The sequence below is a fragment of the Talpa occidentalis genome, unplaced genomic scaffold, assembly GCF_014898055.3.
Source record: "Talpa occidentalis isolate TD23 unplaced genomic scaffold, MPIMG_talOcc4v2.1 talOcc4.4, whole genome shotgun sequence".
Classification (NCBI taxonomy): domain Eukaryota; kingdom Metazoa; phylum Chordata; class Mammalia; order Eulipotyphla; family Talpidae; genus Talpa; species Talpa occidentalis.
The window spans coordinates 42682816-42826021 of NW_023604295.1; the positions used below are offsets into that span (position 1 = coordinate 42682816).

General features: G+C 46.3%; 2 protein-coding genes and 1 non-coding gene across 3 annotated transcripts in view; 2 read left to right on the forward strand and 1 right to left on the reverse strand.

The window, feature by feature from the left end:
* The first annotated feature begins 11574 nt into the window (after window positions 1-11574).
* ITGB5 (integrin subunit beta 5) lies at window positions 11575-118526 on the forward strand. The gene is made up of 15 exons (XM_037525407.2): window positions 11575-11652; window positions 22444-22529; window positions 29195-29399; window positions 40881-41130; window positions 48773-48941; window positions 70972-71133; window positions 72580-72675; window positions 74316-74405; window positions 81045-81179; window positions 88144-88573; window positions 106913-107135; window positions 111866-111969; window positions 114770-114889; window positions 116128-116294; window positions 117809-118526. Exons 1-15 carry the CDS (start codon window positions 11583-11585, stop codon window positions 117902-117904), a joined length of 2403 nt encoding a protein of 800 aa, XP_037381304.1. The 5' UTR covers window positions 11575-11582; the 3' UTR covers window positions 117905-118526.
* LOC119258400 (U6 spliceosomal RNA) lies at window positions 26999-27105 on the forward strand. The gene has a single exon (XR_005128243.1). It is a non-coding gene; the product is annotated as a U6 spliceosomal RNA (small nuclear RNA).
* Window positions 118527-132482: 13956 nt separating the features above from the next.
* Window positions 132483-143206, reverse strand: part of UMPS (uridine monophosphate synthetase) — a 17130-nt gene continuing 6406 nt past the window's right edge. The window contains exons 2-6 of the mRNA XM_037525408.2: window positions 142981-143134; window positions 140346-141017; window positions 138841-139016; window positions 136790-136904; window positions 132483-134343 (exon numbers count right to left, since the gene is read on the reverse strand). Coding sequence (XP_037381305.1) covers window positions 134174-134343; window positions 136790-136904; window positions 138841-139016; window positions 140346-141017; window positions 142981-143134 — 1287 coding nt within the window. The 3' untranslated portion in view covers window positions 132483-134173. The remainder of the gene's footprint in view (window positions 134344-136789; window positions 136905-138840; window positions 139017-140345; window positions 141018-142980; window positions 143135-143206) is intronic.

A 143206-nucleotide genomic window follows, 5' to 3' on the forward strand; every position in this document is an offset into this window, starting at 1 on the left:
CTTTGTGCCAACTGTATCAACCAGCCCCATCTCTGTCTTATTTCTCTGGTATGTAGAAAGTTCTCAACAAAACTTGCAGAATGAAAGAATGAAGTGCCATCTTAGAGCAAAGAATGTTCTGGAATATGGAAGCATAGCAATAAAGGTAGGGCAAAGCAAGAGGTGAAGTTCAGATTAGGCCAGGAAGTACCTCTTAGCCAGCTCTAAGTGTCTTTACAATTTTTTTTTAGAGATTTATTTGTTTATGTATACACGAACTGGGGTACAGGCCAGAGGTATGGGAGGTGAGAGGATTCACCAGAGACAGCGGGGAGCAGAACAGGCAGACTGAAATACACTGCTAAGGGGAGCAATGGGCGAGGCAGGAGAGGTCTGCTGCGCCATGTGGGTAGCTCCCTGGCCAGCCAGGGATCGAACTCGTGCTGCAGAAGCTGCAGACAACTTCATAGTGCTGTGCTTAACCCCTTGCGCCACCAGGGAGGCCCTCTTTACCATTTAGTAAGAAGAAGTACCATATCCAATACCCTGTAAACAATACATAATTATCACCCCATAACATAATGTCTGTCATTTTTAACTAATCTTTTACATTTTCTGTTATTATCCTAAGCTCAATTTTAAGGGGAAAAATCCCTCAAGTGTCTATAAAATAGACATTGGACAATGGACTCTACCTGAATGTTATGATCCAGAGATCTGTTTTTACCCCTAGGTGTCCTGCTAAAGCCCCTGCTCTCCTGAGTGGTGACTCTGGCTCCTCCCTGTTGTGGCTCCATCATTTTTAAACAGGACTCTCAAGGTCATACTATACTCATCTGCATCAATCTACTGGAAAACAAGAATGAAGGATCACACTAGAGACATCTTTATGGGTCAGTTCTGGTGTTAATATACCTCATTTCTTCCCACATCATTTGGGCTTAGAACTCAGCCCCACCCAACACAGCATGAGACAATGAAGTATAGCAGAGCTACGTGTTCAGGAAAATGAGGAAATGGGGGTTTTGTGAACAGCTATGCAACCTGTTTCTCACCCTCCTTTCACCTTACAACATTTTCAGGACTCAGAATAAACATCACTTTTCTAACCCTAACCTACAACAGTATCTGGCAGACATAGACACTCAATAAATAAGTCATTCCACAAGTACTCCCTAAGTGCCCCCTCTCAGGGAGTTACAATTAAGTCAGACAGTCATGCCAAGCCAGTAACTTCAAACTCAGTGCTGCCAATGTAGCAAAGACTTAGCCCTTTGAGAACACAGAGGAAAACATTCTGCAAACCTCAGTTCTTGAAGTCTTGAGCTGGATGTGGAAAGATGAGTCAGAGTTTGCTAGTCAGTAGAGATCAGGGACAGGGCCCGCTATGGAGAAGAAATGCCATTTGCAAAGGTACAACTGTGTATGTGAGGGCTGGAGTAGGGGCCAGCTGTTAGGGGTCTTGTGTGGTGCACAATCATCTGATTTCTACTCTACTGATCTTTCAAACTACACCTTGTAGGTTTTCTGCCTGCTTTTTCTAAAGAGAAAGCTGAGCAACAATAATTAGTAATGCAGGACTCGAGTCCTGCTTCTGGTAGAACTTGGCATAAAGTAACTTGCAGTTGCCCTCGGAGGTCTCATCCGAGGAGGTCTCATCTACCTCTGCTCTGACTTGGTTCTGCCCTTCAGTTGTACTTGAAAAAGTGGTTTGGTGACCTAGTTCCGAAGCTATGGCTCCCTACAGCTCCTCGGCTAACTATGTTTTGACCTATTGATCTAAGGGTGAAAGGCCTGTGTGTGCTCTGTCAATGAGGATTTAATTGGGGTTTTGGAGGGAATGCTGTCGGGACAGCTATAAAGCACAAAAGACCTGCTGTGAGCCTGCAGGGGCCACCTGTATAACACAATACTTAGACTAGCGGGTCACAGTTGTCACACTAAAACATTGTTTGGTCCACTTTCCAATTTAGGAAGTACAAGGCATATTTAGTTAATAATTGAATGCCTGTTATGTACCAGATATTTTCAAATGTATTTGTTAATTTTACCTGCAGATATTTTCTGAAATAAGCCCAAATAAGGCCTTAGATGATATTGCACTTTAGAAAATATTAAGATATTGTACTTCTTTTAAATAGATTCAGATTATGTTCAGATTATGTCACAGTCACAGTGAAGATCAGAAAGTCTATTCAAAATGAGGCAACTGTGATTAGAAAGAACAATGGACATTGGAACCAAGAGTTCTTTCTTGTCGTTTACAATCTTTTCCCTCAATCCTACTATCCAAGTGGGGAGAATAAGGTAAGTTTCATAGTCGTGATTTGTATGAACTTTAGAGGACTGACTGAGCACCTCTCTGAGTGTGATGATTTTTTAAATTGTGTTTGTCTGTACCTGTGGAGTTATTACAAAATGCAATGGCTTCTGAGCCAAGGAGGCTCCCACACCTGTGCGTTGTGGGCCTGATCTCCCGGCACTTCCACCACCTGTTATGCTAGGAGAATCCAGGGCTCCCATGGGATGACCTCTGGGTGCTGTTATGCTGGCAGCTGTATCTTCCTGCATTGACTAAAGCCAGGTGGGAGGCTTGTAAATTTGCTTATGGGGAGCTCCAGTGGGCGCTATAGGCATCATGCTTATCTTCTGGGCTCTGAAAAGCTGGAGGCGTCAGTAAACTGAAGCTGTAAGACTAGGAAACCATCAAGGAACGTGCTTGGTTACACGGAAGGAAGAATTTGCTGTGATTGGTCATTGAATGATCCGAGTGGATTAGCCAAGGAGCTGGTGGGGCTCTTTGGACTATGGTTTTAAGAGGAGAGTGGTCGTTTTCAGGGAGCACCCTCAAGACAGGCCCTCACAGTCTTCTCTCACATAGAACATGTTCAAACAGGTTCGCAACCTTTGTGAAAGGGCAGTGGCTTTTTGAAGGACACTTTTTAGTTGGTAGAACAGGTTATATAAACCAGAGTTTGCTGCCAAGTGCCAAGCAGGTTTGACTTTACAAGTAGTAATTATAGAGCCAGCTCTGGCCTGCACTAGATCCTTCATGTTCCAAATGAGCAAACTGAAGTTCAGAAGAGGGCAGGCAGTAGCATGGGTGCTCAGTTGATGTCACTGAGGACTAGAACTCAATTCCTCTGATTCTGAGTCCAGATTTCTAGTTTTCCTCCATAGTAATTAAACAGAAAGAGCTCCTGCCCACAGACTGAAGTTGGATCTCAGACTCATGGCTGATGTCTTCTTGCAGGGCTGTTGGCACTTGGATTTTTGCCAACTCCATCCTTGAGCAGCTGCTAAGCCTCCATCCCCCAGCTCACTACCAAACCTGGCCTCCAGGCAGGGATAGAAGTCAGAACTTGTCCTGCCTTTTAGAAGGCTGCTAGCTTCTAGCTAAGCTTGGTCTTAAGGGTCATTGCTAGATCTAAGACAAGGCAGAGAGGCAAGAAGGAAGGAGGGGGTGGGAAGGAAGGGAATAGGACGTAAGTGAAAAAAGAACTAAATAGTGGTACTCCACTGGTGAAGGGAGAATACTGACTTAGCTTCCAAGAGCTTCCCAAGTTAATGACCCCCTTCTTCTGCTCTTCAGATGTGTCTGTCTTTGCCTGTGTCCGTGGTGTTCAGTGCCACCATGCCAGCTTGTGGGATTTCTCTCCAGGCCATAAGTGCACAGAACCTGTCCTGTGTCCCTTCACTCCTTTTTCCTGACATTTAATCTAGAAGTTTCTAGACATGATTAATTTGAAAGGGGAGTGTGTGCATACTTGTATTCATTCATTGTACTTTTTATTGGAGAATAATCTCTGTCCTTTAGGTGGTGGGTGATAGCCTTTAGAAAGAGAAAAACAGATTGTGATGGATTTACAAGTGTGGAAAAGAGTCATTTAAAGAAGGACCTCTGCAGCATCTCTACTGGACATAAGCCCTGCAGACAATTTTAGAGAACAGTTTTCTGAAAAGAAAATGAACATGGCAAAATTAATTGAAAACATCATAACTTTTATTTTACATTTACTGATGGATATTGTTTTAAACTATCTCAGTTCATGAGCTAGAAAAAACACATTTCCTTTGGAATACATAACTTAAAAATATTTTCAAAACAAAGTCTTTGAAAAATTGTTCTCAGATATAATTAATATTTTCAGAATTGAATATTACATGAATAGAGAGGTCTTTCTGAGCACACAATTTATTTACCAAGGGTATGCTAGCTACTTCATAAGAAGTTTAAAATGCTTGTATGTGGTTCTTAACAATTTCAGAGAAATAGGATGTTTCTATGACTTACAACTACATTAGTCCATGTAAAAGCAACAATGAAAAGAAGCTCATTTTCCTACTGTCGAAAATTTCTGTCAAGAGCTGTTTTGTAATCCATCGCTCTGTGTGAAATTCCACCCACCTCACACTTGGCATAGCCATAATGTGCAAGCCTAACCTAGGCATGGACAAAACACCACACAAATTACTAGAGATCCACTTGGTGCAAGTTAATGTAATAGGCAATTTTCACCAAAGTGGAACCTCCGTGTGCTCACTGTGGCTGGTCAACTGCCACCGCCTGTGCTCACCACTGTCTGTCTGTGGCTCTAGGTCTGTCCACAGAGGCTCTCTGGGCTGTCAACTCTGAGCACTAGCTCAGGATTATGTTTTCCTACCCAGGACCATGGCACACAGGGGGAGAAAAACCTATAAAGAACATTTTCCTAGAAAAAGAAATATAATTTGGTACTGAAAAATAAAATTAACATTAACATTAAATTTTTATACATGTTTTGTAGGCCTATCAATTACTGCAAAAGAATTTTGCAGTGTTCTATCTCCAGGGTCATTCTTGCAATGTGACAAATCCCAGACACAACTATTAAAATAGAGTAAATTATGCATATTACCTAAACTAAGGTGAGTAATGTAGGGTTCTGTCTTCAGCTGCCATTCCCTGCCCCTCAGCTTTTTCCCCTTTATATTTAATTGCAACCATACATCAGCAAAAAAAAAAAAAAAAAACTTTGATCTGGATTATAAATTGAATTGCACAGTATGGCAATTCACTGTGGTAGTGAGATAGCATGTAAGTTATAATTGTGTAATAGAAAAATTTGAGTTAACCTGATTTTAAAGTATTTCTTTTTTCATTATGGTATGATATAAAAAAATTTACCATTATGTACATTTAGTATATTCATAATACTTAATGAGTATATTTAACTATCACCACCATCCTAATTTCCAGAATTTTTCCATTATCCCAAACTGAAATTCTGTAGCTATTAAATGTTAATTCCCCATTCCCTCCTCTCTCCAGCCCCTGGTAGCCTCTATTATACTTTCTGGTTCTACGACTACTTAGTCTAAGTACCTCCGTGAGAGGACTCATACAACATTTGTCCATTTGTGTCTGATTTATTTAATTTACCATGTTTGCAAGGAATGCCTGAGTTGTAAGAATTTAACTCCTTTTTTAAGATTTATTTTTATTGGGCATCCCCAATGACACAGCAGTTGAGTGCTGGGCTGCGAAGCTGCCCGCAGCCTCTGCAGCACCGGTTCGATTCCCCGGCCGCTGGGCGAGGGCCCCACATGGTGCGCAGACCTCTCCTGCCGCGCCCACTGCTCCCCTCAGCAGTGTACTTCATCAGTCTGCCTGTTCTGTTCCCCGCTCTGGCTCTGGTGAATTCTCTCACCCTCCTGCGCTTCTGACTGTACCCAGTGCTTGTATAAATAAATAAATAAATCTTTAAAAAAAGAATGTTTTTAAAAAAAGATTTATTTTTATTATATTTATGCATATAAGAACTGGGGTGTAGGCCAGAGTTGCAGGGGGTGAGAGGATTCACCAGAGACAGTGTAGGGAACAGAACAGGTGGATCCACTGAAATACATTGCTGAGGTAGGAGGCGAGACAAGAGAGGTCACTGTGCCATGTGAGTTAGCTCCCTGGCTGGGGATCAAACTCATGCCTCAGTGGCTGGTGATAGTTTGATAGCTCAAGACTTTAGCTCTGAGACTTTAACCCTTGCACCACCAGGGAGAACTGAATTTAACTCCTTTTTAAGGCCAAATAATAGTCCATTATATGTTGATAACTCACCTTGTTTATCCATCTGTTGATGGACATTTGGTTGTCCACCTTTTGGCTATTGTAAACATTGACATACTAGTATCTGTGTAAGTTTTACTTCCAGTTCTTTTGTGTATATGCCCTGAAGTGGAGTTGCTGGCTCGTATTGTAATTCTATATTTAACCTTTTGAAGAATTAGTCTCATTTTATTTTTTTTAATTTTATTTTTGCATAGAACCAGGGTATAAGCCAGAGGTGGGTGGGGGAGGCGTGAGAGGATTTACCAGAGACAGAGTGGGGAGCAGAACAGGCAGATCTACTGAAATACACTACTGAGGGGAGCAGCAGGTGAGACAAACGAGTTCTGCTGTGCCGTAAGTGGGTCAGTTCTCTCGCCAGGGATTAAACTCAGGCTGTCTTGTGGTGAAAGCATTGATACTTAACCCCTAGGCCACCAGGGAGCCCTTAAATTAGTCTCATTTTATTTTTTTAAAGATTTATTTATGCATATAAGAGCTGAGGTGCAGGCCAGACGTGCAAGGGGTGAGAAGATTCACCAGAGACAGAGTAGGTAGCAGAACAGGCAGATCTACTGAACTCACTGCAGCAGGTGAGACAGGAGAGGTCTGCTGCACCATATGGGTCACCTCCTTGTCTGGGGATCATGGATAGCTTCATAGTGCTGACACTTAACCCCTTGCGTCACAAGCTAGGCCCTAGTCTCATTTATTTATTTATTTTAAAAGATTTATTCATTTATGCACACAAGAACTGGGGTGTAAACCAGAGGTACAGGGGGCGAGAGGATTCACCAGAGAGAGTGGGGAGCAGAATAGGGAGATCCACTGAAATACACTGCTGAGGGGAGCAGCAGGCAAAACAGGAGAGGTCTGCTGCGCCAGTTGGGTTAGCTCCCCGGCTACTGGGGGGTAAGGGGGATTGAACTGGTGCTGCAGTGACTGGGGATCGCTTAATCACTCTGTCTTTAACCCCTGTGCCACCAGGGAGGCCCCCTAGTCTCATTTTAAAACTAGTAAGAAACACAGTACTTCTCTCGGTTATTCATGCTCAGATCTGGAGTGTCAAACCCAGTCTAACTAGCAGCCTCTTTCAGGCCCAGCTTCTCAGCAGTAGGCCTATCAATTGCTGCAAAAGATCAGAAATAAGAGGAAGAGTCCCAGTGGCTAGGGGAAGTACTTCCCTGTCCCTCTTTCTGCGGGGTTATCAGTGAACCCTGACTTGGCTATTAGAGGAAGTCAAAGCATCAGAATGGCATTTTTACCCTCCAGCATAATAAAAGGCATGAAGGGTTCTTGAAAAGAAAAACATGTCACAAAACAGAAAGTAAAAGCTTCAGAGAATTGAGGAAAGGTATCTCCAAACTAGTACTGAGAATGGAGCACAGAAGAATGTGGTTGAACTGGGGATTCAGAGGTTTATGGCAGGTCTGGGCAGGTGGGAAACCACCAGGTGGGACAGGATGAGGGCAGATTTGATGGCAGTGCTTTCCAGGTGCAGCCAGGAGTCTATGAAGCCAGGAGTTAGGGTGGGGACGGTGATGTTCTGAAGATCAGACACCACGGGGCCTAAATGTACAGGATGTTTGATAAGCTCAAGTTATTGTACTTATCAATGCAATATTTGCCATTAACTTTCTTTCCATTTAATCCATGTTTCACATCCCTACAATCTTTTAAGATTACCCCTGGGTACATGAAACCTTCCAGTTCAAACTCTTTCACTAGCTTCTCATTATTTATAACCATTGCCTCTCAACTTGGATGAGAGTAGCCCCAAGGCCACTCCCTGAGGAGCAGGAGACCCAGGATAAATCCCCAAGTCTCTGCAGCACCACTTTTACTGGAAAATGGAGATAAGCATGACTTTTACATGGGAACAAACAAGGGTTGCTGTAGAGTAAGATATTTACAGCAGTTTAAGGATGAAATGCTGTTCTTCAGTGAAATTTGGAATTTTGCCTTTTGGCACACTCTACTACAAGATAAGTTTACTTTCCAGGCATCAGTGCCACACCTCAGTTTATCTGGTGAATCTGGGAAGTGGGTAGGGGCACAGATAAAGGTTAAGCTTCGAACTCCCTTACCTGGATCATTAAAACTGTCCCCCACTGGTGTCCTGGAGCCATCCTTCTAACTGGTTCCTAACCAGCAAAGGTGAGATCATTTTGCTCTTTTTTTTTTTTTAAGGATTTATTTATTTATACATGGAGGAACTGGGGTACAGGCCAGAGTTGTGGGGGTGGTGATGAGAGGATTCACCAGAGACAGAGTGGGAAACAGAACAGGCGGATTGACTGAAATACACTGCTGAGGGGAGCAGCGGGCTAGTCAGGAGAGGTCTGCTGCGCGGCCATGTGGGTACCTCCCTGGTTGGGGACTGAACTCATACTGCAATGGCTGTGAACAGCTTCATAGGTTGTGTCTTAACCTCTGGCACCACCAGGGAGGCCCTTGCTCTTTTTTTAAATGAAATACATCGAGTATATTTATTTAATATATTTATTAGTCTATAATATTTAAAACATTTTTAAAAATTTTATCATCGGTCACTTTTGTATAGCTATTGTTCCTCTTAGGTGTGGCTCTCCCATCAACATTCTACCTGTGAACCACCATCCCACTCCCTTGCAGCTCCCTCTCCTCACTCAACTCATCCCTCATTGCACACCCTGGATGGATGGTCCACCCACGAGCTTTGTCCTTTTCCTAGAACCTTGTCCTTTTTCTGGGGAAGAACCTGTACTCCTGGACAGCAGCAGACCAGGCTGCTCAGACCCCCAGAAGCAACTAGGAGGCAGGTAGCAAGGCAGAGCACTTCAGAAAGCTCCTGAAGGGCAGGTGTATGGTGTGGTTCTCCAGACTCCTTGATTTTGGAACTTCCTTTGGAGTATGAGAGTGCCCCACTTTCTCCAGACCAGCGTGGCCTCTGGGTTCCTTGCCTCCTCATCTACAATGTTTGTCCCATCCATTCTGATTGTAACAGGGTGGTCCCCAGGAAAGGGGGAGGTTCCAGGTTCCCTGCCCCACCCAAGGAAGGGTGGAGCTGAGCAGGAAGAGGAGAAGCTGCAGAAGAGACTGAGGAAGGAAGGAAGCAGGATGGAGCCAGGAGACCTGGAGGAGGCACATGGAGCCTAGAGACACGTGAAGAAACTGCGCTTGTCTTTGGGTTGTGGACTGGGTGACACAGACGTGGGTGAGACCCATGGGGAGGTGACAATGGCAGCTTTTATCTTGATGTTGATTTTGCTCTTTTGCTTCCGGGCTTGTCTGGTTGTTTTTGACCCTTTTCTGTGGGTCCCCACAGGAAGATGCTTTAGACTTGTGGCAGGCTTTGGGGCCTTGTTCTGGGCCAATCCCATTTGGATGGACTTTTACCCACGAGGGGACGGGTAACTTTGGGTGCTTCATTTAGAAACTAGACTCTTTGCCTTACCTGTATTGTTTCCTAGTTTTATTAAAGTTCTTTCCCATTAAAGTCTCATATGTTTTGTGTTGATGCGGCGGATGGCAGAACCCATTTAGAATAGGCAGGTTTGCGGGGCTTGGGCTACCCCTCTCCCTGTCCTATAACATGATGACTGTCACACGATGCTCCGAGTCTTATAATTCCGGCGTTTGGAAACTAACTCCAGCCAGTGTCAGTGAGGAAGTCCCACTATGGGGACCGACGCCAGCAAATGGCCAGTCCAGCTCTTGTCGACTCCTTTCGTGTTTTCCAGTCCTGCCCTGGGTCCCTAGTCACAGCTCTGACGTTTTCCTCTCCCAGTTGGAAAAGGGGGAAGCCTCGCTCAGGTAGCGTGCATCTCAGCACAGGGGTTTTGTTCCCAGCCCGGGGAGATAGTGTAGACGGAGCTCCTGTGAGAAGTTGCTACACCAGCCATCCAGTGGCCTTTTCTCTCAAAGTTCCAATCATGCTGTTTGGATCCCTCTCTGCGCCCCCACGATGATTGGGTCCAGGGCTTTGATTTGTCCCCCTCCTCTGGAGGAGAGCCCCGTGCGGCCTGCAGAGGGATCGCCTGAATTACTGGTGCCTTATGTAGATCTGAATGAAGTGGGGGCAGGCCCAGAGGAGGACAGTCTCAGCGCCTCTTTCATCTGCTGTAACAATACGGAGGATTATGATTTAAAATGATAAATCAGGCAGAGCGGTGGTTGAGTGCTGGGTTGCATCCCGGGCTTCTCCCCGGCCACCAGAGGAGGGTCCCACACTGCGAGCAGACCTCTCCTGCCGCCCGCTGCTCCCCTCAGCAGTGTACTTCGTCAGTCTGCCTGTTCTGCTCCCCGCTCTGGCTCTGGTGAATCCTCTCACCCTCCTGCACCTCTGTACCCAGTGCTTTTATAAATAAATAAATCTTTTTAAAAAATAAAGTAAAATGATAAAGCATTCAGAGCAGCGTCCGGCAGGCTGGCGGAATGCTTTCCGTGGGTGTTAGGCCTCCTATTCCTCCCCTCCGGCCCACACACCATTCCAGCCTTAACCCTCTCAGCCCAGCCCAGCCTGGTGCCCCGCGGCGGCGGCCAGGGCAAGCTCTCGCCACCGCGACACCTTAAGAGTAGTTTCCCCAACACCCTGAACTACATAAGACGAACGTCTGAGCACCTTGGTTTATTTTCAAGTAACTTTGAGCAACCGGCCAGTGTGTCAGGATAAGAAAAGGGAACAGCGGCACACTGGCCGACGCGAGCCCCCAGGGTATGAAGAGAAAGGTGGGCTTTGCAGTGTCCCTCCGCTTCCAAGCGCCCCTCCTCACTCAAGAGCTCGGGTTGCACGTCCGGCGAGCGAGGGCCGGGGTGCGGGCTCCAGGGACGGGCGAGCAGGGCAGCCTCCCCAAGTCGGGCAGCCCGAAGTAACCCAGCTCGCCCAGAAGAGAGCGCCCCGGCCCTCCGCGGCGCCCCACGCGAGCCCGACCCCGCCATCGCCAAGCCCCTCCCTTCACCTCGCCTTCCCCTCCCCCCAGCGCGCGGGCCGGGACTCCCACCTGGGCGCCTCCGGCCCCGGCTCCCCGCGAGTCCCCGAGCGGGCGGGGCTGGCCCGGCTGGAGCTCGCCCCGCCCCGCCCCGCCCCGCCCCGCCGAGAACGGACCGAGTGGCCGCGGGGCGGGGGCCTGGAAGGGGAGAGAGGGGAGGAGAAAGGAGAGGAGGAAAGTGGAGCCCGGCGGGCCGCAGGGAGGACGGGCAGGGGCGCGGGCGACGCGCAGAGTTTGGCGGCGCGCTCGGGGAGCCTGAGCGCCCGGCGCGCCCCGAGCCCAAGTCGCGGCGGCAGCGCCCAGCCAGCCCGCGGCGGCCCCCGGCGCCCTGCGGGGCGGCCCCGAGCGGCGACCCCCGGCGGCGCGCCAGGCGGGCGGCGGCGGTCCCGGGGCTCGGCGTCGAGAGGGATGGTGGCGGCGGGACGCGGGCCCGCGCAGCCGCCAGCGCCTCCCGCCCGGCCGCGGGCGCCGTGAGAGCCCGGGCTGCGCGCCGGGCATGCGGCCACGGCCCCCGGCCCCCGCCCCGCACCGTGCCCCGCGCCCCCGCCATGCCGCGGGCCCCCGCGTCCCTGTGCGCCTGCCTGCTCGGGCTCTGCGCGCTCGTGCCCTCGCTGCCAGGTAAGCCGCGCGCCCGCCGCGCAGGAGCCCGCCCCGCGCCGGCTCGACGGCCGGGCCGGGAGCGCCCGCCAGGGCCGGGCGGGAGGCGCCGGCTGAGGGTGGACGGCGCGGCCCGGGCATCCCAGGTGGGGCTCGCCCCGCGCGTAGCGGACCGCAGCCCCGCGGGGCAGTCGCCGGCCTCCGAGCCCTCCCCGGCTGAGGAGGAGCGTCCCGCCCTGTGTACACAGCCGGGCCCGTCTGCGGGCCGAGCCGCGGGCGCCCGTGCGCGGGGTGGGGGGGCCGCCGCCTGTCCGGAGCTGGGCCGGGGCTCCGCGCGCCCCGGCACAAAGCGGCCCTTGTGGCCGGCTGGGGCGGGCAGGCCGCTGGGAGGCATCGAGTGATGCCGCGGGGGGCCGGGTCGCGGGGAGGCGAAGGGCAGCGGGAGGAACGAGACCCCGAGTCTTCGCGGAGCCAGAGCTTGGGGCCGCGGTTACTCCGGCGGGCTGGGCTGCTGGAACCGCGGGTGCTCGGGGCGCCAGAGCGAAGCCTGGAGTTTCACTGCGCCATGGCCAGCGACCTTCTTGTAAAGATGCAGAAACTCCTCCCCCCCCCCCCCCCCCCCCCCCCCGCCTTCCTAACCCCGAGACGCCGAGGGGAGACTCGCGTCCCGAGCTACAACCCCACCTGGGCCGGTCGGTCCGATTATCCTTCTGCTTGGCTTTACCCCATTTATAAACACACTGTGCCTCATGTTCTGGAAACTCGGGAGCCTTCTGGAAGAGGAGGGCTGGGGGTGTGCGATTGCATAAGCTTGTTACTGCCCCGGGCTGGAGACTGTGAGGGATCCTTAGTTACCTCTAAGTTTTCGGGGAGGGCTGGATGTGGCAGTTAAGTCCCAGAGGAAGGATGCTCTGTTTGGCCCTGCGGCTCCCGGCCACACGAGCTACCCCCGCCCTTTAACCAAAAAAAAGAAAGAAAGAAAAGAAAAACTCAACAGGAAGCGCCAAACTTTCTCCTTCCTGTAGGAAATAATTGTGTGTTGGGGTCCTCCATTCACTTTCAAGTCCAAGATACTTGATTGAGTGGAGGTCTGTCCTGCTTACCTTGGAGGCACGCACACGGGAGGTGGAGCTTTATGTCCGAGCAGAGGAGGTGTCCTGGGGTCTGGGCAAACAAAAGCCTCCTTTAGGCCCGAATTGAAACGTAATGCTGTAGCAAGGTGTTTGTTTTTAATGGGAGAAAACAAACTTCAGAGACTGGAGTAGATCACTTGTTACCAAATACCTGTCTAGCAGCCAGTACCTATGTTTTCAAGGAGGCCCAGGGAAATACAGAGAGCAAGGAGATATATCTGTGTGCTACACAGGAGCATGTCCCCTGCTTCCTGAGAATTGTCCTTTAATTTGTCATCGTCTTTTATTTTGGTGGGAAAGCTTACTTTAAAAAAATACTTTCTAGTGATAATAGAGGGTAGTTTTTCATTTTTTGCAAAATCTGGCAATCCTATATAAATGCCTCCCCCCCTTTTTGTTGTAGTCTGTTGTTAATGTTCTGTGAATCCCAAAGGTTTGGAAACTTCTAAGGAGATGACTTCTAAATTCCCTTATAGGCTGACATTCTGTGTTTCTAATAAAAACTCAGATATTTCCGGTTGCAAGGAATTCTTTTAATACATTAGTTTCCATTTGCATTGGGATTTCTGTTTTTCAGAGTTCATATATATCCTTAAAGTGATCTACATTTTTTGGATGAGCCCAAGAGAGGCTATTTGCCCACAATCCTTGTTCATTGACCTCCAAGCTTTTTGGTCCAGTGCTCTTTGTCCTACATGACTCAGATTAGGTAAGAGGAAAAAACCATTGAGCCATGCTGGCTTATTTCCTCCTTTAGGGTTTCCTTCTGTCTCTGCTTTAGAGCTCAGCTAGCACCCCCTCCTCCTACCCCCCACGCCCAGGCACAGCAGACCAGTGATAGAGCAAGCTCATCATTGGCCTCCAGACCAGACCTTATCCCTCTTAGTGCCCTGGAGCGAGTTTCCCTATGTTGCTGAGCCATTGGGAAAACATTGTTTTTCTCTTCCTTCCTTTTTCTTTACAAATATTTTCTCCAGGATTTGTTTCTGTCTTGCTATTATGAAGTGATTTGAAAGAGAAACATTTGTTAACTCAAAGAGAACACAGACCTGCAGAGCCATGCCTGCCTGAGTGTCCCGAGCCAGTTGCCTGTCTTGCTGTCAGCCACAGTTTCATCTCTGCTTAGGCCAATAGAAAATAGACTTTGAGTTTAAGGGAACTCATTCCAGATGAGTGCTTGGCAGCCTGAAAGCCTCCTCTGCCCAGGGTTATCTCCTGCTCTCCTTATCCAGTGGCCAAGAACCTCTGGGTAGGACCTTGGGCACAGCATTGTCACAAAACCAGTTCTCAGCAGTGAAGCCTTTCCATGCCACCCTTACTCTCCAAGGAAGAGGGAAGAGCCTGGTGTCGATCATGTTGCAGGACTAGAATCATGGTTGCCATTGTTATTTAAACACACACACACACACACAGAGAGAGAGAGAGCACGAGAGCAAAAAACTAGTGTTCTTTTAGTGAATGACCTGCAAGTTAGAATGCTCCACATCCTAAGGGAGCCCTTTATTCTATTTAGTGGACTCCTGTTGGCAGCATTCTTACACTCCACTTTGCCCCCATTTTTCATGGTCTGTGATGGGGCTGTTGGAATTTGGCCATGGGTTTGCAGCGTTCTTCAGGTAACCAGGCTGAGGGTTAGAAATGCCAATGTAATGCAAACAGCAATGAAATACATACAGGGGCTTGGTTTTCAAGCCCCTGTTTACAAGACTGCTGTTTACCTTCGTAATTACATTTTACTCCACCATCCTTGAATTAGGGGGGCTTTTTATAAGGAGGATTGAGGCAGAAGAGGGCAGGGTCTAATTAGCTCTAATTAGTATTCCTCTCCTGCTTGTTCTCCATGCTTATTTAGCTACTGAGGCAACGGAGAATGAAAATATCTAAGTAGTTGGCAAAGACTCTTTGTGCCTGCCCGCCCTGGTTAACTACTTTTTCTTACTTAGTCTGTTTATGGAAATATTCTGAGAAGTTTTAACGATATCAATAATGTGGAACAATGACACAGTAATTAAATGATAGTGTCCCTTTCACATGGCGTTGTGCTACTGGGTTAATGGAGGGGGGCTCTTTTCACAGGTATTTTCAGTTGGCCGGAAACTGAGGACTTTAGAAAGCAGATTGCTGTGGTTTGTTTTCTTTCTTTCCAGTTGGAAGGGGATTAATGGCCTTTGTAAATGTAAAGGGACACTTTATTTATGGGCAACCTTTTGTTCGGGAGGCTTCTTGCCTCTATTGAGTGAGGGGTATGCATCCTTGGCCACCTGTGAAAAGTTTGCTCCAAGACAAGGCTCCTGTGGCCAGTGCTTGGAGGGGCTGCGCTGGGGCCTGCTTTCTCCTTACCGGAGTTCCTCCCCCATGCCCACCAAAAATGGATTTCAGGGGTGCTTGCTTGTTTGTGTAGAGTGGGAACCTGCTTCTGCTTTCATCCCCTTTAGTTATTCTTGGGGCTCTCTCAGTGTGCTCTTTTAAAGCTCAAGTCAGAACTTGTCACTCTGCTTAATAGCCCTCCAATAGCTTCCAAAAGGCCTGCCAGCCCTCCATGAATTACATATGCTCTGACCCCAACTTCTCTGACTTGCTCTCTCTCCCTGCACTCATTCCTGTGCACCTCCCATGCTCCAGCTGCAGGCCCTTCCCACACTCTCCTCCCAGACTGCTGGGGTCCTCTACCCCACAGTCTCTTCTCGGTTGTCTGCTAAGTAAAACTGCAACCTCCTGTCCCACATTCTTCTTGTTTTCTTTATTCCTTGAGTTTTCTCCTAAACACTCGTCATCATGTAATATACTTACCTGGTTTATTGTTGGCATGCCTTCCTGTAGGGTAAGTGAAGAAGTATCAGGCTTTTCTGCCCTCCCGCCATTAGGATTAGTGATGGATCCCTGCAGTCCTGAATGCATGCCCCATGGCGGGCACCTGGAGTATGGAGTAGGGTGTGGGCATATGTAGATGGGATTCACCTGGGCTGAGACTGGGCTTATAAAGGCAGCATCATGGGGACTCCAGCAGAAGCAGAGAGAACAAGAGTGAAAGAGAAGCAGAGGCCACCAGAGAATGCCGGAGAGCCCAGAAAGAATGACTTGCTGGGGGCCTCCCAGCCCCCGCCCCGGCACCCCTTCCAACTGTGTAACCAGTAAGATCCCAATAAAAGCCTGAAAAGTGGGCAAATTGCCCACTGAGGGCTTCAGGACTCCTCCTTCCTTTACTCTGTCTGCTGGGGTCGTAGAGATCCTGCTCCGTGTCCTCCTGCCATTACACTTCCCTAATGAGGATTGTCCTCCAGCCAGGACACACAAGATTCTGAGAGCAGGGAGCTTTGTCAGTTTTAATCATCACTATATCCCCTATGCCTAGAACAGTGCCTGACTCATATTTGTTGAATGAATGGATGAACATGAGTCTTGGTGGAGAGAGAGAGAGAGAGAGAGAGAGAGAGAGTACGTGTGCAGGCAGCGCTTGTCCTATTGCACCTCCTTGCTGCCTTATACAACTAGCTTTGAAATCAGAGGCTGTGCATGTACTTTATTAGAAACTGTGAGAGAAATCACCCATTTGAATGTGTCACAATTTTTTTGAGTTGGAATCCATGATAGAGGCCATTTAGTACCCTCCTCGCCCACTAATTGTTTGCATGAGGATGCTGAAGCCTGGAAAGGTTAAGTAATCAGCCCAACCAAGGTCATGTAGCCAATAATTAACAGAACACATACTTGGATCTTTCCTGCCTAGGATATCCTCACCTCATCCCAAAATTCCTGCCCAAACATCCCCTCCTCTGTGAAGCCCTGGAATGGAGCAGAGTTGACCTCTTCTTCCCTCGTTCTTATAGCTCATTCTGTCAGAGGGGGCTGCATGGGATCTACCTCATTTGCTAGATGGCAAATTGCCCAGGTCTCATTTACCTTTCTGTCCCTGATACAACCATAACGGTTGGCACTTAGTATTTGATTCCTAGGCCCTGGTTTCAGTCACCTTTAAAAACAAACTCAACTTAAGGGGCCTCCCTAGTGGCACAGGGGTTAAAGTCTCAGGGCTATCAAGCTTTCAGCAGCCGCTGAGACACGAGTTCCATCCTCTCCATCCTCGGCTGGGGAGCTAACCCACATGGAGCAGCAGACCCCTGCTGTCTCCCTTACTGCTCCCCTCAGCAGTGTATTTCAGTCAGTCTGCCTGTTCTGTTTCCCACTCTGTCTCTGGTGAATCCTCTCACTCCCCCACACCTCTGGCCTATACCCTAGTTCTTGTATGCATAAATAAATCTTTGAAAAAATTAACTTTAAACTAGGTAATATATTCACAAAGATATATTTTTTCAAGTATAACACGTGTGCAGGAGAAATCTCTTCATCCATTCCAGGGGAGTGCCCTGACTCCCTTCCCAGCACAGATCTTCCCTGTTGGTTTCTTCTGTACCTAGTGTGTTTTCTACACATGTTATAAATATTCCTCCCCCTTTTTTGTTGAAAGGCAACACTAAAGATACTGTTCAGTATATCTTGCCTTTCATTTTTAACTATACATCAGGTTGTTTCATAGCAGGGTATAGGGAACATCACATTCTTTTAAAAAGCTGCATAGTTATTCCATTGTATGAATTGATGTTTTAAAAATGCAAGTCATATCTGTAAAACTGATAAAGTTGGGTGTTCTCCAGATACAGGTCTGAGGTTCAGAAAGGTGATCCAAGATGGGAACAGAATGAGCTAGATCCTTCCTGGGGGTATAGTTCATGGTAGCATTTTAGACCAATGACTAGTTGCTAGATTCTATGCTGGGAAATATTTTGTTTCTCTTGTGTAACAAGTATGGGGATCATGGTTTAGGGCATGGGGAGAAGCTCTCCAGTACCTTACCACAATAAAAAAAATAAGAGTAATGTCATATTTTTATTTTCTGTTGTCTTGAAAGCAATGACTATGATGTAATTCAGAATTGTATTTTTCTAGCCTAGCTTCTACTTGTACCTTCAAGGCGATATCATAGACTGTTCTGATATCAACTCCTGTTATTATGTGTTTGCCCACCATCCAGCTGAGCAGTATTATGTCCCTACTTCCCACTAGTAGGGTTATTGCAGCTTGGTACCCACTTCTGTTCTGTCCCTGAATGTTTTGGGCCAGGAAATTCCAACTGCTGGGTATGTGCTTTCAGTGAGTGTTGTGGGGGTGGACAAGGCGTAGACAGAGTGGGCAGAGGCTGAAGGGAGGAGACTACTGCAGGAATCCAGACAGAGTTCAGAGGGCCTGGCGTGGCCCATATATGACTGGAGTGGGTGGATAGGCAGGATTGGATTAGGAGAAACCACCTGACAAGGTGGCTGCCTGGATCTGATTGATGAAAGAGAGCTGTGAGACAGTGAGAGAAAGAACACATTTTCAGATTATGGTTTGCAGTAACCCCCCAGCTTCAAAGGCATTGGGGGCTGCAGGCAGTTAAAGTTGAGCTGGGAATAGTCACTTTGCAAACAGCAACCAAGGAAGATGTGGCCATCGTCTGGGCTGCCAGTGCCTGTTTCCATGACCTAGACATACACTCTGACATTTGTGAACTACAGCTGTTTTAAGTTTTTATCCAGTGCTTCCTTTCTTTCAAAATGCTTATTGGTGCTAAGCGACTCATCCAGCCAAATCCAAGTTCTGAAATATTAATAGGTGGAAAGAGGGGAGAAGCCAAAGGGAGTGACTCTGGCATGATGACATGTGTCAGCACAGCCCATTCTTTTGGTTTCTGGTGTTTCTGTCTGCTACCTGGTACCTGGCATCCTGCGCTCCAGGGAGAAAGACAAATCAGCCATTTGTCTCTATATCTGGCAGCCCCTGGCCCAGGGTTTGCTGATTAGGACATGCTTATTACAGGGTTTCTTGAATTTGAATTTGTCCCAACGGCAACCTAATTTTAGAAAAATCTCTTTGAGTGCAGTAAAACTACCATTGCAAGTGAATGTGTAATAATAAAAGAAGTGATTGGTAGTGCAGGATGACAAATTTTTAATGTTGTTCAGTATGTTTTCATATCAGATGTCTATCACATCTTTTAAACCTCTTCAGTGTTAGGTCGAAGGTCCTATAGGCTGGCAAAGCAGAAGACCAGAGCCCAGTCTGGTCAGAACTGCGGAGCCCTATGGCGCTGAGCCCGAGACCTCTGACCCATGTTCCTAGAGATCAGTGATGAGGCTCTGGTGATTAGAAAATAATGTTTGTGAATTTATGTGGATTGGAGCTGATCCATAAATGAGGCATCTGACTCAGATTCCTGACTGAGGGCCCACTGAGGATCCTGCAGGGATCTGGAGCTCGATCGGCCCACAGCCCTGAGTCTGGGTTGAAGTTAGGTGCCCCCGGCAGGCGTCTTGTGTGGTTGCTTGCTGGCTGGGACCCTTCTAACCACTTTCTTGTATATTGGCCTCCTTATTTCAAGTCACTTATTCTTGTTTTCATCTATAAAATGGGGTGTGTTCTCTAGATTCTTTAAAATTTCTAACTCTAAGGTTCTGCAATTCCTTGATTTTTTTTTCTTTTTTTTAAAAAGAACTGGGGTACAGGCCAGAGGCATGGGGGGTGGGAGGATCCACCGAGACAGAGTGGGGAACAGAATAGGCAGATTGACTGAAATACACTGCTGAGGGGAGCAGCAGGCGAGGCAGGAGAGGTCTGCTGCGTTATGTGGGTTGCTCCCTGGCCAGGGATTGAACTGGTGCTGCAGGGGCTGCGGATAGCCTCATAGGTTGCGTCTTAACCCCTCGCGCCACCAGGGAGGCCCCAATTCCTTGATTTTTATACATCAAAGCAAATGGTGTATCCCAAAGGCCTGAGTTTGTATTTGATAAGGCTGGTGAGCAGGAGGGCAGTAATTAATTTTAAATCTAGGTTTGATTTTTACCCACTTAGTCTTTTCTGACAGGTAAGGGGATTTAACCAAAAATGGAGTAAAATTTTGAAACTCTTTTCCTGCACACATTCTCTCTTTTGCAAAAGCTTAAGTGCCTATTTGGAAATCACTTGAGTGAATAAAAGTTTTTTAATTAAAATAAATCACTCGTGGATGAGTGGATTCATTTTTTAATCTATTTTAAAGATTTATTTGTGCATACAAGAACTGGGGTACAGGCCAGAGGTGTGGGGAGTGAGAAGATTCACTACAAAGAGTGGGGAGTGGAACAGGCAGATCTACTGAAATACACTGCTGACGGGAGCAGCGGGCAAGACAAGAGAAGTCTGCTGCGCCATACAGTTTAGCTCCCTGGCCGGCTGGGGATCGAACTTGTGCTGCAGTGGCTGCCAATAAATAGCTTGATAATGCTGTCTTTAACCCCTGTGCCACCAGGGAGGCCCTGAGTGGATTCATTTTAAAATGAGAAGGAGAGTGTCACTTCCAGCAGAAGGCAGGCAGGCCCAACTTCCTAGCTGTCTGGATTCAGAGACCTCCTTGGTCAATGTGTGGCCTAGGGAGGGGCTCTTCCTGCTGAAATGAGCTCATTTCAGACCTGCTTGGGTCTGGCTGCTTCTCTTGAAAAACATGTTCCAGTTCCCATGCTGTACCCAGGAAGGCCTGCTACAGACATGGTGATGAGATGGGGTCCCCCAACCCCATGCATGCAAAACAGAGGTCCCAACAGAGCATCAGCTGTTAGGGTGAGGGACCAGGGTTCAACGTTGGGTGTCAGGCTGTGACCTCCGAGCACCACCCTTCCTTTCTTCCCAGCATCTCAGGTTCTGCCTGACTCTCCTCTCCTAGCACAGCTACCATTCTTATCCCAAGTGGTATTTGTCCCTGCTAGCTTTCCAGAGTGACCACAATGCAGCTTCCTTTGTCACCTGATCTCTGTGGGTTTTTATTGCTCCTGATAAAGGAGAAGCAGGAGTTAAGATTAGCAAATGAAGGAAATTTAGTTTCAAGACTTCTAACAATAAATGTTACAGAGTTTAGTAGAGCTAGAAGCTCATCTCCACCTCCCTATATTTTCTCCTCTACCCTCCCTTTTTTTGTCTGTTGGCCTTACCCTTGTGGGAGGAGCCCTTCCCAGGGCCAGCAATCCGGGCTCCGCCTGCCACCCCGAGCATCCAGTGTGCCTCTGGGTGATCTGTGAGGACCAGATAGAATCAGCTCATTCAGAGAAACACCAGATTTTGTTCTCGGTCAAAAGAAATCTGTCCTGGATGTTTCAGAGAGGAAAGAAAGAAATAAAAGGGATGACAAGTGTTCTCTAGGATTTCTGTGCTCTGGTGGGAGTGGGGGTGACGCAGGGCTGGGGGGATTGGGACAAAGAGGGGCGGAGAGAGGACAATGGATTTTATTTTTTAATTTTAAGTAGTTCTAATTTTTTTTAAGAGTTATTTTTTATTTATACAATAGCTGGGGTACAGGCCAGAGGTGTGGGAGGGAGGGTGAGAGGATTCACCGGAGATAGAGAGGGGAGCAGAACAGGCAGAGAGACCCGAAAGCACTGCTGAGGGGAGCCGCGGGCGAGACAGGAGAAGTCTGCTGCGCCATGTGGGAATCTCCCTGGTAGGCCGGGAATCGAACCAGCGCTGCAGAGGCTGCGGACAGCTTCACAGTGCTGTGCCACCAGGGAGGCCCAAAGGATAATGGATTTTTATCCCTCACAGTTGCGCCTCCCTCTCAAGCCCAACCTCCCCATCCCCCACAAATGGAGGTGGGAGTGGTCTAGCTTTAAAGGAAAGAATTTTTTTTTTAAGATTTATTTATTTATTTATTTATTTATTTATTTATTTATTTATTCATTCATACAAGCACTGGGTACAGTCAGAAGCGCGGGAGGGTGAGAGAATTCACCAGAGCCAGAGCGGGGAGCAGAGCAGGCAGAAGGACCGAAGTACACTGCTGAGGAGCGGCAGGAGAGGTCTGCTCGCCATGTGGGACCCTCACCCGGCGGCCGGCCAGGGATCGAACCGGCGCTGCAGAGGCTGCGGGCAGCCTCGCAGCCCAGCACTCAACCGCTGCGCCACCGGGGAGGCCCTAAAGGAAAGAATTTTTAAAATGATAAAGATGTCTCCTTTAAATCTTAGTCTCTGCTTTTTTTTTTTTTTTTTAATTAGGGATGGGGTTTGAATTTCATCAGATGTTTTTTCATTACCTACCTAATAAAATGATGATAAGGTTTTTCTAACTTGATATTGAATTCCTGAATTTCCTTTCTCTTAGCCCAGCACTGTAATTGCTGGATACACTCTCCTTAAAAGGGTGTGCTGAATTCTTTCAGCACGTTGTGGACTTGGATGAGATAGTGACTGACCTAGGATTTTGTTAATGCCTGAATGAGACCAATCTGTTCTTTTTTCTTTGCCTTTGTTTTGTTTCGTTTGTTTGTTAACTAAAAGATTTTTTTTTTTTTTTCATTTTGGCTGGAATGAGTGTAAAGGAGACTTGTTCCCCCTCACTGAGGGCAGGGGTGCTGCTGTGTTTGTAGGAGAAGGGGGTGGAAATCCAGTGGTCCCAGCACAAGTGGGAGTTGTTAACAAGTGTGCACGCTGTGTGGATGCTTCAGAAACCTTCAGTGATTGGCCATAGCCAGTGAGTCTTTGCATGCAATTAGCACCAATGCTGTGCCTTTCAGCCTTAAGCCCCTGTTAAAAAGGGAAGTGACTCCTCCTCCTGCTCAAAGGCCTTATCAATAGATTTATGACCAGGAACTAATTAGTGCATCTTTATCTTCCTTTGAAGGTCTCAACATATGTACTAGTGGAAGTGCCACCTCCTGTGAAGAATGTCTGCTAATCCACCCAAAATGTGCGTGGTGCTCCAAAGAGGTATGTGGGTGGGGGCAGGGAGGGTGGGCATCCCCTCAGCACACATGTGGACTGTCCAGACAAAGTGTGCCGGGGTTTGCAAGCTCCCTCTTCTGCTTCCTCCCAGGGAGCTGACAAAAGAAAAAGCTGCATTTTAGTGGCTGAAGTTAAATTGCATCTCTGGATAGTATTGAATGTTTTAATCCTGTTTTAGGGAAACAAGGCTTTCCTTCCCGTTAGTGGGTAAACCATCAGTGACTCGTGTAGTTTTCTGCTATTTGGTAAAAGATTTGAGCTTGTAAAATGTTTTCGTTATAGGATTTATAGCATGTACAGGTAGGTGGCATGTTGGTCGATGCCAGTCATCTTACTGTGGCTTGTTTGAGGATGAATAGCATGAATTGGCCTTTGTGGGGTGCTTTCATTGAAAAAAATTGTTGCTGCTTCCATTTGAAATGCGAATGTAGACTCTGCCAGAATGTCAGGGGTTATTACGTCTGTTTTCTTCAGTGCTGTGTCCCCAGCACCCAGATGGTGCCTGGCACACAAGAGTTGCTCAGTGAACACTGAGTGGCGATTGATTGTGGCTCTTTGTTGCATGTTTGCTGCGCAAGCCACACTCACCTCTTTGTCTCCCTTACTTTGTACTCCTTCGATACTGCTTACAACCTCTCATTGAGTTCATTTGTTTTCATGTCTGTTTCCAACTGGATCATCATCTCCTTGAGAACCTAACCATGTTTTATTCACCTTGGCATCCCCTGAACCAGCCAAGAATCTGGCAGGAATTCCTATTTGATGAAAGAGGCCTGTTGAAAAGACATGAACTTAGAATACCAAAGTTTTAGCCTCAGTTTTGCTATGATTTACTCTGGATTTCTTGATTTATAAAAAGAAAATGACAGTTTCCACCCTCCAGCATTACTGGGAGCATACAATGAGATCAGTGCTTGAGAGGACTTGTGGATGGAGCTGCTGAGTTACCAGCCTCTGGGTGAAGGAGTTGTCTAGCAAACTGCTGGTGTCATCGAGGGATATTTTCTAGTGACGTGTGAACAAGGGTCAGTTTTCCACTTTTTTTCCTTACTGTACTAGTACTTCTGAGAGTCTGATTTCCTGATGATGGTGGTAAATGGAGAATTTCATAGTCCTGCCCCAAGCTTGGGCTTCCTCTCCAGCTCACTGGATTCCCTCTCTGATTAGACAACGCCTTGTTGGTTGAAGAACTTCCCATGATGCCTGCACTGGAATGCAGCTCCCCATCCCTTTTGGAAATGAGCTTTCCCCAAGGTCTGAGAGTGTTCAGGGAGCTGGGTTTAGAGAGTTCAGGGATGGTTTTGATCAGCGCATGTCCCTTAGCAAGACAGAATAAGTGTGGTATGGCCCAGTGCCTCCCTAACCATAAATCCAGGGATATCATCAAAAAGCAAATGTAGCTGCCTGGAGTATGAATGGTGTATAGTTGAGGGTTGGTGCTGAGTGGACAGCTAGGGAGGGCCAGGCCCCCCACTAGTGCATTCTGATGGATACTGGTAGAGGTTGCTGCATACCACCACAGATTAATCCCAGATCATGTTCCACTGGGACTTCACTGCTAGAGATCCCATAATGACTTCCTTATTTTACTTGAGGTGGGGGTGAGGCATCCCTTACACTACATTTAACCCACCTTGTAACCTAATTCCACCTCCTCTACCTGATTCCCAACCTCCTATTACTATATTCTCCCACAACTGTTGGGTTTGAAGGTTCGCATCTGCCGGTGTCCTCGCTGCCCTGTCTCCATGCTGGCTCTCCGCTCCCTCGCGCTGCTGTCAGGACGACAGCCTGGCTCTCTCATCTCTGTTTTCTAAAGTGGTTTACCTGGCAGCTTCACACTTGCCCCTGGCTTCAGGACCACAGTTGCAAGGCTCTTCCTTACTCTGAGACAGGATGCGTGGATCTGGCAGCTCTGCAAGCCCCTAGCCCTTTGTGGTGCTCCCAGGCTGTCCTAGCCAGCCTTCGCCCCACTTCCCGCCACCGCCAACACTTAGGGTGCTGTTTATTCTCCCTAGCATAAAACACACAAACTCTGGCAGTGCACTCTCTATCCATCTTTTTTTAAAGTGGGAATCTGTCTCAGCTCTAAGAGTAAGTTTCACAACCCAGCTAGCTGTAAAGAGCAATGTGTGGATGCTTTTATGGCAAGGCCTCAGGCATTCCACAATATTTCCACTCACATTTTCTTGTCTAAACCCAGTCGTGTCACACCACCTAAGTGCAGTGGCCCCAGTAGACTTAGTCAAGCTGTGTCCTAGGTCCAGGGAGAAAGGGAGCGTGGTTGTGTGAAGAGCAGCCTGTGCAAGTGAGGGGGTGTGGTTTGCACACGGACAGTGGTTTGGGAGAAGCGGGCAAGGCTGAGGGATCGTGCTCCCTGTGAGGACAGAAATTGGGAGAGAGGAGACAGAAATGGTGGGGGGATTGACCTGGGAGCTGGGGGCAGGGAAGCAGTGGGCATGAAGGTGCGAGTGACTAGGTGAAGTGACTGGGCAGCACAAGCTTCTGAGAAAAGGGAGGAAGGATCAGGGCTGCCCTGTGGAAGCTGGAATCCCACCGGAAAAGAACCGTGAGACCTGGGGCATTTGGATGGGCAGAAATGGGGTCAGACAGGGGGAAAGGCTGTGATGCAGGGCCTTTGCCTTGGAGGTAGATGTGGAGAAGAGGAATGAAGGACTCACAGGCCTGGAGGCAGGAATGGGAAGAGGAGAGTAGAGGCTGGGGAGCAAGACCACCTGCTAGACCTTCTGGGAAATTATGGTAGAAGGGAAAGCAGAGGAGACCCTCATGCCTGTATTTTCCTTTGAGCTGGGGGATGGGGGGATGAAAAACATGAACATTAAGTCCAGCTGATGATAAAATACAGATTCTTTGAGCGAATATCTCTGTGCTTAGGAGTGATCTTGGTCTGTTGCAGACATTTCATCATATTTAATCAATGATTTGAATGAGCCAGTTGAAATCTTTCTCCCTCCTCCACCCGGCCCACCCCGTACAGGGAGTAGCCTGTAGTTTGTTACTGGTGCAGAGATTTGGGTTTTCGTAGTTATCTTCTCCCTTCCTTCCCCCAAACCCACAAAGGCTGTGCCCTTCCAGGACTGCAGCCTTGGCTGGTCAGAGGCCCTGGCCCTGCGGCATCCCTTCTGGGAGAAAGGCCAGCCTCAGGGGGCAGCCAGCTCGCCTCCTTTGCCCCCTTCTCCAGTGGGGTCTCTGCTTGTTTACCAGTTTGTTTCTTCCCTCTTCATCCCAGGGTTCAGGCAGTCTGCCCCCTTTCCTGCTTGGGTTCCTCTTTTCCCAGGGCCTGTCCTTTCTCAACTCTTCCACCCTGCTGTTTCAGAAACAAACAAAAATGCACCCTCCCTGCCTGCCTAAAGAGCCACCCACTTCTTTTTAACCCTTCAGCAGCAGCAGACAGGGCTGTAATGGAATGTGCTGGGAGCAGCCGAGCACAGGTGACCAAGGGAAAGAGATGAGGTTCACCAAATGCCCAGGCGGCAGAAATCTCATTATAGCCTTTATCTAACAGGTGACAGGAGAGAGAGGGGCAGTCGGTCTGCAGCAGAGTGTTCTAACAAATGAACACAAATTAAAAGTCTAAGAAGCCTCAAAATTCAGGACACCTCCCTTTTCTTTTTTATACTATTACCACATATCGACTAAAAGCTATAAATGGTGTTTCAAGTCCCTGTTCCCATCCTGTCACTTCCCTTGGTACTTGGCCTCTAATGCAGTTACCCCTTAAGTCCACTGGAGAGCTGATGAAGACCTTTCTGGAAACCACAGACTGACACTTCCTTCACGTACCTGAACCTCTTCCAGCACCAAGCCTGGGAGCCCCTACAAGGCAGCTGCACTGCACCCCATTCAGAGCCCACTCAGCAGCTAGTTCTCATTTTTTCTGCTGGAGATGAACTCCCCTTCTCCTCCAATACCTGTTGTTCTGTGTACAGAGGATATTTTATTTGTATTATATTCTTCCTCTGTTATGGCCGTGTCAGACCTGAGCAGGTGAGCCCCAGAATCCGACAGGCCCGGGACAGCTGGCTTGCCCTCTGCTTCAGATAACTCCAGACAGCAGACCCATCCATACAGGACTTCAGGCAGCTGACTCTCCTTTCCCTATCCCTGTGCTTTTAAAACTGCTTCATTAGAGCTAAGTGGACCATGTGGAACCCCTAGCTTTGAAATCCCGTCCATTTCAAAAGTAGTCATGTTAAGCTGGAATAATCTTTTTTTCTCACTGTCCTGTAAGTGTCTGTGGAGCCACTTGTATCTATGGTGCAGTCTCTGAGGTTGTTGATTGTCAAGAGCTCCAGAGATTCAATATACAAAATAAAAAAGTAAGTTATTAAAAAAAAAAAAACAAAAAACAACACAAAGAAACCCTCTAAAAGCTATCACAGAGACCCAAAACAACTCACCTCATTTTACTTATTTTAAATATGGCAAAGTCGGTGCTCGCTTCGGCAGCACATATACTAAAATTGGAACGATACAGAGAAGATTAGCATGGCCCCTGTGCAAGGATGACACGCAAATTCGTGAAGCGTTCCATATTTTTTGACTGGATCAAGAAGATGTGGTACATATACACCATGGAATATTACTCAGCATTCAAAAAAGATAAGCACATGCAATTTGCAGCAACATGGATGGCGCTGGAAGGGATCATGCTCAGCGAAATAAGCCAGAAAGAAAAAGGAAAATACCGGATGGTCTCACTCATAGCAGGAATCTAGAAAACTTAAATAAGGGACCAGGAAAATGAATAACTATAAGAAACTGAAAATCAGAATCAATAAAAAACTATGAAACAGAGACACTTTTGGGGGGGTGGGGGGGGAGGGGAGGGATTGGGATCAGAAAGGGGGGGTTGCAATTGTATGGGGAATATAAAAATAAAATTTATTATTTAAAAAAAAAAGATGTATTATCTACAGTATATTAAAAATGTTTGCAAATCAAAAAAAAAAAAAAATGGCAAAGTCGGCCTCCTTGGTGGCACAGGGATTAAAGTCTCAGCTGTCGCCAGCCACTGCAGCATGAGTTCGATTCCTGGCCAGGGAGCTAACCCACATGGTGCAGCAGAACTCTCCTGTTTTGCCCGATGCCCTCCTCAGCAGCATATTTCAGGAGATCTGCCTGTTCTGCTCCCTGCTCTGTCTCTGGTGAATCCTCTCACCCCCTGCACCTCTGGCTTACACCCAGGTTCTTGTATGCATAAATAAATAAATCTTTAAAAAAAAAAAATACCTGCAAAGTCTTCTGCACTTTTGGTCTTGAGTCTTATGAGGACACTAAGGACCATGACTAGTCTTAAGGGGCCCTAGACCATGATGAAGGGTGAGTCCTTTTGAGTGTTAGTGCCTTTGTCAGCTGTTTGGTTTCTAACACAGCAGGCAGTGGAAACTTACCTCATCTGGGGCTTTCTAGCAAAGTGTCACCAAGGGAAGAGAAAGGGACCAGTTTCCTAACTCCTCTACCCCTTATGGAGATTGTCTAGTCCAGTGCTGGTGTCCAGGCAGCTGGAGGAGGTGATCTTGTTTTCTGCATGTAGCAGGGTTTGCATTGTCACATGATTATTCTAGCTTAAAAACTCCCTCAGTAGAAAATGACCAACACTTACAGGCACCATATTTTATAACAAAGCATATTATTTCATTTTTAAATTTATGGCCCAAATTCTTTGTCCATACACTAGGTTGGGTCATCCCAATGCCCAACCTCTTAAATCTAATTTAAAAAAAGAAATAATTTTCTTATTATTCAAACAACAAAAATGATTATAAGAGAAATATCATTTAGTTCCTCTATCCTGACATCTCAGCTATCTGCTTTTAAACTCTTGAATCCTAATGAAGGTATAATTCTGTTGTCTGGGTATTTTGTTTTTTTCTTAGCTTAAATGTTTTCAAATTTCTGCTTAGCCTTCATAGTTATTAGTATTGGCTCTGTCATCTGTTGGGGTGATATACTATATTTTCCCTATGATTTAGGATTTAGGTTTACAAGTTTATAAGATGCTAGTATAAATAATACTGCAGTGTATTCTTTTCTTGTGAAAAATCCCTAGGACTGGCCCTCCAGGTCAGAGGGCACAATGTTCATTCTCACATAGTTCTCCAGAGGTGTGACTGGCCAATGCCTGCAAAGTGAACAGCTCAGAAGTTGACTCCTAATTGCCTGCGTGATGACTGCTCACCACTTACATAGCATTGAAATAAATGTTTACTTATTTAACTTTTGACCATTTGAGTTAATTTCTTTTGTGAATCACCTGGACAGGCACATTTGTGTTTTTAAGGAGCATTTTTATCATTAAAATAACAATGAAAAACAAAAACAAAATGAAATTCATGGCACAAAAGGGTGTGTTTGATATAAAATTTCACAGGATCTCCAAAAATAAAATAAAAATAACAGTGAACCCAGAGAGTCATATGATGCATTTCTAGTTTACAAAATGCTTGTATATCTTGCACTGCAAATCATATGATGAGGCATTGGGATAGAGATGGTCATTTTTCTCTTCCAGACAATGAAAGTGTGATGTAGAGGGTGCACTGTCAAGCAGGTAGTAGTGTGTCTACCTTCCTGCATGCTCTGCAAGCACACCCTGACCATATTCTGCTCTCTTTCTCTGCTTCTAGGACTTCGGCAGCCTGCGGTCAGTCACCTCCCGATGTGACTTGAGGGCAAACCTGGTCAAACACGGCTGCAGTGGAGAGTTTGAGAGCCCGGTCAGCAGCACCCAGGTCCTGCGGAGCCTGCCTCTCAGCAGCAAGGGCTCTGGCTCCGCAGGCTCGGACGTCATCCAGATGACCCCACAGAAGGTTGCTGTGACCTTGCGGCCTGGTGAGTGCCCTTACAGTGGGACAAGTTCATAGTGGGTAAAGGACCCCTAACCGCCATTCCACTTCCTGTCTCTGAATTTACAGCTCTAATGCCTCATATAAGTGGGCAGTATTTGTTTTTTTGACTGACTTATTTTGCTCAACATGGTATCTTCAAGGTGGGTCCATGTTGCGACATGAATAGGATTTCTTTCTTTTCTAAGATTGAATAATAACTGAATTTACCATATTTTGTTTACTCATCCATCCATTGATACACACCTGGGTGGTTTTCACTATAGAGGAGAAAAGCTTTTCTCTTCTCTCTCCTAGGTTTTTTTTTTTCCTTTCTCCTAATAATTTAATTGACATAAGTCAGATTAATAGGAGCAAAAAACAAATTTAATTTTGTGTGCATGGAGGCCCCATACACATGGGATCTACAGAATGACCAAAGAATCCATTTATATACCTTTTATTTATTTATTTATTTTTATTTATTTATTTTTTAAAAGATTTATTTATTCATTTATACAAGTACAAGCACTGGGTACAGTCAGAAGCGCGGGAGGGTGAGAGAATTCAGCAGAGCGGAGAGCAGAACAGGCAGACTAAAGAAGAAATACACTGCTGAGGGGAGCAGGGGCGGCAGGAGAGGTCTGCGTGCCATGTGGGACCCTCACTGGTGACCGGGGATAGAACCGGCGCTGCAGAGGCTGCGGGCAGCTTTGCAGCCCAGTGCTCAACCGCTGTGCCACTGGGGAGTCCTATATACCTTTTAGACAAAGAAAGAATATGAAGAAAAGACAAGACCAAGAAGCTTTAGGCTTTCCTACTAATTAGCAAGGAACTGAGCAGAGCTTGTTTACACAACTCTGGTGACTCTGGTGTTGTCTCTCTACTTTCTGGTACCGGGAGGACACCTTGACAGAGGAAATTTACCTCCTGCTTTCAGGTCAGAGTGTCCTCATGTTGGCCACTTCCCATGTACCTTTAGTTCAGAATAATCACCCTACTGAAATGCTATGTTTGGGGTTAGCCTGCCCCAAGCCTCATCACTACCTTTGGTTATGGTGATTATTATTATGGGAGGGTACTGGTAGGTTTCCTCCCTAGTTAATGCAACTTTCACAGAGAAAGTGCTGCTTCCACAAAAAAAGGTTTTTTCCCTGTCAGCAAATTCCATTCCAGGCAGTGGCATTCTGTAAGGATAAACTTTTAAAGTAGAAAGATTTTGTCTTGGGGCCTCCCTGGTGGCCCAGGGGTTAAAGACACAGTGCTATTAAGCTGACGCCAGCCACTGCAGCAGTTGATTCCAGCCCAGGCTGGCCAGGGAGCAACCCACTTGTGCAGCGGACCTCTCCTGCCTCGGCCGCTGCTCCCCTCAGCAGTGTGTTTCAGTAGATCTGCCTGTTCTGCTCACCACTCTCTCTGGTGAATCCTCTCACCAAACCCCCTCACCTCTGGTCTGCACCCCAGTTCTTGTATGCATGAATAAATCAATCTTTTAAAAAAAAAGGTTTTGTGATCCTAGAGCCACTGCAAACTCTAGAGTTGATTGTAATATAATAGATTTTGTACTACTATTACTAATACTACTGTGTACTAAATACTCGACCTACCCTCAAATAGCTAATACCATTTTGTATACAAGAAAGTAATCTGTTCAAGGTCTCCAAGTTTGGGGTGGTGAATCTGATTTAATCCTTGGTCTTTGTGAATGCAAAACTCATGATTGTTTCTAGCTCACAATGCTTGCTTATTATCTAATTTCTTTGTAGCAGAATCCTTATGGTGCTATGGGGGATATACATTTGGCTAAATTAGGAAGGTATCACTTGTTGGGAGGAGGCAGTTTTTCCTCAAATTCCATTGATTTTTAGTCTTTTCTTCTATCCCATTATTCAGGAAGCCTTTGGAAAACCCTTCTGGATGGTTTATTTCTGGATGGTTTATTTAGATTTTGGGGCAGCTGGGTGTTATGGAGAGATTTCAGGTCTGCTTGGCTGTTCTAGTTTCTAGTTCTGCCCCTGCCCCTAGCTCCGAGGCCTGATTAGTCACCCCATTCACTGTCTTTGTCACCTTTGCTCCTCACAGCTATGTTTAGAGGCTAAAAGGAGAACTTTTATGTATAATTATACTTAAAAACATTAAAATTATTATTTTCAAAGAGTAAAGGCCAAAGGTGCATGTTCTGGAGTCAGCCAGACCTGAGTCTGAATGGGGATTCTCAGTGTCTCAGAAATAGATGTAGCCCAGAGCTGCACTCAGAAGCTCTCGATCGCACTTATTGCCGTTGCTAGGAAGAGCTTGGGGTGCTATACCTAATAAATGTTTTATTTGCCTATTGGATTGTCTTGGAAATAAGAAGCAAAAGAAGGGGGCAAGTAGATCCTGCTGATTAGGGAAACACAAAGTACCGGATGGCTCAGGGATTAAGCTGGGGTTAGTTGGAGTTACTATTTTTACAAGTCATCTCACTGTCAGCAGCGCTGAGTTTTGTTTTTTTTTTGTCTGGGGAGATGCCAAGTTGAGAGAGAAAAGGAAGGGAACCCTTACAAGGCTGAGTGTGCATGGGTAGAAAAAAGCCGACTGATTCTTTTTGAGGGCAAATATTCAGTGACGTCCCCTTCTTGCGTGCAGGCAGGCTCACGGGAAATGGCTTTGACCAGAAGGGGATGAGGATCAGATACTGGAGCACAGCGGTAGTGCAGGTGGTACAGGGGTTGGCATAGTCGCAAATTCTAGGAGTTAGCACATGGAGAACTATAAGAACTGTTTTCAAATAATGGGAATGACATGTCATTCTTTTCAGCATAATAACAGTGTAACAAACATCCTGAAAATCCTTGAAAAATCATCCGCTTTTATAAAATATTGTTTTTGATAAATCCTCTGTCTTTATTCATGTATGAATAAATTGTTCATATCCTAATAATGTACTTATAATTGCATGCTGTTTTCAATTAATAACCTTTGACAGAAAGGACCAAATTTCGTATCTCCAAAATTGCTTAGTTTCAGGTTTATCATTGAGAGAAGTCTTTGACTTAAGTTTTTGGAATGCTTCATCTGGAGTTACTCTGAGAGTTGGCGTTCTCGCTGAGAAATATCCTTCATGATGGATAATCCTTCTTCTTTAGGGTTGATTGAGTTTAGGAAAGAAATGGAGATTACACAAAACCAATTATGTCAGGTTTTTTTTTTAATTTAGATATAAAAGACATACAGTGTTATATTAATTTCAGGTTTATGACATAATGACTTGATGTTTATATATAATGTGAAATTATTTCCATGGTGTACAATATATCCCAGGGCTTATTTATTTTATAACTGAAAATTTGTATGTTTAAGCCCATTTACCCGTTTCTCTCTCTCTCTCTCTCTCTCTCATTCTCTTACACACATACTCCTCCTAAAGTTTACAGTTTTAATGCCAATTTTAAAATCAGATTTAAAGTGTGACTATGAGGCCGATAAGACTTGTTTTGCTTGACTTATCAACTGACTTTTAAAACATCTTTCAAAGAGAAGAGATAGAGAATTGATTTGAGTGAAATTAGCTTCCTTGGGCAAAGTTCTCTTGGCACTAAATTTCCGTACAATATTTATTTATGCAATAAAGTCCAATATATGCTCAAGAAAAAAAGAAATCAGGCTTATCTGGTACAATCACATCTCCTCCTAAGCATTATTTTTCCTGTAGTGGAAGTAAATAAAGAACGTGAGCCTGTGAGTACACAGGATGTGGGTGCTATGTGTGGGCTGTGGTCCTGTGGAGCATGTGTGATGGAGAGCCCCACTGCCAGGAAGCCAAGGTCAAGATCGGGGACTGGCTGCCACAACACACTCAAGCTGTGAGGATGTTCAGTATTCCACTGATTATGTGTAGATACAGCACAATTCAGTGGGTGAATGTTTGGTCTTTTTCCCTACGGGGCGATTGTGACTGATGCTGCTATAAACATTCACTTTCATGTGTTTGTTTTGCTACTAATGTTCATCTTCAGGTTAGAGATGAGTGCAAGTTGATCTGATGGGAATATGACTTCTTAAAGGTTCAGAACCCCGTGACTGTGTTTCTCAAGTATAGAAACACTTGCCTCTGAGATTTTGGAGAATTTAAAGTTTATAAATAGAATTACAGTCAATACCCCAATTTTTTTTTTATTCAAGTGAAGAAGAGAATGTTAAAGTTAGCAGTAGTTCTAGTTTGTCAAGTGCACATTTACTTCAAAGTAATATCTCCCCCCTGCACCCCACCCAAAAAAAAAAAAAAAACCAACTCAGGGAAAGGGCTTCAGGGAGGTAGTGATTGGTTTTTCCATTATATATTTTTAGAAATACTTTTGTGTCACCTCCCTTGTCTGGCTCCCCCATACCTCATAATACATATTTGTTGAGTGAAATGTAACTCTTTTAGTCAAGGACAAGTCTCAGCATAATCTGAGAGATACTTACAGCGGGCAAAGCTGTTGTTTTAGAATGAAAAGGAAAAGAGAAAAGAACAAGAAAAGAACAAATTGCCTTCCACTTTAAGTAGGATTTTTAAATTTGTTTTTCTTTTTCAAAATTGAGATATAACTCACATGCCATAAAATTCACCGTTGTAAAATGTACAATTTAAATTGGTGGTGGGCCTCCCCTGGTGGCGCAGCGGTTGAGCGCTGGGCTGCGAAGCTGCCCACAGCCTGTGCAGCAACCGGTTCAATCCCCGGCCCCCAGCGAGGGTCCCACATGGCGCGCAGACCTCTCCTGCCGTGCCCTCTGCTCCCCTCAGCAGTGTATTTCGTCAGTCTGCCTGTTCTGTTCCAGCTCTGGCTCTGGTGAATTCTCTCATCCTCCTGCACTTCTGACTGTACCCAGTGCTTGAATAAAATAAATAAATTAAAAAAAAAATTTAAAGCGGCTTGTAGTATATTTGCAAGGTTATGCAATAGTCATCTATTTAGTTCTAGAATATTTTCACATCCCAGAAAGAAGCCCTGTGCTAATTATAGCCACCCCTATCTTCTCTTTCTTTACCACATTTAGCCCCTAACAACCACTAATCTGTTTTCTCTATCTCTATGGTTTTGCTTATTCTGGACCATTCCTATAAATCATATGGTATGTGGTATTTTATGTCTGGCTTCTTTGACTTAGCAAAATATTTTCAAGATTCCTCCCTGTTGTAGCATATATGAGGACTTAATTCCTTTTTATGGTTGAATAATATTCCATTGTTTATGTATACATATACCACATTTAGTTGAATATTTGGTCTTTTCCTACTTTGGGGCAAGTTTGACTAATGCTGCTATTCATCTTCAAGTGTTTGTGTGGACATATGTTTTCAATAATCTTGAGCAGATAGCTAAGCGTGGAATTTCTGGATCATATGGTAATTCTATGTTTAACTTTTTGAGGAACTGCCAAACTTTAAGCAGGACTTTATGTAAACATAAGATCATGTTTTCCATTTTGTTTTTAATCCTGGAAATTGTATATCAGGATAACAGCCTTAAAAAGTACTTAACTGACAGGAGAGTGGCAAAAAAAAATACTTAACAAAGGACATAAGACCTTTAAGAAAGGATGTAAACTTTAGAATAAAGTTTATTGAAATGGTAAAAAGCTAGAGATAGTTATGAAACGCTGGGTCAATTAGAAAAAGGTTTATTTAATTCATTATTTGCCTTAATCCCTTAGCCTCTCAAAATATAGTTGGTAGCTTATTTTTATGTTAAACTTTTTATTTTGAAATAATTTTAGATTCACAAAAAGTTGCAAAAATACTAGTATGCTTCTTAGTTTTCCTCAATGATAACATCTTATGTAACCAGAGTATTTTCTCAAAGCCAGGAAATTGACATTGATCCTACACTATTAACTAAACTACAGGGGATGGATTTGATATGGGTGTCCTGCCAGCCTCTATCTGTCCTTTTCTCCCTTCTCCCTCTTTGTACTTTACTAAGAAAAACTTGATGATGGGTTGATACACAGGGGATTTGCTGCCAACATTCATATGTTGAAATCCCAGTGTGATAGTTGTTAGGAAGTGGGGCCTTTGAGAGGTGACTAGGTCAGGAGGATGGAAACTTTATGAATGGGATAAGTACTATTAAAAAAAAAAAAAAAGGCCCGGGGTGTGCCCTGTCCTTTCTGCCATGTGAGGACACAGCAAGAAGCCATAGTCTGCAACCTGAGAAAGAGACCTCACCAGAATTTGACCACAATGGCACCCTGATCTTGGACTTCAGCCTTCATAGCAGTGAGAAATGAATTTCTGTTGTTTCTTAGTGACCCTGTCTATGGGACTGGTTACAGTGGCCCAAAAGGAGCAAGCCACTTGTTTTTAAGGAAACTATGGATGCCAAGTCCTACTGCCTGGGGGCAGACACTGGAGGGGAATGCTGTCTTTAGATGCTTCATTTTGTGGTTCCATCTGTTGAGAGGCAGCACTCTAAGGTGGAGAATGGGGCCCAGAGGCTTTGTCCTCAACAGTGAGTCAATTCCTTTGTTCTAGGTCTGATTGAATTCTGGGATTCTAATTACCTTCTGCTGCACTGAGCAAAAGGGCAGGTGAGAGTCTTGTAAGGTGGCCCTGTCCAGCTGCAGTGGACAGGGCACTAGAGCCCTATCACAACAGTGATAAAGCTGATCTTTATGTTTCTCTTCTTTTTAATTTTAATTTAATTTTTATTTTTTTAAGATTATTTATTTATACAAGCACTGGGTACAGTCAGAAGCATGGGAGGATGAGAGAATTCACCAGAGCCAGAGCGGGGAGCAGAACAGGCAGACTGATGAAATACACTGCTGAGAGGAGCAGCGGGCGGCAGGAGAGGTCTGTCATGCCATGTGGGATTCTCGCTGGCGGCTGGGGATAGAACTGGCACTGCAGAGGCTGTGGGCAGCTTCGCAGCCCAGCGCACAACCACTGCGCCACAAGGGAGGCCCCGCTCTTCTTTTTTAAACATTTCTAGCACAGGAAGGTAATTCTGGGGATTCAAAAACTGCTTGCATCCCTATGGGGGTGACAAGTCTTTGTCAAAAGTACCATTTTAACATTTGAACAAAAATCAGTCTTCAGAAAATTCTTGAAACTTTTGTTGGAATTCCTACCTTCACTCTCCGAGAGTGTTTGTCATTGGATATATGTCCCCAAGGAAGTAATTTTTCATTTTATATTCCAGAGAGGGCAGAGAAAAGAAAGCTTTACAAAATTGTGTCAGGTAGAATGCTAGTTGATGCTTGATTCCAGTTGGAGAAGCTACATACACCTAGATGCCCAACAGTGGCAGGAATTCAGTGCGAAAGAGTCAGAACTGAGTGCTTTGGAAACAGGAAAAACCAGAAGGACAGGCAAGGGGCTGCTTGCAGGAATAGCTTCATCCTTTTGGGGTGCAGATGTGCTTGTTCGGTCCCATTTCTCTGATCCCATGAGAGAAAGGGTGCACCCACATGGGGAGAGGCACCAGTAGGGGTCTTATGTGAATGGAGAGATGGGATGACAAATCTGAGCATGTGGGCAGGGATGGTGTCACCAGAGTCAGTCATGGGGTAGGGGGGGTGTCCCCAGTGAAGGTGAAGAGGACTTCACACTCTTAACAGTCACGGGAGAAGTGACCACAGGTTTAGTCTCAGGAAGCCCAAAACTGCGTGGCTGGATGTATTGGCAGAGTGTGTCTAAGTGTGTGCAGTTCTGAAAGTGTCCCCAAAGATGAAATGTACCCCGGGCCTTAGGCTCAACACAGGGTACCTTTCACACACAGGGATGTTTTCGCCCTCCTCCTGCTTGCCATGGAGCCTCCCTTGTTAGGGGAGCTGGTGTGCTGCAGTTTAACTCCCACACTGAGAATGGGTCCAAGAATGTCAGTCCCTCCAAAATCTGCTGACAGAACATTCCATTATTGTCAAGCCCCATGGAGAGTTTGTAACATTTAAAGTCAAGCATGATTGAGGTAGCAACAAATCCTCATTCCGAGCATGGAAAATGGGATGAAATACTTATTTTTCATATTGCAGTCTCTTTATGGGTTTTTGTATGACTGCCAGTGTGCGTGTGTGCGTGTGTGTGTGTGTGTGTGTGTGTGTGTGTAGTTTTCTTAGTGATCAGTCTCACAGAATTTGGTGACGAGTTTTCTCAGTTAAGTAAGAATAGACACTGCATTGGCATACGGAGACACCTCTATCATCTTGTTTCCCTCTTTGCCTTCATGTCTGGAAAATTTGGAGTTAATTTAATGCCCGAGGCTGTAAACTCCACACTCAAGTTTCTGGAAGAATTTTCACTCTATTTATCCCCACAGGAAATTGCTTTAATAATTGACTTTTGGGGGAATTGTTACAGAAGTTCTCCTTGTATAGAACATTTGTGTGGTGTTTATTTGCTGTTTCCTTCGGTCCCTGCATGATTAACATTCTTCCCATTTTTCTGATCCTGAAACTGAGCAGCAAGTTTAAAAGTGCCTGAGTGCTCCCGAGTCCTTGGTGACAAAGTGTGAATTCCAGCCCAGCTCTCCCTGACCAAGACCAGTGTCCACTTCGCTCTCATAGGTACTTCCCTCCCATAGGCACCCTGACTCCAAGTCAGTTTCTGGGTCCCCAAGAGCTCATCTGTTAATAACACATAATTTACAAAAAGGTGGAAGTGGGTTCTGAATAAAAGAAGGTGTAACTGGAGACTACAGAGGAAGAGGACAGGTGACAGAATATTCAGAGCCCCTGCAAAGAGGTCACAAGATTGGATAAAGGGGGCGTGATTGCAGGCTCTCTTTGGGGTTTGTGGTCTGTCCTTGCAAATGCCAAGGAGAGGGTCCCCTCCCCCACCTCCTCCTTCTGTTCACCCCTTCCCCCTCTCCCTCCCCCACCGTGATGCAGCATTGGAGCCTGGGAGGGGCCCTTTGCAGGCCCTGCTCTGTCTGCTGATGAGAACCAGAGACAGACATTGCAACAGTCCGGAATTCATTCTGGAAGAAATCTTGAACATTCTTCTATTTGAGTCAGACTCTGATGGTTTTTTAAAATAGGCACATACCAACAGGAAACCCGAACTGCTTCGGTCTTAAGGCTGCCAGGAAAGTACATGCAAAGACAAGTCAGGGGAGGCAGGCTCAGGGCTGTCACTCAAGCTCCAAACAGTAATTGTGTTATAGGACAGGGAGAAGGGCAGCCCAAACCCCGCAAACCTGCCTATTTTACATGGGTTCTGCCATCCGCCGCATCAACACAAAACATAGGAGACTTTAATGGGAAGGAACTTTAATAAAACTAGGAAACAATACAGGTAAGGCAAAGAGTCTAGTTTCTAGTCTAGTTTCTAAATGAAGCATCCAGAGTTACCCGTCCCCTCGTGGGTAAAAGTCCATCCAAATGGGATTGGCCCAGAGCAAGGCCCCAAGGCCTGCCACAAGTCTAAAGCATCTTCCAGTGGGGACCCACAGAAAAGGGTCACAAACAACTGGACAAGCCCGGAAGGAAAAGAGCAAAATCAACATCAAGATAAAAGCTGCCATTGTCACCTCCCCATGGGTCTCACCCACATCTGTGTCACCCCGTCCACGACCAAAAGACAAGCGCAGCTTCTTCACGTGTCTCTAGGCTCCACGCGCCTCCTCCAGGTCTCCTGGCTCCATCCTGCTTCCTTCCTCAGTCTCTTCTCCTGCTTCCCTCTTCCTGCTCAGCTCCACCCTCCCTTGGGTGGGGCAGGGAACCTCCCCCTTTCCTGGGACCACCCTGTTACAATTGTAATAAGCAGACTTCTCTGGTGCTGTGCTGTTTACAGCACACTCTCCTCATGAGTTCATCGATGCTGTGGCGGTGTTTTTATTTCCATTTTATATTTTAGGAAACTGAGGTTGGGATGTGCATCTACTAAAATGGCTTAAATCTTTTGATTGCTTGATTCTTCATGGTCAAGTTAGTGAAAAATGCCTTGTTTGGGTGGACGGAGGGGGCCAGGGAGGGTGGAAGAATGCTTCAGCCAGTGAGTTGTCAGCTGGAGGTGAAAGATTGCATTTTCTTGACCTCTTTTTGGGCAGAGCAGGCGTGGACCCCTTGGGGGTTCCTCTGACCACACAGAGTGAGTCCAGGTTTTGAAAATTCTAAAGAAAAGTTCAAGGATCGCTGTTGGTGCCTCTGAGAGCCTAATAGGCCCAAGGGCAGATAGAATTACCTGACATGAGTTACAGCTTGAAGCTGGCCCTCAGCTATGTGATTTTAGAGATTTGAAGTGATTTGGGGATCTTTATCCTGGCAGGAGCCCTCGGGTCATTGCCCTCTGGTCATTGCCTGGACTTGGGCCTTTTGGTCAACCCTGTGGAGTGAGATTAGAGGCCGCTGCCTCCCACTCACTGGCTTCCCTGTGTTCTTTACCCCTGAATTAATTCCCCTTTTGCTTATCTGTGATTATCTCATCTCTCTTTCTTGTAGCGGATGGCAAGTCCGGTAATGTGTCCTTTTTCTTTCTTTCTTTTTTTTTTCCCCCCCAAAATTTATTTATTTATTTATATAAGCACTGGGTACAGTCAGAAGCGCGGGAGGTTGAGAGAATTCACCAGAGCCAGAGCGGGGAACAGAACAGGCAGACTGACGAAGTACATTGCTGAGGGGAGCAGCGGGCGGCAGGAGAGGTCTGCGCGCCATGTGGGATCCTCCTCCAGTGGCCGGGGAGCAGCCGGGGATCGAACTGGTGCTGCAGAGGCTGTGGGCAGCTTCGCAACCCAGTGCTCAACTGCTGCGCCACCCGGGAGGCCCCCCTTTTTCTTTCTTGTTTCTCCCTTTTTCATGGAGTTAAAGTTTGGATTCAGTCTTCCTATACTTATGCATATAATTTCTGGTGATAGTGAGCCATGTCTATGATGTCCAAAGATGTCAAATATGCTCAAGAACTAAATGCTGCTGCTTGATAAATGAACAGGAAAATAGAAATAGACACACGGAACAAACATAAACATTTGTGTCCTTGGGGGATATTGTAAGAAACTGTCTTTATTTCCCCACTCCCTGTTGCCTTGCATGCTTTCTTCCCCACCTCAGCTCTACTCCCTTTAGTCTGTACCCCCCTCCAGTTAATTGCTCCTCTGTTTTCTGTGGCACACACATCTGATCAGTTTACGCCTTCCCATCTTGAATGGTCCTTTCTCTGAGGTTGGTGTGTGTTATTTGTGGGCTACTCCTGCCCAATTTGTGTCATTGGGCTTGTCTGGCTCACTTTCACTAATCACCCAAGGATTGTTTTCACTGAGAAAACAACACACTAAACGAGACTAGTTCTTAAAGAGTTTCCCTGAAAATACTGAGCCAAGTGTTTGGAAGGAGCCCTAAGAATGTCATCCTCAGCACCCATGTTCCCTCCAGTCCCTCTGCTGCCAAGAAAAATGTCACTTCTGATAGGTACACAGTACCTATCAGTAAAGAAAGTTAGAGGTGGATCAAGTTTGAAAGGAAAATCCATCCCTGCAGACTGGCCATTGTATGACCTCTAATATGCACGACCTCTCTGTTGGCACAGGGGACAAGACTACTTTCCAGCTGCAGGTTCGGCAGGTGGAAGATTACCCTGTGGACCTGTACTACCTGATGGACCTCTCCCTGTCCATGAAGGATGACCTGGACAACATCCGGAACCTGGGCACCAAGCTGGCAGATGAGATGCGGAAGCTCACCAGCAACTTCCGACTGGGGTTTGGGTCTTTTGTAGACAAGAACATCTCTCCTTTCTCCTACACAGCACCGAGATACCAGACCAATCCGTGCATTGGGTAAGTGACCAGCTTGCCTTCTGTTGGGAATTGAAGAGTTAGGGAATGGTGTATTAGGAAAACTTAACCCAAACAAAGAACCAGGGAAGGCATTGTTGAGAGGAGAACCAGCTGAGGTGTTTAATTTGATTAAACTCAGTTCCTGTCCTTCCTGTATGGATGAAGAAAGGCACTGTCATGAGGCTGCCCAAAGACATGGTGATCTCTGCTACTGTTTTCCCATCTGCCTGATTCAGCACTGTTTCCTGCATTAACACATTTTAGAGAAAACTCTCAGGATGTGAGGCACCCAAGGGCTCAAGGAGGGAGCAGGTGGAACAACTTAAATTTGCCCCTTGTTTGGAGTCCCTGAGGGGCTTGGGGCACAAGCCCATTCCAAGTCTATCCCTGTCATTTATGTAAAGATCTGTAACTTACCTTGACAAAACAAAATGAAAATCCTGCATTTTAAATAGATGATTAATTTTCCCATCCATATCAGCACAGATGCTTTCCTGAGTCTCAGTAATAATACCTGTTCCAAAACTACCACACGCCCCACCACTCAGTGGGCAATGCTGGGTTATGCTTCAGTAACAATCCCCAGATCTCAGTGGCTCAACACAAAGTTTATTTCTTGCTTGTATAAAATCTATGAAGGTTGAGCTGCTTTCTTTGGCAGCTCTCCTTCAAGCAGTGACTCAGGGCTCTAGGCTCCTTCTAGCCTGAGATGGTATTTTTGGTATTTGGTCTCCTTGGCTGCCACTGAGGAAAAGAGAGGTGTCCTTAAGCTCCTGAGCCTGCCTGACCCCACAGCCCATCTTGGCAGCCCTAGTAGCTCCCAGTTCTGGGTTGGCCTGGGTGTTTGGATTGAGGTAGTGTTTATGCTGGTGGTGTTTGTTCTGTGTCCTTCCTGATTCCTCTGCACACTCTCCTAGAAGCGATCTTAGATCTTTGCCAGGGACTGGGAACTGACACATGATGGAAAAAACAGTGAGAAAAAAAAATTTTTTTAAAAAGATTTATTTATTTATTTATACAAGCACTGGGTACAGTCAGAAGCGCGGGAGGGTGAAAGAATTCACCAGAGTCAGAGCGGAGAGCAGAACAGGCAGACTGACGAAGTACACTGCTGAGGGGAGCAGCGGGCGGCAGGAGAGGTCTGTGCGCCATGTGAGACCCTCACTTGGCAGCTGGGGATCGAACTGGCACTGCAGAGGCTGCGGGCAGCTTTGCAACCCAGTGCTCAACAGCTGTGCCACCGGGGAGGCCCAGTGAGAAAAAATTTTAACTACAAATGAGACTGTAAGTTCCTTGACCATGAAGAAGCACTGGTTATCATTATCTGCTGGGTTTAGCCTCCTCTGGCCATGGCTGGCAGCCATTATTACTTTGGTCCCATCTCCAAGGCTCTTTGTACCAAATGCCCTGTTGATGGAGTTTTGCCTGTTACTGTAAGCAAGCAGCACTTCAGCCAGAACTTTTTTGATTCATCTGGAGTAGTGATTCTGTTTTTTTTTTTTTTTTCCCACCTCTGCCCTCTGATTGGATCCTATCCCTAGACAGACAGGGTGTGTCTCTCTTTCATTCTTCCGGGGTACATCCACTGGCTGCAAGACACTAGATTGGAAGCTGGCAGAGGATGAAGGTCTGTCTCTGGGCACTTAGCATTTGAATATTCAAGATTATTTCATCCTCTGTGTCCACAGCTCCTTCTTCACGCCCTAAAAGGCAGAACCAATTGCAGACAGTAATAGTCTTGACAGTGACTACAAGGCACACTGAAAAGCTGCTTGTAAGACAGGAAATCCAGGGAAGAATGGGAATTTTGAAGGAAACATCAGGTTTAAGTTATGCAAATCTGCCTTCTCTAAGCTGGATGGTGGCTGAGATTTACCTTCTCCTGTTCAGGCTGGGCCAAGCCCTGAGTCAGTCCCCACTGTTCCCTCGGTAGAAGAGCACAAACTGGGGGTGTCATCTGCTTGTGCCTGCTCCAGCTTGTACACGAGCTTTGTTTGCCTTCCTGAATTTTAATGGGCTGTGAATTAGTTACCAACATTTAAAAAAAAATAGATTTCACTAAGCATAACCAGGATTTCTAGGTTTTCTTGAAAAACTGGGAGGTCTGCTAAAGCTGGGCTTGTAAGTCGGTGTTGTTGGCTGCCACAGGCCCTACCACTCCCTCTGGTCTCACAGCTGCCTGCTTTACTTGTTTGCCTTCCATGCCTGGCTGTGATCCTTATCTCCTCTTTTCCTCCAGCTACTGTGGAGAGGAAAGTCACAGGCTTCTTCTACAGCTCCAGTGATACCTTCGGCTAGGTGTTTTTCTCCTGTGGTGTTGGGCACAGTAGTAGCAGCCCCCACAAAGTTTTGGGGAGGTGGTGGAATCAGGAGGAATGACTTAGCCACTTGTGCAGGACATCTCAGAGAAAAGAAAGTCAGTTTCTTATGGGACTCTCCTGCGATTGTCTTCCCCCTTCTGTTCCAGCTGTCTCTGCCACAGGATCATAATCTTTGATCGCCCCTTCCCATCTTAAAATATACTAGAAATGCCAGAACTGAGGGCTGCCTGCCACAAGAAGGAAAAAAGACATAGAGCAAGTTGATAGATAAAGGAAAGGTTAAATTGCTATTCTGAGTGATAGGCGGAGCTTCAGTGCTGAGTCACATGGTATCCACTGATAACAGCACTTGAAGGACTCATCTGGCATATTATTTTGTCTCTGAATACTTTTTTTTTAGAGTTATTAGGCTGTTGCAAAAATACGTAGCATGTCTTTCCTCTGTGGAATGTGAAAAGAAGCAAAGGGCAGAAAGATGGTTTCCATGGACTGGTGGGAGTGGGGATGGGCAGGTGTTGGTCACAGAGTACACACTTCCCGTTACAAGATGAAGAAATTCTGGGAATCCAGTGCATAGCATAGTTTCTGTAGTAATAGTTCTGAATTGTCACTTGAAAGTTGCTAAAAGAGTAAATCTTTTTTTAATTGAGGTAACATTGGTTTGTGATACTGTAGGTATTCTGGGGCCATAGGTGTGACGCCACACCACATCGACCACCAAGGTACTAATGACCCTCCACACAGTTCACTGCCCCCTCTACCCTTTGCTCCCCCACCCACTGCCCCTCTCATAACCTCTGTTGCCAGAATCCAGGGATTTGCTTTTGTTTTGCTTTGTCTGTTCACTTGCTTCATCTCTTTATAGTCACATATGAGTGAAATTACTTGGTATTTGTCTTTCTCCTTTTGATTTATTTCACTGGCATAATCCCTTCATAGTCCTTCCATGTTGCCACACATGGCAAGATTACATATTTTGAATGGCTGAGTAGTATTCCACCATGTATACACTCCACATCTTCTTTATTTTCATCTGCTGCTGACCCCCTAGATGCTTTCCATAACTTGACAATTGTCATTAGCGTTTCAGCAAACATAGAACCTCACATATCTTTTTGAATTCATGTTTTCATTTTCTGTATGTAGATACCTAGCAATGGAATTGCTGCGTGCCAAGGTAGTTCTATTTTCAATTTTTTGAGGATCCTCCAAACTGTTTTCAAAAGGTTGAGAATATAGGTCCTCCCTGGTGGTGCAAGGGGTTAAGCACCGCACTGTGAAGCAATCTGTAGCCTCTGCAGCACAAGTTCAATCCCCAGCTGGCCAGAGAGAACATGGTGAAGCAGACCTTTCCTGTCTCTCCTGCTGCTCCCCTCAGCAGTGTATTTCAGTCTGCCTCTTCTGTTCCCCACTCTGTCTCTAGTGAATCCTCTCACCTCCGCACCTCTGGCCTGTAACCCAGCTCTTGTATGCATAAATAAATCTTTAAAAAAAAGGTTGAGAGTATAAATCTTAAATGTAATCACCATACACACATACAAAATATAAATCATGTAGAAATCTTTATAAATGAGATACTACATTTATATTCTTTTCTTTCCTTTTGTGTATTTATTCCAAGAAGTCACAGTGTCACAGTATCCTTCACCACCTTGAAGGTGTTATTCCATGGTCTTCTGCCATATCTTGTGGCTGATGGGAAATCTGTCATTTTCCTTTTATCTGGTTGATTTTAATATCATCCTCTGCTTTTCCTATTCTATGATGTTTTCACTCCAATGCATCTAGATTGGATTACTTTTATTTACATTGCTCAGGATTTGGTCTGCTTGTTGGATCTGAGAATGTGTCTTTATTTTTGAAAAACCTAGATGTTATCTCTGATTCCTTTCTCTTTTTCTCCGTTTTCTTTCTAACACTACTAGACATGTGTTGGAGTGTCTCCTAATAATTTTTTTCTCCCACAATTCCCGCCTCTTTCTTTTTTCCCCCTTAGATGCATAATTGGAAAATTCCAATTTGCTGAGTTTTCTTCAGTTGTTTAATCCATATATTGAAATTTCATTTTTGAATCTCAGGTACTATATATATTTTTTTTTTTCAGTGACTATATTTTTTTCTGTACTTTTTATTTGGTTCTTTTTCTAACTTTTGTTTTTCATACTATTTTATTCACAACTTCGGACTCCACCCCCCCATGTTTCGTCTCTATTCCTTCCTGTGCTTGAATGTTTTAAATGTCCTCGTTTTGAAGTCCTTCTCATCATTGTTATCTCCGTTTCTTGAATTACACATCCTTCAGTTTGTTGAAATTGCTGACAGCCCTTCATGATGGCTTGCTTTTCATGGGGTCTAACTTTTTCACTAGCTCCCCTTCATCAGAGGTGGTTTTCTATCAGAGGGTCACAGGCCCTGGGGGTGCAGGGCGGTTCTATGTTTGCTGCTGCCAGGATGCTCCAGCTTTCAGTTAGGGATTCTTTCATGGTAAAAGCAGTGAATTCTAACTTGTAGAGGGCTGCAGTTACAATTTTTATGGGTGATTCATCTTGTTCTTGGCCCAGAATGAATCTTCCTTGCTTCTTTCCTAGGTCAGTGGCTGGAGTTTTTCTGGTTTTGATTATGGTGACAGGGCAGCTCTTGGTTGCACTCAGCTTTATGCAGAGAACCCTGTGCCAATACTTGGCCTTGCACAAGCCTGAGGCTCCTCATTGTCCCTATTAGACTTCTGAGCCAAGCCCTGCAGTCCCCTGTTAGCCCTGTCACATTGGGGAGCTCTGTGGCAGGGGTTTCTGCTCGCCTCCTACCTTTCTCTCAAATCCATTCATTTGTTGAATGGTTTCTTCATCATTTCTGGCACCTGAGGTTTTCCTACTAAGTAAACTTCTAGTCCTGGCTACGTGTTAATATCTTTTAAATTATATTTCACCCAGCAGTTCTATATGTTTAGAGTAAGAGGGGAGCTCTTTCCATGTCAGCTCAATTCACAATATTGTCCCAAAGTGTTGGTTGGTTTTCTGAATTTGCCTGTTTCTAGTTTCTTCATATTAGATTCACTTTTTATACACACACATGCTCCCCAGGCTCTTTAAGCATATATATTTTTTCCTTTTTCTTCCTGGCTAGTAATCCTTCATTCACCAATTCCCTAAATGTGACCCTAAACTGCAGCCCTACAGCACATAGGGAGGGGTGTATCCTGGCATAAGACCAGCAAACACCCAGATCTCAGGTGACTCAGGCAATTCTTGGCAGAGTTAAATAGCTATTCACAGGTGACAGTCTAATCTAGTGACTGTGGAGACATTGCACAAGGTCTGTGTGAGAGCTGCTGTCTTCTCACTGAGAAGGAACTCCGGTTTGCTTATAGTCAACTCTCTGCAGTAAAGGCTTCTTTCTGCCAAACATGGTTTCTGGTTCCTGCTTAACAGTAATTGTCTGTAGTAAAAGTGTATCTACTTATTGCTGTTTGCAGGAATGAAAATTGAGATTTAGCTGAGCTTTTCATAGCATCTGTGCTTTATCACTGAACAGCAGTTGTTACTCTTCCTCTCCTCTCTTTCTTCAACCAACCTGATCAACCATGATAATAAACACACAGCTCAAGTCCTAAGTCTTGGGACAGAACCACACAGAAGGGAGCAAGAGAGAGGGGAATGAGAGTTTGTGTATATTTACCTCCTCTTGGACCAGCCACCATTTGCCATATTACTGCAGATGGGACCTCAGCTCTGTCTCATTTTCCAACTAGGAGTGTGATTTCCATCTCATTCTTTATGGCAAATTGAAATGGAATGAAAAGTTTGGGTGGCCTGAGGCACAGATTATAGAAGAGCCTGACCTGTCCCAGCACCAAGTGTGGGTGAAGATTTTGAGCTGGGGCCGGGGAGGGAGAGCACAACAAAGTAAAGACGGGGGGAGACTGTAGCTGCATCCCCTTCCGGAGGGATCTGTGGGTAAAATGGCACAGATAGACTGGGTAGACTGTCAGAGCCAGCTTGTTGCGAGAGACTGGTGGACTGAGCAGTCACTGGGCCCCCCAGGAGAGTGGAATGGCCTCTTAGAAAGCCAAAAATTGCCTTCTTGTGTAGAGGAAGGGAGTCTGTCTGGACCTGCCCCGGTGCGGCCATGTCTTGACAGTTGAGCAGGATCCTCCTAGCAGCTGCCCAGCCTGTTTCCCTTACCACACAGATGCCTTGAATTGGATTATAAAGCCTTCCCTTCGGGCCTCTCTGTTAATTACTGCTTGTTTTCCATCTTGTGTTCTGAAAGTGAGGTTCCCTTAGCCTGCGCAATCTGGTCCAGCCTGCCTTGCCAGCCTCTTTTTAGCTCATCTTGCTCTTAGTCCCTGCACTGTAGCTCCACTGGCTTCTCTCCATGGGGACTCCATGTACCTTCCTGCCACAGGGCTCCTGCACATGCTGTTCTCTTTGACTGTGACACTCTTCCCTCTCCGTTTCATCTAGTGAACTCACTTAAGAGACAAAGTTAAGGCCTCTTTCTATTTCAGTAGCTCTATGTCATGCTGAAACAGCTAGGGTTGTAATTGAACTCTAACTTCCTCCAGCAGTGGGTCATTTGGAATCTCTCCTGCAAAAGATGAGATTGCCCAATATTTCAGGAGGAAAACATGGCATTAATCTTCTGTTGAAATGCAATGCTTCCTTCTTTCTCCACACTTCTAGTTTCCCATTTGAAGGTGGTCACTGTCTAGTTGATTCGTGTTGCATCTAGGGGACCTGATAGTTTATCATTGTGGTATTTATAAGTGAAAAATTCCTGTTCCATTTAGTGCTTGCTCATGTGCCAGCATGTCTGGTGGTCTCTGAGTTGACATGAAGGGTTATGTGATCCCATGTCACCTGACAGCAGCAGAGTTTAAGTGAGAAGCTGGTCTTAGAGTAACCTGCCCACATTGTTTTCACTCCGCATTGCCTCCCTTCCCTCTGTGCTGCCCATGCCACTGCACCTCACGGCTCTCAAGGCATCAGGGCCCTCCGGGGACAGCTTCCTTTGACTGCAGTTGCTCCCCCATTCCCAACCCCTCCCCCCCAACATGTTATCTCTTCTTCCCTTGAGCTATGTCGTTTCATGCACTATCAACCTGGTATGGGCTGTCTTGCCTGCAGGGCTGCGTTTTGGAGAATAGGAACTATGTTATTTCTCTTTGTTTTCCTGCCTTGCCTGTTGCGGGAACAGGTGGTAGGTGCTGTGTAGCTACTTACCAGGGCTGCTCAGGCCACTGCATGGCTGCAGAGTACTTACTTGGTTGTTGAAGATTTTAGATATGATGGGAAATTGACTCTTCTCTTCTTTCTTTCTAGTTACAAGTTATTTCCAAACTGCGTACCCTCCTTTGGATTCCGCCACCTGCTGCCTCTCACAGACAGAGTTGATAGCTTCAACGAGGAAGTTCGGAAACAGAGGGTGTCCCGGAACCGAGATGCCCCTGAGGGGGGCTTTGATGCGGTACTCCAGGCAGCTGTCTGCAAGGTAACTTTCTTTTCTGGTCCTGTCCCTGGACAGGAGGTCAAGAAAGTATCCATGTGGGTGTTGGTACTTCCTGGTGAAGAGGGCAGATTTTGAGCCACCCAACATGGCCCCTGTCCACTCTCACATCAGGGGGTGAGTCAGTGGATTCTCAGGGAACCAGCAGCCTTCAAATCAGCTGGAGCTCAAGAATGGATCGGGGCTGGTGAGTGTCTGTGTGGCAGGGTGTGGCTGTGAGCAGCGAGATACTGTCTTTGCCAAAAGACAGCTGTTCTGTGTTTATATATTGGCTCTTATGCCTCTTTTCAAGGGGGAGCGGAAAGAAAGATCAAGTTATGTGCATAGAAGTTTGTGGAGCTTTCTGGCCCAATTTTGGTCAACCTTAGAGACTGTTCTCTTAGAGAATCCAGCTGAGAGAGAATTGCATGTTATTATTAGTTGCACAGCTATTTCTTTTTCTCTTGCTTTCTCTGTGATATATGAATCAGGGCGAGGACACAAACTTAGGTCAGAAATGAACTCATGCTTTGAGAGGTTCCAATCTCAGGAAAATATATAAATGGAATGTTGTTAATAGCTTATGCTTAAAGTAATTTTCTACTGTTACAACAACCTAACAACTTCAACAACAAAATCACTCTTGAATTTGGTGTTCCAACACATATTTTAAAATTTCCACTACTCTATGGTAGTCCTCATAGAGTGTCTTGAAATTTTGGGGGCTGAGCAACAGGGCAGTGGTCAGGATTCTCACATTTGAGGGAGGGTTGGTGAGGAGGTTGTAACTCAGCTTGGGGGGTACTGCAGATTGGCAGCTGCTTCCATGGTGTCTGACTCAATCAGCCAGTGCTCAGAGTCACAGACCCTTGATGGGATGAAAGGAGAACCACAGTTGTCCTTTTTGACATGAAAAACCAAAATGCAGGCAGAGAGGGGCAAAGGGAAAGAAATGTGTAGAAAGCAGGGCAGTTTGCTGCAGCCAGTCTTCTGTCCCTCTGTGGCTGTGCTGGTGGCCGCTGTGTCCCTGGGTCCGAGAGAGCATCCCACGTGGCTCCCTGCGCAGGGCAGCTGTGGGGCGTCCCCTCCCAGATGCTGGCCAGAACCAGTGTTGTGACTCAGAGTCCCCTGTGTATAGGCCAGGAAAGCCAGATGAAAGAGAACTAGAATGTGTTCAGCTCTGAATCTTCCAGATGCATCACAAAATAGACACCATGGATTTGTTTCAGAAAGAAAACTTTTTTTTTTTTTAATTTTTCTTATAGAATTGTTCATTCTTGTACAATATTTGATTTTTCCCCTCAGGAGTAGTCCCTTTAGTTTTCCCACCACCACATCACCCCTGATCCATCACCATAGTCCTTTTTGCTTTTCCCTCTCCTGTTTTGATCCCTTTCCCTCTCCTGCTGGAAGCCTCAGATCTATGGTTTGCCTGCAAATTTTGCCTTTTTCCTGATCCTTTGTCTGGTTCCCCTATATTCCACCTGTAAATGAAACCATCCGATATTTTTCTTTTTCCTTCTGACTTATTTCACTGAGCATAATCCCTTCTAGCTCTATCCATGTTGCTGCAAATGACACAAGTTTGTCTTTTTTGATTGCTGAGTAGTATTCCATTGTGTTTGTTTATCACATCTCATCCAGTCATCTGTTTTGGGGCATTTACGATATTTCCGTATCTTAGATATTGTAAATCATGCTACAGTAAACATAGGAGTGCAGGTTTCCCAGAAAGAAAACTTTAATATTTATGGCATCCAGACATTAATTGTATTAGGTATCGTCTCTGACTTTCTGCCAGATTCCTCTTCTTGTCAGAGGCAGATAACAGAGAAAGCAGGATCCCGCTGCCCACCTCACCTCCCTATCTTGGGAATTTGTTGAATTTTATTTTTCAGGGCAAGAAACCATCTTTAAGGCCTGGAAGAAAGAACCCAGTGACAGGCCTAGAGTGTCCACTTACATTAATTCTGCTTAAGTAGATTAGTTGTGGGGCCATGCCTGAATACTGGAAGCACAGTGGTCATTGAGAAATTGTTCAATCCACTCAGTCAGGCACAGCACCTTCCATGTAATTACATACCCAATGAAAGTGTTCTTTCCTTTGAAAACTCAGTATTTCAAGACTCAAGCCTTTCAGAAAAGGTGTTAGCAGAATTTTGTGGATGAGAGGCTCTCTGTTGACATGTTCTTACTCTCCACTATAACCTTTGCAATAGGGAGCTTGCTGGGAAGTTAGCAGTTGCTTGGAATTAGACAGTCTGTGCACCACCAGCTTCTCCCTGCACCTTTTCTTCTCCTTCGTAGTGTCAGTTCACATTTGGGCACATAACAACCCACTTCTTTATTTTATTTTTTAAAGATTTAGTTATTTATACAAGAACTGGGGTACAGGCCAGAGGTGTGGGAGGGTAAGAGGATTCACCAGAGACAGAGTGGGGAGCAGAATAGGCAGACGGATTGAAAGCACTGCTGAGGGGAGCAGTGGGCGAGACAGGAGAGGTCTGCTGCGCCATGTGGGTTGCTCCCTGGCTGGCCGGTCATCAAACCAGCACTGCAGAGGGTGTGGACAGCCCCACAGCGCTGTGCTCAACCTGCTGTGCCACTGGGGAGGCCCAGCAACCCACTCCTTTTTCACTTGAAATCACCTATTTACAACGAATGCTATCCTTCCCAGCTCACCACAGCTTTACTTGTAGTAGAGTAGCCAGACATTGGAAACCAATGATGATCCACATTTTAATGGAAACCTCCGTATATTAGGCTTAAATAAGTAGGCTTAAAGAATATTTAAGGACGGGCCTCCCCGGTGGCGCAGCGGTTGAGCGCTGGGTTGCGAAGCTGCCCGCGGCCTCTGCGGCGCCGGCTCGATCCCCGGCTGCTCCCCGGCCACCGGAGGAGGATCCCACATGGCGCGCAGACCTCTCCTGCCACCCGCTGCTCCCCTCAGCAGTGTACTTCAGTCCCTCTGCCTGCTCTGCTCCCCACTCTGGCTCTGGTGAATTCTCTCACCCTCCCGCGCTTCTGACTGTACCCAGTGCATGTATAAACAAAACAAACAAATAAAAATAAATAAATAAATAAAAAAAAAAAAGAATATTTAAGGACTTGATTAATTCTTAAAATAAATTAAGGAGGGAGCGAAAAGTAAGTGATAAAATCATAGACAGTATCATCCCGTTCTACAAATAAAGAAAGGATATAGAAAGGATTGCAAATAAATAGCCCAAGTTGATAACAGTTGTTGTCTCCAGTGTTAAGATTATGTATGGTATTCTTTTTTTCTCTTTGTGTTTTTTAAATTTTATATTTATCTAAATTTCCACTATGTGTGCATGTTGTTGTATGTTTTACTCAAACATACAAAAGCAGAGAGAAACATGAAATCAAGTCCCCATGTTTCTGTTGTCCATGTTTAACCGCTGCCAACTCGTAGCCAATTTGGTTTCTTTTGTATCCACAACCATTTACCCCCCATTATTTGAAGCAAACCACAGATAACATTTGTTTCAATCATATATAGAGTTTTAATAATCTTTAGATTTTAAAACAGATTTTTATTTCTTTGATAGATTTTTAATTTTTTTTTTTTTTAATCCTAAGCATTCCTTACTGGTTCCTGAGGTTGTTGCCTCCTCATGATTTGCCCACATTAAAGCCCCTTCCACTTAATCCTGCAAATCAAATGTGACAGGGGAACAGGCCTGGACTCTGCGGCGAAGATGAGCCTCCGCAGGCCTGGGGCTCATCTGCGGCGAAGATGAGCCTCCGCAGGCCTGGGGCTCATTGGGCCATCCCCTGTCCTCTGGCCCTGCGCCATTGGAGGTGGAGCTGAGAATAGTCTTATCTCATAAAAATCCTATAGTTCTTTGTTTTTTGTTTTTTTTTTTAAAGACTTACGTATTTATACATACAAGAGCTGGGGTACAGGCCAGAGGTGTAGGGGGTGAGAGGATTCACCAGAGACAGAGCGGGGAGCAGAACAGGCAGACTGACTGAAATACACTGCTGAGGGGAACAGAAGGCGAGTCAGAAGAGGTCTGCCTTGCCATGTGGGTAGCTCCCTGGCTGGCCGGGGATGGAACTCGTGGTGCAGAGGTTGCGAACAGCTTCACAGGTTGCATCCTTTTTTTTTTTTTTTTTTATAAATTTTATTTTTATATTCCCCATACAATTGCAACCCCCTTATTTTGACCCCAATCCCTCCCCTCCCCGCCCTCCACCCCCCATAGAGTGTCTCTGGTTCATAGCTGTTTGTTGATTTTGATATTTTCTTTCTTATAGTTATTCATTTTCCTGGTCCCTTATTTAAGTTTTCTAGATTCCTGCTATGAGTGAGACCTTCCAGTATTTTTCTTTTTCTTTCTGGCTTGTTTCAATGAGCATGATCCCTTCCAGCGCCATCCATGTTGCTGCAAATTGCATGTGCTTATCTTTTTTGAATGCTGAGTAATATTCCATGGTATATATGTACCACATCTTCTTGATCCAGTCATCTGTTTTTGGGCATTTGGGCTGTTTCCAAAGCTTAGCTATTGTAAACAGGCTGCTATAAACATAGGGGTGCAGGTGCTCTTTGGAATTGATGTTTCTGTGTCCTTTGGGTAAATACCTAGGAGTGGAATTTCTGGATCATATGGAAGCTCTATGTTTAGTAGGTCCAGAAATCTCCACACAGCTCTCCATAGTGGTTGGACCAGTTTGCACTCCCACCAACAGTGCAGGAGAATTCCTTTTTCTCCACAACCTCGCCAACATTTGTTGTTGCTCGTTTTTTTAATATGTGCCATTCTCACTGGTGTAAGATGGTATCTCATGGTAGTTTTGATTTGCATTTCCCTGATTACAAGTGATGTTGAACATTTTTTCATATGCCTTCACAGGTTGCATCTTAGTCCCTTGCGCCACCAGGGAGGCCTCTGTGTTTGCTTTTGTTCTCACTCAGGCTCCCTAGGATGAACTATTAGTTACAGATTTGTGGGACTTGGGGATATGGAATACCATGTGCCTGAGCTTTACTGCCATCTCTATGGCCTGCTCTGTAGTCTTGGTAAGCTGTCCTTTGCAAAAGGAAGGAAACTATCTTTACTCTTTAGGAATCTAGTTAAGATCAGTGCCCTGCCTCCTAGGAGTGGATGTTTTTAGTTCCTGTCCCCTGACAGGTCACACCTATTCCAGGCCACTGCTGAGGAGTGCCTCTGTCATCCATGTGGGCATTTTTTCCAGTGCGCTGCACCTGGCTGGTTAAGAGTGAGGCCATACCACTACCCTTGATTTATTGTCTTTACCTGGAAACCTATTATTGGATCTGTTTCTACTCTTTCTTGGTCAGCATAATAGTCTCTCCCTTGATCACTTTTAATACTCTCCATTGGTTTTCTAGAGGTTGATTCTGGGTTGTGTATTATGAAATTGTACAGGTGGAAATATGAAGAGTGATTCAGACAAGATTTTTTTTTTAAAGATTTATTTATTCATGCATACAAGAACTGGGGTACAGGTCAGAGATGTGGGGCATGAGAAGATTCACCAGAGACAGAGCAGGGAACAGAACAAGCAGATCTACTGAAATACACTGCTAAGGGGAGCAGTGGATGAGACAGGAGTGGTCTGCTGCCCTACCTCATGTGGGTATCTCCCTGGCCTGGCACTGGGATCGAACCTGTGCTACAGAGGCTGCAGACGGCTTCACAGTGCTGTGCTCAACTACCACGGAGGCCCGGTTCAGACAAGATTAAGCTGCTTTCCTATTCTCAGAGAGGCAGTGCCCTTAGTGCTGGGGGAGGGCTGGAGAAGGCCCAGGACCTATGTGTTCCACCTTGCCAGTCTCCCTATAGCTGTTCATCCTGGTTCACAGATTAAAGAAGTGACATGCAAATTTGAGCTTATCTGGGTGCCTCCTGGCTACACAAGTTTCTATAGGCTGCTTTCTTTAGTCAGGCAGAAAATAGGATCAGTGCAAGCCAGCACTTTTCCCTTCGACCTATGCTTCCAGTGCCCTCGCCTTTGCCTCCCACATCCTCCAGAATGACTTTCGATTTTAATTTTGATTCTCTAATTTTGCATTGTGTGTGAAAATTTTAAAGCAGGAGCACAAATTCTATGGACCTCTAGAAGCAAAATAATTGCTGCCTTGCTCAACCAGCACCTGTGTTCCAGATGATTTGTATATATTATCTCTGTCTCTCACAATAGTCTTTCAGTATTGGGGGAAGGTGGGGTTCCCAATTTACAGGAGAAGATTCATTACACTTACTGTCAATAAGGGGTAGTGCTGGAATTTGAGCTGGATCTGGTTGATTCTAAAGCCTGTGCCCTTCTATTGTTTGATATCTGGGCACTTTGGGAAGTAGCAATAATGCCGTGTAGGGTGGGGAGGACTCAGTGGAGAGCCATGTACTCATTCAAGTTCAGCCTCTCCTGCTTATAGTGGGCTCCATGGAGGCCAGCTGACCTCTCCCGCTCAGAGTGTTCATCTAGGAAAACGCAGGGAGGGGTAGAGAGGAGGATCTCCAAAATGGCCCCTAGCTATGCTGACAATGCTGCTTCTCACAAAGGGTTTCTCACAGTCCTGTGCCCCTTGGCTCAGGACTCTGTTTTTTGTTTTTTGGTTTTTTTTGTAATATTTATTTTTTGATACAAGAGCTGGGGTACAGGCCAGAGATGCAGGGGGTGAGAGGATTCACCAGAGATAGAGTGGGGAACAGAACAGGCAGACTGACGAAACACACTGCTGAGGGGAGCAGCGGGCGAGACAGGAGAGGTCTGCTAAGCCATGTGGGTTGTCCCTGGCCAGCCAGGGATTGAGCTTGTGCTGCAGAAGCTTCGGTTTGCCTAATAGTGCGTTGCTTAACCCCCCTTGTGCCACCACGGAGGCCATGGCTCAGAACTCTTCCTTTTGCTTTTTTGTCCTTCCAGCTTCAGGCTTTCGCCCCAGGCCCAGTAGGGGCTGCTGCAGATAACCAGTAGAGAATGGAGAATTCCTGTCCCCGGAGGAAGGCTCAACTATGAGAGGTTTCTACTCTGCACCTGACCTTCCTCCAGCCTCTGGAAGAGTCAATTGGTTTCTTTTGATTCATCTAATTCTTTTCCTAAGTATGAGTAGAGAAATATAGGAAATTGCCCTTCTTCCCTTGAGGAAGGCAGCAGCCCCTGGCATCTTAGCGTCATCTGAAAGGATTCCCCATATTGTTTACCTGCTGTCCTGGTTTCCCATCTAGGTATGCGTGAGCTGCCTCTGGATCTGCTGCCTGGATCTGCTGCCAGATCCCACCACAGTTTCTGTGTATTAACCCAGCCCAGTCTGCTGGCTCTCCCTGGAGTGCAGAGTCTTTATGAAACTCCAAGTTTTGGCTTTCCCTGTAGCCCACAGGAACTTGGGACTGTGTGTGCAGGTACCAGGCCCTCCTTCAACTGCGGCATTTTTGTCAGAGGTGCTGAAGTCTTCTTTCTCCTTGGCTTTGTTTTGCAGGTTTTGTGGTTGAATGCACACCTTTGAGTCCTGCGGTGATGTTTCCTTGCTCTGCCCATGCACTGTGCCATGGGCTTCACAGCCCTGCTGACAGCTGTTGCACTGGTGTGAGGGGTGAGAACTGACTGAATCACAACTAGAATTGTCCACTGGACGCCAATCTCTGTTGCTTAGACAGGATCTGTACCCCTGGGCTCACCTGGCTGTCAGCGGCGGGCATGAGCCATCCTGGGCAAGTTAGGAGGCCCCTGGGACAACTGAGGCCACATTTCGGTACCTGGCAAAGAATGTCCATTTTTTTGCTTCAAGTTATGGGATCCTTTTTGCCTTAACTGTTTATTCGGCAAAAGGAAAAAGACAAGAACTTATTCTCAGGCTCTCCTGGCCTCTACCACGGCCTCTCTGGCCCAGCCACACTGACCTAGATCAGTGGCTCTGACTTGTATGGAGCCCTTTGCAATGCTGTTAACTGCTGGGAGTAGTTCTCTTCTGTATTCTTTGTTTAATTAATAGGCTTTTTCATTAGAGCAGTTCTAGGTTCACAGCAAAATTGAGCAGATACCCCCTTCCCCACTCCCCCTGCACCTTCCCCTCAATGCACATGGCTGTCTCACCATCTCTCGAGTGGTGCATTTGCTACACTCAATGAACCAGTGCCGATGCATCATTATCACGCAAAGTCCATAATTTATGTAGGGGCCCACTCTTGGTGTTATACTTTCTATGTGCTTGGGCAAATGTGAAGTGACATGTCTGCCATTAAAGTATGACAGTAGTTTGACTACCGTGAAAATCCTCTGTACTCCTCCTCTTCATCCCTCCTTACCCCACCCCGCTTTCTTTGCAATGGCTCATCTGTGCCTTCTTAACTGGGGAACTTCTGCCTTTGTGTCATTTGTCAGGGAAGCCTGCCCCAGCTAATCTTCTGACACAGTCAGAGTGCCCAAGCACCAGGCCCTTGGTCACATCTACTCCAGTGACATATTTGTATTTGGGACACTTCTGGAGTGATGTCTGCCTCCCTTTGAGACAGTGAGCTCCTGAAGGCAGGAACTGGTGTCTTCTCTTCCGTATATGTCCTGACACGTAACAGGGCCTCCCTGAACATTTGGTGAACAAACATGTTTTGTTCTCATGGATTCCTTTATGCTTCTGGGGTTCAGGAACCCCTAAGACTGAGTCCATCACACTCCCATCACATCAAGCTGCCTCCAAGTCATTAGCATGAACGTCCATTAATGTGAAAAGGGACATAATGTTACTTGGCTGTACTTTCCAACTCAGTGTTTTTTTTTTTTTTTTTAAATATATCTATTTTAATGTTTATTAGTTTTCAAGTAGCAAGTGGTTTCCCCCGCTTGCTTAAGCAAAATAAACAAGAAAAAATAGGGATGACGTGACATTAGGGAAAATTATTAAAATACTGAACTATCTTGTGACATACAAGAAGGAAAATGACTAAGTAGTAGGTGTTGGATATTCTTTCAGAACATTGTCATTAACATAACTCAGCTCTGAAATATCATATCTCCATTTAGAATTATCATAGTTTCACTTTCATAGGCCCAATTTACATCAGCAATCCTGGCCTTGATCAATCAACTGGGAGTAGAAGTCACATTTTCCCAACATAGCAGTTGTCATTATAATCATGTGAATGTGTGAATACGTGGACAGTTTTGAAATGGTACCAATGAAAAATTCAATTTCTACATGGTGCTTAGAGGATAAATAAAACAGCAAATATGCCCTACAAATGCTGTAGCTTGATAATATGGTAGTTAAGTTAAAAATAAAAGAATAACTACAGAGTAAATAACATCAAAAACTAATTTCCTCTTCCCAGGTTTCCCTAAAATAAGGTTCAGATTTAACAACTAACATTTATAATGTCTTTACATGTTAAGTTTAATTTGATCCATTAATGAAACCAGTATTATTCAATTAACAGATGAACCCCCAAAGGGTAAATACATTTATCTTGATATTTTGCATATGCTCTTCCCAAGAATTGCTTCATATTTTCACCCTTTGCATTTAGAATTTCAAAATCAATTTACATTTCATTTAATCTTTAAGTAGATAAATGTACAAATCAATATTGTTTCTTACAATTATTTTTTTATTTATTTTTTAATAATAAATTTTATTTTTATATTCCCCATACAATTGCAACCCCCCCATTCTGATCCCAATCCCTCCCCTCCCACCGCCCACCCCCCCAAAAGTGTCTCTGTTTCATAGTTTTTTATTGATTCTGATTTTCACTTTCTTATAGTTATTCATTTTCCTGGTCCCTTATTTAAGTTTTCTAGATTCCTGCTATGAGTGAGACCATCCGGTATTTTTCTTTTTCTTTTTGGCTTATTTTGCTGAGCATGATCCCTTCCAGCGCCATCCATGTTGCTGCAAATTGCATGTGTTTATCTTTTTTGAATGCTGAGTAATATTCTATGGTGTATATGTACCACATCTTCTTGATCCAGTCATCTATTTTTGGGCATTTGGGTTGTTTCCAAAGCTTAGCTATTGTAAACAATGCTGCTATAAACATAGGGGTGCAGGTGCTCTTTGGAATTGATGTTTCTGTGTCCTTTGGGTAAATACCTAGGAGTGGAATTTCTGGATCATATGGAAGCTCTATGTTTAGTAGGTCCAGAAATCTCCACACAGCTCTCCATAGTGCCAACTCAGTGTTTTTCAAGTGTTCACTAAGTGCTCAGTGACTGGTATAGTGGAGAAAACTAAAAAAAAAAAATGCTGAGATAAAGCCCCTATCCTTAGGGATTTAATTTACGCTTGCAGATCTATCCAAAGGTAGATAAACTTTAGATGGAACCATATGAAATTGATATTTGACTACCAATGATATTTTCTATTTGCTATTTTCTCCAAGAAAAAATCATATGGCTCAGACTAACACATGGCAAACTTTTCTTCAGTTTAGTTTGGAGTTCCCATCAGAGGCATTCTGCTGCATGTTTGGGGGCTTGAGCTCCAGATGAATGGCTAAACCCTGAGTCACAGGCCAAATCTTCTATTCCCCATGGAAAGAAGTATTACATTTTTGGCCTCCTTAGGTTTAACCACAAAATAGATTTTCTAAAAAGCTTTTTCATTGCAAAGTATAGATGGAAGCAGGAAAAACAAACTATTAATAAAAACATGTTTATTGTTTTAAGTGACAGAAATAGGCTTGAAGTCAGCAGGACTGGAATGCCAAGCACAGAGAGTCTAACCTTGCTTTTTCTTAAGTGCTATGATAAAACTCAGACGCCTTGGTCCGCCAGCTCAGCTCTGCTGTGGGGTCTGCCCACTGGCTGGGCAAACCAGCACCTTTTTTTCCCTCATGTCCTCTCCTAAACGTGTTTTCTCTCTTAGTGCTTGTCTGAAAGGTTAATGTGCAGATATTGTACTATGACTTTTGAAAATTTGTTGAGTGCTTACTGAGCACAAGATGCCCTGTTAGTTGCTGCGAGGGACATGTAGATGAGAGAGCCCCAGCTCGTGTCTCCGTGGGCACCACAAGCTGGTTGGAGACAGAAGCCTGCCTGACAGCCCAAGGTGGCATGGGAGTGCACTGGCTCTAGGGAAGGTCTGGCCCCATAGAGCCCACTGGATGGATCACAGTGGTCTTGTTAGCAGGCAGACTGAGGAGCACCATGGGACCCCCAAACCTGCCTGCTCTAAATAGGTTCTGCCACCCACCACATCCAAACAAAACATACTCTGGTGCATAAGACCTTCAATAGATAGGAACTTTAATACAGTTAGTACACACTAATTGTGATAGAGAAGAGAAAGAGTATAGATTAAAATAATTTCCAGTTAAACACCCAAAGTTACCTACTCCCTTGTGGTAAATGTCCCCCCAAGCTGGGTTGGCCCAATGCAGGGCAGCTGAGGCCAAAAGCCTATCACAGGTCTAAGGTACCTTCTGGAGAGGAAATCACAGGAAAGGGGCAAAAGGAGCCACTCAAGTCTGGAAGGAAAAGAGCAAAATACAAGGCTGCCATTGTCAGCCTCCCCAGGGGTGTCTCACCCACATCTCTTTCTTTTTTTTTTTTTTTTTTTAAAGATTTATTTACTTATGCTTACAAGACCTAAGGTGTAGGCCAGAGGTATGGGGCGGGGCGGGGGTGAGAGGATTCACCAGAGACAAAGTGGGGAGCAGAATAGGCAGAGCTACTGAAATACACTGCTGAGGGGAGCAGCGGGCGAGACGGGAGAGGTCTGCAGTGCCATGGGGGTCACCTCCCTGGCCGGCCCTGTTGAACTCATGCTGCAGTGACTAGTGATAGTTTGATAGTGCTATCTTTAACCCCTGTGACACCAGGGAGGCCCCTCACCCACATCTCTTTCAAGTGTCTCCTTCCATGTCTCCCAAGCCGTGGTACAAGGCCAAGGCCAAGAAGCATGTGTGGCTTCTTCACATGTCTCTCTGCTTCATGTGCCTCAAGTCTTCTCCCAGCCTTTCTCCATCTCGCTCTGCTTCTCTCTTGCTTCTTCTTAGTCCTTTTCCCAGTCTTTCCTGGGAACGCCACCCTTCCTTAGAGCGAGGCAGAGAACCTGGAACCACCCCTTTCCTTGGGAATTAATTACCCTGTTAAAGTCTTTTCTTCAAGGGAGCACCTTGGTCTCTGCCTCCCTCCCAACATTCCAGTGTTTGCCCTGAGGCTCTGATGATGGTGATTTATTGATTACATTGGCTGAATTCTTTGTGAGAGCTGTTCTCTACCCAAAGCACTTTACAGGGCTTGCTTAATCCTTCAAATGTGTTTTTACTGCCCCCTTTTGATGAGAAAACAAACCAAAATCTTATGACTGGATTGTGATGGAACTGTTCCAACCCACCTAGCTCCAAAGCTGGGGTTCTGAACCTTGACATTACAGTGCCTGCTCGCTTGTGGTCACACAAGAGTGGAGAAGTGGAAGGGGTGTGTTTCCAAAGAGAGCAAAGTCCTGGCTAAGGAGCCATTGAGGGTTCCCACGTGACCCCATTGCAGGACAGTCAGTCCCTTGGGAAGACAGTTGTGCATGCTCCTGTTCTTGGGGCTGGGAGTTTCCTGTTTATCAGAAACAGCCCTCACATGACTCTGGCAGCCTCAGGATTTCCCAGGGAGAGCATTAGTACCATCTGAAGGTCGCCTCTCGCCTCTCCCTGAAAGTGACCACGCTTATCTTTGCCCTTGGTTCCCTGTCTGTAAAATGGAAATTTTGATATCTGCCTCCTCATGCATAATTCAGAGGACTATTGGTTCTGCCCTTAGGCTCTCCCAGATAACACTTTTATTACATGCTGGATCTTTGTCAACAGGAAGGGAACATGTGGCCTGGCTTAGTGACTCTTCAGTGACTGCTGGGGCCCTGGCTAAGGACCCCTATGTTTGGGTTCATTTTATGTATTTATTTTTTTTTTTATAGAGGCATGTTTTATTTATTTATTTGTTTGTTTGTTTGTATGTTTTGTTTATACAAGCACTGGGTACAGTCAGAAGCGCGGGAGGGTGAGAGAATTCACCAGAGCCAGAGCGGGGAGCAGAGCAGGCAGAAGGACCGAAGTACACTGCTGAGGGGAGCAGCTGGCGGCAGGAGAGGTCTGCGTGCCATGTGGGACCCTCCTTCGGTGGCCGGGGATCGAACCGGCGCCACAGAGACCGCGGGCAGCTTCGCAACCCAGCGCTCAACCGCTGCTCCACCGGGGAGGCCCTTCATTTTAATTAGATTGACCTTGAGTACAGAATTCCCAGTCATTGAAAGCTAGTGTTCCTGTCCCCTTCAAACTGTTTCCTGGATGCCATCTTGTTCCTTTGCTTTCCTTGTGTTTGAACGCTGTTTATCAGAGAGAGGATCAGGAGCATTGTCTCAGAACAAGCAAACCAAGGTGAACAAGCAGCCTATGCTCAGGGTGCATCACCTTTTCTCCGATTCCCCGGGATCGGTGCACCAGGCCTTGCCCTCCACTCCCCCACAGGGGTGCCTTGAGCCTGCCTCTCTCACCTGCCTGTCTTACGTGGTCTCTGCACATAGGTAAGTCACTGTGAAACGGGCCTGCAGACCCACAGCCAGTTGGAAGATTCAGTTACCGGACCCCACCAAGGACCCCACCAAAGGCCTGCAGCCCGTGTCCCAGCCTGCTTTCCTTTGTGTGGTCAGAACATACAAGGAAGCTATGCTTGCCTCTGGGGCCATGTCTAGGGCAGATATTAATAGTGAGAAAGCAGAGAGGATGAGTGGATGGTGCCTGGGGTAGAAACCATCTCTTCTGAGCAGTGGTTAAAAGTTAACCAGGAGGAGAGCCACTCTGGAAGAAAGGAGAGAGGTCATTTAACCTGACTTCAGATAACATCATAAAAGGGAGTGGACTCTGCCTATTCCAGGGGAAATCCTAGGATAGCCATAGGAAGGCAGGTTTGAGTTCAGGTAAGGAAGAATTTTCTAACAGAGAGAGCTGCTCAGCAGTGGCGCAGGCTGCCAGATATGGCAGTGAGTGTGAATGTGGGTCTCCTATCTGTATGGTGGGGGTGCCATAGCTCTGCACTGGATGAGAGGGTGCACGAGGCAACCTTTGGTGGTCCCTCCAAACTTCAAGTATTACATACTTCCTCTGTATTGTTTTTTCCACCCAGTGACCCACAAGTGCTTTTGTTCTATAGTGGCCCCTTCTAGCCCATGCTCTGTGGCACCTTATAACTGGTGCACCCTCTAAGCTGCATTTGTCTTTAGCCACCGGGACCTTGAACTCTACCTTGCATGCTCATTTTGTGTGCCAAGCACAGCTGACATGGCACTGGTACTAGGAAAGTTTTTGTGGGTTCCCTTGGCTTTTCCACCTCACTATGTGTGTAAAAGTCTAGATGAACTGGGGCATCTATTCAAGGGCCCCCACAGACAGCCTGGAGGTGGGTGGGGGTGGATGGAAGCCCTTCAGGCTCCTTCAAGTGACCTGCCTTCTTCCTATTTTGTCAGGCCTTGCAGCCTCTGTGTGTGACAATTTCCAACCCTAAAAACCAAAGTGCTCCACAGACGGGATGTCCTTAAACTATGTCCCCTACTTCCCAGCCCTTGTTTCTTTCTTCCCAGCCACTTGTTGGACTTGTTGGTTCCCACAAAACTGGAGGGTTTGCTTCCTGGACGTGGATGGAGTCAGAGATTCTGGGCTTGGTGATGGCTCCCCTAGCCATCGTGTCCTGAGTCCTTGGTGGCTGCATGGCATCTTACCCACATAGCTGTCTCACTTGGAATAGCTGAAATAAACGGGGGTCACAGAACATAGCACGCTGGGGTGATCAGAATGCAGACTGGTGCCCAGGAGGAAGGTGAGCCCCAGCTTTTCCTGCTTACCCAGAGTGTGTTTAGGGAGGAAGGGGAAAACAGTTTTGCCCAGCGGCTCTGTCTGGCTCAGCTCAGGTCATGGGAACAGACTAAGAATGGATTGACAGTTTGGAATTGGGTGGGTGCTGTTGGGAGACCAGGGAAGTGAGCTGAGAAAGATAATTCCAATGCATCTAGATATTTGATGGTTCCATGATGAGAAACAGGGAGGCCTGGAAGGGCAGTTGATTTGGGGAAAGAATGTGCACCAACTTCAGATAAATTGAGGTCCAGGTGATGATAGACACATTTGGCTTTTGGTACAGGCCTGATAGTAAAGCTCAGGAGAGGGATCAGTGGAGACATGACTGTGAAACAGCCAAGTAAATGCATGAACTTGCATAAATCTCCCAGGGCACTGTTCCCTTTGGCCTCATCCATCGGCTGGGAGAGGTGGAGGTGTCAGAGAGCAGCCACAGAACAGGGCCATTGGAGGTGCAGTGTCCAGGATGCAAGGGCAGGAGAACTCAAAGGAGGCTCTGGGTGGCAAAGAGAGGCCACAGAGTGAGGCCCAAGGGTGGCTGTGGGATGGGTGACAGATTCTCAGCAAGAGGTGTTTCATCTTGGCTGCATGTTGGACTCATCTGGGGAGCTTAAAAAATCGGGGAGGGATTGGGGTCAGAATGGGGGGATTGCAATTGTATGGGGAATATAAAAATAAAATTTATTAATTAAAAAAAAAAATCTAGGTGACTGGGCTGCAGGTCAACCCAGTTACAGCAGGACCTCTGGGTATTGGTATCCTTAAATCTCTTTAGAGGCTCCCCAGAAGTCACTGTATGGTGGGGTAGGGAAAGGGAAATGGAAAGGAGAGAGGGTGGCAAGGAGAGAGGAGGCCCATAAAGGGTGGACTGAGACCACTGTCCAAGAGAGACTGTGAGGGGGGTAACATATGGGGAGGTCAGATTATAAGGAATCGAGGAGAGGAAATAGAGATGATACCTGTGCTTGTCCTGAAAATGAGAGACAAGTAAAAAGAGATTATTGGAGTAGCTGGATCAAAAGGAGGATTATTGTAAATAGGTCATGAGCAGATTTTCCAGCCCATGGAAAGACCCAGAGGAGAGACTGACTGAAAGAACGAATTCTCCAGAGAGGGAGGGATTTGGGGACTGTTAACCGAGGGGGAGAGGTGTAGATTCCTTGCTTAGGGATAGTGAGACCCTTGGAGCAGGTGCTAGGCATCCTAGGGCTGTGGAGCCTGCACTGTGAGCCCAGCAGGGAAGCACATTCTTTCTGGAGGAAAAAGGCCAGAGGTCACCTCCTTACTGAATATGGAAACTGGGGGCTTAAAGGCTGAAACAGACCTCACATGCAATTTGATGCAGGGTTGACCAGGGAACAAAAAGAGGGTATGTGCCTGCAGTGGGGAGTTGCTTGCTTCTGAGTGCTGGGTGTTTCCAGCCACCCTGCCATTTTCATCCGACAGCAGACCTCTATCATGTTTAATGAAATTTGCTGTAAAACGTTTTGGTTTTATCAGAGACATGGAGAAAAGTTTAGGTAAATAAATTGAGCTTTTTTGTCCCTCTCAAAATAGTTCTATATAAAAAGACAATATATTCAATCTGCAAATTTAGAAAATGCAAATAAGCAGAAAGGACATATAAATCACCCTCACTCTATAATCCAGAGATAAGTTTGTGTGCTTCTGAATTATAGCTTTAAACCACAGCTTTCACCTCCTTGGAAACGCTGATGACAGTAACTGTCACTTCTGGGCTGTTTACTCACACAGATACTGTGTTGGGTGTCCCGGGATATGATTTTGTTTGATCCCCTCAGTCCCGTTATTATCTTCATCTTACAGATGAGAAGCTGGGACTGGGAAAGAAAGATTAAGCTGCCTGCGCCAGGTGCCAGAGACAGGTTGAGACAGACATGGGGCTGCACTCAGATTTGTCAGGCACCTGAGACCAAACCCTTAGCCGCACTGTGGATACCGCCGCCCAGCACGGGAACGTGTGTAACAGGGATTCCTAGCCATTGCCGACATTCATTGTTTCATGTTGTTTATTGTATTTAAATGACTTTCTGAGCAAAACAAGGCTTCTATGAAAACAACTTCATTGAGGTATAAACTATGCATATTGATAGTGTAAACTTGATAAATTTTGCAATATAGATGTACACTTGTGACATGCATGTAACAATTGAGATAATGAACATCATCTCCCCCTTTGTGTTCCTTTGTCATTTTTCCCTCCGGTGCCTCCTGCCCCCTTTTGCTAAATTGTGTGTGTGCGTGTGTGTGTATAAATAAATACACACTATATATTCTCTTTTTTTTGCCCTTTATTTCACTCAGCACATTTACTTCAAGATTCATCCATGTTCTTGGGTGTCTCCATTATTCCTTATGCTACTGTGTTCCATTGTGTGAATGAATATACCATAGTCAATTTATCCAGCCACTTGTTAATGGCTCATTGGGTGGTTTCTAGTCTTTGGCTCTTGCAAATAGAGTTGTTAAATATTCAAGTTATAGTCTTTGTATGTACTGAGGCTTTTTATTTCTCTTGGGTCAATACCCAGCTGAGTCATCTATGGCTAAGTGTTTATTCAACTTTTTAAACTGTTTTCCAAAGGTTTGGAAATCATGTGTCATTTTATATTCCCTATCAGCAGTGTTTGACAGTTCCAGTTGCCCATATATATTGCCATTAGCATTTGGAGTGGCCAGTCTTTAATTTTAGCCATTTTATTAGGTGTGCAGTAGAATTTCATTGCAATCTTAATTAATGCAAGACTTTAAAGCTTGTCAGGATGCAATACTTCAATCTCCGGAGCCATATGGAACCTCACGCATCAAGGAGTAATAAGAAGAAATATGAAAATTATTACTAGTCTTAGAAGAATAACTACAGGTTCTTTTTTTCACTCCTTTATATGCTCAGTATTTTTGAATACTTATGTCTAAATTGAGTGTCAGCCCTACAAAGCAGAATTTCTCCAATTTATAGATGATAAACTTAGGCAGAGAGAGGTGCTGTGGCTGACCCAGGGTCTCACAGTCAGAGCAAAGGCAAAATTTGAGCTCAGCCTTGTCTGTTGCAAAGCTCACCTACTCTTGCCCCTACTCCCACTCCATTTTGTAGTTCTATGTTTTCCTTTTTCTTTAAAAAATAATCAGTTTTTCCACTGTTATTCTCTCTCCAAACACGGGGTGCAGAACTCCAGACTTCAAAACACATAGCTCTACTGACAAGGAAGCAGAAGGAAAAACATTTCTAAAATGTAAATTCTCTGTGGCATTACCACTTGTAAAATCTCCAAGCCCCAAAGCCTGGGTGAATGAGTAAGTATGTCCTGACTCATTGTCTGCACCCAGCTCTGGGCCATGTTTGTTCATATCCCTCATGTAACAGAAGTTTACTTCAGAGAAAATACAATAATTATTATGCTGTGCCACTCTATTTCCATGGCAGATGCAACTTTTCAATTCAACAAACATTTCTTTTGGCTCTGGCAGTTATTAGCTGAGAGCCTACCATATACTCTTGTGAATTATCTCATTTTATTACACACAGGTAACCTCTTTCTCTCTACAGCTGGGTAGTTTAGCTTTGTGGGTAAGAGGCTACCTAAATGTGGCTTCTCTGGTTCTTATTATTTCATCTAATAAACTAGGACCAGTTACTTGGTGTGTCTGAACACCAGTGTCCTTGTCCATAGGGTGGTGATGTGTTACTTCACAGGGGTTGCAGTGAAGGTGAAATGGTATAATGGAGTGAACAGTAAGTTTTGCTGAAAAACAAAAAACATTTGAGGTGCTAAATAACTTGGCCAGAGCTACATGGGTAATATGGGTGGCAACAAAATTAAAATGCCCGTGTTTGGGTACCCATGTTACATGTAGTACTGTCTCCTTCTACCTGCCCCCCTCCATTGGGTCCCCATAAGACCCTTGAGCAGCTGGAATAGAAGAAAAAGAGACTAAAAAGTTCAGTGACAGAGCCAGCATTCAGAGCCCAGTGTCGTAAAAGTCAAGATAGTGGGGGGATAATTGAATAAAAGAAAGAGTTTACCTATAATCTCACACCCAACCCCAACCACATTTTGGTATATTTTATTTTAGTCTCTCTTGTTCTCTTTTTAATGGAAGTTGTATTTGTTTCTTACCTAGTTTTAAATTATGCTGCAGTTGCACTGCTGTAGTCTTTGTTTTCCACTTTATATGTACATGTTTGCACATAATTCGTACCTTTATGCAAGCAATTTCCAGTGGCCATAGAGGAGCTAGCTCAATTTACTTTAACCATTCCTGAACAATAGGTTAGTCACTTCTTTTTCTTTTTGTATTAGTGAAAAAACTATTGTGTGCATTTCAGGGCAGATAGAGTCCCCTGAAGTAGAATCACTGAGTCAGAAGATATATACTTCTTCGAAGTTTTTATTTTTAAACCAGAATTTATTGAGGGATAATTTACATCAAGCAAAATTCACCCCTTTTGGGTGTAAAGTCTTACATCATCCCCTCAATTAAAATACAGATTGTTTTCATCACCCCAGAGAGTTTCCTAGTGCCCCTGCGTTGTCAGCCCCCCTTTACTCTCAGCCTTTCATGGCTACTAACCTGTTTTCTGCCCGTATAGTTTTGATTTTTTCTGAATATCATGTGAGTGGAATCAGGCAGTCAACCTTTGACTCAGGCATTTTTACTTAATGCTTTGAGGATTCATCCAAACTGTCGTGTGTTATCGGTAGTTTGGTCTCCAGTGCTGAATAGCATTTGCTGTAGAGTCTACCTGCTCACCACTTGATGGACATTTGGCTTTTCTAGCTTGTAGAGATTCTAGCTTATAGAGATTTCTAGCTGTCTAATAGCCTCACTGGTTTCAGTGTGCATTTCCTTAATCCCTGTTGATGTCGCGGCTTCTTCAATGCCCTTATTTTTATCCATTTCTCTTCTTTGGTGAAATATCTGTTCAAATTTTAAAATTCAGTTGTTTTCTTATTATTGATCTATGAGAGTTCTTGATAGATTTTTTTTTTTTTGCTCTTGATAGATTTTTGACACAAGTGCTTTATTAGATTTTTTTTTTGCAAATATTTTTCTCAGTCTGTATTTTGTCATTTCATTATCTTAATGAAATGAGCAGATGTTTTTAATTTTGAAAAGGTCCACTTCATTGAGTTTTTAATCCTATAGATTATCTTATCTAAGAAATCTTTGACTATACCAACCTTAAAAAGATTTTTCTGAAGTTATAGGTCTCTGATCCACTTTGAGTTAATTTTTATATGTAGTGAGTGGTATGCGTTGAGCTTCATTTTTTTGCATTCCAGAAGCTTCCTTGTAACTCTTCCTATTATTACTCTTGTCACCAAGGGGAACCACTATCTTCACTCCTAACACCTTAAGTTAACTTCACCATGACTTAGAATTTCATTGCAGTGAGGGAACCTGTAAGTTTCTTGTTCTAGGTCCCAAAAGTATCTGGTCTCTTTGTTGTGCTTATGCTACTGCCTGGCACCCTCTTTTCTGCCTTCTCCCTCATTTCTTCTTCCAGCTTCCTTGAAAAGAGCCCCTCTCATACTTCCAGCTCAGCTTAAGTTTCATCTATCCTTAGTGTTCTTCTCTGGTTTCCATTGACATGCTTTTCATTAGGTGTTGAAATTGTTTTTTTCTTTGGATTGTAAACTCTTTGAGATCTGGAACAGGTTGTTTTGTCAGCGTGGGGCCTGGCATACAGTCGGAGGTCAGTACTTGCTCATTGAATGAGTGTTGTGAGTCTGAGAAACTAATTTCCTGAAAGGTTAATTTTCCCTTTTTTTTTTTTAAACATTTTTTTATGCATATAAGAACTGGGGTATAGGCCAGAGGTATGGGGGCAGTGAGAGGATTCACCAGAGACAGAGTGGAGAACAGAACAGGCAGACTGACTGAAATAAATACACTGCTGAGGGGAGCAGTGGGCAAGACAGGAGAGGTCTCGTGCCATGTGGGTTGCTCCCTGGCTGGGGATCGAACTTGTGCTGCCATGGCTGTGGATAGCTTCATAGTGCTGTGCTTAACCCGTGCCACTAGGAAGGCCACCCAAAGGTTAATTTTCTTGCTCATAGTAAACCTCCTGGCTCTCAAATTCCTTTTCTTTCTTGAACTTTTTCTCCCCCATGCTGCTTTTGGAGCAAGTGAGAAAATATAGTTATTTCAGGCTTTTAGCCATCATTATGGTGATGGGAGGATGATACCTGTGTCTGCCAAAAGAGCAGTAGCTTTCATCTTGCAAAGTCTGGGAACCCAGCCTGCTATTTCAATGTCAAATGTGCACCTGGAGATACCCTCAGCAATGTTTACTTCTTCATATGTTCACTCCAACACCAAAATATTTGGAGGTATCGTTTCACTGTTAGTAAGAAGACAACCATATCCCAGTTTTCATTGCTGTGTATCAGGATCTGGCTACTCCTAATGATGATGAGAGTGTGTTTTTGTGTAGAGGGATTGGTTGAGCTTCTCTTTTTTGGTATATGACTGTCTATTGTTCCACCTGTTGGGGCCACAGTGGCCAAATATGAAAACTGGAGTCCTGGATGGAACTGGATGGAAGAGTGGCACACGCGTCATAGTGAAGCTATAAAGAGACCAAGGAGCTAATTTGGTTGATTGTAAACACCAAATTGGTTCAATTAATGATTGGAGTGGTAACAGCTGCCAGAATGGATAACGGGATTTGCTAGGTCTCCACGGACAGACTGTGGAGACCGTGGTCCTCAGCTCTCTGTTCTGAACGGTTCCATCTAATTGGGGAACTGAAGCTCTCACTTACCTGTCATCGTAGGTGAGCTCTGGTGCCCAAGTGTGTTGTGGCAGGTTGGGGCGGGTTAAAGGCTATTCTGGGGAAGGAATGGTAGGTGAGGCTAAGTGGGGAGCAGCCCTTAGGTATGACTGAAACGAGGGGAGGTGCATGATGGGCTGAGTGGGGGCCTCAGGTGCATGGGGCCCTGTGTGGATGGGGCTATGAGGTTTGTCTCAGGTATTTAGGCTCTCCCAGCCCGGGCTGTGTCTATTCTGAGTGCTCTGGATCCCCTCACCAGTGGTTTTATGAGCGCTCCCCATTATACAAGCAAAGGATCCCTCTTACTCAGAACATGACCTGTGGAGATGGGCTAGTACCCTCTGGTGCCCCGGGGCAGGCTTGCGTAGCAGCCAGAAAGGCTTTGCACCATCACACTTCTGTCCCTCAGGAGAAGATCGGCTGGCGAAAGGATGCGCTGCATTTGCTGGTCTTCACAACGGATGACGTGCCCCACATTGCACTGGATGGAAAGCTGGGGGGCCTGGTGCAGCCTCACGATGGCCAGTGCCACCTGAACGAGGCCAACGAGTATACTGCGTCCAACCAGATGGTGAGGACCAGACACGGGTCCCCAGTGCTGCTCCTGTGACCCTGCCCCTTGGCTGAGTGCTCCCCCAGCCCCTGACACTCCCTCTGGCCCTCTCTTTTCAATGACCCCCTCTTTTCATTCTTGGGATTCAGTTTCATCCTGTCTTCTCTACTTGGGCTTCCAGAAGCCTCAATAACTTAGGATATTTCTCAGAGATTTCTGTGGCTGGTTCATCTTTTTTCCTTTGTGCACCTTAGTCAAGGGAGGAAGTAACTGGGGAGACAAGCTAGGACTCAAAGGGAAATGAGGGCATTGGGGACTGTATTCTGCAGAGATGAAAACTGGACAACTGAAGACCAAACTTGCTGACTTCTAGAAATGGGCTCCCCAGGAACTGAGTACCCTCATTGTCAGGCAGCAGCTGTCCTGCATGGAATGGGAGACCCTCCACTCCCAATAGTCTGTAACCATGGCCTTGTAATTTGGAAGAATTTTTGCAGTTTCAAACATGCATAAAAATAGAGCAGTGAAATGAACCCTCTCACACCTGTCATACAGACCCACAATTATTGAGATTTTGCACATCATTTACCATGCTTTCTTCTCCCTCCCATCTCCTGCCCCAAGTCTACACTCACTTCCCTTTCAAATCCACTCTGGTATCTTGCTAGAGGAAAATTCAAATTTTCTTTGCCAGACAAGCCCATTTTCTCCCATTTCAAAAGGTGCGCAGGGCCCAAGATTTCCATTTTGTCCAGGAAAAACGGAGTCTAGAAAAGGCATTCAAACCTATAGAATAGAACCTGGAAAGTACTGAACTGTTGGACCCCTGTATCCATCATTCCCCCTTAAAATCCTCAGGACATTGTTAAACTGCCTCTTGGCCACCTCCCTCCTTTGTTCTCAAACATCTTTGACTCAGTTTTTAGTCCAGGTGTAATCAGCCTCTTCTGCCCATTCACTGCCCCGTGCAGGACTGACCAGGACCTGTGGGGGACATGGCAGGCCCATCTCTTAGGTATAGGAGAAAGAAAATGGGCGAGGGGATCTGGAGGAAAGGTGGTAGGGAAGGGAATGTAAGCGGATGCTGATGGTAGATGGTAGGATGTGGTACCTGTTCTTTCTGGAGCCTGTCCACTGCCTCCCACCCCTGCTGAAAGATGGAGACACAGACCAGGTGTGGGAAACCTCAACTCACCGCTTCTCCATTCTAGGTTGGGAGGGGTAGGGGACGAGTCTGGCTTGTAGGTGCTGGAGGGTCCTTTTCTGGAGGGTCTTTTTCTTTGTAGCTCCTCACTTAGGAGCTGTTGGCAGGACTTGGTTATTAAGGGGCTCCCTGGGGCTTGGTTATTAAGGGGAAGGTGCTTCTCATGGCAAGTGCTAGGTTATTGCCTGCCTTTTAGAACCTGGTGCTTGTATTTCAGTCTGTTAGAAATGTTACAGCCTTGACTTTTGTTTTGACCCTAGGACTATCCATCCCTTGCCTTGCTTGGAGAGAAACTGGCAGAAAACAACATCAACCTGATCTTTGCAGTGACAAAAAACTATTATTCGCTCTACAAGGTATGTCTGGAGGGAGGAGGGAGTCTAGTGATCTGATTCAGGAATCCATGCTGAACCTCAGGTGAATGGGGTATTAGAATGTGGGGTGAGGAGTGTTAACAGCCTTACTCTGTGGGGGGAGAGCTAAAGAAGGGGTAGAATATAGCCCTTCTTAATCTAATGAAAAATAATTGTATTAAGGAAGCCATTAAGCATTCACCTAGCAGCACATACCTTTTACAAGGAATTTAAACATATGGTATCTAATTTGATCTTTGGAAATAATGTGAATTCCCATTATCAGGTGATAAAATGGACAATTCCAAAAGAGAAGGACAAAATGAAATGAGGATGTACAGAAAGAAAACCGAGACATCTCTAGGTTACATCAGTAATTCCAGTATTCAAGAACTTTATGCCTTCCCCTTGGAGTACGGAAGGCCCCTGGGTTAGTCTGGGACAGAGTTCCCAAAGAAAACAGAGCAATCTGTGTATGAATCTATTCTGTATAAAAGAAACTTTTTCCGGGTCAATCTGTGGTCTAGCATTATAAAGACCCCTTGTGAGTGTGCTCTTCCGATATCACAGGCAAGTTGCATTTTGAACTAGAAATCTCTTCTGCATTACTTAAGTGTGCATGTTAAGCCTAATACAGCCCAGCTCCCCTTGTACCTCCAGAGGTGGTTGGTTAAGAATTTAATCAGTGACTCCTCACCCTACCCCCGGGACAGCCAGCCCTGTCTCCTCTGCTTATCACCCAAAACCACACAGAAGAACCTTCACTTGATTGATGTTCTCGCCTGAGATTATTACTGACAAAATGCCACTTACATCTTCTTGAGCTCTTATCTTCTTTTAGTCTGAATCGATTTTAGGAGATTTTAGTAGAAGAAAACAAGGAAAAGAGCATTTTCCCCCTTTGTTTCATGAAGAGAGGACAAAGCGCATCATTTATAGAGCTCAGTTGCGCAGACTATACTGGGTATACTTCCAGATGTTTCAAGAGGGAAACACTTTGGCTTTAATTCTTGCTCAGAACCAAGGGCATGTTGCCTCTGGCAGTGGTCCATCCAGTCTAAGACAGGCTGTTTCTGTTACAATTACAAATAACTTCTTCAGGAGTTAATACAAATTAAAGAGGAAAGGCAAATGCTTCCTCTATCTAGAGAGACCCAGATGTCCTGGGAAGAGCGCCTTTTACAACTCGGTTCCCTACTAAGAAAAAGAGTCTGTCTCTTTGAGATGCTTTCACTTCTGCTGAACAGGTTGAGGGTATCCTCAAAGGGACCACATGTGTAGACTACCTGTGTAGACTAGGGGCAAGCTGGCAACAAAGAAAGTCAAGACTATGTTGACCTTAGAGAATGGAATTTCAGAGAGTTGTCCGCAGAAGAGAAGGTTCAGGAAGGAGCAGGGCATCATGGGGACAGATCTTGTTAGGTCTTGCGCACGAGGCCTTCAGGATGGCTGTCCCACAGCTACTGCTGCAACTCCGTTCTCGGTGCCTGGTCTCCCCACTTATCCTTGTGGCAAAACGTGGTGCTGGGAGCCCCTTACTGTTCTAGCTCTGTGGAGCAGAACAGTTTTTGTTTTTTTTTTCTTTGACAATTTAGAAGGACAAACTAAGCTTATCCCTGCTTTTTTTTTTTCTTCCCCTCAAGAATTTTACAGCCCTAATACCTGGAACAACAGTGGAGATTTTACATGGAGACTCCAAAAATATTATTCAACTGATCATCAACGCGTACAGTGTAAGTCCCATGGCCACCTGCACTCTCCCACTGAGGCGGATGTGCACTCGGTGCGCTGTCCTGGCAAACTGGGCTCTGCGTCTCCTCTCCTACCTCCTGGGTTTAGTGCCTTCACTGAGGCTCAGCACGGAGGCCATCCTGCTTGATGCATCCTCACTCCTCTCCTCTGCTGCCTTGACACTCATCACAAACTGATCACAGTGAACAAGCACGTGGCCCAGTCAGACTCACGCTTGGGTTCTGGCAGCATGGTCTCCAGGTCCTGACTTTTGGTGCACCAGGTGTGACTGGGCACATGGTGAGAAATGAGGAGATACACATGATCGGCCTTTCGGTGGACAGCACCTCGGGCCCTAGTTAACCTGAATTTCTCGGGGTATGGAGCTCAGCATAGAGCTTTAGACTGGAATGGAATAGAGCCAGGAAGAGTCAACAATAGGCCTTTTGCCTACATATTTATGATCTGATTATACTCAGGTCCTTACACAGGGAGCCTATTAGGCCTATTAAATTCTGTGCTTTTGTAACTCATCACATTAACTTGGGTACACATAGAAACTTACAGACACAGCATAGGAATCACTTCCACACCCAAGTCAATCATCCATGATTCCCAAACCTTTCTTCTTCCTGCCTTCCTTCCCCTTAATCCCTACATCCAAGAAGTCCTCGACCCTGATCTTCCTTTTCTGAGGAAAAAAAAATGGCAGGCACAGTTTCTTGTGCTGGGAAGTAGGTACCCTCTGCTTCCCTCCCTGTTAAGGCCCCCGAGGCTGCAGCTTCCAGGGCCCACCAACTCCTCAAGGAGCCAGGTAATTCCCAAATTGGAACTCGGAGTACTTCCTGTTAAAATAGGGCTATTCATAGTGTCAATACCTAGTTTAAGTAGCACTGTTAGTCCTAAACTTATATAAACTAGACTTGTGGGGCTAACCTGAAAACGTAATGAACCACCATGGCATCAGTGTGTGTGAGAAAAGCCATCTGCTTTCCCAACAGCTGATCTACAGAGGCATATTTGGAACTCTGCCTATCCACTCTTGACTTCGTCAGCCCTCTAAGGTAGCCCTGTTTTGACTTACAAAGACCAGGAGCCAATGCCCTCAGCCTTGGAGCATGGGGTGTGGCCTGCCCTCACTTGGTCTTCTGGAACTTCAGTGTCTTGAAGGTAGTGAGTGCGCAGCAGTGAGGATTGTGGCCGGTTTTCCTTTTTTCTCCCCACCCATCCCTGCCCTGTATGCAGTTCAAGGTCCTCTTCCTCTGACAGTTCTCGGATGCCTCCTCACTCCTGGAACTTCCTGTTGACAGAAACTAAACCACCTCCTCTCCTACCCTGCCCCCCCACATAACAAATCTTTTTCATCTCTGACCTTTAAATCTTCACCAGATCCAGTAGGCCACCCCAGAGCCCAGCGAGACAGGGTTTCCAGATGAACTTTATACCTACTGGCTTTCAGATCCCCACAGACAGTGGAAATGTGACCCTGAGAGAATGTGTGGAGTGTGTGCGCGAGGCTGGGGGCCTGCCCAATGTCACCTTCCTTACTAGGGACACCTCATCATGAAATTTTTGAGGTAAAAACTCAAAACTTTTTTTGAACTTTTACTAAACTAAAGTCAGTGTGACAGCCTGAACCCCTGACCTGAGCTGCTCTCCCTCCCCTGTTGGGGCACTGGGGGCTCTGTGAACCCCAGGTCAGTAGGGGGCTGCTGCTGGTTGTGCTCTTCTCTGGTGGGGTGACCACACCATACTTCCTACTGAGTCAAGGCCTTTAGAGGAAGAAATAATGAAGAACAAGCACATCTTCGGCACCAAGGTGGGGTTGAGGGTGTTCTCCTGGGTTTCTGGGGAGGAGCCTGTTCCCAGCATTTCCATCCTCAGTCAGCACCTGAGTCCAGATGATCCCCTATTCCAGGTGACTGACATACATATGGGGCTCCCCCTGGGCATTTCCTGAAGAAGGTCCAGGCCTTCTGCTCCTTGTAGCTTTTACAGTGAAAGGCATCATGACACTCGGTTCCACAGAACTGGCTGAATAACATTCACCAGAAACAGAAAAAGCCCTGTGCTCAGCCAGTGGCTGGTGTGGTGCATGGTTCTGTGTGTGCATGCTGGTGCATGGGGCCCTTCCAGCCAGGAGCACAAGCTGTGAGTGCTGGATCCCTGGATGGGATTTCATAAATACTTGCTGGTTGTCTTTCTCTGAGATAGGTTGCATTTATATATAAATGCAGGATTCATTATATATAAATTTCTTTCTTTTTTTAAAGATTTATTTATTTATGCATACAAGAGCTGGGGTACAGGCCAGAGGTGTGGGGGTGAGAGGATTCACCAGAGACAGAGGGCGAAACAGAACAGGGAGACTGACTGAAATGCACTGCTGAGGGGAGCAGCAGGCAAGACTTGAGGTCTGCTGCACCATGTGGGATTTTCCCTGGCCAGCCGGGGATTGAACTCGTGCTGCAGAGCCTGCGTGTTGCTTCATAGTGCGGTCTTAACCCCTTGTGCCACCAGGGAGGGCTATAAATTTATTTCTTAATAGAAACCCAAGCCCCTAGAGAAATATGCTGTGTATGTGGAGGTCAGGTGGAGACGGGGAGCCCTCTGCTGCTGGGGAGTGGGATGGGATGAGCAGTGAAAGGAATCCCTTCCCTGGGGAACTTAGGAACCTGGGTGAATGCCCTGAGGAACTGTGGGAACCTAGCTCTGTAGCCAGACTGGGAAGTAAAACGGTTCCTGTTAGAGAACCTGGGAGGAAATGAAATCTGTGGCTTGTGAATGACTAGAGCCTCAACTCTTAAAGTGGGCAATTGCTATAATACTATCAACCATGGCTATTCAAGTTCAGTGGAAAATTTAAAAACCACTGTATTGAGATATAATTAACAGAAAATAAGCTGTACAGATTTGAGTGTACAATTGTAAGTTTTGACACAAGTACACACCTGTGAAGCCATCACCCCCAAGATACTGAACATGGTCATCCCAAAAGCTGTGATCTTGGTAGTTCCACTACCACCACCCCACTTCAGAAATTTGTAAAAAAGATATTAAATACAGAAACATAAAAAGAAATAAAGAAGTATAGAAACGTGAAACAGCAAGGTATTTGGAGCAGAGTCTGGGGGTGAGGTGGGGTGGGTATGTATGAGTGAGTGAGTGTGTGTGTGTGTGTGTGTGTGTGTGTGTTCCGGTTAGCTCTGGTTATCCCCTCACCTCCTCCTCACCCCGGCCAGGGTCCGAGCATACCTTAAATGAACTGTTTGTGTTTCTCTTGCCCCCCACCCCATCTCAGTGGTTTCTGGTGGATTTCATCAGAGACATGTGACTGAGCGTAGGGGCTGACTTGTCCCCATCTGTGGGGACATTTTTGGTTGGAGCCCATGTAACAGGCAATGGCGATGGTGTTTAATGGGGCTGAGAAGGAAGCGAAGTGGAAAGGGTGTGTTTAGTTTAACATCTTATAGAATACAGTCTGTCACATGCAACTTGTACAGTGTGAAATCTTGGGCTCTGAGTTTCAATTTATAATTTTTTCTTGCTGTGCCAAATTCTTGATTGTGAGAGATCACCAAATCCTCCCAGGGGCACCGAGCACCGTGGTGCTTTGCTAAGCAGTGAGTTTTCTTCCAGAGTTTGCCCACAGGCCCCAGTGTACATGTAAGACGCCCGCATCAGGTTGCACTGAGAAAGGGGAGGTAGTATTTGGAGACACCACTGGGGCCCTTTGCAGAGCAGGAAAGAACAGAATGAGCTGGAAACCACTCGAGCTGAATGTGGCGGGTGACATCAGAAGCTGAAGCACATGTTTCTCTTTTTGTTGTTGCCATACAGTCTGCTCCCACCCTCTCCACAGCTGGCCTGACTTAAAGCAGTTGCAGATGTGACCTAACCTGACCGAGTATTAAATAGCCTTTGCACTTGTAATAATCATGACATTGTCTGCTCACCCTCAGATGAGGAGTAAAAACTCATCTTCAGGGGCAAATCTGACGGGAGTTAATTGAATGTCAAGAGTCACACATAAGTCTTCATACATAACAACTGCATTGTCTATGGCTTTGACCCTCTGCTCTGTCTTGGATTCCGTCCATTTATTTATTCATTTACTTGTTCAACAAACATATCCCAACAGCCTAATGTGTAACAGGCCCCATGCAACTCCTTGGGATAGACAGTGAGCAGAACACACTCCTACCCTCCAGGAGCTCCTGGTCTTTAGGGGAGACTGACCCTTATAAACAGGATACAACCTGACCATCCACACTCGCCAAGTCAGAGCCAGTTTCTGAAGAAAGAATTATCAGGTGTGATTACAGAGAGCACTGCTGGGGGACCATGGCTTGGTTCTGGTTCTGGTTCTGCCTGCCTCTGGCAGGGAGGTAACCTCAGATGTGACTTTTTCTTTGGCTTTGCTTCCCACTTTCATGAATCATCTCCATGGTTCCTAGCTCTCTAACACTATAAGCGTTTCTGATTCTACAGACTGTCTGGGGAGCAGGAGAAATACAAACTTCAGATCAGAACACAAGGTTTTGGGGGCTTATGGGCAGGACAGAACATAGCATTACATTTCCATGCATTGGATGGAAGGAGCCACCAGTGCACCTTCTCCTTCTACCAAATCCTCCATTAACACTTCCAAGGTGGCGCGTAGGCGGGCCTGGAGGGGGTTGGCTCTGATGCTTCCTCCTAGCAACCTGAGTGTGAACTATGGGCTCCCGTGTTTCATGCATCTGGTCTCAAGTAATTTTTTACATCAACCCAACCCCTTTATGACACACTATTTTGCCTCATCTTCATACAAACTCACAATTTAAAATACTTTTTAAAATAGGCCTGAACCCCTCAGCATAATTGTTGTTAAAATATCCTTCCTTTCATCTGTCAAAAGCTTGTGCCTGGTCCCAGACAGAAATACCATATGGCCCTTGGACTTCACAACTCAGTGGGAAAAACAGATTTCTAAATAACTAGCGTCCCTTGGCAGGCAGTGCCATGTGTGCTGAGTGGTGCTCTCCCAGCCCTGTGCCAGTGAGGCTGGCACTTACAAGGGGAAGTGGAATTAAGAGGGAGAGTATTTTTAGAGTTGTAGAAGCACTTAATATTTTGTGTTGCAAAGAGAGAGACTATTTCTTGCAGAGAATATTTTCAACAAGCTGCTAATTCGTTGGGAAAACAGCATATTTAACTGAAGCAAGTTTAACACTACATGGTCAGCAAAAAAGAAAAAAAAAGGAAAAGGAACCCCATGAGAGCAAGAGGTAGTTCTGCCTGTCATCTTGGTCAGTGTTGTGCAGTCTGGAGTGGGCAGGGAGGGCAGACGGGCATCTGCAGGCTGGCCTTGCTGCTTCTTGCAGTGCACGCGCAGAATATACTCAGTGTGTAAAATGCTGGTTTTGATAAGATATGACCCAAATACAAGCCAATAACTTCATTTGGCCTCATTCTCCAAAGTACACCCTTCTAAGATACTTTTTAAATAGACATTTCAGAAAATTGCAATTTTTTTTGCAAACAGAATATACCTAAGTATCCAAAAGCCATCCATATCTGTTCAAAAAACAGAACATATTAACACCCAAGCCCCTGTCATACCCCTTCCCATTACTGTCCCCCAAGGGTAACCACTGGTTTTGAATTTTTTTGAATTTGAATTTTACATAAATAGAATCTCACAGTAGATGGGCCTTTCGTGTTTGGTTTCTTTTCTGCCAGTGCTATGTTGATGAAACTCATGTATGTGTGGTATTGTCAGATCCACTCCTTTATGCTACTGTACTATGTGGACATACACAATTGTTTTAAAAAATCTTCTCTATTGTTCTGACAGGTTTTTGTTAGTTCTAGTTTCTAGCTGTTACAGAATGTAGCTGTGAGGAATTTGTGCCTGTCTTGGCCAGTTTCCACTATCATCCAACAATGTACAAGGGCCCCAGTTGCTCCATATTCTTTTCAACACTTATTTTCAGTCTTTAAATTTTTCTATTCTGATGATTCAGTTCACCTGATTTTTGTTTTACCCACGGTCCTAAGAACATAATCCACTCATAAGATGTTAATCTCTCATAATGTAGTTCCAAACTCAGGCATGTGGACCTCATCAGGTGGGGGTGGGTGTGCTGTGAATGATAGGGTGGATTGTGCGAGAAAGTGCCTGCTGACCTGATTTTAAAGGATGATAAGGAGCTAGCGAGGGGCAAAGAAGAGACAAGAGCCACTGAACAAGGAACTTTATCCCAGGCATGTGCAAAGGCTCTAAGTTTGAAGAGCACATGGCAAGATTTGAGGAGCTGCGTGTCTGAAGCTGAGGGTAGTGATGAGAGGTGACTCTTGAGAGGACAGCGTGGTCAGAGCATGAGCCCTTGAAGCAGATAGTAGCATCAATTGGCAGGTGAACCATTTTCAACTCTGAATTCAAGGAGGAAGACCTCAGGCCATGTCTAGCAAGATGGTCTGTGGGTGAGAGAGAGGGAAAGAGAAAGAGGAGCAGCTAGCCAAACCACTGATTCTTACCTCAGCTTGAGACTTCTGACTTAGAAGAAGCCATGCAGCTGTTTGGAGAATCTAGGGAGAGCGTCTAGACTGTTGACCTCTGTTAAGTGGTTTTGGCTTAATCTTTTCTCTCTGTTTAGAGCATCCGGTCTAAGGTGGAGCTGTCAGTCTGGGATCAGCCTGAGGATCTTAACCTCTTCTTCACTGCTACATGCCAAGATGGTGTATCCTATCCTGGCCAGAGGAAGTGTGAGGGCCTGAAGATTGGGGACACGGTAAGTCCTCTTCCTCGTTTATGATGCCTGTTAGCATTGGTCATTATTCTTTGGTTTCTGATAAGGACCTTGAATGTCACAAAGTCAGTTTGTATTCTGTCTTCCAGCTCAGCGTGGGGTGGCTTTCCTACGCCTGCTCTGTGTTGTGTCTGTTAGGTGCCAGGTGCAGTTGTTTAGGAGCTCCCATGCTCCTGACCCTTAGTGCCTTGCCCGAAAGTTTCCCCAAGTTTTCACTGTGCCCTTGGTGTTTTAAACCAATATTATCTTCCCATGATAGGGATGAAATCAACTGGTAGAGCATGGGCAGGAGTCTGAGAGTTCTGGCCTTCATACCTAGACCTCTTAGCATGTTCTGTGCTTTGGGATACATAATTTCTGAAAAGTTTTATGAATCAGACAAATAATGTGGGTTGTTGAGCACACACGTAGAAAGGGTTGTAGCAGAGTAATAAACATACTTTAAGAGTGTTGATAATGTCAACAGGAGGGAAGAGTTGACTGTGGTTCCAGATGTTTCTTGTCTGTTCATGGTTATGACTAGCTTGAGTTGAACTCATGGAAAAGCTATATCAAATATAGGGAGGTCACAACAATGAAGAAAACACATTGTTTTATAAAGCAGATAAACCAAGACTTAGAAGAAATATTTTTCACTGCACAGAAGTAATCTCTTGTATTTGGTTCAGGACAGCAATAGGGCAGAGGGGACTTGTTTTAATGGTAACTTTTAAGAGAAGGATCTGGTAGGTTGTAATGGCTCAAAGGCTTAATGTGAATAAATACAGTTGCTTGAGAAAAAGGTCATGCCAGTTGAGGTTGAGTTAATGGAAGGCTTCTGAAATGCCAGAGATGATGGCTCCTCTCTCCTTTGTTTGGGTCAGACTGCATCTGGAGTTCTATGTTCAGTTTGTTTTTTTAATAAAAACAAGCAGCCCTCATGATGAATTATCTAGAAACTAGGAAAGTCAAGGGAACTGTTTGTTGATAATAACTGTTTTTGTTAATGCCAGCATAAAGTTGGAGCTTCTTTTGGATGCATGAAAATAAAGCCAAGTTTTGCTGCCTTAACCAGAAAAGGGGAAATCACTATCAGAATATTGGGGTTGTTCATGGACCCAAATGGGAAATACAGTTTGTCTCTGGAAGGACTGGAAAGCAAGTAAACAATGAGTTCTCTTTATGTTTTCCTCTTGTTCCCTGTGAGGAAGTTATTGTTATTCATGTTGACAGATGAGAAAAACTGAACCACAGAGTTTAACTACCTGAAGCTACACAAGCCAGTCAGTAGCAAAGTGGAAGGTCAAAGCTAGGGCTATTTGAGTCTAATTAGAGCAGCCTATTCTATTCCATCAGACCTACTTCCAAGGATCTCAGAGCAAAATATGATAATAAACAGGGTTCTCCACACAGGGCACAGTTTACTGAATGCCTTTTAGCACCTTGCCACATTTGGGTCACATACCCTGTGGCTCAGGTTGGGAATGGGGCCCTGCTCTCATTGCTGCTAGGGAGCCTGGGATTTGGGGGTATGATCAGCTAGCCAAGGTGACCCAGCTAATAAGCAGTGTACTCAAAACTCAAGCCAAGTTCATTTCACTCCAAATCAAGTGATCTCACTAGTCATTGTCTCCTTATCAAGGAGGGAATAATATGGTTTGTCAATTTATGGGGATTTCTGATAAGCCCTGTGCCATGGTGGGGCCATTACTGCTACTTTCTCTGCTTCTTGCAGCAGCTGGTAAGGTAGACGTTACTCCCCATTGTATGTGAGAAAAACTGAGGCTCAAAGAAGGGCCAGAGAACTTTCCAGAAGTCCTGTGGTTAATGAGCTGCTAAAACCAGGAGACAAGCCTGAGATTAAAGCTGCCAAACTCCATGTTTTTCTTATATCTCCTGCCCTCTGGAACCAAAAGTATGAAAAAAACCCAAGGTGGGATTATTGCCACTTACTCATCAACACCCTTGTGGTTTTGTTCAGGGATGCCTCAGAAAAATAGGGAAACATTATCCAGAAACCAGAGAGATGTTTTAAATGGCATTTTTTTTTCCCTACAAAAGTGAAAAACTCAAAAATGTTTTCATAGGGCTTATAGAGTCTTTGAAACCATAGAGAAAGAATGGTGCCCTCCCACCTCCTCCCCCTTGACAACCTAGGCAGGGGCCTCCCTCAGGGTGCTGGGGGCCATGGCCTGTCCACGTGGCAGGTCTCCATGCTGGCTCCTGCTGTCCTCTTGTCAAAGGGCCCAGTCACATGGCCCCTGGTCCCACTGCAAGGGCCGTGGACTTTTGTTCTCTGTGAATGAAGACAGGCTGGCACAGAGGGTGGCCACTTGCCTGTCATAGCTGGACATGATGCTCTCGCAAGGGCCATGCCAGGTCACGAAGGAGAGCTCTGAGAGCACTGGTGCCCATGCAGGCAGACCCAGCTACATAACTTAGAGGGCCTAGTGCAAAATGAAAATGTGGGGTCTTGTTAAAAAATTATTAAGAACTTAGCGTGGCAACAGCAGAGCCTTAGACCGAGCACAGATCCCTTCTAAGTCTGAGTGTGGGCACAGGCGTGTGTTATGGAGCCAGTCCTGGCTTGGAGAATTGAGGGAGCTTTCCTCCAGCTCCCTTTTTGCTGAAGGAGAGGCACTTCCAGCTGAGACCAGTCTGCTTTTCTTAAGCCTGGGCCTGTCCCTTCTCTCAGGCTGAACTGTCTTCAAAGAGTTTACAGTTGGGCCTCGGCCAGCAGGCTTACTATTTCATATGTGGGTATTTCCCCTTTGACATTTGTCCCAAGGACAGATTGGGAGGAGGAAATAAACATGCAGATGAGCCAACTCTATGAAGGGTGACAAGTGCAGTGATAAAAATTGAGCTTGGTGCTAGGGAGTCCCAAGCAAGACGCCTGGAGGGGTGTTGTTTGAGCTGAGACTTGGAGCATGGGCAGTTTTCCAGACACAGGGAGGACAGGGAGTCCCACTGGTGGTCTTAGCAGCAGAGGAGTTTTGAGGGTGTGAAAGAGCATCCTCTTTTGCAAGTGGGAAGCAGCCTTGGATAGTGAATTGGGGGTGGAGAGGAGAGTGACTACAGCTGGGGCTGCAGAGGTGGGCTTCTGCCATGCCTTGTTGTGGGACGCACGTGCCCAGCTGAGGCACCTGATCACCCTTTAGCAGGTGGGTGTCTTTCATGCCGTGAGTTGGGAGGACTGCAGACAGGTGTGGGAATGGTGAGGTGCGCAGTCAGGAATGTAGAACCAGGACTCTTCTAGAGAAGAGAGAACAGGAAAGCAGATGGTGCCATGGCATTGGGATCTCGGGAGTCTGTCCTGTGGACATGGGGGAGCTTGGGACAGCTGGGTCCAAGTGGCATCTGGGCAGATCTCACCTCCCCATGTCTAAAACTTCCTGTGAAGCAGGAGGCATGAGGGTGGGGGTGGGCAGGCCTGTGGTCACTTCCAGCCAGAGGCTGTGGTTCTGTGGCTCCCCTGTGTTCTCTGCATCAAGATATCTATCCATGATAAAGCAGGAGAGGTGGCAGGCGCGTGGTGCCAGGAAGTCCTTAGAGAGAAATATGCCTTAAATAAACCGTAAAAGTCCCAAGTCCAATGAGGTTCTCTTTTGGTAACTCCAGGCTTTTTCCCTAATTTTCCTCTCCTGGTTCCAACACCAACAAGGGCTGACTGAGTGGCCTGGCCACTGGGAGTTGGCTTTCTCATGAACTGGTTCGACAAATCAGTATGCAAGTGGCTGGCTGCGCGGGGGAGCACTCGGGCCAGTACAAAGGACCCAGTGAGCCCTGTCATGGACTTCCCACGGTGTCGCCCGCTCCCGTCCCCTCCTCTGGGGCTCTGTACCCCGTGCCCGTCCTCAGTGCTTTGTTCCATTGAGCTCCTAGTGGACTTGGCATCTACACAGCCCTGGGTTTGGTGGGTTTGGAGTGGGGGCTGGGTCACCCTTTTGAAAGGGTGGATCAGGCCAGCAGCCCTTGGGGGGACCAGGAGCATCCCAATGAGTTTAAATAACAACCTTGGGAGGGAGGGAAGGCTGCTATGTCCGTGACCTTCCTCTGAAATCTCAGAATTGGAGAACAGAAAGTCCCAGGAAGTGGGGAGCCCTCAGTGTCAGTTGGAGTCCATAGTAATTAGGGAAGAGGTACTCATCCAGCTGCTTTCCAACCTCCTCAGATTCCTTCCTGACCCCTCAGGGAAATGGAATTTCTGAATGGAGGGGTGGGCAGGCAGATTTACATGCTCTTCCCAACGAGCTTTTTATAATAGCTCTGTGCCCAGCAGGACCGGAGACTCAGCAGCTGAACTTGAGCTGCTCTCTGGTTACCAGGAGCCGACAGCTAGTACCTCCGTGAGTCCAGTCTTGGCTAGGAAGGACGTCCAGGATGGCCTGCCGGAAAGCCAGGTCCTCCTCACGCCCCCAGCCAGATAGCACAGGAGCTTTTCTAACTCCTGGGTGATCAGCTGCCAGCACTGATTCAGGGGTTCCCCTAACTTCCTTCTCCAGTCACTCCCCAGCGAACGCAGCATGTTTGCAAGAGTCGGGAGATTGAATTGTCTCTTGTTCCTTTATCCCTGGATGCAGGCTAGTTTTCCTGGGGGAAGGTTAGATGCACAGATGACACTCCCCAGTCTTCTCGTAATTAAATGCCTTTGGTTATTGGTTCACATTATGCTTTGTAGTTGTTCTGCTCTGACCCACAGGTGGCTTTGGGTCAGAAGCCCAGGAGCTTTTCACTAACAAGTCCAGGTGGTAGGAGTCTTGGGAAGTAGGAGCCTTGCAGATTGCTGCTTCTCTCTGAGCCTCAGAAGGGAGGGAAGAGCCCATCACCTCTACATTCCTGATGGCCCCATGAGTGGGTGGGGCAGGTGTCACCCCCCCCCCTTCCCATCTACAGGCCCAGGTCATCCCTAGCCCAGGACAGGAAGATCCTGTAGGGGCCCCCAGGCACCACCTTCTAGTGAGTCTGGCCAGATCTGGACACTGGGCTTCTGCCTCATTCCTCCCTGCCAGGAGGTGATGCACGGGAGAGCACAGGTCCCTCTATCCTTACTGTCTGTGACAGCACTGAGCTCACCCATGCCACCAAGCCTGTTTTCACTGGAGTAGTAGGATGCCTCCTCCTGGGGCATGTAAATGAGGTGCTCATGCAGACACCCAGCAGAACACCTGGGTGTGAAGGCGCTCAGCACCTGTGGCTGTGAATGTCTGTAGTCATTAGGCAGATTTCAGTCCTTACCTCCAGAGCTCATCTGTCCCTCAGGCTTATACTTGAACTTGTCTTGACTTTGCTTTTATCAATCTCTCTCTTTCTCTGCTTCCCCCCACTGCCCCATTCCTGCCCCATCCCAGCAGTCTCTCCTGGCTTGATTCTCCCAGTGTCCTCTGACCCTGGTCATCGGCCTCAGTTTACCTGTCCACAGTTATTTCCTTTGACATTTCTTCACTGACACAGAGCTTCGGGGTCTGTTGTCAAGTTCTCTAGAGTTATGGCCTGCTGCCTCGCAGGACTCTTCAGGACCTAGAGGGAGGATCTGTCCTGCTAAGTCTCACATGCCTTCACCCACCTTGGGGGTGTCTCTAGATGTCACAGACTCTGAGGAGGGGCCTTTTAGAATTGGTAAAGACCCCAAATCAATAGGGAGTTGTAGAAAATTTAGAAAAATCATTTTCAACATTCTCCAATAATATATATCATCCAAAGAGTGCTCAGTGAAGCAAGTTATTGATGACTTTTTAAAAGTCAGCTCTTTTTAAAGCAAATAATTAGCAACAGCTAGAAGTGGGTTCCTGACCCACTCTAAGCTTCAGAATGACATGAGGAACCTTGTGAAAAATAAAGACATCTGGGCCTGGATATCTGGAATCGGTGTCTGGAGCACCCCCTTCCCCCCAACACCACCACCACCCAGGGCCCCGTCTCGTGTCTTCTTTTGTGTAGGGTGCACCACTGCTCAGGGTAGATGCCCTTTGGGACAGCATAGGTCAGGGGGTGCCAGCTACCTGCCTATGGATGCCCACAATGCTGCTCTGAGGCCAGTGGGGGTGACTAACTTCACACGCTCCTCTGGCTCCTCTCTGGGAGGGAGGGGCAGGCGGGAGTCGGCCTCTGCTTCGGGAGAGTCCACCTGGCAGCCACCTGGCTTCTCTCACGTTCTGATGGTGTGGGCGACTGCAGCCATCTTTCCTGCACTGACATCTCCTATAGGTCCTTTCGCACTGTTTCCAAGGCAACCCATGAGAAACTCAGGACTTAGAAACATTTCTTTACAAGCTTTTTTGAAAGGAAAAGGTCTGTCATGTGTGGCGCCCTGCAGCAGCCATCACCCTGAGGCCCGCTGTGAAACTGCAGCCACGAGGACCTCTCTGAGCAGCTGGGCTGGGCTGGGCGAGGCTGCAGGTGTGTCTGAGCAGATGGGCTTCACCAGGGGAGGAAAGCTTCTGAGAGAGGCGGGCACTGGCCTGGGTCTGTGGACGCATGAGTTCAGGGAGCATTTGCAGTGCAGTGCCTGGCTCAGAGGACGGGGCCCAGAAAATATCTGTTGCATGAATGACTTTCAAAATGGAAGTAGAGAGGGGAGGGTAGAAGTGAAAAGAAGGGAGAAAAAGAACTGTGGAAACTCCAGTGAGTTTTTATACCTTTTTGTGGCAGTGACTTCCTCAGGGTTGTGAGAACTGAGAGATGATGAGCATTAAAAAGAGAAGCGCAATGCCTGTCAGATGCTGGCATGCCTGAATATGTTCTTCTTTGCTAACATGAGGGAGCTGTGGATCCGAGGCCTCCTGGGCTGCCACTGCATGGCTCTCCCTGTGTGTGAGGATCGGGAGGGATTTCGCTGCAGGTCCTTCATCGAGGACCTCTTGGGAGTTGTTCTTGGGCAGGGCCCCTGGATAATAGGGAAGCCAGTACAGACACCCCGAGGCCCTGGCTCACCGTGAGCATCCTGTTCCCTCTTCCTTCTGCCCAGGCATCCTTCGAGGTGTCGGTGGAGGCCCGGAACTGCCCAGGCAGACCCACGGAGCACATGTTCACCCTGCGGCCTGTGGGGTTCCGGGACAGCCTGGAGGTGGGGGTCACCTACAACTGCAAATGCAGCTGCAGCGCCAACCCGGAGCCAGATAGTGCCAGATGCAGTGGCAATGGGACTTATGTCTGCGGACTGTGTGAGTGCAACCCCAACCACCTGGGCTCCAAGTGCGAGTGTCAAGAAGGGGAGAACCAGAGCTTGTACCAGAACCTGTGCCGGGAGGCAGAGGGCAAGCCCCTGTGCAGTGGGCGAGGGGAGTGCAGCTGCAACCAGTGCTCCTGCTTCGAGAGTGAGTTTGGGAAGATCTACGGGACTTTCTGCGAGTGTGACAACTTCTCCTGTGCCAGGAACAAAGGAGTCCTCTGCTCAGGTAGGTGCCCCAGGGCAACCACTTTTGCTGTGGCCCAAGTCTCTTTAAGACAGCCCCCAAAGCATGTCTTTTACTTACTACCACAGTCCTAGGAGTTAGAACCAAGCTTTACCCATCACCAGAAAACGCTGCCCTGAGACATGTTTCTCAGAGTTGGAGGGGCCTGTGCGGGCCATCCAGGACCTGCCTGCACAGCTTTCCTGACAGGTCACTCTTCAGTCTCTTCTTGCTCCCTTCCTGGGACAGGGAGTGCCCTGGGGCTGGTTGTGGGTATTCCCTTGTTAGATAGCACATTCATTTCCTATTGCAGCTCTAACAAATTACTACATACTTAGCATATTTAAGCAACCCAAATTTATTCCATTATAGTTCTAAAAGTTAAAAGTCTGAAATGAAACTTCTTTGGATAAAATCTAGGTGTCAGCAAGACTGTATTCCATCTCGAAGCTCTAGGCGAGAATCCATTTCCTTGTCTTTTTTCAGCTTCTAGAAGCCATCTGCAGGTCCTTGGCTTGTAGCCCCTCCTCTATTGCGAAGCCAGTGGGGGAGCATCCTCAGATCTTTTTTTGACTCTGCTATCTGCTTTGTTGTCATCACACTTTTTCTGACATTCCTGCTTCTCTCTTAGAAAGAGTCTTGCAATTCCATTGGATCCACAAAGATAACCCAGGAGAACTTCCATCTCAAGATCCTTAGGTGACTCATATCTACAAGGTCTTCTTACCATGTATGTAAAGTAACACAGTCACAGGCGCTAAGGATTAGCCATGAACATTCTTGAAGGCCATCCCTGACATCCTGAGGATGGTTTGAAGGTTCCTTTTTCTATTGAACTGAAACTTGCTACTCAGTAACTTCCACCCAACTGTATGTTTCTCTCTTCTCTTTTTTCCAGGCAGACACCCCAGTCTCTTCCTTCTCTGAGGACTCTATCATTCTGTTACATGTATGTCTCAGAACCAGGTGTGTTGTCATTCTCCACAACCCGGGCTAAGCCCAGAGTCTAGCTGAATGTTTGCTCCCAGGATCTCGCGTTCCTTTAACGCACCCGCATAGTATGCTCACTTTTCCTTTTCTTTTCAGTTAAACAGTCACATCTTACTATTGAGCTTATTTTTATCTTTACTACCAAAATGTGCAGATTTAAGTTTTTTGAATGAACTATAACCAAGCCAAGTTTTTATTGTGTCATGTTTGAGCACTTAATTTTCTTAAATCCAAGTGTAAGACTTGCCGTGGATTCCAATTACATGACTAGCTGGGAGTTCGTATTCTGGGGGGTTGTAAAATAAGATGAGCTGCTTTAAAATTATGTCTGAAAAGCGTCATTCTGTCCAATACCTCCAAATATAGTAAACAGAACAAATTTGGGGAAGACTATTCTTTCTTCCACAAATTGTGTATTTTGCTTTCTAAGACCATTTCTTCCTTGAGAATGGTCTTCCCATTGGGAAATGTTGATTTGAAGGGTACTTAGTATATAGTCAGGAAGATAAAGCACATACATGTGAAACAAATCAGAACATAGACTTGTTCTGTCATGTGGAGGGTGACCACCCATATGGAGGATGACCATTGTGGAGGGTCAGCAGGTGGGGGCAGACCAATTCCGGGGGACAAGTGTGAGTTTAGTTGTGGGTAAGTGGGGTCAGCATGTACAAACTTGGAACTGCTCCAGAAAGAGTGGGCATGAATGTCACTGAAGAGCAAGCTGGGGATGAGTTAGGATTTGATGCCCTAAACATGAAAGGGATCTGCTCTTCCCTGTCACACTGGTAACAGTTTGGTGTCTATTGGCTGGTTCTGTCTGGGTTTGCAGACAAAACCAAGGTGAAATCCAGTAGCACCACATGCTGTTCGTGTCACTGGGGCAGTCATGAGGGTTAGGGAATGTGTGCAAAGAGAGTTGCCTGGCATGAGTGGGCTTGTTGAGCACTGGCTCCTTTATGAGTCTGCCATGCCCTCTGGGACCCCCAGCCGCTGCCAGGGCTCCTTTCCCTGTTAATCTCCAGGCTTTGCCCAGGAGTCCAGCACAGTGGATGGAGCATCCATTCCCTTAGCAGCCACCATCAGAGCGCTCCTGGAAGCCTGGCACCATCTGTAATTGACCTTCTGCAGGGTTTTGTTTTTTAAAGAAACATATCATCAAGCATTATCACAGGACTGTCCTTCCTTTCCCCTCAGGAACCAGAAATAATCCCTCATATATCTTCACCCCACAAGGCTGCTTGCATCCAGGTTGCCTGTGAGTAAGAGCTTCCAAATCAGACGGCATGTGCAAACTCTGCCTCCTGGGTTTGTTGATTTACTTTGCTAAGACGTTCAGGTTTCCTGTTCCCAAACTGGGCCAACAACTCTTGTTTCTGTGTAATTTTGAGAATTGAAAGGAAATGTGTAGATAAAGGACCTGGCGTGGAACTTGGCAGGAAGCGGCCCAGTGCCTGGTGGCTGCCTCCCTTCCCCCTCCCAGAAGTCATAGTCTCTGAACACAGCACCGAGCCAGGAGGCACAGGACGTGCCATGAGGTATGAGTGACTTCCGTAGGGAAATCTTGTCATTTTGAAATAGGAATCGCCCATAGCTGGGTGAATATGCAGTCTTTTTCTCCATCCCCAGAGCCCACAGTTCTGAGTAACCTTGCATTTCAGGATTCTGCCAGACTCGGTGTTCAGAAGCCCCTGGGTGCTCCTCCCTTGCTGCTCCCCTCCCTCTGCACCGTCCTGCTGTGGACAAATGGGAGGTTGGTGAAGCCCCTGAGGCTCCTAAATGCATGATGCCCCAAGTCACTAACTCCCCCATTGCTGAGGTGGCATACCTCTCACCTCCTCAACAAGTCATACACCTTGTTAAGGAAAATTTGAAAAGTACAGGCAAGTCATTAGATGCATGTTCAGGGTGTGCTGTCTGTCCGCTTGGTGGTGACCAGGATTAATTTGGACCCTCTGGCAAACCAGGCAAGGAGCTCTTGCACCCCCTCTTTCAGGTGCATCCCTCCCAGAACTTCCCAGTCGAGAGAAAGACTCCAGATAAGTGGAGGATTAGTCTTAGTTCAAGAATAGTCAAAAGAGTAGAAAGAAATAAAATTAACTGCTCATAATTCCATCACTCATTCTTTGAGGTTAGTATCTTTCATTCTCAAATTTATTTTCTGAGTTACTGCGTGTGTGTTCATGACTATTCTGTGTCTTACCTTTTTTTCGTATGTCTGTGTTCTAAGGAGCACTTGGAATTAAATTACTTTAATACAATGCAACACTGATTAGGGCATTTTGACTCTTTCTGTTGTGCCCCATTAGCATCCTTCACCTCTTTACTTTAAAAGCCACAAGTAGTTGAAGTGTGAGGACGCCCAAGTCTACTTGGAGCAAATACCTTCTGGCATGAGGTCATTGTTGTGTTTGAAGGTTTAGGAAGGCCCAGGCAGGCCTGGATAGTGTGTTAACAAAGTCGTGCTTTTGCATTTGTGTCGTGGTCTGCACTTACTTTGTTGTCTTTTAAACACAACCACTTGTTCGGGAGGCAGCTGTGAATGGGTGGGTGACGAGTTCCAGCCCCCAGTTCTTTGGCACCCACGGTTAACTTGAGGCTTCTACTCTGGAATTGTGTGTGTTGGTTTGAGTTCTTGGATTCATGTTGCATTTGGGGTTTTTGTGGGAAAGAGCCTGTTTCTCAACAACCACTCTGGTCGTGAAGATGCTGACTCAGGCTCATGAGCAGCTGACTTCAGCGTTTTCTGTCTGGCTCACCACTTCCCTGCAGCCTGTCTGCAAGGGACTATGTGGTTGTGATCTGTCTTCACACAGGGCTGGGCTGAGCCAGGGCTGCAACTTGCAGGGATGTCCTAGAGAAACTTCTCTTTAGTCTTGCCATGTACCAGAAGCTTGTAGTTCTTACTTATTCCCGCCTCGCCCTACCCCAACAAAAGGAACAGGACCAAGGGGGAAATGGAAGAGATTGCAGGTTTGTAATATGTTATATGCATCATCAAATTTAGTAGTAAAGCAAATAAGACTAAGGTCTAGGGGCATTTGAGCCACTTTGTTCCTCCTTTGTGCCACATGCACGTTGCCTGTGCAGACAGGACCCGTGTGTTTCCCTCTGGTGTCTGGAAGCATCCTGAGCCAGAGAATGGTCCTGCCCATAAACTGCTCCTGTGTGTGCAAAGGGAGCTTCATGGGGCCACTGTGAGAGCTTTTAGTCTTTTGAGTCTTGTAAAATGTTGACTTTTTGGGGTCCCTCTACTAATAGAAAATGAGAACTAGGGTATGGTCTGTTTGTTTTTAATGTAGTCAAGAGTTTGTTCTTTGTTGGTTTCGGTACCCAAACAGTGCATTTCCTGGGATTTCAGGTAAACCTGTTGAAATCAGTCCCAACCCTGACTCTCTGATGCTTTCAGCAGTCTCTGTACCTAAAATGGCTACACTGGGGTAGATTGGATAATTTGCTAGTACTCAGCATATTTCTTGAGTTTCATATATTTGGAAAATCTAAATCAAATAAGATACAGAATTTTGAACAGAACCCGTTTGGCCTGTGACTGTGATATTCCAGAAGTACATCCAAGAAAGCTCTCTAGTATTTCACTTCATCTAATAGAGTATTTGGCTTATCTCTCCATCTACCCATCTAACTGTCCACCAAGCCCTTAATGTGTGGTGGGCAATTAGATGTCAGGGGGCATCTGTAGTTCTCGCCCAAACACTAAAAAAAAAAAAGTGCAGAGTGAAACAAGTGGTGTAATTCCTATTTGGTCAGAACCAGGGTCCAAGCACAGGTTCTGGGTTTGGGCTGAGTTTCCAGAAGGCTTCATTCACATGGTTTTGCTGAAATTCTCCAGATAAAGTGACACTGACATTCAGGTCTAGTTCTAGACTTCTTGACTCTCAACAAATGAAGACTTCCTTTAGCAACAGATGTGTTTTAAGAAGTGCTTCTCACCATATTTATTCCATTTTTTTTTTCCAGAAATGTAGTTTTCACACTCAGAGTCAGTAGCCTGGTGACTAACTACTCTGGGGCTAAGGTGGCAGTTTGACCTTCTGTCCCTGCATTATATACAGTTAGCGTATTTCATAAATGACTTGTTACAGGACCATCTTGAATGTGGTTTCAATGACACAGAAATCCAAAAGTACCTTTTAAATGAATCAAGTTTTGACACATTTAATTTCCTAGGAAGGGGCCTTTTGGTAGGAATGCTACCACTGTGTGCCTCAGGTGGGAGAACCTAGAAAGTTCTCCATGTTTCTTCATATATGTTAATCTCTGCTCAGTTTGCTTTGGTTGTCTGGATGCTATTTGCAAAAATATATATCTTGTATAGAAAGGACCCTTCTCTCCTAAAGGAATATCCTGTGTAACCATTTCCATCACCTAATTTGTATATAAATCCTAATCGTGCATGGGACAGCAATGCCAAGAAGTCACATTCCGCTTTCTGCAGTCACTGGTGGATGGGGTGCTCAGGGTATGGGGACTCCCAGAGGAGAATTTGTCCCAAAGCTACTCAACTCTCAACAACTATGATGGACCAGTACTTAGGAAAGGCACTTCCATGGAGACTGTTTACTAGGCTGGTTGAGCGCCAGTGCGTGGTCTGCAGGGTTGCACCAGTATCTGGCAAAGTTGCCAGAATTGTGTTGCTGGTGAGCATACAGATGTCTCCCCACGACCATGGGAACCCTGCAGGTCCTTTTGAAGCATCCTCCTGTAATGGGTAGAAAATGACCAGGTGAGGCAAAAACTGGATTCCCAACCTGGCCCTGACCTTTTCTATCTCTGTGGCCATGGTCTCTTCACTTACCCTCTGGGATCCCATTCTTCTTACCTATCAAATACACCAGAAGTTTGTTGTGAGCCCTGAACAGGACGGTGTCTGCAGAGGTCCCCGTGTGCTGCCTCTCATCAGGGGTGTAGAATAAATGTTACTCTCTGGTCTCGCCACCTCCTCCCCAGGAACGTTTCCTTCCAGGGATAGAAGCATCAGACACATTCATGGCATCCAAACAGGTTGGTTTCAGAAGTTCTCAATTTGATAGAAATCCTGTAAGAATTCCGTCTGCATCAAGTTCACCTTGAGAGCAAAAAGTTACCAACATTTCAGGCAGAGTCGTATGATAAAGCAGTGCTGCTTTCAGCCACGTGGTCCTGGTGAGCTGGGCTGCTCTTCTCTGGAGTCAGCCGGCCTCTTGCCGCTTGTGGTTGGAGAAAGCTCTTTGGAAAAACCAGAGCTTAGTGAGTATCTTAGACAACACAGTGATGGATATGGAAACCCTCTGAGGGTCGTTTTGATTTAGGTAGGTGGCTGCATTCACCTCCCTCAGCAAGAGTTCATTGAGTGCCCCTCAGTGCCAAGCATTCTTGGGTGCCAGGGCCAAAGGGTTGGAGTTACTCACAGTCTTGAATTTAATTTCCAAAGTTTTGTTGTCCCTGGAAAGCTGTGAGAGGGCTCTGTAACTGAGAGAGTTATTCTTTTGTTTCTTTTGTTTTGGTTTTTGGTTTTTGGTTTTCAAAATAGTTCTTCTTAAAGCTCTCTTGGTTCCATTTCTTGGGTGCTGAGATGTTGCTTTGAGTTTGTTCTTGATTTTGGAAACTGTGACTTAACTAATGATAGGTCTCTGCTGCTCCTTGTCTCTGGTGAGTGGGTGGGGTTGGATAAAGTGCTGTTTTCCTTTTGGGGTGAATATCCATGGTGCGCAGAGCACTGACCTAAGAACCCCACCCAGACCCGAGTGCTCTCTGGCGTCTGTAAGTCACTGAGTAAGTCCAACCTGCTGGAAATTTTATTTCCTTTTTTCTGAGGCACCTTCCTGAGCCCTGACTGTTGCCCTCTTAACACCTCTGCCCACAACCACCAGCCCTCCCTACCCAAATCCCCACCATCCCTAAGGTAAAGGAATATACTTCCCGGGTTGATATGTTGTTTGACATTAAATTGACCATTAGCAACAGGCAGATGTAATAATACAAGGAGAATCTATTTTAATGCCCTTTTGACTACATTGGGTGGTGTCCTTGGAAAAAAAATTGAGGCTGATTTGTTAGTATTTTGCACTCAGCCTGAGCAGGCACTACATAGTAGGCTTATTTGCAGCTTTTCTTAACAGTACCAGTCACACAGGTAACTGTGTGTTACCTGCTCTAACTGTCTACATTTGGGAAAACTGAGGCCCAGAACCTAGACTAAAGCTCCTTGTGATTCTTGATTATAGATTCAGACCTAGAAAACATTGCAACTAAATAATTATTTTCATTTCTACATAATCTTACTTATTTTGATTTGCCTTAGACCCTTCCCAAATCTCTGAATTACCAGTTACCACCACCCAAGCACTTAGCTTATATATTCCAGGTCTTACCTAATAAGTGCTCATTATCTTGACCAAAATTTTAAGAAACTTTTTTTCTGCTTTCGTGAGTTTCCCCGAGTTATGTTAGGATATATCCAAGCAGGCTTGAAGGACCCACATGCCAAGGGACCAACTGAGGTACCTGTTACTTGATGGAAGGCAAGAGTGCTCCTCCAGTATTTGACTGGGTGTCTGGCTATTGTTATTGATTATGTTGAATATGCTTTTAAAAATGAACCTTTGTCAGCCTATTCTAGTTTGTAGCACCCTCTTCACATGAATAATCTCATTTAATCTACCAGTTAATGTGGCTACTACTGACCCTCCCATGTGGGGGAGGCTATGACTAAGAAGATTGACATGTTGGTCATACTCCCTACCAATGGTTGGCTCCAAGCCTTGCCCCAAGAGAAGCCGACCTCCCCTAACCCTCAGGGGGTGCTCTTCTGTGAGCTGCCATTTCCTACCATCTTGTGACTTGGCAGGGTTCCGACAGCCAAGGTTCAGCATGGCCCACTCATGTGACCTTCCAAACAACTCTGTCCAGTGACAGCGCTGCACCAGTCTCTGAGCAGTGGCCAAGGGAGGGTGGACTAGGACAGCTGTTAACCAACCACAAAAACATGACAGCTTTCCAGGTCTAAAATAGTAACCTCTTCCTGTTGCAATGACCAAGAGGGTAGTGAATTCATGTCTCTCCAAATGTGGTTGGCATTTCCCCAGCAGGGCCTGCCAGGAAGATTGGGCAGGGTGAGCCACACTCAAGATGTTGATTTGAGGTCCCTCTATTTCTTTTGACCACAGGCCTTCTGTTTTTCTTTCTGAGTCAGCATTCTCAGGGTCCTATGAGGACTATGGGTCGTCTCACTCAGCTGTTTACAGACTTCTTTGAAACTGGAAAGGTGAGTTCATTAAAGAACATGGCATTTTCCATCTTCCCTCCATTGCCTTAGTCTCCCTGTGATTGATAGAGTTGGGCCAGAGACCATGTCCTTTCATTCTCCCTTCATGTGGAATGCAATAGTAACTAGAGGGACTTGGCAGTTGGATGTCAGCGTTGACAAAATAGGGGCTAAGAGACCAGAAATCAAAGTTCTTTTTTGCAAGGCTAAGTTGCCTTAGATGCTGAAGTCTTAGCTTTCTAGCCAATGCTGTCCTCTCAGAAAGTAATGTTGAGGTTTGATGAAGCTTTGCTTAAAACTACATCACCGTATTATTTAGAAGTGGTCACATTTTGCTGCTCAGATATAGAACACAGCATGCAGTCCAGCAGATGAAGGCAATAGGTGAAGCACCTTGTCAGGGCTGGTTCACCTTGTCAGGGCTGTTAGGAAGCACCTTGTCAGGGCTGGTTCGTGGACACTAAGCCAAGGACAGAGGAGCAGCTGTCCTGAGACTAAGGATGCATCCCTGTTCGCGTCTCTGAAGAGGTGTGGTAGAGAAACCTGTACAATGTGCAAGAACAGTTGGGGGATGCAAACCCCATGACTTCTGCCTGACAGTGACCTTACTCTGCCAAAGGAAAGAGAATTTAATCCCTTTTTCTCAGGTTACCCTGAAGTCTCTGGGTTTCTTGGACATTTGTTAAGAATTTGAAATATCTTAAGAATCACACTTAAGTCATAAGCATCAATACTTCTGATCCTCTATAGTACTGGATGTCTTCCCTGAGAATTTCAGTATAGTCCTAATCATGTGCACAGCTTCCAACATGTTCTAAGCACCTACTGTGTGCATCCGCACCATCCTGAGCACTGGGCATAGCAAAGTCAAACACTGTCTTTAATCTTATATGTGTTTGCAGGCAAATGAGTAAAGAAACAAATACACCCAGGTGGTAAGTGATTCTATACCAGTGCTCACCCTCTTGGTAAGTTTTTGGGTCAACTTTCAGATATGCCTGGTTTTCTTCAATCTTAAAAAAACAAATGAGAAAAGACTAGAAAAAGAGAAACCCTCACACCCCCCCCTTTCACTCACTGCCCCCATTTCTTTTCTCCATATTCACAGTCTTATTCCTCAAATATTTGTTTACATTTACTGTCTTCATTTGTCACCTATCAGTCAGCCCTCACCTCAGTCCAGTTTGGATTCAGCCTTGAATTCAAGTCTTTCCATATCCAGGTCTTTCTGGATCTCTGATGCCTTGTCCTGATACACCTAGGAGACTTTTGTAGCCTTAACTTCTTGCCTTGACTTTTCAGTAGCAGTTGACACTGTTGACCTTGGCACCGAGGAACACGCTCCCCCATTCAGTGCTGAAACTGTCGAGGTCCTGGGCCTCTCGTGGGAGTCTCATCCTGCTTGTTCCTTCAGTTGCCCTTACGTTGCTGACTTGCTGCTCAGCACCCTTTAGCTCCTTGTCTTCTTAACATCTCCCCTGGGGTGTCTTAAGTGCAGGATTTCCCAAACTGATCTTATGGTTTTCTTCCCAGTCTTGGTTCCCTTCTAAGTTTGTTGTTTTTTTTTTTTTAATCTCTGCCTTTCATCCAGCTGCGGAAGCCAGAAATCATCCCTTTTCCTACCTTATCAACTCCTGTATCCCATCTGCCACCAAGTCTTATCCACTGACCTCTTACATTTCTTCGAAATTCATCTTTTCTCCATTCTTCTGCCATCACCCCAGTCTGCTCTGTTCTCCACACCACGATATCATGGTTTCCAAGCATAAGCATGCTACAGTTCAGCTCCTTTTCAGAGGCTGCAACTAGTTTGGAATGGCCAGGACTTGGGCTGGGGCAGAAGGGGCAGGAGTGGAGCCCCGCAAGGTGGACTGGGGTGCTGGGCCCTGGTTGCTGACTTGACCTGTTATGTTGTGTACAAAATATAAATACAGAAGCAGTACTTTAGGTGATTAGCAGCCATTGGAGGGTTTTCAGCAAAAGTGTCATCCATGGTTTACATTTTAGAAAAATTATTGAGGCGGCCACAGAAAAACTCACTTGGGGAACTGGCAAACCATAGAATGAGAAATCGGGCAGGAGAACGCCACAGCTTGCCTCAACAGAACTGTTGTCCGGTCACGGGGTCTGAAGTAGAAACTCAAATGCCTCAGTCACTCCACAGTGATCCTCCCTCCCTTTTGTTGCTTGTGTCCCCTCCCCCACCCGTCCATCTATGTGCGCACACATACAGACAGCAGGCCCAGATCTAACCGCTTGCTACTACCCTTCTAGTAAATCTCTCCTTTTCAGGTACTTCCCTTCCAGGCTACCACTCTCTACACGTCCGCAGATGAACTCATGCTACTTTTTTGCACTCACAATGCCCTCTCTCCTTGACTATTTTTAAGTCTACAACTGAACCAGGAGCATATTCCAGATTCTCCAGATTTGTCCCTGCCCTGCCCTCACATGGCAATGTCAACAGTGGATGCACCATAACCTACTGCCCTTAGTCTACAGATAAGAAAATGGGGGAAAGAGTGAATTTTAATGGTCAGTGATTAAAAGGGCCAGCCTGCAGATGGGGTTGTTGCACTTTTTTAACTATACCAGGCCCTCAGGCCCTCAGTCACTGTGAACATTTATGCTACCTACGTGGTGTTGATATTTTTATCACTTGATCACAACTGGATTGAACTGGGGAAGCAGTGCATGTGGTGATTAGGAATATTGGCTCCCATGTGTTACACATGTGGTTCCAGTCTCTACCCTGATGCCTACCTGCTCTCTAACTTTGGATAAATTACTTGGCCTCTCTGTGCTTCATTTTCCATATTTACAGAAATTAGGGCAATAATTGTAACACCACTTTAGGGTTATTGGGAACACAAATGAGATAATCCCTGTCAAGTGCTGGGAACAATGCCTCATCTTTTTGTAAGTATTCCAGAAAGCTGCTCTATTAGGAGATTTCAGTGCTTGCTGTTTCAGTGGAATTTGACGTTTCTTGAAGGCGTAATTCATTTCTCTGTTCACATTCACAAAGAATTCCTCCCATCTTATAAGGCAGACAAGGCACCGCCCCTCTTTGTTAACAAGGAAATTGGACTGCTGCCCAGAGCCACCAAGTAGGCATCTGAGCTTGCCCAGAAGCACTGTTCAGAAAGGATTTCCCAGCCCAGCAACTCCAAGGTGGTTCAGGGAGATTGACGAGGATGGGGCAGAGTTGGTTAGAGGGGGCTGAGTTGGGTACAGGCCAGTGCTGAGCAAGGCAGCGATGTGCCTTCTTTGTGGGAGGGGCGGCCTTCCTTGGCAGGTTCTCCAACCAGGAACCCCTCCTGGCAAGTGAGTGCTCTATTTATGGGCTCAGGAAGCCCGTAGTGAGAAGCACGCAACTCGTCAAGAGCAGCTTCTTTCTTGGTTTATTTTTTTTCTACAGAGGTACCTGGAGTCAGGTTAAGATCCCTTCGGAAGGAACTGGGAACATGTCCTGTGCATTTCAAATATCCATTCCTGACATTTTGGGGAGCCAAAGTCAGCTGAGGGAAGAGCAAGATAAAACAGTGGGAGGGGCACGTTCTCATGGGACCCGATAGGGAGATACGCTGAGAACACCCTGCCACAGGGCTGAGCTGGGCCGCGTGAGGACATGGGAGGGCCTTTATATAACACTGACCTGCTTGTCAACAAGGAATCAGAAAGCACCTCTCAGGAGGGACTTCCCTTCCCGTTCAACGGCCCCACAGCAAGGCCGTGCCCTTTGGAAGCTGGTAGATATTGTGGACCCCAGAGAGGTCAACTCATGTCTGGTTTTGGTTCTTCACGGAGATTTGCGTTGACCTAGCGGGTGAGTGCTGGGCTGCCTGTGACAGTGAGGCCGCCTCCGCTGCTGTGTGTCCCTCAGGTTCTGAGGGCTATGGGGCTCATTCTAGTTATAGGGCCTCTGAATCACACAGGCCCCAGTGACAGGAAACACATAAAGCTCCTGGGTGGTTTCTTACTCTTTTTAAGATGGTTTTTGGGGAGTTCTGGGAGCTAGGCCAGGATCTCGCCCAGAAGTGTCCAGAACACAGACAAGATTTCAGTGACAGGTTTCCCAGTACACACCCCTTTTTTTTCTCTTCAATTCCTGTTTTTTTAGGGCAACCTGTTCTGAGAGGAGGGGGGACAAGAGAGCAGAGAGGAGGGGCCCTGCGGGCTGTGAGGAGAGGGCCACACAGGGGGTAAGACTCCCTTGGGGGACCCTGAGAGAGGCAGAAACTGAGAGGGAATGAAAGAGAAGTGAATGGTGTGTGCCGTGCGAGACCCGCTGAGGCCCGGGACAGTGAGTCGGGACTTGGAGAAAGAACAGGGGAAGTGCCTTCCTGTCTCCTCCTTCGCCTTCTTGGAGCTAAAATGACCTCCAGCTCCGGCAGGGGACAGACGAGGAAGCTGCCCCTGAGGGATGCAAGGGAAGTCACGATGCCTTCCCAGCTAGCTAGATGGAAACTATTTTTGGACCAGCTATAGAGAGAGGATTTGTACTACCCAGTTGTGACCCCAAGCCCCGAGCTGGGCGAGGGTGGGGAGGCAAAGGGGCTTCTCATCCCTGCCCCCATCCAAGCTGGCCCCTCCTTCCTCCAGGCCCTCAGGCAAGTTCTCTGAAGTCACCCTTGACTGTCCTCTTCCTGCCGCATTGCCTTGCTGTCCTCTGTGGTGCCCCGTGCCCCCACGGCCCTGGGCATCAGCTGCGCAGCTCTCCCAGGACCTCGGGTTCTCTTGCCTTGGAACTGGACTCAGTAACCCGATGGGAGCTTTTAACCCTGAACGTCTTTGACCTGATTTCATAGAAAGAGTTCCCCCTGCATTCGCTGAGTATCTACTCCACTTCCTCCTCCACACACCCCTTTTAACAGCAGTGGGGGGAGCTGGCATTTACTGAGCACTTCCTAGATGCCAGACACTGAGTTCTTTAAGACGGAAAAGTGATTGCACGCACACAGCCAACCCCACAAGGGAGGCATTTGCAACAGCCCCACTTTAAAATAAAGAAATCAACATACATAGTTAAACACCAGTTCCTGCTGGTCAGTAGGAGAATCAGGAGTGCCAGCCGCCACTCTGGGTCTGGAAGCCACGCGTCTCTACTGCCCCGTTTCCAGAGTTTGCTGTCTCTCTCCTCTGTTCCTCACCCAGCTCCTTTCCATCTCAGCCTTAGGCGGAAGTCCCTACCCCTGTCCTTCCTGAAACTGCTGTTCCCTGAAAGCAGTGGGGGGACCTGGGGGAAGCAGGTCTCCTCCCGTGCTTGTCAGCACTCTCCTTGGGCCTCAGTGCTCGCTCAGATCTTTGCTTTCTGTCCTCTTGAGCTCCCTTCACCTCCTGAGGAAGGGTGTGCCACTCCACTACCTGCTCCTCGACTCCTCCTCTACCTTGTCTATACCTCCTGGTCGCCCCTTCCATTCCCCAAAGATCTCCGTACCCACCTCCAGTTTGCCCCCTGGCCCCCAGCCCCACTGTCTGGGGGGCCCAGGCAGCCCTGGGACAGACTGCCCGCTTCTCTCGGGGTTCTTTGCTGCTCAGCTTCTGTGGCAGTTGCAGCAATTCCCGCCACCACTTCCTGGCACCCACGTGTGCCAGATTCCACAGCAGGAGCTGTGCTTGTAGCGGTGCCAGTATCTCTGACAGTGCTCCCATGCGGAAGTCAGCATCTTCATGGAGAGCTGAGGAAATGGATCCTCAGACAGGTTTAGGGACTTGTCCAAGGTGACACAGAGCCTGGCAGTGGACACACTTGCAGCTGGTGCTACCGAGACCCCTCAGTGGCCCATCACCCTGAACGCCTCCGCTACTGGAACTGGAAGCCCTGGCCATGCCCTCACCCCGCCTGCTCCCCCTTCTCCTCCATCCCTCTCCACCCTGCTCTCTGCAGGGTTTTACATCCCACGGATCCCTTCCCTTCTCCCCAAATGTTCTCTCTTCATCATTCAGCAAAGTACTCAAATGTGTCCCATCTGCAAAGCCCCTGGCCTCCTCCCTCCTCATCTCTCCCTTTCCCTGCACGAGGTTACTTGTGGGAGCTGCTCGTGCTCACTGTCCCACTTCCTCCCCGTCTAGACCAGCTGGACTCTGCTGTCACCACCTCACGGCCTGTGGTGAGACCCAGTAGCCGCTGCAGGATTTACCCTCCTTGACCTCTGCAGAATGTCAAGGCTGACCTTCCTCTCTCAGCTCTTTCAACATCCAGGCCGCTGGTTCCCCTCCCTCCTCTCTGCCAACTCCTTCCCAGCCCCCCTTCAAGGGTCCCCCTTCTTCTAAATAGCCTTCATTCTATTTTATAAAAGGAGGCAAGGGGCCACCTCTTGGCCCACTGCCCACACAAGCTCTGTTTTGCTGATGGAGAGCTGTTGAATTCTGTAGAGCTGAGATTTGGTATAAATAGACACATTTACAACTTCCTGTCCATTTAGCCATCCATCATTCTAACAAAGGTAGTACGAATAATAACTTGCACATGTAGCAATTCACAACTTACAAATGCTTCCACTTGCCCTTCACTATTGCTGTCTATGCGTAGGGGAAATGTTATGTCTGTATAATATTAAACTGGCATCGTGAAATTCAACTCAACTTTCCTGAGGTTTGGGGGTAGCATTATCAATGAGCTTTAATTTGGTGAAGAGTCCCTGCTTAGACCCTCTGGGGTTTGTTAGCCGGTATCAAGTTTCTAATCAGTTCTACTGTTACTGATCTTAGGAGAGGGACCTTTGTCATTTTAATTGTCCATGTTCCTGCCAGGGCATTAGGGTTGCTCAGTGGCTGACCAGAAGGCATTTCTGAGCGTGAGTGAAGTTTGAGGGATGGACAGATGAGCCCTCCCTGCAGGAGATGAGACATTTGGATGAGGATAAACATGACCGATCAGTGTCGTTTTGGAGACCTATTTGGGTCACACTTTATGAAGGAGATTTGGAAGCTTTAAGCCAAGACAGCAAGTAGGTGCAGCTTGTGTGCCAGCTCTCACAGCTGGTAGGACCTATTTGGAGTACAGTGTTGAGGAGGATTCTGAAGCTAAGCCTGGGCTCCTTGGAGAAGAATCCCATGTTTAGACAGCGCTGTCCTCCATGGGTGTGAAGGAAGACACTGCAGCTCTTCCACACCTTTGCTGGGGCTGCTTTTGCTTGTCTTTGAAAGGCGGTGACATAACCTACACTGGGGCTCTCCAGGGAGTCACAGAGGGCAGCATTCCCGTGGCTTCAGCCATTTCACCAAACCTGGAGCCCAGGACTTCTTTCCTAGTTTGGCTCGTGGGACCTGACTGTAGAGTCCTCTTAAGAACCAGAACTTAAGGGCCACTGCAGCAGGAGTTCGATCCCCCGCCAGGGAGTTGCCCACATGGCGCAGCAGACCTCTCCTGTCTTGCCCGCCACTCCCTCAGCAGTGTGTTTCAGCAGATCCACCTGTTCTGCTCCCCACTCTGTCTCTGGTGAATCCTCTCACCCCCCACACCTCTGGCCTGTACCCCAGCTCTTGTATGCATAAATACATAAATCTTTACCAAAAAAAAAAAAAAAAAAAAAAGAACCAGAACTTAAGACCCAGACCCGTGAATGTCCCCTTGCTCGCCACCCCCCTGGAGTCGCCTGGAGCACCTCATGCTCAGACCACATTGCAGGGTCTCTGTTCATGTCCTTCTTATGTCCTTGTGCTCAGAAGGCTTTCAGGAAAAGCTTGTGTCTCTCGAGCTGAGTCCTGGCCTCCCCAAGAAACTGCAGTAATTGGTGAATCACCAGCCCCCCTTTCCGCCTGCCCCTTTCACTCTAACGCTCCTCCTGAGCCCTAGGTCTGGGGCATGCCCTGGGCTGGGTTTTGCGCTCGGGCCTGCAGGCTATCAGTGTTCCCAAAGCACCGGAGTCACTTGCCGATCACCATCGTGGTGGGAAATGCAGGACAGTGGGCCCCCTGCCTGGTCTGCGTCCCAGGGAACAGGTCCTTTAACAGACACGCACTGCACCCGAACCCAAACCCAGCCACGAAATAATATAGCACCTCTGCTGCAAACCTTTGGCAGTTCGGAATAGTGTGTCTGATTATACTTGGATACCTTTCTGTGGCTGCCCAAGACAATCAGAGTAAGAAGAAAAACGGAGGGACGCGGGCCGCCCTCCCTCCCCAAGTGCTCTGCCCTTCTCTGCGTTTGCCTCCTCCCACCGCACATCGGGTAACCCCTGAGCAGGGTGCTGCGCTCTCCTGTGGCTCGTGCCTCACACACCAGCTTCTGGCAGTTACCTTGTACTCCACAGACTTCCCTGACCTCACCTCTCCCGTTAGGTTTGCCGTATGCCTTCCAACTCCCTGCGAAATGGGAGGGCATGTGCCCAGTTCAAGATCTGCTGTGGCGCTGAGCCCCTGGCAAGTGGAGTGGCTGCCCAGAGTAGGAGGCTTGGCTGTTCCAGATGGTCTTCCTGCCACCTCCAGCTTCTGGGCACCACAGAGCAGACAGAGCGGGGAGGGAGCCAGGAAATCAGTGGTGGGTGAAGAGTTGGGTCCTGATCTGAAGTGTGGGTCACACCCTTTGGTGGTCTCAGAGAAGGTTCTAGGATCCAACTACTAGGAAAATTGACACAGGTGAGGGAGAAAAATCCAAGACCCCCAGCCTGTCCACTTCCCACCCTCCATACCTCTAGTCTCCAGCTAATAGTCTAAATTCTAATCCTATTAGCCCTGGCACAATGACACGAGGGAGAAGAGCATGCTGCAATGGTAGTGTAAAGAAGAGTCTTAAAAATTAAGTGCATTTGTAGTAGCGCTTTCCACCTCTGTTAGTGTAGAGAATCGAGAATTCACTTTAGGTTCTTGCTCCCCTTTGTAGTCCATGCATTCCACTGCACAGCAGACACACGAGTCTCTGAGCCAAGTGATTCCCCTGCCCTTGCCTGCAAAAGCTTGAGAGGATACCTCCCCGCGCCTTTTGCAGGCTGTGGAAAAGGCCCTCCTGAAAGGTGGAGCAGGCAGCCATCACCTGGTTCCCGTCATGATCAGGGCCTGTTCTTTTCTCCTGTAAGGCAGCAGATTTTGGCAAACCGTGGACTTGGAGCCAGACTCACTTTTTCAGGTGCTGGCTCCACAGTCACTAGCTCTATGATCTTCAATGTGCTGCTTCCCTTTTCTGGGTCTCAGTTCTATCACTTATGAGATGAGGATAATGATAATACTGACCAGGTGGGATAATTGCAAGCCTGTGGTAGCTTATGCAGGTGTGGCCTGACATGCCCAGAGAGCACTGTTCCGTGTAAGCTGCTGCTGCGGCTCTGGGCACCTGTCCTAAGTCATCCCACGCCAGACCACAGGGCCAAGGCCAGAGCATGTTCAGCATTTCACTAAGACTGACAACTATGTCAGTTTCCTGTTGCTTTTGTAACAAATTAACCCACGTTTAGTGACTTAAAACAACACACATCTAACATACTCTTAGAGTTCTGGAAGTCAGAAGTCGGAAATCGTTTTCTCTGGACTGAAGTCAAGGTGTCATCCAGGCTTCCTCCCTCTGGAGGCCCTGGGGGAGGGTGGTTGCCTCTTCCATCTTCTAGAGCTGTGCTCCTTGCATTCCTTGGCTCATGGCCTCTTCCTCCATCTTCAAAGGCAGCAGCTGGCATCTTGCGTCTGCTCTCTCCTTGCTGCCGTCTTCTCTAGCTGCTCTCTCTGCCCCTTATATGCACCCTCCCAGTTGTATTTTAGGGCCCCCTGGATGATCCAGGGCAATGACCTTGTCTCCAGATCCTTAATTTAAACCCGTCTGCGATCTCCTTTGCCATACAAGGTGCGGCTCATAGGTTCTGGAGAATAGGGTATGGACATTAGTCACACAACATCTGAGGCGGGAAGAACCTCCCCAGAGTCCTGGTCCTGTGCATGACTTATCCAACTTCTCAACCAACCTGGAGCCCCACCCCAGACCCAGCCAGGCCACACAGGCTGCCCAGGGCCCCTGCTACACTCCATGCCAGCCCTTTCTGTCTCCCCAGACAGACTTTAAGGACACATCACTGCCTGGCACGTAGTGGGGACAGGGCAGGTGGCTGTTTGTGTTGATGCAGGCAGGCCCTGATGTGCTCTGCATGCCCTTTTAGGTCATGGTGAGTGTCACTGTGGAGAATGCAAGTGCAACGCAGGTTACATTGGGGACAACTGCAACTGCTCCACAGACATCAGCACATGCCGGGCCAAGGATGGCCAGATCTGCAGTGACCGCGGGCTCTGTGTCTGTGGGAAGTGCCAATGCACAGAGCCAGGAGCCTTTGGGGAGACATGTGAGAAGTGTCCGACCTGCCCAGATGCTTGCAGCACCAAGAGGTAATGGCACCCACCCACCGCCCTCAGTCCTCTGTACCAGGCCTGCCTGCCAGCCTGTCTCCCGCATCTACCCCACCCGGCCTGCTGGCTAACAAAACTCTTACTAACATTAACTGAAATAGTGTCCTTCAAACTCTGGTTCCATAGTGATTTTGTGGGAAGATAGGACAAAAAAACAAAACCACTGTTCCGTTCTAGACAAGTTTAGAAATTATCGTTAATAAGAGAAATGAAATTAAACTGGTTTTGGTACCAAAATGGCACCCTCTTCGAGTTTTTAGTATGCCATTGTGCATGTCAGAGGGGGGCAGTGTGCATCTTTTTTTTCCCAAATGAACTTGATATCCTTCCCACATTAACATCTGCCATATAATGTTTCACAAAACACATGTGTGGGAACTGTTGCTTTAAACAAAATCTAATCAGAAGGTACATGAGATAGGATGGCCCTGACCTAGATAAGCATGCCAGAAACTGCAATGGCTTCTGCATTTTCTGCTCCATTTATAAAGATAATGGGCCGCTGCGCTGCTGCTGAGCGCAGCGATTGTCTAGACTTGGGCTCGCGCCTTTGACGGACTCAGCCCAGGTCTCTTTCCCTGTGCTGACCTCCCCGTGGCTCTGCCCTATACGCTCTGCAGAGTGTGAATGACAGGGAACCACAGAAATCAGAGTTATGTTGGAAGGACAGCGAGAGGCAGTGTCTTGAATTTTGCTAGAGAAACAGCTGTGTCATCATCACCCGCGCTCAGGGGCCAGGAGGGCGGGGAGCCGGGGCACGGGAGTCAAGCAACTAGTAAGACGGGCGGCGGCGTTTCTCTTTGGCTGGGGAACGCATCTGTGCGATTTGCTTTTGGCAGATTTCCCCTGCGAATGTCTGGCCCAGGCTGATAATGAAATGAGTTCATGCTCCCTGGCCTGCCCTGGCTGCTGGTCAGTCCGTGCTCAGAGATGTTCTGGGTGGCAGAACCCCTGGTTGGACATGTGCCACAAATAATCCAGGCGCGGTAAGAAAGCTGGCTGCCAGCAAGAGACAAGGTAGACTGGGCCAGATTTTATGTTGTTTCATTGAAGGGGCGCTGCAGAGAGTAAAGGAGAAGAAAAATAGCTAAAAGTGTTCAGAGTGGAGAAACAATAGAAATTCAAGTAGAAACAGCAGAAATTCAAGTAGAAACACCCAGGGGAGGACTTTGGATTCTGGATCCGAAGCCCAAATAGCTGTGGCGTCCCAGCCGCTATCAGCTGTCCCCCAGTTCCCACCATAAGAACCCTTTTGAGGATAAGCTCCCGGGCCTTGGGGCACACCGGGTGAACGGGAAGCGGGGACCAAGCAGGACAACACACATGGAATTAATAGAAGCGGATAAAGCCCTCTGCTTCCCCTCTTGTGCAGCAGGGAGACCCTGCAGGGGTGACTTAGGGCCGTTAAAAGAGCCCCCGGGCCAAACCTACTAGCTTTGAATGTTAAAAGGATTCATTTCCTAAAAGACCTAGACCTGAGAATTTATCCATTCAGTAATAGCAGAAAAGCAAAGAGAGCAGAGGGGCCGGGAGGGAACCCCAACCTCCTTTCTCACTTGTCTCTGAACCACGCTGACCCGCTGTCTCTTTCACAGCCGAGTTGCAATTTGCAAAAATTCCCTTTGATGGTGACATATCAGGTTGTTTTTCTACTTTGCTGAGTCACCAGGTTTTGAATGCTTCATGTGCTTTATTTTTCCTGGGTTTCTGAGCAGCCAGTCCCCACTTTCAAGACGTAACCGAACACGCCTTTCATGGTGGGTGAGTCCAAAATTAGCCTCAGCTGATTTCAATTAATGGGCGCTCTGAGCAGAGTCTCTCTCGGCCGTTTGTTTGTTTGAAAGGCCGGATTTATCGTGATAGCACCTCACCAGCTTTAACCCAGAACGTGGCGCACACAAGTTAGACTGATGTCCACGCGGCTAATTAGGGAACGTGTCCTAGAAGTGACCCCTCAGTTTGATGACCACAGGGGATGCAGGTGGAGGGCACAGATGCCCCCCTCCCCCCCGAGCTGGTCCCAGGGGAGACTGGAGCATCCGCCTTACTTTGCCATGTGTTAATCCTGAGCGGAGGGGCTGCCCGGGTCAGCATGAATGACCAGAGGTGGAGCCACCCCTTCCTGGCCCCCAGCCAAGTATCTTTGCCAGCCCTGTGGGGCTCTGAGCTCAAAGGAAATGCAAACATTACAACTTGTTTATAACTCCAGAGTGTTTCCATGAAGTCATTCCTAGGAGGGTGGGATTTCACAGCCAATTTCAGGACCCTTGAAGATATTAGAACCCTCCTAAGGACGTCATCGCCAGTTCTCTTCACTGCTTACTTGCCAGCTCCTTCTCATAAAGAGGAAGGACGTAGAGTGGGGCTTGTGTGAGAGGCGGGTCGCCTGGGTGCCGGGCCCAGCTGCATTGACTTTCTCTTTGGCCTTATTTTCCTCACCAGCTCCCTTCCAGAGCTGACAATCAATTCTGAAGCTTCTGTAATGAAAATGTTATAGTAACTGGCCTCTTCGTTCTGAGGGATTAAGAGATGGATGGCAGTAATAGCGGCACCACAGAGTGGTTGTTCATCCCTCTCTATCTTTTGCCAAAGAGCTTTCTAGATGCAGTCCCTTTGGTTCCAGGGGAAGCTGGGCAGCTGCCCCCATGTCCTGCAGCTCTGTGAGGCCACCCCTGTGCTGTGGTACCTGGGCACAGCTGGCAGGAGGCAGCACACTTGGCTGTTGGGTCCTAACCCAGTTTCCTAAGAAGGCTCTCTCTCACCTAGCAGGCCCCGGAACCCCAACACCTCACAGAATCAAAGGTAAAAGTTCACTGACAGCTGGGTTACTTTGCCCCAACCCACGCCTTCCTGGTGTTGAGTTCTCACCGCCCTGTTTCGTTCTCCATCCCACAGTCCCCAGAGGGGCTGGGGTCCTTCCCACTCCACCACAGGCTTTACACCCTTAGGGCTCAGCAACTCCGGCCCATCCTTTGGGGTCTTAATGTTGATTTACCTGGAGAAGAGGGAGAAGGAGAGAGAAGAGGGAGAATGACTGGAAGTGGATGCTGTGCGGCCGTCCCGGGCCGGGTGGGTTCACTGTCGATTCTCAGAGACAAAAGGAAAATTTTGGTGACTTTGGCAGATTTTACAAGCCTTGAAAGCTGAATCGGGAAAGACCAGCAGGCAGGGAGGCAGCATGAGCCCCCTGGCCTCCGAGTGATGCTGCCACCGCCGTGAGCACCAGAGCAGGGGAGCCCCTTCTAGCCCGCCCCTCTGGCCAGTGTGTCCACACTCACATCTGCGCACCCCGCGCGCTCTGGGCCCCAGTGTCCATAACCAAAGGCGCGTGTGCTTAGGAGACATGCAGGACCCCAGGTGCTGGCTGTGGAGGCCTGGGAGGGGTGGGGGTTGAGAGGGGGGGAGTCTGAGTTAACTCCATTTTCCCTACACTGGGTTTTTTGACTAAAGTATCAATATTTAATTGACCATTGAGCACTTGAAGCATTTTCACAGAATACCTGATTTAAGCTGTTGGCCTGGGATAGGAGAGGGCCACAAAGTGTCTCTTTTTAGTTCCTAACTCATTTTCTTCAGGAGGCCCTATTGAAATGGGGGTTTCCTGGGAGGGGGCCACCATCCTCTGGCCTCCACCACAATAGTTGATAATGTTCAAGTATAGTTGATCAATGTTGTTGCTAGGCTCTTGAGAACTGTGATTTTAAGTGACATGAAGCAGGTCCTTGAATACATCATTTTATTCCATGTCAACCAGAATGTTTTTTTCATCCTTCAGCAAAACAACATTATTTGAGGGCCTGTCATTCAGGTGTTCCCTGCTATCTGAAAATAGAATGTTCCTATTTGGTATGATTTGATCGGTTATTTTCTGGGTCCAGGAATGTTATTACCATTGGTATATATGGAAAAATGTTTGAGCATTCCTGGACCCCAGAAATAACCAAATCACACTAAATAGGAACATTCTTCTCTCAGACTGTGGAGGAAACCTGTTTAGAACAACTACCTAAACTATAGCAAAGTCCTTGGGTCCCTTCCCAAGTGGGCTCTGTCTGGGAGGCCGGAGGGGCTAGGTTCTGAGAGGCCCCTGCACAGTGGCCCTTGGCCCTTGCTATTAATCAGAATCCCAGAGAACCCAGCTCCAGAAGGAGATTCAGATTCCTTGGATTGGTTGGACCTGGGGCTGGTATTTTGTCTCAAAAGCCCCTTGTAAGTCTAATGTGCAGGGGTGTTGAGAGCTGCCCTGGTGATGGTCCCCTGGTGGGATCCTGGGAATTGGACTAATTCGGGGGTGGCAAGCACTCACTATAGAGATGTGAGGACCCCAAGGCTGGGAACCTAGTTTTCATCATTGAAAGACTTCTAGCTTGGAGCAGACTCCTCAGCTAAGCATTTGATGTACCAAATCAAACATGGATTTGGCTCCTGGTATCAGAATTTGAAAGCTCTCCAACCTGCAACTTGACGCCTAGACCAGACATGCCTTTAAACTCACTTGTGTTTTCCCAGGAACCCTGGACTTCACCACATAACACAACAAGCACAGCAGAGCAGACACCTTCCCTGACGCGAAATATCTGAACTTGGGAAGAGGTTAAAGGCTTCAGGGGCCTCCAGAGGGCTGGGGCCTGCACTGCAAGGAGCCCAGTGCCTGGTGTGGAGTTGCTACACAGTACCTAATGCCTCTATGTCTTGCCTCTTTTCCACAGAGATTGTGTGGACTGCTTGCTGCTTCACTCGAGGAGCCCAGCTGACAACCAGACCTGCCAAAACCTGTGCAAGGATGAGGTGATCACATGGGTGGACAGCATTGGTGAGTGTGCCCCAGTGCCTGGGTAGCTGGACACTTTTGGATTTTGGTGGATACCTAGGGACTTTCTCCTTCATAGGGTCATCTTCAGGGCTGTGTGGTGGGAAGGAATGTTGATACAGCACAGGAATGTTGAGTTTACAAGCATAGTCTCGGAGTCCTTGACATGACTGCTTGGTTCCCCAAGAGGTCTTGGGGTTCCTCTGCTAAGGCATGGTTCTAGGCTCGCCAGAGTACAAGACCTCTTTGTCCATAAGTTTCTGTCCTAGTGCTGGACCCCTAGTTTACCTTCTCCCAGACTCTCTGAAAAGTTGTTATATTAGTTAGAATGTATAATGGTGGCTGTTACAACAAATAAATCCCAAACCTCAGTGCACTGAAATGTTAAACCTGTCATTCACTGTAAGTCCAGTGAAGATGTATGTTCCTGTTGCCAAGGCATTCCCTGCGGTCATTCAGGAACCCAGGCAGCCTATAGAGCATGGCTCCACCCTGCTCAGGATCCTCAGAATCCTCTCCATTTACTTAGCATAAGGGGAAAGACAGAGTGAAGGATCACATGGGAGGTTTCTATGGGCCTGGAAGTGGCACATACTTCTACCCACATTCATTGGCCAGAACTCAGTGGTCTGACCACAATTAACTGCCAGGATGGCTGGGAAGTGTAGTCAGTCTATGTGTCCAGGAGGCAGGGAAGACACACTTGGCCAATAACTAGCTGGTCTCCGCCCCATTTCACCTCAACCCAGTACAGCTGTCATGAAGTTGCAAGCATCTGAGGGGCAGAACTCAGTCCAAATTGAACCTGGGGTTGGGGACTGCCCAGACTCTTCACCTCACTGCAGGTCACGCATCTCTGCAGCTCTAGTTTATTCCAGTTCTGCTATCTTGCCCAGCACTTTGCATTTTGGGGCTCTTCTCCTTCTAATAACTACAGTTTGACACTAAGCATCATCTACTTTACTGCTTGACAAATGGCTTCAAGTCCAATTCTGAATGTGAGCTCACAACAGAGGTGAAAAATGTTTTTCACCATCTCTGGGCTGCAGCCATGTCTTTTCTAGTGCAGCCATTATTGTCCAAGCTGAGGAATTTCTAAGGATAAGAGGTACAAATCACTTCTCTTAGCCTTCAGTGCATGTGATTGGTTTGGAAATGACCTGGGTCAAGTCAAAATGACCCTTGTTGGAACCCTCCTTACAATGCTGGTGGCAATGTACAATGGTGCAACTACTTTGGAAAACATTTTGGGAGTTGCCCCCAAATTAAAGGGTTACCATGTAGTCCAGCAGCTCAACTCCCAGGTGTATATACATGAAAACATGTTTAACACAAAAACTTGCACATGAATGCTCATAGCAGCCTTACTCAGTAGTCAAAACTGGAAAAAAAATCACATGTACCTGAACGGATAAATGAGAAAATAAAATGCGGTATAGCCCTGTAGTGGAGTAGAATTTGGCCATAAAAAAGGAATGAATTGCTGACATCCTACAATATGATGACCCTTGAAAATATTATGCTGTTTGGCTGGCAATAGCAGCCAAATATTGCGGCTTCTTGGCGGGCAGCCTTGCCCTCTCCCCTGACCCCCAGCTGCTGCAGATTCCTAGCTCCCAGCTGCCGGTCTGTTGGACCCCGACATGCCCCTTTTGTCAGCTTCCTTATTCCTGCCTCCCTGGTTCTGACTGACTGCCCTGGCCAAACCATGGCTGTTGACTATGTCAAGTCATGTATTCGGTCAACACGTATTCATTGAGCACCTACTGTGTGTCAGACCTTATGCGAGAGACAGCGGGGAGCCCGTGCAGTTTCTCATGTCCACCTTCCTGCCCCTGCATCTGTCTTGCTGCTTAATTCTGAGCTCACAGCAAGTTCTACCCACAGACCTGCAGTGGTTGCCCCTCACTAAGCACAGTCAGAAGCCGAGACTGCCTTCCTGTGGCCGCTGCCTGGTTCACTGGCGTCACAGCTGCCCCTCAGTCTGACCCTCTGAGGTGAATCTGCTGCCTCACAGGAAAAGCTTATGCTTGAATTCACCATTTATCCTTTTCCTTCCCCCTCTCAAGCTTTTTCATACACTCACTAACACCCACCCAGGCCAAGTTTGTGATTGAGGACTGAGAGAGAAGGTCCAGGCCTTCATGTTTGAAGACCACACTAACTTGTCTTGTTCCAGGTTGAAACTCCTTCGAGCAATAGGTTATAAAAACTGGAGCTGGAAAGCATTTCACGCCATGGTTTTAACCCACAATTGTTATTCAGGACCCATGCGCCATTGCTCCCTGGTGTTGACCACTCACCTTCCCTACTTCGCTCTCCCCTGCTTCCTTTCTCAGAAGTCCTCTTTTCCCTGGGGAGCCCTGGAATGCAGCACCTGGACAGAGGACTGGGACACTTTCTCTGGGTGAAGAGCAGTGTGGGGACAGGGCAGTGCTGGGCAGTGTGAGGAAGGGGACTTCTTAATCCAGGTGGCCAGGTGCCAGGACTCGGTCCTGCCCAGCACTTCCAGTTCACTTGGTCCCCTGTGCAGGCACCACTGTGGGGGCTGTTGACCTGAAACGAAAGTCCCCACTTATTTCCAGCAACAACATAGGGTTTCTTAACAAAACAACAGAAGAGAGGGCAGACTGGAGAGTGGCTTCATGGCGAGACCCACATGCCCTTCCCCAGCCCATGGCTGCCAACCTTCTAGACAGTTTCGGTCCCACCAGAGGGGGTGAGAGTGTCATTTCTCTCGGGAGATGCAAGACACCCGTGGCTGAGCAAACACTCAGGACATTGCTGCTTGGTTTTCTTCCAGTGAAAGACGACCAGGAGGCTGTGCTCTGTTTCTACAAAACCGCCAAGGACTGTGTCATGCTGTTCACCTACGCAGAGCTCCCCAGTGGGAAGTCTGACCTGAGGGTCCTCAGGGAGCCAGGTGGGTGGGGACCAGTTCACCTCCCCGGGGGCTCAGTTTCTGCACTATTCCCGGCAGGGGAAGGTACAATTCCTTGCAAAGATCAGGATCCCAGGCCACCCCCACTGACTGCTAGAGTCACAGAAAATATGGTTGTGTATCTGCGCCCTGGGCTGAAGCCCTGGGAGACACAGGTTGGTGTCTTGGGCGGCACGAAAAGCTAGGCCTGCCTCACCTGTGGAGAGGGAACTCAGGGCTGGAAGCAAGCGTGGGGCACCTGCAGGGTGCTGGCGGTGAGGAGCTGCTGAGCAATCTGGGAGCTTGCAGGGCGGGTCTGGCGGGCCAATGCTTACGTCAGGGATCATCTGGGTACACACACTGCCCGCCGGCTGCTGCACTTCCCGGGGTGGAGTCCAAGAAGGACAGATGGAGCTCTTGTTAAACATTCCTCCACGCTGCCCTGCTCTGCTCCCTGGCCACTGAGGAGGTCAGGCTGTCATCCAGACACGGACAGTCCCACCTCCTGCCTTTGGCCCAGGAACCAATGGCCTTTTTCCTTAGAGCAGTTAGGGTTTCCAGTGTGCCCCCTTTCATTCTTCTCTCAAGAAGGCTAGGGGGAGCAGAGAAAATTTGCTCTCTTCAGTTTGCAACATTGCAAACTGTTTTTCCAATTTGGGCCAGACCACATAATGTGTCTGTCCTTGGCTGGAGGCAGAGGGAAGTGTGTGATACCAGCCCAGGATGCACGCCCGTAAGAATGAAGCTTTGTTTCCAAGTGTTGTCTTTGTGGTTCTTTGGAAATGAGCACATTTGCTCCGAAGGGCTCCACACCAAGGGCTTATGAAGGTTGGCTGGCATCCAGCCCGGCCCCGCAGACGTGGCTCCACAAAATCTCCCGCCTGCTTTCAGGAAAGCTGAGACATGCTCCAGCATCCTGCCCAGGAGAGGAGGCCAGGCTGGGGTGTGTGCACTCAGATTGGGGGTGCAGCTGTGAACACAGGCCCAGGATGTGTAGGAGAATGTGAGGTGGCTACCATGGTTCTCTCCTGGCCTATGCCATAGACCAGCTGTGTGTGTGGCCTGGAGACAGTCACCATCTCTTTTAGAATCTTCACTTTCTCCCAGGAGTAATGTGAGGAGAGAGAATAGATGGGGGAGACATTTGGGAGAGAGGCATACCTGAGGTTGGGGGGTCGGGGGGGTACAGTGACACTGGCCACTTTGCTCACGGTTTTCCTCCTTGTGCCCCCTGCTCCCAGAGTGTGGAACTGCCCCCAACGCCATGACCATCCTCCTGGCCGTGGTCGGCAGTATCCTCTTGATTGGGATTGCGCTCCTGGCCATCTGGAAGCTGCTTGTCACCATCCATGACCGGAGAGAGTTTGCAAAGTTCCAGAGTGAGCGATCTAGGGCCCGTTACGAAATGGTAAGCCTGTGGGAAGATGGAAGTAGAAAAGTAGAAGCTAGGAGGTCTGTTAGAGTTGTTTTGTTTTTTTTTTTTTTTGTTTTTTAAAACTTTTTTTTCCCCTGAATTTTTTTTTTTTTTTTTTTAAGATTTATTTTAGGGCCTCCCCGGTGGCGTAGCGGTTGAGCGCTGGGTTGCGAAGCTGCCCGCAGCCTCTGCAGCGCTAGTTCGATCCCCGGCTGCTCCCCGGCCACCAGAGGAGGGTCCCACATGGCGCGCAGACCTCTCCTGCCGCCCGCTGCTCCCCTCAGCAGTGTACTTCGGTCCTTCTGCCTGCTCTGCTCCCCGCTCTGGCTCTGGTGAATTCTCTCACCCTCCTGCGCTTCTGACTGTACCCAGTGCATGTATTAACAAAAACAAACAAACAAATAAATAAATAAAACATGCCTCTATTAAAAAAAAAAACTTAAAAAAAAAAAAGATTTATTTTATATATTTATACAAGCACTGGGTACAGTCAGAAGCGCGGGAGGGTGAGAGAATTCACCAGAGCCAGAGCGGGGAGCAGAGCAGGCAGAAGGACCGAAGTACACTGCTGAGGGGAGCAGCGGGCAGCAGGACAGGTCTGCGCGTCATGTGGGACCCTCCTCTGGTGGCCGGGGAGCAGCGGGCAGCTTCGCAACCCAGCGCTCAACCACTGCGCCACCAGGGAGGCCCCTTGTTTTTTTTTTTTTTTTTTAAGACTGATTTATTTATGCACACAAGAACTGGGGTATAGTCCAGAGGTGCAGGGGGTGAGAGGACTCACCAGACACAGAGAGGGGAACAGAACAGGCTGATTGACTGAAACACACTGCTGAGGGGAGCAACAGGTGAGACAGGAGAGGTCTGCTGTACCATGTGGGTAGCTAACTGGCCAGTGATTGAACTCGTGCTGCAGTGCTGCAGATAATCTCAGGCTGCATCTCAACCCCTTGCATCACCAGGGATGCCCTGGTAGAGTTTGGAAGTGACAGAGGCCCACTGACATCTTTGGTGTTGAAAACAAACAAAAGGTGGTGCGTGCCCAGTCCTGCCCTTGGGAGCACGGCCCCGGGAGCACCAGGCCCAGTGGCAGCAGCCTCAGGACAGAGCCACTGCACACAGCCTTGGCGCAGAGTCTGGCAGCGGGTCTGTGTACCACAGGCCCTGGAGCAGGTTTCGAGTTTACAGTCTTACAGCACCTGCACACATGGCCTCAGCGCCCAGGTCCTCTGTTTGCTCCTGAAAGACTGAGCACAGAGCAAGCCACCAATGAATCCCCAGTGTTAGTTTTTGTTTACGTTGGAAGGCGCCTCAGAGGCCGTCTGACCCAGGCCTTCATTTGAGGGATGAAGACAAAAGCTCAGAGGAGGGGAGGGACCGTACCTGCAAGAGGCCGGCCCTGCACAGGCTGTCCCCCGACCCGCTGCCGTCCTGGGAGATACCAAAGAAGGGCTCTGACCCTGAGTGTGTGGTTGGAGTGAGTCACCTAACGTGTCCTTTGTGTTCTACAGGCTTCGAACCCTCTGTACAGAAAGCCCATCTCCACACACACCGTGGATTTTACCTTCAACAAGTTCAACAAGTCCTACAATGGCACAGTGGACTGATGTCCTTCTGCACAGACGGCTGGAGGGTGAATGGTAGAGACTGACACGCCTGGATGGCTGCTCCGTTGCACATGGCTCCCTAGATAGATGGGCACAGAGACTCCGGAGCACTTGGGCGAGGGGCGTGCGGCCCGCACAGACGGCCTACGGCCACGCCTCCTGACTGCTGGGCCAGGGCCCTGCTCCCAGCCGGGAAAGGCGGGTGGGGCCTTGTGCTCTCAGCTTTCCCCACACATCCAGCTTGTCTTCACAATGAACTGCTACGATCAGCATCAGCGTTGCCTATCTCAGACTGCCCCTGTCCGGTCTGGCCCGAAGAAAAGGCTCTTGGGAGTGTCAGATTGTATCAAGTCAATGCACAGTCTGACTTTTTTCATGTTGATCATTTTTATATGAAATAAAAAGATCGTGCATTTATGTACAGCTCTGATTACTGAGCATTGTCTGCCTGGTGACTATGCCTTGCACCTGGGTGTTGGTGATGGGATTGAGAAAGGTACTTATTTGCAAATGTCAGTTTTTTCCTCCTGTCCATGTTTGTGTAGTGGTTAGTAATGAAAAGGAAAGAGCTTGGGGTTGGAAGTAAAAATTAAAACCAAAAGATTTTGTGTTTGCTTGACATTCTCTATGGCATGCGCTCCTTTCTGCAGAGGTTAGAAGGGCGCCCCAGCAGGGACTGAATGGCTGTGTGCCTCCTCAGGCCCGGCACAGGCCAGCCCAGCGCTCCAGAGCAGGGCTCTTCAAGCAGGGCTCCATGGCTGCTCCGGGAGTCGGGGTGCCTCCAAGAAGGGTAGACCAAGTGCTTTTAGCTTTGCAGAAACAGAGTTCTTGACTAGGAAATGTGAAAACCTCCCTTACCTCTGTTGCTGAGGCTGGAGATCTATTGTGCAGGTGAAGCGGGTCAAAATGTGGTTTCCACACAAAATCACTCCTTACACATTATTGTAAAAAGCAGCTCTCTTCCAGTGCCTTTTCCTGTCACACTCCTCTGCCCCAGCCAGGCCCAAAGCACAGAACCCATTTCAGCATTCTTTTCCCCCTGCAGGGTCCTGAAGTGTCCTTAGGTTCCCATATCTGAGCTAGAAGTGACACCGCAAGTTTTCTGACCCTCCCTCCTACCTACAGAGGGTGAAGTTGACTGCCAGGCAGGGTAAGTGGCTTGTCCAGGTGTGTGGAGCCTAATGTCAGGCTGATGCCAAGACCCCAGTCTCACAACCAGCCTCCTAATACCAGCTCATTCTTGTAAAATCTGTTTTATTAATCACTTTTTGCTGTTGGCATCTCTTCAGAGTTATTGAGCTTTCTTTCAAAATTCAACAGTTCTCAGTCTTGGACCAAATTCTGATTCGTTCATTTTGACAAACAGAAAAATGCCAATGAGCAAATAGGGCCCGTCACCGCGCTCGAGTATGAATAGATTCTGTTTCCTTCGTCCTAATTAGTTTAATTAGGATCACAGCTTATCATGTAATGCGGGATGAATTTCAGGTAACAGCAAACACCTGGGGACCTTGTGCGTGGGTGAAACCAATTTAAGTCCATTCAGCAATAAAGTCCAATGTAAATGAATGCCTAAAATGGATAAAGGCTTAGGGACGTTCTGATTGGAGAAAATTTGGATTTGGGGAAGAAACCGGGTTTCTCCTCTGTTTAATTGTATTTTTCTGGAGACAAATGGTTAACTTGTTCAAAGTTCCATGTCAGGCAGCTCCAGGAGCACGAGGTGTGCTTGAGCCGCAGCCAGAGCCTCCACCTGAGGAAGCCCGGCCTGTTCCACCCCGGACACCTGAAAGCTGCTGGCCCCGCCGGCCGCTCACAGTCCTCCGCTGCCCCCTGCTGGACGCTCTTGGGACACACTGTTAGGAGACGGACGGCTGAGATTCTGACCCAACATGAGATTCCCTGATTTCCTCCCAGAGGTGCCCTCGTCATGCCCCCCACGCCGGGCCGCCCCCGCCCACTTGACACAGACAATGGCGCTAAAGGAGAGCGGCCGGCGGCTGCAGGGGCCCTGCGCGGAGCACCTGACGGTCTTTACAATTAGTACCTGGTGTTGCTTGGACAGGTCTCTATAGCCGCGTGCTGGCTTCTTGGAAACGGGGAACTCTTCACCTTTGTAATCGATCTGTGCTGATTTAAAACAGATTTCCAAATGGTACTTACATTTTTGTTCATTTTGAAAATTTTTCCTCATGGCAAAAGTTGGGAAAGAAAGAGATGATTAAAAAAAAGAAGTCTTTTCTAATCATACCAGGCCTAGGTAACTCCTCCTCTTCTGTGTACGACTGCTCAGTCTTTTTTTTCTACACGTATATAATTTTAACCAAATTGGGATTATACTAGCACTCTTTGAAAAGACCTGGGATTCTCATTCCACTGGGTTGATCGGTGAAACTGAAGTAACTAACAGCCGCCTCTCTTGGAGAAGATTCTTCTTGTTGTTGTTGAATTGGGATCACAGGTAATTATGTAATGCGGGATGAATTTCAGGCAACAGCAAACACCTGGGGAGCTGAGTGTGGGCTGAGGATGGCTTTTAGCCGAAGAGCCCCTCCCTCCCTCTGGAGGGCTTCCGCCTGGGCCTCCAGCCGCCTGCCTGCCCCTCAGACAGCCCTCAGGCCCCAGCAGCGCCTCGGGGCTGATTGAGAGGGAAGGGAGAGAGGAGGAGGGTGACAGCAGCCTGGACAAATCTCAGAAGGAGGTAAGTGCGGCCTGAGGTGCTGAGGAAGCCCATGTGGACCGGGCAGCTCGGGCTGGGCCTGGGCTGGGTTTCTCAGCCTCTCCGGTCGCTGCCAGATGCCTGCGGACGCGGCTTTCTGGTCCCTCTTATTGGGTCTGCGGGCGGAGGAGGCTTAGGTGGGTCTCTCCTCACCTGACTTCTCCCCTCCCCTGCTCAGGGGCTTCTGATTTCCCAGTCTGGACATGGCGCAGTTCAGACCCTCAGCAGCTCGGGTGAGAACGTGCAGCGAGGAGGGGAGAACCGGAGGCGGCTGAGCCCAGCAGTGGTGGTGCAGGGGCAGGAGAGCTGCTCCTGGGGAGTCCTCCCTCTCTGGGAGCTTCTCGTGCTGGGCCACAGCCTTGGGAGGGTCTCGGGGAGGCCACAGAGCAGCCAGCCCCTCTCTCCCAACCCTTACCCGCCGCCCCCCACCCCCCACACACACACCCCACCCCCCACCGCTGCCTCTTCCAGGGCTGGGGGAGTGTCCGGGTGAGAAGCGCTTCATGTCCAATTTATTTTTCTTGGAGTTCAGTGCAGGAAGTTCTGATGCTTCACTTTTTCATACCGTGGGGCCTGGATAATCCGTGTTTTGGTATTTCGAGTGTCGGGAAGCTGGGGATTAAATGCAACAAAGTGTTGTCTATGTGTGCTCTTACTGGGAGCCTTGTCCTGTCACGGAGACCTGCCCCCCCCCACTGTACACCCCATCCTTGCCCTGCTGCACGCGCGTGTACACACGCATACTTTGCTTCTTCTCACAGTCTTTTCATTTTAAGCAGCCTGAAATCCTTGTTGCTAAAAGGTAAAAATCTAAACTGGAAGTAACCAATAAGGTCGTCAGCCCCAATGGCCGCCTCGCTGGGCGGGGTGGGGGGGGTGGGCTAAACTTTTTATCATGTATGGCGTTAGCTTTCTGGTAAACTCTACAGGCCACTTGTCAGAATAGTGCTCATAAATGTGCAGATAGGAAACATACTAAAAAGTCTAAAATATATCAGGGCAAGTGGCCACCATCTTAGCTTGGTCTCAAAAACACACAGGCGGACTCACCAATTAGCACTTCACTGGTCCTGCCTGTGTAGCGGGTCAGACCCGAGATTAAAGCAACCTCTTGGTGCTCTCAGAAGCCCCGTGTGTTTTTCAGAGAAGACACTGCCCTGTGTTTTACAAAGGAGGAACTTGAGCTCGGTCACAGCTGGAGTGGGGTTTGGTGAGGCCCGAGCTGGGGCCTTCTCAAGCTGAGGCACTCTCTTCTGTGTCTCACCTTCTGGAAATACTTTATTTTTTCCTCACCCCAGAGCTCTGCAGCCTGACTAGGGAGTCTCTTCTGCCTTGAAGGCACACATCTCGCTGAGGGAAGATGAAGTGCCTCTAGTTCATGCAGCGGAGACGAACCAATTACAAACTGTCTCTCCCCAGCCCCTCTTGGGTCGTTTCTCTTGTCCCCATCACACGAGCCATCTGCAGGACATGCACATTAACCAAAACTTCAGGGACAGTTCAGGGAACTTTTCTATTTAAGAAATCAGGGAAGATGACAGCTTGAAGTTCACCTCCTGGCCACGGAGGTGACGCATGGGTTGGCCTCTCCGCTGGTTGGTGCTTTGTTTCCCTACCAGTTCAACTGGCCCCCCAGGATGGGAGATTTGTTTTCTAGTTTGTTGCTCTAGAATTGACCTAATTGATGTATAATTGACATAAACTCACTTTGCTGTAATAAATCCAGTTTGTATCTCTCTCATTAGGGACAATAAAAAGAGAAAAAATTCCCCTACTGATGAGCACTTGTAGGATTTAAGCTGGTATCTCACATGTCACACAGTATTAACTGCAGTCATCATGTCCCTTAGACGTTCTTAGATCTTAGTGATTTTATAAGTGAAAGTTTGTACCTTTTAATCTCCTACTTCCAATTTTCTGTCCTCCTACCTCCACACCCCTGCCTCTGGTAACCGCAAATCTGACCTCTTCTATAGGAGTTGGGTTTTTTCTTATTTAGATTCCACACGTAGGTCATACAGTGTTTGTATTTGGCTTGTTTCCCTTAACATAATGCATGAGTGTCACTAACGGCAGGATTTCCTCATTATGTGTGGTTGTTACATGCAAGGATCAGATTAGGACACCAGGGGGTTAGAGAAATCGGCTTTATTGTGAGTCTGCTGGCAGGAGGACAGGAGGTAAACTCAAATCTTCCTGCCCAATTATAGGGAATGAGTTTATATATGTTTGGGGGGGGGGGGGGGCTGGGATTGAAAACAAGTTAAATTTTTTAGCTTTTGAAAAGCAGGTTGGGGCAAAGACTTGGCTGAAGTTCATTGGCTGGTTCCAGGGAAGTTCATACAGGTCTAGGCTGCAAATAATTAAGCGTCAGACATATTGATAGGGGGAAAAAGTCACCCACGTCACTTTAGATATCACCTTAGATAGCCCAGCTGAGACAAGGGGGGCTGGCGGAAGGGTCAGAGTGTAAGTCTGTCTTCTCCATGGAAAAGGAGAAAGATCTTCCTGGGGAAAATCACAGAAGGTTACAGATAAATTTCAAAAGCAGCTTCCATCTAGTCCTGAGAGCCCCGCTCGTGAAAAAAACCTCTTACAAGGACACATTTTATTTGGGGTGGCAGATTTTTGCCCCTCTATACCCCCCTCCTCCGTTTGCCATCTCCCGGCTCTAGCCAGCCTGGGAACTCAGCTCAAGGTTGGTCCATGACTCTGCTGTGTCTGTAAAAGCAAGCCTCAGAAGAGTTGAAGTTCCTTTTTTCTCTTTTGTGCTCTTAAGGTCTGAGACCAATGTCACCATTTAGCCCTGGTTGAATAATACTCGTGTGTGTGTGTATGACCACTGCACCCGTGGATGCTTAGGTTCTATGTCTGGGCTATTGTAAATGTTGCAATGACCACGGGGGTGCAGGTAGCTTTTTGAGTTAGTGTTTTCATTTCCTTTGGATAAGTTCCTATAAGTGTAATTCTAGGTCATATGGTGGCTCTATTTTTAATTTTTTGAGGATCCATCATACTGTCTTTCATACCGACTGTAGCAGTTAACAATCCCACCAGTAGTGCACAGGGTTCCTGTTTCTCCATGTCCTTCCTGGCGCGCTGTCTGGTGGCCATTCTCTTTACTGCAAGGTGCTGTCTCCCTGTGGCTGTGATTTGCATTCCCTAATGACTAGCACCTTTTTGTAACCAGGGGCCAAAGCCAAAGACGTTACAAGTGATGCCCCCTGGAGAGAGGCTTGCTGGTGAGGATAGCCCCAGGGAAAATCACATTTTGAGGTGGAGCAACTGAAAAGATATGCAAGGGACTGCAGAAGCAGCTCTGGATGATTCAGTGTTTTCGGGGATTCAGTGTTTTTTCAGGGTCAGTGATTTCAGGCCCCACCACGTCAATCTTCCAGAAGGCTGTTGTGGGTCTCTAAACATGGAGAGGCCTCCAGCAGCCAACCTCAAAGAAGAAAAGTTCAGAGGCTTTGCAAGTAGCTGAGCAACAGAAACTTCCTGATTTTGGTGCTGTTAGCTGCCTGACAGAGAAGGTGAAGACCCGGAGCTGGGTGCCTCACTGAGCTGCGTGTTTGGGGCCGTTAGGCGGGCAGTTTGGCCACTGTAGCAGCTGTTTTGAGTGTTGCTTGTCTGGAGCTGTGCTGGGGCATCTCGGCTGCACTGGGAGCATCTATTGTTGTGTCTTCTATTGTCTTCTTGAGTTGGAACCTGGCCTGTAGTCTGACTGCCACATGTTTTAGGTCTGCAGTAGCAGGTAGATGCCATCTTAGCTTTTTATTTAGGACTTGAAAACACTGGACACTGCTTCCGGTGAGGCAAATGGCCATTTTTGGCCTTAGTAACTCTTTGTTTTTCCCTGGTTAGGTAAATCCCATCGTTGTTCTCTGAGCCTGAGTAGTCGTGCAATTGTGTACAGGGGTGAAGAACTCAGTGACTGGTAAAGTATTTGGGCAGTGTCCTTGGCCAGTTTCAGTGCCCCTTGCTGACTTATATCATTTTCATAGACCTCAATGACCTTTCACATATCTAGGGGACAATGTCTATTCTGGCCATATTTAAATTGGATTATATGTGGAATTTTTTTTTTGACTACTGAGTTGTATGAGTTCTTTATGTATTTTGAATATTAATCCCTTATCAGATATGCAGTTTACAAATATTTTTTCCCATTCAGTAGGTTGTCTTTTCACTTTATTGATGGTTTCTTTTAATTCTGTAGAAACTTTTTAGTTTGATGTAGTGTTGTTTGTTTCTCAGTTTACTGCTTGTGCTGTCGGTGTCATCCAAAAATTCATTGGCAAAGATCCCTGTCAAGGAGCTTTTTTCCTTTTAGAAGTTTCATGTTTAAGTCTTGCATAAGTCTTTAATCCATTTGAGTAAATTAAAAAAAAATTAAAGATTTATTTATGTATACAAGAACTGAGGTGTAGGCCAGAGGTAGAGTTGGGGTGAGAGGATTCACCAGAGACAGAGTGGGGAGCAGAACATATAGATTGGCTGAAATACACTGCTGAGAGGAGCAGCAGGCTGGACAGGAAAGGTCTGCCACGCCATGTGGGTTAGCTCCCTGGCCAGGGATTGAACTCGTGCTACAGTGGCTGTGGATTGCTTCATAGTGCTGAGACTTAATCCCTTGTGCCACCAGGGAGGCCTCCTTTTGAGTTAATTTTTGATGAGTGTAACAGCAGTCTAGTTTCATGCTTTTATATCCAATTTCCCCAGCACCTTTTATTGAAGAGACTGTCTTTTTTTCCCCAATATTTTTGGCTTTCTTGTTAAATATTGACTATATATGCTTGGGCATATAACTTGGCTCTGTTGTTCTATTAATCTATTTGCTTTAATCTTGGCACCCTTGGTTTTGATTACTTTCATGCTATAGCTTGAAATCAGAAAGTGATGTCTCCCATCTTGTTCTTAGGATTGTTTTGGCTATTCAGGATCTTCTGTAGTTCCTAAAACTTTCATTTTATTTTTATATCCAAAAGGGCAGGTTTACTATAAAAAGGGAGAGAAGTGTAAAGGACACTTGCACAGATACAAGCAGGCAGAAAGAGCTGTCCCCAAAAGGGACAGGTTTGCTAAGAGTGGCCTGCATGGTCACAGGCAGGCAGGAGAGCTGCTGCCTGTAGTTCTTGTACATTTTAAGATTGTTTTTCCTATTTCTGTAAAAATGTCAATGAAATTGCAACAGGGATTGCATCTTATCTATAAGTGGTTTTTGTTTGTATTGACATTTTAACAATATTCTTCCAATTCTTGAACATGGAATACCTTTCCATTTATTCGTGTGGTTTTTAATGTCTTTTTTTTGGTGGGACCCTCGCCGGCGCTGCAGAGGCTGTGGGCAGCCTTGCAGCCCCGCACTCAACTGCTGCGCCACCGGAGGCCCGTTTTTAATGTCTTTTTATCAGTGTCTTAAAGTTTTCAGAGTGGAGGTATTTTACCTCCGGTTTGTGTTTGATGCTACTGTAAATAAAATTGTTTTCTTTAAAAATCTTTTCACGTAACTCACTTATTGTACAAAGATACTACTGATTTTTGTATATTTTGTATTTAACTATACTCTTTGTTAACTAAATATAATAGAATTTTTAGTATCAATGATTTTCTAGATATAAAATGTATTGTGTCATCTGCAAATACATATTGCCCTCCCAATGACTTCCAGTAGTATTCTGTGTAGGAGTGGTGAGGCTGGGTATCCTTTTCTTGCTCTTGATCTTCAGAGGAAAAGCTTTTAACCATTCATCATTGGGTATGATGATAGATGTGAGATTATTATATCTGTCCTTTATTATGTTGATGTATATTCTTTCTATACCTAATTTAAGAGGTTTTATAAACATGTTGAATTTTTTCAAAATAGCTTGAATCTATTGAGGTAGTCATGTAATTTTTTTCTTTTCTATGACTATATCAAATGACTGATTTTCATGTTGAACCATCCTTGCATCCTAGTTGATCATGATGAATGATCCTTTTAAAGTGCTGCTGAATTCAGTCTGGTAGTATTTTATTGAGAAATTTTGCATCTCTCAGGAATATTGATCTGTAGTTTTTGTTGTTGCTTTTCTGATAGTGTCCTTCTCCAGCTTTGGTTGGTCAGGGTGATGCTGACTTCATAAAATGTGCTTGGGAGTGTTCTCTCCTCTTTTGCGTTTTTGGAAGAGTCTGAGAAGGATTGGCATTAATTCTCTTTTAGGGCCTCCCCGGTGGCGCAGCGGTTGAACGCTGGGTTGCGAGGCTGCCAGCAGCCTCTGCGGCACCGGTTCGATCCCCGGCTGCTCCCCGGCCACCGGAGGAGGGTCCCACATGGCGCGCAGACCTCTCCTGCCGCCCGCTGCTCCCCTCAGCAGTGTACTTCGGTCCTTCGGCCTGCTCTGCTCCCCGCTCTGGCTCTGGTGAATTCTCTCACCCTCCCGCGCTTCTGACTGTACCCAGTGCATGTAGAAACAAAACAAACAAATGAATAAATAAATAAATAAATAAAACATGCCTCTATTAAAAAAAAAAAATTAAAAAAAAAAATTAAAAAAAAAAATTCTCTTTTAAATGTTTGGTAAAATTCACCAGTGAAGACACTTGGTCCTGAGCTTTTCTTCACTGGGAGAGTTTTGATTATCAATGCAATATTCTTACTAGTAATTTGTTTTCAGACTTTCTATTTTTTCCTGGTTCAGTTTTGGTAGTTTGTTTCCTAGTATCTTACCATTTCTTCTAGGTTGTCTAATTTGTTGTCATATAGATATTCATAGTAGCTCCTAATGAACCTTTGTATTTCTATATCAGTTGTAATGACTCTTTTTCACTTAAAACTGTTGATTTGATTCCTCTTTGGTTAGTCCAGCTAATGGCTTGCCAATTTTCTTTTCAGAGAACCAACTCTTAGTTTGACTTTTTTTGTTTTGTTTTCCTGTCTCATTTATTTCTGTGGTAATCATTTCCTCCTTTCTGTTAACTTTAGTTTTACTTTGTCAGCTTTTTCTAGTTGCTTAAATTATAGAGTTAGGTTGGTTGTTTTGGGTTTTTTTTTAAATATTTATTTATGCAAGCAAGAACTGGGGTACAGGCCAGAGGTTTGGAGGATGATAAGACTCAACAGAGACAGAATGGGAAACAGAACAGGTGGATTGACTGAAATACACTGCTGAGGGGAGCTGTGGGCAAGACAGGAGAGGTCTGCTGCGTCATGTGGGTCAACTACCTGGCCGGGGACTGAACTAGTGCCGCAGGGTCTTCAGGTAACTTCATAGCATCTTAACCCCTTGCGCCACCAGGGAGGCCCTTGGAACTTTTTAATGTAGGCATTCATTCCTAACTTCCCACTTAAAAATTTTTTTTGCTGCATCCCATTAAGTTTTGGTGTTAGGGGCCTCCCTGGTGGCCTAGCTGGTTCAGTCTCAGCACTATCACCACTATGGCCAAAGTTTGATCCCTAGCCAGAAAGCTAACCCACATATGGTGCAGGAGACCTCTTCTGTCTTGCCCCCTCAGCAGTGTACTTCAGTAGATCCACCTGTCCTGCTCCCACTCTATCTCTCCCACTCTATCTCTGAGGAATCCTCTCACCCCCTGCACCTCAGTCCTTCTATGAACACACAAAAAAAGTTTTGGTATGTTTCCATTTTGGGTTCTCTCAAGATACTTTCTTTTTTTATTATCTCCTTTCTTTGCGGCTTTGACTTTTTAGGGCAGTGTAGTTTAATTTCTATGTACTTGAGAATTTTCCAGTTTCCTGTTGATTTGTAGTTTCATATCACTCTGGTCAGAGAAGATACTTAGTATGATTTTCAGCCATAGCAAATTTTCTAACACTTGTTTTGCACCCTAATAATGGCCTATCCTAGAAAATATTTGATGTACATGCTGTTGTTGGATAAAGTGCTCTATGTGTTAGGTTCATTTGGTCTAGAGTGTTGTTCAAGTCCATTATTGATACTGTCTGAATGATCTATTCATTGTTGAGTGAGGTATTAAATTCTTGAGTATTGTTGTATTGCTGCTCACTTTTACCCCTTAGTTTTCTAAGTCTGTTTAACCATTAGAGTTGTAAGTGAATTACACACCACCATTACTATATTACATCTAACTTTGATCCTATATTTACCAATTAGTGACTTTTACACTGTCTTAAGTTTTTAATTGGCATCCTTTTCTTTCCACTCAAAGAATTCCCCTTATCCTTTCTTATTAGGCAGGTCTAGTGGGGATTCCCTCAGCTCTCGTTTTTCAGAAGTCTTTATCCCTACTTTCCGAACAGCTTTACTGGGTATAGGATTCTGGGTTAATAGTTTTTTCTATTAACATGGCATCACATTCTCTTCTGTATTGAAAGGTCAGCTGACAAATCCACCCACAGTATTATGGGAATCCTTGTGTAACTACTCTCTGACACTCCTTTTAGAATGATAACATGTCTCAATGTAGCCATATTTGGACTAGAAAGAATGTGGAAAAAGTTAACTATTACAATTTTGGGACTGCAAACTGTCTTCTGTAATTATTTGCTGTTCTCACAGATTTGAAGTGATAGCGCATTGTAGTTGTAAATTTTATCTTACTCAGACCAATGTGTAGTTTTCCATTTATTGATCTAGATAGCCTCTTTGTCAGTTACATAATGTGCAAGTATTACTCAATAGGGTCCCATTCTCACTTACTTACAATTTTCTTTTGCTGTGTAAAAGCTTTTTAATGTGAGGTAACTCCAATTGTTTATTTTTGCTTTTATTTCAATTGCTTTGTGTTGTTTCCAAAAACATCTTTATCATTATCACTATGGAACTTAATGATTTTTTTCTATGTATTTTAATTATTAACTATTTAAAATAATTATTTTAAATCTTTAATCCATTTGAAATTTATTTTTGTCAAGGAATTAGAATCCAACTTCCTTCTTTTACATGTGGCATGTGTCTTCATTTCTGTAGTCTATTATCAGTGCTTTATTAGTTTCCTTTGGTAGGATGGTGCTTTTTCATAATCTTTGATTCTTGAGTAGGCTCTGTAGGTAGGAACTTAGTCTATCAAGATTCAAGTGCTGGTTGTTGAAATCTCCCCCTTCTCTGTCACAGTTAACATTTCCAGTAGTTGAGCTCTCAAGATTCCTCTACAATCCTTGTTGGTGAAACCAGAGCCGGGGCTCCCAAAAAGTGAGCCACAGTGCTGACAGGGAGCTAGATGTCATTCTTGGGCTTTCTGCACGGGAGGAATTGTAGGCTTGGAGATCTCTTGGCTTGGTGCTATGCTGGCCTGGGGGTGGAACAATGCCATCAGAGTATAGTTGTCCCTCTAACCCTAATGCAGTTTTTCTTGATTCTATGGTATAGAGAGGGTGCTTCAGCCTTGCTCCTATGCTCAGGAATCAGTGGTGTCTCATCCATGAATAGTTATTATTCTGCTTAAGGGGGAGTGAAGTCAGGAACAAATCTGGATTACCATCTTGGTGAGGTACGTAATGGGATAGCTGCATGAGCTGATGTGCTGGTTGACTTTCGTGTCCTTGCCCATAACCATAAAACAGTATTTTTTAAAAAACCTACACTGAAAATAGTTGAGGGTTTTGCAGATCCCACCCTGTGAGTATCTCACATGGGTAGAAAAGTTTGACAAAAGCCCCAAGAAGACAAGGAGGCAGGGCTGGCTTTCCTGTCTACCCATTAAGTCTGAGAGGCTTTTTCCAACTCAAGCTTTGATGACTGTAGTTTGGTTTAAGTTGGGAGAAATGCCCTTTATGCAATGGAAGTGAGGAAAGGTTATCCACAGTCCATGAGACCACAGGGACTAGGGAAGTCAGAGAGCAGCAAAGAATTGGGACTAAGAGACTCTAGGGCTATGTGGGACAGAGACTGGCTGTGAGCAGGTCTCCACAACTCTGCACCTGTACTTCTTGAACCCAAAAATAGGTGCTGGACCAGGCTCCTTTCCTCCAACAATGAAAGCTGATTGGCTTATGTGTAGAATCTTGGAGGAGTTTGGGGGATAGAGTTCTCCACCCCATTAATCTTACTTCTGGATGCCATCCAGGGATCAGTCCTGTTTTCCCCAGTATGATCAAAGTTTAGATCAGACAATACTTAGAAGTCATGCCCTATAAATACCTTTTTTTTTTTTAAGGAGAACTCTTGTTTTTTTGTTTATTCATTCATTCATTCATTCATTCAAGCACTGAGTACAGTCAGAAGCGCGGGAGGGTGAGAGAATTCACCAGAGTCAGAGCGGGGAGCAGAACAGGCAGAAGGACCGAAGTACACTGCTGAGGGGAGCAGCGGGTGGCAGGAGGGGTCTGAGCGCCATGGGGGGCCCTCCTCCGGTGGCCGGGGAGCAGCCGGGGATCGAACTGGCACTGCAGAGGCTGTGGGCAGCTTCGCAACCCAGTGCTCCACCGCTGCGCCACCGGGGAGGCCCACCTATAAATACCTATAAATACTTCTATAAATACTATAAATACTTCTTGACAGAGGAAGGGCTTAACTAATATCCCCAAAATACTCCTATACTGAATAGCAAACTCATAGGCCCTGAGACAGCTGAAGTTTCTAACTCCAAAGGGGCCTACAACATTGGTAGCACCACCAGACTTATTCTCAATAAACATTAAAAGCAACAGTGGCAACTCATATTAGAAACACAAATTTCCAGGATTTACCCCAAATCTGCTGAAGTAGAAGTGGTGGGCCCAGGAACCTGCATTTCCAACACAGGCATTTCCAGGTGGTTGTTGGACCACCTTGGTTCTCCAAGTTACATAGTAAGGGCCTTGAAAAGCTTCAGTAACAGAACAGGGAGCACCAATTCCTGTTATGGCAGCAGCTTATACTTCTCGAAGGCAGATAACTCAGCAGTGCATGGTTTCTCAGTGTGGTTGCTGCACCAGTATTACCTTTGCCTGGGAACTTGTTAGAAATGCAAATTCCCTCAAGCCTCACTCACCCTAGACCTATCCAGGTTCAGAAATGCTGGGGCTGGAGACCAGTATCTGGTTTAACAAGCTTCTAGGTGTGTCTGATGCATGCTGATATGATACCCACTGAGCCGGTAAGTCCTTCTTGAAGTAAGCACTTGAGGTCCAGCATATCCCCAAAGCCTCTCAGCCTGAAGATATTCCAGGATACCCAAGGTATTTTTAAAATTTTTATTAGAAATATTTCCTCCCTCTTCCTAAATCTGAGGTCCTCCAGTCACACCCCCTTTGAAAAAGATTATTTATACAAGAACTGGGGTACAGGCCAGAAGTGTAGGAGGGTGGGGTGAGAGGATTCACCAGAGACAGATGGGGGCAGAACAGGCAGACTGGCCAACACTGCTGAGGGGAGCAGCGGACAAGACAGGAGAGGTCTGCCACGCCATGTGGGTATATTTCCTGGCTGGCTGGGAATCAAACCCGCACTGCAGAGGCTGCAAGCAGCTTTACGGTGCTACACTCAGCCCACCAGGGAGCGCCCACCCCTTCCATTTCTTTCTGGCCCTTTCAATTTTCTTGATAATTGTTTTTCCCAGAGGGAACTGGAGCTGTGGCACTGGAGGCCTGAGGCTTAAACTGGGTTTTATGGGGTCAGACTAATCAAGACATGTTTGAGAACTAGAACAGACTAGTCAAGAAAATGTTTGAGATGTGTATAAGTTGGATTTGGGGTCGCGGTGTGTTCCCTCGGTGTCTGGGCCAGCCGGGAATCCGGGCCAGCGGGCGGCTTCGCGCTCGGGCCCGCCTCGGTGTCTGGGCTGGCTGGGAATCCGGGGGCTGCGGGCGGGCTTGCGCTTCGCGCTCGACCTGCCTCGGTGTCCCGGCCAGGCCGGGAATCGAGCCCGCGCCGCGGGGGCTGTGGGCAGCTTCACGCTTGGCGCTCAGCCCGCTGCGCCACTGGGGGGGTCCCCCGCCTCTTGTGCTTCTTTCTGGCCCTTTCAATTTCCTTAATTGTTTTTCCCATGAGGGCCCTGGAGCTGTAGCACTGGAGGCCTGAAGCTAAAATTGGGTTTTATGGGCTCAGACTAATCAAGAAAATGTGTGCAGGCAGAGGTTGGATTTGGGGATGTTTGGGGTGGACTTGGCGGCTGGGAATCGAGCCCGTGCTATGGAGGCTGTGGGCAGCTTCACAGCTTGGCGCTCAGCCCGCTGCACCACCAGGGGGGTCCCCCACCTCTTCCGTTTCTTTCTGGCCCTTTCAATTTCCTTGATAACTGCTTTTCATGGCGGGAAAAGCAGGAGCTGTAGCACTGGAGGCATGAAGCTTAAACTGGGTTTTATAGAATCAGCCTAATCAAGGAAATGTTTATTAATCAAGGATATGTTTATTTGAGAACAGAAGTTAGATTTGGGGCCACAATCAAAGGATAGGGTGTGTTCCCTCAGTGTCAGAGAATAGGAGAGCTGTAAGGGGCTGAAGTCATTTGTTCAAAAATTCTGGATTGGTTGACAGGCGTCTTTAAAACAAAGTTATAATTGTGAGCTCTTTTTGTAATGAGCAACAGAGATGGCATTATCAGAGAAAGGGTATTCTTACACAAGGAGTTAAATCAGACTGCTTTTCACCTAGACCTTCCAACATGGCAAGATGGAATAGGCTGTGAATTACTAGAGAGGGGAGTGGGGGGTGATCAGGGATGGAACAACTGTTGACTAAGTGTCCTGACATCTGCTGTGGGCTACAGGTACGACCATACAAGGCCAGCAGGTTGAGTATGCTGGTGAACTGAAGCTTCAAACAAGTGCCATCCTGTCTCTGCTCAAACTGGGTTTTGAACATGCAGAGTAGGGGCCATTCCAAAATACTGGAAATCTAGTCAGAAATTATGCTACACATGTAAAGGTGGAGTGTATGAGGATAGGTGGATGTCCCCAGTGGAAACACAGAAATGTCAATGACAGCGGCTGCTGGACTCCTTTGTCTCATTTCTTGCCAAGGTTGACTTCCCATGTCAATGACAGAACAATTATGTGGGATCCTTAAGCAAGCCTCCCAATGGACTCATAAACAAAGCAGCAGTCAGTTCACTTGTAAACCCAATAGTGGGAAAGGAAGCTATGCGACCGAGGTTCAGCACAGGCCCACAACTGCTGCCTGCCTAGGGCAGAAGGTGAGGTGGAACCCGCTCCACTTGCTGCAGTGAGAGCCAGACATTGGCTGCATGGACTTCGCTATGGTTACCTTGCTCTCTCTGGTGAGTAACAAGAGTTCAGGGAACCAGCACCATTTGTATACCTAAAGTATCACACTAGACACAAGAAATGGTGTTCTGGGCTTAGCTTAATATCCTAAACTTTTTGTCTCATGGCAATTAAAAGAATCTAAAGCAGTTTGATCTAGAGCTAGCTTCCAAATTTGAGGATATCTCCCTAACAAAGTCAGGGCTGAGATTGTCCAGCCAACATCAGACTCAATAAAAGAACACCTGAAAATAAACTATAACAGTAGTGCTTATAAGCCACTCAGTATTTCCTAGAGCCCAACACCCCAGATGTCACAATACAAGGTCCCTGAAAGAATCCAAGCAGTAGTAAGTCTGCTTATTTCAAGCCAGTGCATTTCAGGCCTTCACAAAAAAAACATTCAAACACCAAGTCTACTCAAGTAAGCTTCCCAAGCAGCTTTTCGGTACATCTCAGCTGCTGCCAGGCGATTAGCTGCTGTTATTATGCCCCGACCTACAATGATGATATCAGAACCTCGTTTACCAATGACTTCTTGTGGGCTGTTGTACTGCTGACCAAGATTATCCCCTGCAAATAACACAAAAGTCAGTTAAATAACAGTATAAAAATCAGAAAAATCTGTCACTACTTTTCTAAAATAGTATCTAACCTGCTTTAATAAAAAATGATGTACTTTCTAGTTCCTTTTTGTACACAGGTGAGTCAAAGCAGGCTTAGGGTTTCTACATAGTCTGAGCGCTTGATGGGCTTTTGGCAGAAAGGTTCACTTATGTGTAATGAAGACTTTATTGACGGGCTTTTCTGGTGTCTATATAGATTTGGATTTAAGTTTCATTAGGAGAGCTGTCTGAACTCTGATAAGAATAAAAAGTTCATGTCTGAGTTTGGTTTATGGAGAGCCGGAGATTTCAACCGGCCTGCAATTGTATTTATCCGCCTGTCCATTTGGAATTTGGATCAGCAACTTAGAATTGAGATGTTCATGTCTTGTTTTTCCTGCAGGTGTTGCTATGGCTTTATTTTTTACTGTCTACTGTAGGTGCTTAGGCCAGTAAATGGCAGTTGCAGGGAGAAGCATAGAAGACAAGCTGCTATCATGGATATACCGAGGGGCAGGAGTATATGACACTCTTTTAGTCTCTCTGTGGTCCCAGATCTGAGACTTGGCAGCCTGTGAGTATGCTTCACAGCGCCAGTATGGATCCCAAAGGGTATGGGAGGGGCACAGTCTAGAGCATTTTTGCCATTGCCCTTCTAGTCTCTGTGGCATTCCAGCTCCTCTGCACTTCACCTGGGTCAAGGGCAGTACCCACCTCACCATCTCCTGCATACCACCATTTCAAGTCCCTCTTCCATCCAACTTCAGTCACACTAATGCCTGTATCCCTTCTAATAGTTTAAGATGTAGGGGGTGCCTCAGTCTTACAACCACACCATGGGATTCTCAGTGGTATATTAGCCCAGGCTATTTGTTCCTCTTGGGAACAAAACAAGGAATCTGGCAGTGAGGCCTCCACTGCTTTTTTTTCCTTTTTAAATTATGCTGTTCTAGAAGCCTTCTGCTATGGTTTTTATTAAAATGGTTTTTATTTCAAATCCAAGATGCTTTTAATTAGCCCTAGAAGCTTAGCTCTCAAAAGTACTATTTAGTCAAAAGAATTGTGAGGGCTTATGAGAAAACAGTAAGAGTTTGACAAGCAGAGTGCTTATTCTGTGCCAAAACACTTTTAAGGGCTTCTAAACATGAAAGTTCCTAAACAACCCTATAAAGTGAATGTTAACTCCATTTTACAGACTAAGAATGAGACTAAAAGTAAAATGACTTAGATACGTGGTCACTAAATGCAAGTGTCAGGTATCCACATTTATTTCAAATGTGGGGCTAAAAAGAAAAAGGCCAAAAGTTGTCAAGTACTACTATAACAGCTTAGATAGGTGCATCTTTCTGCTGAAGCCTACTGGGGGGTATATGAAATCTATAATGGGAAACCATGTAGAAAACCTCTAGTACTCTTTAACTCTGATGTACTTTTACCATTCCTTGATTTATTTGAATTCTCAGTCTAAGGCACTTAATTAAAAATGGCAAGATGGTACTATAAAGACCCTGAACACAACACCTCCTACAGACACATCAAATGTACAACTATGTATGAAACAATTTCCTCCCAAAAAACCCTGCTAGTTGAAAAGCACCTCCACATAGGACAAAAGGACCACAGCAAGGCAGAGACTTCTCTTGCCAGGAACCCAGCAGTGACCCATAATGGGGAGGGGTCTGTACACCCTTAGCTTATACCCAAGGATTGACGGGTCTGTGCCCAGTTTTGAAAAGCATGGGGCATATATCCAGGGTAACTCAGAGTGGTAAACTGACAAGTCCCTCTATAGAGAACTTGCAGGCAAACTCACCCTAGGACCGAAGAGACAGTAATCTGAAAGCACTGGGATGGCATGTGGAGATTTACTTGCTCAGTGTGGCATGCCTGATGTATGGGCGAAGGCCAGTCAAGACTTCCAAAGATGGAAGCATGGTCAGGTGCCATATTTATACCCTTTCAACCTTCCTGGCAAGGATGGCATGTGCACGTAGAGGAGGCGCTCCCCAATGAGTTTCTGAGGATGGCAAGCAGGTACCAGTTGCTAAAAACTAATCTCAGGTGTGCCTTGCCCCCTAAATTCACCTACAACACAGCCAAAGTCTTGGGCACAGTCTACACAGAGAATACCTTTTGAGCCCCTGATCCTAGTAGACAGGAGGGGCCTGGCATTCTTGGGCCCACAGGACTACAAAAATCTGAAATACAGGACTCTGGAAGGCTAATATCTTCTCTACACCCTGCTCCCCAACCCCATCCTGGTCAGTTGCACCAGGCCAGAGGACTCATGTTACTGTTCTAGACAAATTTTCTCTTTAGCAAAAAACAACTTTAAAATAACACACAAAATTGTGTTATGCTCTAACTTGAGTAAGAAGCATTTTGGAGAAACTATGATAAATGAATAGATTTACCTCCTGCTTCTAAATGAACTCCTGGAGTCAAGTGAAGAAATTCTGGTTTCATGCTTACTCGAGAGGCAGAAATAAAACCAACCACAAATTCAGAATGCTCCTCAGCCATTCCAACCTAAATTGAATGTAATAGGACAGATTACAAGAAAGCAGTTAATCAGAGGATAAAGCAAAAACTATTAATAAGAAACTGCTATGTTATAGATGTCCTTTCTCTTATCATTTAAATATAAACTCCATGTCTGAAACAGGTCATCTTACACATGAATCTATATACCCGCTCCATAAAGAACTCTAGATAACCCTTCCTGGGCCTCCCTGGTGGCACAAGGTGTTAAGCACCGCACTACGAAGCAATCCGAAGCCTCTGCAGCACAAGTTCGATCCCCAGCCCACCAGAGAGCAACTCACATAACAAAGCAGACCTCTCCTGTCTCACCCGCTGCTCCCCTCAGCAGTGTATTTCAGTCATTCTGCCTGTTCTGCTCCCCACTCTGTCTCTGGTGAATCCTCTCACCACCCCCAGACCTCTGGCCTGTACCCCAGCTCTTGTATGCATAAATCTTAAAAAAAGATTACCCTTCCTGCCAATTAGCCATAGCCTAAAAATTTCAATAGGATGTATATCTAAAATCAAAATGTTACATAGCTACTTATTTGTAGTAACACTGGAGGAGGGCCTACTTCCAAAAAGGCTTTGAGGTGAGTACGCTAGAAAACACTGCAATGGCATAAAACCATATTCAAGACTTAATGCCTAGGTACAGAGGAGGCAGCTAAACTTCAGTTAAAAAAAAAAAAGACAGCTGCCTTATAAAAACCATTACCTTACATTTACAGAAGTTTCTCTAGGTTTGTTTACTTGACTATCTAAATTGGCTATTCCTTGAGGGTCACAGTATTTCATTCTTGCCACGAAATAATACCACCTACAAACAAGTGCTATCTTGTCCTTAAATCAGACTCCCAGAACACACAATATTGGACTCATTTGTAGACTCACTCTTCTTCTAAGTGCTGGGAAATCAGATATTTGTGGTTTATTCGCAAGTGGGATTTAAACTTGACCTTAGGGTCATATGAATTCTTCACAGTTCCATGGACGGTCTTTGGAAAAATATTAAAATACAATTCCTGGGCCTCCCCTGGTGGCGCAGCAGTTGAGTGCTGGGCTGCAAAGCTACCCACAGCCTCTGCACCGCCGGTTCAATACCCGGCAGCCGGTGAGGGTCCCACGTGGCGCGACAGAGCTCTCCTGCCACACCCGCTGCTCCCCTCAGCAAGGTATTTCGTTAGTCTGCCTGTTCTGTTCCCTGCTCTGTCTCTGGTGAATTCTCTCATCCTCCCGCACATCTGACTGTACCCAGTGCTTGTATAAATAAATAAATCTTTTTAAAAATAAATGTCTTTAAAAAAATAAAAATAAAATATAATTCCCATGCCAATTTTTAAAGTCTTTAAATTATCTGTAAAGGTGAACTATCCACCTTTCTAGGTGAGTGTGCAACTATGAAACTTAGATAACTAAAAAGTTGTTTACACATTTTTCTCTATCTCATTTTATGGGGAGTGGGTATCAATGTATATGGTGATATAAAAACTTTTAATGATGGGGGAGTTACTAAAACAAACTGCCTGGACTAAGAACTTTCCCATATGTAACACCAATTAAAATCAATTAATTGGTGCTGCCTGAGAACGTGCCTATCCATATGACTTGTGAGACTGGGAGAAACTACATGACTGGGAAGAAGCTCTTCAGTTTCAACTGATGGTGACAGGAAAAAGACAACTTTGGTATTTGACTAATCCGTTGCCATATTATCTCTTGGAGTAGAATTCAAATCTCCCAAGTGTCCACTATAAGATAAAATGATGAGGGAACTCTAGCCAGCTAATATTAATATACTATCACATTGATAGCTGATGTCGTTTTTTTGGGGGGGTGGGGCGGGGGCAGTTTCTAGACTCCAGAGTAAGGTCTCTTCTTTCCCCACATGCAGTGTAATAGCCCCGGCAGCCTTACACACCCCATTTCCTCTGTCACTTACTGCGGCTTTCGTGTAGTTCCCAGTGGCCAAGGAGTCCAGGGAGCTCATTTCTGCAATGAGCAGGCACCCCCGGTGCAATGGCAGGCCTACTTCTCTCAGGCCTTTCACAACTCCTGAGCCTGGTACCACATGAGCATTTACTAGATCAGCCCACGAAGCTATTTTAAAGACACCACCTAAGAAAGGGGAAAAAGATATTTGCTAATTTTCAAACAATTTTTTTTGTCCGACCAACCAATTATAAAATAATCTCTAGTAACATGTTAATGAAACACTTCAACAATTTCGGTGCTTATCAGTTGACCTATGGTTCCATCTGTGAAAAATATATCTACCTGGAAGCTAGCTGAGAAATCACAATGAGAAAAAACTTTCAGTTCTATACTTAGTTTCTCAGTAATATTGATGAAACTGCTTTTCCTTGCAGGTTGAAGTGCCCACCAAGTGCTGGGCAATTAGAAGTGGACTCCAGTGAAAGAGGGCATTTATTGTGGCTGAAGATATCAACATTCTGAAATTCCTCTGAAGATGACAAATTTTCATTCTTCAAGGATCTCTTAGTAACTTCACTATCTCTTAAATCTACTTGTTAGTTCTCTTTACTTTTTCAAACTTCAACAGGCAATTTATTCATTTTAAAAGCTGACAGCAACAACCCTAATTAATCTCTGGAGGAAAAAGCCATATATAAACATGCAAAATGTCAGTATAACTCAGTTAAGCAACCAGTAATTGTATGCCATCTTAAGCACAAGAAAGTCACTTACAGACAAATCTACCCTAAAGAAATAGCTTAAGAAACGTACAGATTATTTTAAGAAAAACCAGCGTATCTCAAAAGACCCACATAAATGTTAAGTAACATGAAATGTCTATAAAGTTAAATTTAAAAAAAAAAGATACATACAATTTGACACAAGTTTACATAGAAGGATGGGTAGAGAAGCATTTCTTCCATCCAACATATGCTCTACTTTGAGTTACTAGTTAACATAAAAAGAGTAGCTATCAACTGATCTTTTCATTCTGAAAATAAATTTTATGACTCTATACTGCTTTTTAAATTGTTTTCAACATCTGCAATTTTCATTATTCAAAATATTAAGCTCATTTTCTGGCACCAACACACCCACTTTTTTTTGTTGGGGAAACTACCCTCAACCACTTCTGCATTCAAGAAGTTTAAATATTGTTAACAACTACACACTACCAAAGATGGGACATTATTTCCCAGGCAAGCTAATAAGGTATTCTACACCACAGTGACCGGGTTGGGGTAAGCAAGGAGTGTGCCTACCTGACAAAGAAGTCAAGAGAGAATAAAGCAAAGTAGAGAGATGGAGAGAAAAAAGCAAGTCCAAAGAGATCCCTTGAGCTTCTGGATAAAGCCATGTTTAAGGCCTGTTCTGGCTGGACTTTTCAGTGATGTGAGCCAATATATTTCTTTTTCTTCACCCAGTTTTAGCTGGGTTTCTGCTTCTTGCAGATTCCTAAATAATACTTACCTTCATACTGCTTCTTTACTGTGTTCCCTATATCTGCAAATTTCCGGTCTTCAAATATTAAGAACTCATGGCGTTTTGCCAGAGTTGTTAACTCCTTCATCGTATCCAGAGTAAAATCATTCAAAATATCCACGTGAGTCTTGAGCATGCAGATGCTGGGCCCAAGAGTGTCTGCCAGCTGTAGCAGCTGTCTGGACTCTGACACATCAGCAGACAGACACAAATTGGTCTCCTTCTTCTGCATAAGCCTGAGCAGCTTTGAGGCAACAGGGTGGATCCCAGGCAGTTCTGCACGTGCACCAAAGCTGAGTTCTTTGGGTGCCCTCTTTATTGAGGAGAGAGAGCCATTATGATCATCTGCCACAAAAACATTCTTCTGAATAAACTGCTTCACTCTCTCAACCATCTCAGCATCAATTTTTTTCTGTTGCTCAAGAATTTCCAGCATTTGGGACAACGTACACACTGCATGGAGACGAATCCCCTGCGCCTGCAACTTGTCCTTGCCTCCTTGCTCTCTGTCCAGCAGCACTATCGCATCAGTGACCTTCAAGCCCTCCTTCTGAAGAACCTCAACAGTTTCCAAAACACTAGATCCACTGGTAACAACATCTTCAATTATCAAACAGGTTTCTCCTGGATTAACAGCCCCTTCTATAAGACGCTTAGTACCTAGAAAAAATTGTTGATTCCAATTTAAAATTATGTACTTCATCCAACTCAAGATGCATCATACAGTATAAATTTGGCATATATTTACCAAATGGTAAAAAGATGATCTACATTTTACTTTCTGATAATTTACTTTTGAGCTACTTTATTTCTGATGTGTCATGTTTACTATTTTGTAGTGTGTCTATCCTAGAAATGTCAGTTACAATAAAATATAGCAAAACTAGCAAATTATTTTGCTAGTATAAACACATACTAGTTGTTTTATGATCAAAATTTCAAATATGGGAATCCTTTAAGCAAGATCACCTGTAAAGGAGACTTATGAAATAACCCAATATCAAAGAAATCATTCCTTTTCCCATCAATAAACATGATCATTATTCAAGATCAGACAATAAACTTGCTTTTTAAGAATATAAATTCAGGAAGGAAAATATCCAGCAACTAATTAGACTAGTCACTACCTATTTATTATATAATGCAATGTGACCAAATATTCTTATTCCTCTCCAATCCTTAAAATAGACTTTTCAGATAACCTACAAAGTGTAAACAAAACTTAGGTTGTGAATTTATAGTCTCATTTTTTATATGCCCCACCACCCAATTGGCTTTATTTTGAAACAGAATTGGTGGACATGTTGCTCACTTTGAGCTTTACCATATGTACCATCTTTGACCTTTCTCATTTTTCACTTAATTCCCCCTCCACCCTCAACTCACAAGCTTAACTAAATCAGATTAGAATATAAGATTGAGTACTTAACAAGCATATTTACACAATGATTTCAAGATAGAATGAGGATGAAGAAATAATTGTTTCTTATGGACAGGGGTTCACATGAACACCGCTTTCCAGCAGTGTTTTTTCATATATATTTTTGTAATGGACAATCCCAATCAAAACTAGACAATATTTAACAAAACACACTTAAATAAAACACCCATGTTTCATCTATAACCCTACCCACCCACCTCCCCCTAATTTTTAGCAGCAAATCCCTGACACCCAATTTCACAGTTTCACAAGTTTTTGTAAAAAGCACTCTTAAGGACAGCACTATCTCACCAAAATAAAAGCAAAAAAAAAAAAATCCTATTAACCCCTCAATATCTTCAAATATCAAGTCAATTTCAATAAGTACTCTTTTTTTTTTTTTTTTTAAAGATTTATTTATTTATTTATACATACAAGCACAGGGTACAGTCAGAAGCGCGGGAGGGTGAGAGAATTCACCAGAGCCAGAGTGGGGAACAGAACAGGCAGACTGACTGAAATACACTGCTGAGGGGAGCAGCAGGTGCAGCAGGAGAGGTCTGCGCACCATGTGGGACCCTCACCGGCAGCCGGGGAGGTCTGCGCACCATGTGGGACCCTCGCCGGCAGCCGGGGATCGAACCAGTGCTACAGAGGCTGCGGGCAGCTTCGCAGCCCAGCCCTCAACCGCTGTGCCACTAGGGGAGGCCCAAAAAAGTACTTTTTAAAACATGTGGGTTACCTGATAATCAAGGGCCCATCAAAAAAACCCATACATTTAGAATTTCAATTAGTTTTGTAAGTAATTTTTTATTTATGTATTTCTCTCTACGAAGTTTAAATATAAACATACCTGGCGTGGCAGACCTCTCCTATCTCGCCCGCTGCTCCCCTCAGCAGTGTATTTCAGTCAGTCTGCCTGTTCTATTCCCCGCTCTGTCTCTGGTGAATCCTCTCACCCTCCTGCACATCTGGCCTGTTCCCCATAAATAAATCTTTTAAAAAATATATGAAAAAAAAATAAATATAAACATACTGTGAAAGTATGTGTTTTTACAATATTTGGCTCCTGAGAGGAGTTGGTGGGGAAAAAACAAACAGCACTTGGTCATAACATAAAGGACCAATGAAAACATCAGTGTCTAGAAGAAGAAAAGATTCTATCAGGTCATACATATCAACTTATTACTACTTTGACTTTACCATATTCTTTGGCTTCTTTCCTTCTAATAAGCATGGGAATCTGATTGGTTGAACAAATAACTGTAGCCAGAGGTAAAGCTGTGTAAGGCACTCCACATACAGTGTCAAAGTTGATCCCTGCATTTTGAGCAGTTTGGAATAAAATCTCAGCAACCTGTAAGAAAATGAAGACATAAAATATTACTATTTTAAATGTATAAATCATGTACCAGGTATTACAGAGTAA

Excerpts from the sequence above, each read along its gene's own strand:
- ITGB5 (XM_037525407.2), top strand. The coding sequence starts at position 11,583 with ATGCCGCGGGCCCCCGCGTCCCTGTGCGCCTGCCTGCTCGGGCTCTGC. Across the intron at positions 72,676-74,315 it reads ACTATTATTCGCTCTACAAG|AATTTTACAGCCCTAATACC; the intron begins GTATGTCTGGAG and ends CTTCCCCTCAAG. Across the intron at positions 81,180-88,143 it reads GCCTGAAGATTGGGGACACG|GCATCCTTCGAGGTGTCGGT; the intron begins GTAAGTCCTCTT and ends CCTTCTGCCCAG.